The sequence below is a fragment of the Dendrobates tinctorius genome, unplaced genomic scaffold (assembly GCF_039654945.1).
Source record: "Dendrobates tinctorius isolate UK_male_01 unplaced genomic scaffold, ASM3965494v1 ptg000230l, whole genome shotgun sequence".
NCBI lineage: Eukaryota > Metazoa > Chordata > Amphibia > Anura > Dendrobatidae > Dendrobates > Dendrobates tinctorius.
Genome location: NW_027361897.1, coordinates 4212264 through 4356442, shown reverse-complemented (window position 1 = coordinate 4356442; position 144179 = coordinate 4212264). Strand labels below are relative to the sequence as shown.

The following is a 144179-nucleotide window of genomic DNA, read 5'->3' as shown; positions in this document are numbered from 1 at the left end:
GTTAGTTGTTGTGGATAGGATCAGGGGTCTGCAATCCGATCGCTACCAACCTCTCTGGTTTTCTGGACTTAGCTTGCATTTTTGTTTTTTCCTCCTTCGGTGACTCATTCATAACAGAATCACCAGCCATACCGCAGATCCTAGGGTACTCAATAGCAGGAGAGAATTGTAAAAAAAAAAAAAGAGTTTGTCAGAATTTTTTTTTTTTTGTGTATATTTTTTCCTCTATGTCTCTGAGGCCGTAGGGGGAATCTTTTTTTCTTTCTCAATGGAGATGAAGCAATTGTCTGATCATGTGGAGCAGCTCACTGCTGAAGTGCGGGGAATTTCCGCCTATCTTGCTCATTCACATGCTGCTGAACCAAAGATCCCTACTCCTGATGTGTTTTTTGGGGATCGGTCTAAATTTTTGAATTTTAAGAATAATTGTAAATTATTTTTTGCCTTGAAGCCTAACTCGTCAGGGAGCTCCGCGCAGCAGGTTAAAATTGTCATCTCTTTGCTGCGTGGCGATCCCCAGGATTGGGCGTTTTCTTTGAAACCTGATGATCCTATTCTTACTAATGTGAACACATTTTTTCAAGCCTTGGGGTTGTTGTATGATGAGCCTAATACTATTGATCAGGCTGAAAAGGCCCTGTTGGCATTGAGCCAGGGTCGGGATTCTGCAGAGTTGTACTGTCAAAAATTCCAAAAGTGGGCGGTCCTTAGTACCTGGAATGATGGTACCTTGGTAGCTCTCTTTCGGAAGGGTTTGTCAGAAACCATAAAAGATACTATGGTGGGATTTCCTGTTCCCTCTGGTCTTGACGATTCTATGTCATTAGCCATTCAGGTTGATCGGCATTTGCGTGAACGCAAAACCACACGAGAGGTGTTGCCACCTGTTGAGAAAATGTCTGAACCTATGCAATGTGATAGAGTTTTGTCTAGGGCACAACGTCAGGAGCTCAGAAGGCGTAATAAGCTGTGTTTCTTCTGTGGTGATGCCTTGCATATTATTTCTGTCTGCCCTAAAAGAGAGAAACGTTTTGCACACACATTTGCTGTGGGTGGTGTTCAACCTAAGTTTCTTCTGGCAATTACTCTGATCTGCTCCCTGTCCAGATTTTTCGCTAAGGCTTTTGTGGATTCGGGAGCAGCTCTGAACCTGATGGACTTGGATTTTGCTAAACGTTGTGGATTTCCTATGACACCTCTGCGGACGCCTATCCATTTGAGGGGTATTGATGCTACTCCTTTGGCGAAGAATAAGCCTCAGTTTTGGACCCAGGTGGTAATGTGTGTCGCCCCAGACCATCAAGAGAATTGCAGATTTTTGGTGTTGCATAATTTGCATGATACCATTGTTCTGGGGTTTCCCTGGTTGCAAATCCATAATCCAGTTTTGGATTGGAAATCTGTGTCTGTGGTGAGTTGGGGTTGTCGGTGTGCCCTTAGTGATGCTCCTGTTTGCTCCACCTCTCCCCAGTCGCATGATGTTCCTGACTATTTGACTGATTATTATGATGTATTTAGTGAGAATGAGTCTGCGTCTTTGCCTCCTCATAGGAGTTATGACTGTGCAATTGAGCTGAGCCCTGGGTTTAAATTTCCCAAGGGTCGACTTTTCAATTTATCTGTACCCGAGCACGAGGCTATGCAATCCTATATTAAGGAGTCGTTGGAGAAGGGTCATATTAGACCATCCTCTTCACCCTTAGGTGCTGGGGTTTTTTTCGTGGCTAAGAAAGATGGGTCATTAAGGCCTTGTATTGACTATCGTTCCCTCAACAAAATTACTGTTAAATATCAGTATCCGTTACCCCTGATTTCTGATCTATTCTCCAGAGTTAAAGGTGCTTGCTGGTTTACAAAGCTTGACCTCAGGGGGGCGTATAATCTTATTCGCATTAAGCATGGGGATGAATGGAAGACGGCGTTTAATACTCCGGAGGGACATTTTGAGTACCTGGTGATGCCTTTTGGGCTCACTAATGCCCCTTCTGTCTTCCAGTGCTTTATGAATGATATTTTCCGAGACTTGGTGGATAAATTTTTGATCATCTATCTGGATGATATTTTGATCTTTTCCAAGGATTGGGACTCTCATGTGGAACATGTTCGGACTGTGTTCCGGATTTTGAGGGAGAATTCCCTGTATGTCAAGGGATCGAAATGCCTTTTTGGTGTACAGAGGATTTCATTTTTGGGATTTATTTTGTCTCCGTCAACTATTGAAATGGACCCGGCCAAGGTACAGGCCATTTATGATTGGGTTCAGCCCACTTCTTTGAAGGCCCTCCAGAAATTTTTGGGTTTTGCTAATTTTTATCGTAAATTTATAGCTAATTTTTCTGGTATTGCCAAACCATTGACTGATTTGACTAAGAAGGGTGCTGATGTGCTGAATTGGTCTCCGGAGGCTGTTTCTTCCTTTCAGGAGCTGAAGCGAATGTTGGCTTCTGCTCCAGTTTTGCGGCAACCTGATGTCTCACTCCCGTTTCAGGTAGAGGTGGACGCTTCTGAGATTGGTGCAGGAGCTGTTTTGTCCCAAAAAGATCCTGTAACATCTAAAATGAATCCCTGTGCTTTCTTTTCCCGAAAGTTCTCCCCATCCGAACGTAACTATGATATGGGGAATCGGGAACTGTTAGCCATGAAATGGGCTTTTGAGGAGTGGAGACATTGGTTGGAGGGAGCTAAACATCAAGTCGTGGTCCTTACTGACCACAAGAATTTGATTTACCTGGAGTCGGCCAAACGCTTGAATCCTAGACAGGCTAGGTGGGCCTTGTTTTTCACACGTTTTGATTTTGTGGTCTCTTTTCTTCCAGGCACTAAGAATGTCAAGGCAGACGCCCTCTCTAGGAGTTTCTTTGCTGATTCTCCTGTTGTGACCAAGCCTGCTACCATCTTAGGTGAGGGGGTAGTTCTTTCTTCTGCCATCTCGCCCGATTTGAGACGTGCTCTGGAAGAGTTTCAGGAGGACAAACCTGAGCGTTGTCCCATTGGAAAATTGTATGTTCCTCACCAGTGGAGGAAGAGAGTGATGTCTGAAGTTCATTGCTCTGCATTGGCTGGTCACCCAGGTATTTTTGGTACTAGAGATTTGGTGAGTCGGTCTTTTTGGTGGCCCGCCTTGTCTCATGATGTCAGGAATTTTGTGCAGTCCTGTGGGACTTGCTCTCGGTCTAAACCTTGTTCTCGCTCTAGTGGTTTGTTGATGCCTTTGCCGGTCCCCAGGAGGCCATGGACCCATATTTAAATGGATTTTATCTCTGATATGCCTGTCTCTCAGAGAATGACTGTTATTTGGGTGATTTGTGATAGATTCTCTAAGATGGTCCATCTTGTACCACTCCCTAAGTTGCCATCTTCCTCAGAGTTGGTGCCCTTGTTTTTGCAACAGGTGGTTCGCTTGCACGGGATTCCTGAGAACATTGTATCTGACAGAGGAGTTCAGCTTGTGTCTAGATTTTGGAGGACTTTCTGTTCCAAGCTGGGAATTCAGTTGTCCTTCTCCTCTGCGTTTCACCCTCAGACCAATGGGCAGATGGAGAGAACAAACCAGACTTTGGAGTCGTATTTGAGATGTTTTATTTCTGCTGATCAGGATGATTGGGTTTCATTTTTGCCCTTGGCCGAATTTGCTTTAAATAATAGAGCTAGTTCTGCCACTTTGATGTCACCTTTTTTTTGTAACTTTGGGTTTCATCCTCGATTCTCTTCAGGGCAGGTGGAGCCTTCTGCCTGCCCAGGTGTTGACACTGTGGTAGAGAGAATGCACCAGATCTGGGACCAAGTGGTGGATAAGTTGTCTCTCTCCCAGGAAAAGGCCCAGCGGTTTTCCAACCGGCATAGGACCATTGGTCCCCAGTTTAAGGTGGGTGATATGGTTTGGTTGTCATCAAAGAATATCGCTATGAAGGTGGCTTCTCCAAAGTTTAAACCTAGATTTATTAGACCTTACAAGATTTTGGAGATTCTTAATCCAGTCTCTTTTCAATTGGCTCTTCCTGTTACATTTAAGATCCATAACATGTTTCATAAGTCTCTGTTAAAGAGGTTAGTTGAGCCAGTAGTTCCTGTGGTGGCACCTCCTGACCCGGTATTGGTTGAAGGTAATGTGGAATATGAGGTTGAGAAGATACTGGATTCTCGCCTGGCTAGACGGAGACTCCAGTATTTGATTAAATGGAAGGGTTATGGCCAGGAGGATAATTCTTGGGTCCCTGCATCCGATATTCATGCCGAAAGATTGGTTCGTGCCTTTCATCGGGCCCATCCTGATCGCCCTGGTGGCGTGGATGAGGGTTCGGTGACCCCTCCTCAAGGGGGAGGTACTGTTGTGAGTTCATTTTCCCCTTCACCGTCGATGTCTGATGAACTCCCTCTTCTGGTGAAGGAAGGTAGTGAGGCTGATTACCAAACACCTGATCTGGTAGATGATGACTGGGTAACAGGAAATTCTGACTGGATATAAGGCAGCCGACGCCCTTCTGAGTCGCTGGTGATTTCTCTGCTGGATTCTTGGAGACCAGTCTGATTCCTGCTTCCCAAAGATAAGTTTTTGCTCTGCTATTGAACTTATTAGTTTTGTTTTTGTTTACCTTGTTTTTTGGAGTTCAGCCATCCCCGGTCGGGGGTGTGCTGAGTTCCATTTTTGTCTCTGATCAGTTTGTCTCTTTGCTCTGTCTTCAGAATTTACCTGAGTGCTGATATAGTCTTTATGAAGTCCTAGCGACTTCAGGGCCTGTTTTTCCTATCAGACGGTTGGGACATTTTTTGGTAGGGTTTTTTACGGATTGCAGACAGCAGCTTTTCTATCCTGTCCTTTTAAGTTAGCTTGGGCCCCATCGTTTGCTCAACCTATCTTTCTATCTGTGTTAGTGTTTTCATCTTGCTTCACCGTCATTATATGTTGGGGACTGCCTATTGCTTTGGGGTCTGCTCTGGGGCAGTTTAGATTTCCCCTTTCTTTCTTTAGGCCTATTTAGTTCTCCGGCTGTGTTCGAGGGGTCTAGGGCATTGTAGGAACCCCCCACGGCTACTGTTAGTTGTTGTGGATAGGATCAGGGGTCTGCAATCCGATAGCTACCAACCTCTCCGGTTTTCTGGACTTAGCTTGTATTTTTGTTTTTTCCTCCTTCGGTGACTCATTCATAACAACTCACTATATAAATTTTAAAAAAAACTATACTCACCTCTCCTCCTCGCTCCCACGCTGATTTTGGCGGTGGCTCTGCTCTGATGTCAGGAGCTGCACTGCAGTCAGACCGGCATACAGCGGGGACGCAATGAAGTGACGTCATCGCGCACCTGCTGTGTGTCAGAGGAAGAGGGTAATGATGGGAGAGGGAGCATCATGTGACGCTCTCTCTTCCATTATTGTGGCTCGCACTCGGGGGCCGCGCTGATGCCGCAATAATGGAATATACAGTATATATATTATTTTGCGCAACATCGCGGTCATCTGCTGAGGTTCTCTGGTTAGGGGCCCACTCAGAAGTTTTGCCCCCCTGAACCAAAACCCTAGCTACGTCTCTGCCTTCCAGGCATGTACCAAACCTTTAAATAGATCCAGGAAAAATGAAGCTTGAAAAAGGTCCACACTTGGGACCGAAATGTCGCACATGGGCCAATATACTTTCAATTATTGGTGTGCTGCCTTCATTTTTCCTGGATCTATCTATCTATCTATCTATCTATCTATATTTCAATATATTATCTTACCTATCTGTCTATCTACATGTCTGTCCAAATTTTTTATCACATATCCATTTCATATTTCTTTTTATCTACCAACTATCCCTCTAATCTATATATCTATTATTCTATCCATACTTATGGCTCTATATATAGCGATCAATATATCTTTCTAAATCTATATGAATAAATTGTCGTGTGACTAAAATGTGGTCGATATGCAACAATTACAATAATTTAGTTACTTGTGTTCATTCTTATTTTCTTCTTTCTTTCTCTTTCTTTTCTTAGTCTAAAAATAAATTGTCCGTGTGACGCACATGCCATCTGTGTGTGACAGGATAATTTGCAGTTGATTGGTATATCCTGTACTATCGCTCATGTGAAGTAGCAAACCCAAAATGCCTTCAAACTATTACAAGGTGTTTTATTTTCTGCCAGTAGGTGGAGCTATTTAATGGCTGAAATTCTTAAAAGTTCTTAAATGTGCTAATAATACTTATAATCTATCTGCATTTATAAATAGCTTTTTCCAGCTAGATTCTTTATAAGGTGTTATAGAATTTACAGTCACATATATTAGACATTGTTTTCCATCAGTCTGACGCCTCAATCAATGAATAACAATCACTATATCTGCAGTCTCCAACAACACTAGAACCCGGGGGTCCTGAAAGACTCCACCAGCTGCTCTGTACTTTATGCTGGAAGTGGTCGCTGCATATTTTAACATTTTGCTATAATACATATTTCATGATTCGGAAACAAATAGGAGCACAGTCACTGTAAACTGTGTACTTTTGTTTTAAGAACTTTTTCTTCAATAAGACCAGATTAATAAATATTCTGGATTTGGGCAATTATATTTTAAACTCATATCAAAAAGTGGTGAGATGTTGGTAAAAAAAATCAGAAAAAATAAAATGTTAATGCAAAATCTAATTTTATAAGTTTTTATAAGTATTTCATTATTAGTTTAACTTTTATCAGACTTTAACCGTTTGATCTACAGTATATTATGTGTTCATTGTTTGACGCATTATTCTGGACGCTGCTGTCAGTGCTGTGGCTTGCAAAGCTTTTGGGCACTCCTGCGGTTGGCATATAAAAGGGTTATTCCCATCTTCAGAAGTTATCACTAGAGTTGGGGGTATTTATTTGAGTAGAATTGAATTCTAATTGAATGTTAGAAAAATCCAAATGCTCCAGAATGCATTTTTTTTTTTAAATTGTTTGCACTGGCTGCCATTTTGCTAGACCGTAGCTAGCCAGCAAAAGGTTAAAAACAAAAAAAAAACTAATACCTCACCGCTCATATCTCCGGACACCTCTACTGATTGCTCTGCCCCTGTTTGGTCCTTGGGGCCTCTTTTTACCTCTGTAGCATGCTGAAATCCCCCGCATACTCACTTTAGTCGACAAGTAGGCCAAGGACGTACCAGTCAGGAATGGAAGTCCCAGCCTCGAGTGCACATTGTAAGGTCACAGCAGAAGGTGTGGCGTCTCTCCAGGCCCCAGAGCATAATATTTCAACTTGTGGAAAATACATTTGCTGCAAATCGAAATTCCCAGTAAGATCCATGCGATTTGATGAATTTGACTCTCACTTATTTGTAGCTATTATCTCTCCTTGTGGTTGGTGATAACTTGCTAAATTGGTGGGGGACTCCCCCAACCAATATGGGGAGCAAGGCTATGCAGAGCCCCATCTGAAAGGCACAGTGCCCTGCCCCGCACATCACTTCTCTATCTCTATAGGAGCGCTGAACTCAGTACTTGTCTCTAGCTGTCCTAACGAGAATCAATGCAGTGGAGGTGCGAATGTCCAGCCACCGCTACATTCATATGGGGCTCTACAAAGCTACATATTCAGAATCAGTGCTGTCCTTACGGCTGTAAAAGGCAGAGTGAGCAGAAGCAAAGAAGGGGGTCTGGACCTTGTCCACGCCCCCCTCTTTTGCTTCTGCTCACCAGGCCCCAGATTTTAATAATGCATCATGCACCATCTGCAATTCTCTGCACAAGGAGTTTTCCTGATGCTGTACAGCCATCAAAACAGAACAGCCGTGCATCTCTAGAGCTCCCTCTGCCTCTTCTCTAATATACTGGTGATGGTGTAACGAAGTGAGATATGATGTTTTCTTGTTCCCTTCCCCTGAGTTGTCCCTCCTATGTAACTATGTAAATATTGCTGTATTATAATGGTTCTGATTAACGTCTACATTACTGCTACATAGAAATATGTATTATCGCCAGTCTTTAATGGTATTGCGACATGTATGTGTTACCATTGTGTATTGTATAATATTATGTGTCTGTCTATGTATAGTTAGGGCAAGCTAGTGCATTCTTTTTGGGACATTAGAGGAGGGTACTCTTAGTACATAGTTCACCCATAGACTGGGTAGATGTAATTATGTTGCTTGACACTAGATGGGGGCATACTAGTGGAGCCTGATAGGAGGTTCATAGATGGTTAATTGTAGGAGGGGCTGCTGGGAGTTTAGGTTAGTGCTGAAGAGCAGTTTAGTCAGATGGGGTCAAGGCGCCCAAGTGTCCACATGGGCTATAGGCCCGGACAGCTCGGCAGCCACGTAACGTTAAGTCGTTATAGCCCACTTTACCCACGGCCACTGCGTGTCTTAGTGGGCCATCTCATCACCTGGGCCAATGTTTTTAGGGCAGAAGTTGGCTGGACTAAGGAGATGACGTGTTAGGCATCAGATTCTTGCAGCTACACAACAGGAATCCAGAGCCTCACATGCTGCTCTGCAGCAAGTCATTCCTGAGGCTAAGTTCCTCTGCCGCTCCACTGAGCATGCTCACTAGACGATCTCCCATTGGAGGTCGGGAGTCACATGCTCAGGTCCTTCTCCAGATCTGATTGGTCCATCTCAGAGATCTGGAAGATCCCGGCAGCGCACTGCTATAAAAGGCCCGCATGGCCGCTCGGCCATGCGTTAGTATAGACTCTTCTTGGATGTGTGAATGGTGATGGATGTATGATTCTGGTGACTGATTTATTAAGATTCCCGTCCCTCTGATATTACGCATGTGGATAGGGAACCATAGAAAGAGTCAGCGCCAGTCAGTGGCAAACCTTAGGCCACTGTGCACACCGCACCTCTACACTAGCGTCCGGTGGTGTCACGTCTCTCACAGCACTATCGCATAGTGGCTGTGTCTGCCGCCGCGCTGCATTCAGCAGCACTTACCGGCGTCCGCAGTAGCGACGCCGCACGCACGGTAGGTCTAGACGGGCACAGTCCCCTGTCTTGGACCCTGTCCCGTGACCTGACACCGTGTGTGTAATTTCGCTAAGACGTGTGAGTCTAACAGGCTCGGTGTTTATGTTTATGTTACAGCGCCTGTGTGAGTTAACAGAGTCCGCTCTGCGCACATCGGGTGACGTTGAACCCGTGCGCATTTTACCGCCATATATAGCGCATCTGCCATTGTCTAGCAGCAGTTTTAACACCTACTGCACGGTGGACCCCCGGCGGTGAACGCACTTTCTATTATTTAATATTTAGTGCGTTCCGCCGTCCCTAACATTATACTAGGCGCCAGGGTCTGGCTAGTAATGGCGGACCAGCAGCAGCTTCTGCAGTACATTCGGCAGCTGGAGGGCAGGTTGGCTACTCTTGAGAGTGTCACCTCAGCTACGAAGTTTACTGAGTCTGCTGCCCAGGCAGTTGCAGAGGCTGTCTCACGTGTGTCCACGTCCACGCCTGCACCGAGAGTTTCCTGCCTCCCGTTGCCGATAAATTTTCTGGCGACAGCGCCTCCTGCAGGGGTTTCGTGAGCCAGTGCTCCATCCAGCTTGAGCTACTGGCCGCACGATTCCCTGCAGAACGGGCCAAGGTAGGGTTTCTCCTTTCCCTTCTGTCGGGCAGGGCGTTGGAGTGGGCCACGCCACTGTGGGAGCGTGGTGACCCAGAGGTTCGGACCGCTGCTCAGTTCCTAACATCTCTGAAGCAGGTCTTTTTGAGGCCATGGGTCACTCATGACACCTCTCTCCAGCTACTTGCATTAACACAGGGATCCCTGTCGGTCAGTCAGTACGCCGTCCGTTTCCGGGCACTGGCTTCCGAGCTCGAGTGGCCTGATAAAGCACTCATCCCTGTGTTCTGGAGAGGGTTGGCTGAGCATGTCAAAGATGCTTTATCTACCAGGGAGGTCCCCACAAGCCTGGAAGAGTTGATAGCGCTATCCACCCATATTGACCTCCGTTTTACGGAGCACGGGCTGGAGCGTACTCAATCCAGACAGAAGCTTAGGTTGGCTCCCGACTTCTCTGAATTTCTGGAATCCCCTGATCTGGAAGTTTTACCTCCTGAGCCCATGGACGTGTCTCGTACCGGTCTGAAACCGTGTCCGGCACAATGCTTTACTTGCTGCTACCTGTGTCGACAGTCGGGCCACCTGGCTAACAGGTGTCTGCAGCGGTCGAAAAAACGTTCACCTCCAGTGGAAGTTGGTGGAGATCTACCTAACATGAAAACTTTCTCTTCCAAACCGGTATTCAGAGGGACGTTAGATAACGGTGCTTTCCACCTGGGAGGTAGAGGTCACAGTGGACTCTGGGGCAGAAGGAAACTTTATGTCTTCAGCCTTCGCCCAAAAACACGCCATTCCACTGGTGCCACTTCCTCACCCTGTGACCGTTAGAGTGGTCAACGGATCTACCTTACCGTCTCAGGTTACCCACCAGACAGCACCCCTGGGGTTCTCAATCTCCCCGTCTCATCGCGAGATGTTGTCCCTGCTCATTATGGCATTGACCAGGTGCTTCTTGGACTCTCCTGGCACCGTTGCCATTCCCCTCATATAGAGTGGTCCTCGGGGAGTATACTGGGCTGGAGCAAGGACTGTGTGGGAAGGTGCATGGGGGGAGAGTGTCCAAGTATCCTCTGTGGAGGTGCCCGTGGATCATTCCACGCCCCTCACTGGGAATCCGGAGTCCATGGTTCCAGTCGTCCCTGAGCCAGTGCCGCTGAGCAAGACCTTTGTTCCGCCTCACCTGCGGTCCAAGGTGTTATGCTTGCGCCTTGGCTGAAATGCGCGAGCCGGGGGGTTGTGGCCCCACTGCGCCACAAACCAGACTACCCTGGAAGGGGCATGACTACGACAGCTACCTCGGTCTTCGCTGGAGCCTCTGATGGTGAGGTCAGGCTTGTGTGGCAGATAGCTGTCGGGTGCCACTCCAGGGGGGTGTCTGGCTCTGGCTGCTGATCCCACTCGGGGACAAGTCACTTGGACAGGTGTGACTAACAGGCAGGCCGAGACACAGGGCAAGCAGGCACGGCTTGGTACACTGGCAGGCAGGCACAGCTTGGAGACACAGAGCAAGCAGGCACGACTTGGAGACACAGGGCAAGCCTGCACGGCTTGGAGACACAGGGCAAGCAGGCATGGCTTGGAGACACAGGGCAAGCAGGCACGGCTTGGAGACACAGGGCAAGCAGGCACGGTATATGAGGGAACAGGTAGAGACCTGTTCACACAGCGGGTACCAGTACTGATACAGGCAGGAAGGAGTGGAATATGAAGGAACAGGATTGGACCTGTTCACACAGGACGTGCAGGTATGGATACAGGCAGGAAAGAGTGGAATATGAAGGAACAGGTTTGGACCTGTTCACACAGGAGGTGCAGGTATGGATACAGGCAGGAAGGAGTGGAATATGAAGGATCAGGTTTGGACCTGTTCACACAGGAGGTGCAGGTATGAATACAGGCGGGAAGGAGTGGAATAGGCGGAGCTGCAGGAGTGTGGAGTAAGCTGAACCACAAGGTCTGCGGAGAGAAGCTGCAGCAAGAGGTTCTGCAGCAGCAGAGCAAAGCTGAACCACAAGGTCTGTGGAGAGAACCTGCAGCAAGAGGTTCTGCAGTGGCAGCAGGAGTGGAGCAAAGCTGAACCACAAGGTCTGTGGAGAGAAGCTGCAGCAAGAGGTTCTGCAGCAGCAGAGCAAAGCTGAACCACAAGGTCTGTGGAGAGAAGCTGCAGCAAGAGGTTCTGCAGCAGAAGGAGAGGAGCAGGCAGAGCTGCAAGGGTGCTGAGGCACAGACAGAGCTGCAAGGGTGCAGAGGCTCAGACAGGGAGGACACAAGGAAAGACACAGTAGGGAAGGAAGCCAAAGACAAGGAGGCAGGGGTAGGACAGAGTTCAGACAAGGTACAGGGACAAAGACTCAAGGACCAGGATATCCTGCCTCCTGGCAGGCGGAAGGACAAGTAAACACAAAGCTAGAATGAAGACACAGAGACCAGGATATGCAGCCTCCTGGAGGGCAAAGAACACAAAGCAAGGCTAAGGCCTCTTTCACACATCCGGTGTCAGGGGTCCGGCGGCGTGCGGCCGCCTGCAGTGGTGACACTGGATGTACATGCGGCGCCTGATGCGGCTTGGAGGACATTTAAAGGAGCCGCAGCACCGGGGGACGAGAGAGCCAGCCGGAGAGAGATTGGGAGACGAGACAGCAGCCAGAGAGACAGCGGGGGACGAGAGAGCAGCCAAAGAGAGAGCGGGGGACGAGAGAGCATCCAGAGAGACAGTGGGGGACGAGAGAGCAGCCAAAGAGAGCGGGGGACGAGAGAGCAGCCAAAGAGAGAGCGGGGGAAGAGAGAGCAGCCAGAGAGACAGCAGGGGATGAGAGAGCCAGCCAAAGAAAGGTATGGAGCGTATGGAGAGAGAGAGAGAAGGGGAGGGGGAGAGAGAGATGCGCGCCGGGCACTTGTGGGGTTAAAACTCACAGTGCCCGGACATGCGCTGTTGAAAAAGCCAGTCCGGCGCTGCAAAAAAAGGTTGCAGCCAACGTTTTTTGCAGACGCCGGACGGCGCATGTTTGCCGTATCCGTCAAAACCCGGAGGCGCCGCATGTCCATCCGGCACGATGCGACGATGATTACATTCTATGTGAAAAAAACAGATCCAATTCCGGATCCGGTTTTCACAATTTTCGCCGCATCGTGCTGGATTTAAAAAAACGGATGTGTGAAAGTAACCTAAGAGTACTCCTACAGAGAAGGAGATACACAGAACAGGGCCTGGCTTCCTCAGCAGCAAGATACTAACTGAGTACAGACATTGCACAGGCAATGTTCAGTGGGTGTGGCGGATCTAAATAGTCGAGGGCTCTAGGTAATTGGTCAGGGACAGATTGAACAGGTGCACCCTGACTGCATAAGAACCAGAGAGTTCTGGCGCCACCCCCCTATACACACGTAGCCAAAAAGCATACAGGAGAACAGAGACACAGAGCACAGAGCATAGGACTGGCAGCAAACAGAATTCACGGCATGACCCGGAGCAGTGAGTAAGTTGGTGTGCGGGGGAAGGGAGGCCATGCAGTGATGCCAGCAGGGTTGTTACACAAGGTTCTCGCGTGGGCACACGCGTCCAGGGTGGGTGGTCACTTTGGTTACAAGCGGACCACAAAACTCCTGGCTAGCTCTTATTGGTGGCCGCACAGGGCTCGGGACACTAAAAAATATATTCAGGCATGCGCCTCTTGTGCTCGGAGTAGTTCCTCTAAACAGAGGCCGGCTGGGTTACTGTTTCCCTTGCCGGTGGCAGACCAGGCAATGGAGTTCGCGACAGTCTGGGTCGCACGCCGCATGTCACTCAAATCTCTAAAATGAGAATGAAGATGCCTGCCGACACGCTTCCATGCCCCGCTCCAACTTCGGCTCCTGGCGACTTAGCCATCCCTGACGCCTTCCACGTGTCCCTTCTCAAACCGATTCACATGTCCCGGTTTTTCAAGTCATCTGCCGGGACATCAGGCTGGTCTTCGGACGAGCCTGAAGGCTACGCCTCTGTGGGACACAAGGTGGTACGTGGCAAAAAACTTTGCTTGGTGGGTTGGAAGGCTCAGGAGCGAGGGGGCCCTAAGATGGGGGGTAATGTTAGGCGTCGGATTCCTGCAGCTACACAACAGGAATCCAGAGCCTCACATGCAAGTCATTCCTGAGGCTAAGTTCCTCTGCCGCTCCACTGAGCATGCTCACGAGACATTCTCCCATTGGAGGTCGGGAGTCACGTGCTCAGGTCCTTCTCCAGATCTGATTGGTCCATCTCAGAGATCTGGAAGGTCCCGGCAGCGCACGGCTATAAAAGGCCGATATGGCCGCTCGGCCATGCACTAGTATAGACTCTTGCTAGATGTGTGAATGGTGATGGATGTATGATTCTGGTGACTGACTTATTAAGATTCCCCTCCCTCTGATATTACGCATGTGGATAGGGAACCATAGAAAGAGTCAGTGCCAGTCAGTGGCAAACCTTAGGCCACTGTGCACACCGCACCTCTACACTAGCGTCCGGTGGTGTCACGTGTTATGATTGAGTCACCATAGGAGGCAAAAACAGAAATGCTAGCTAAGTCCAGAAAACCAGAGAAATTGGCAGCTATCGGATTGCAGACCCCTGAACCTATCAACACAACTAGCAGTAGCCGTGGGGGGTTCCTACGATGCCCTAGACCCCTCGATCACAGCCGGAGAATTAAATAGGCCTAAAGAAAGAAAGGGGAAATCTAAACTGCCCCAGAGCAGAACCCAAAGCAATAGGCAGCCCCCAACATATAATGATGGTGAAGCAAGATGAAAATACTAACACAGACAGAAAGATAGACTGAGCAAAGAGGGGCCCAAGCTAACTAGATAGAAAAGGACAGGAAGGCTGCTGTCTGCAATCCGTAAAAAACCCTATCAAAATAAGAGCCAACAGACTGACAGTGAAAAAGGCCCTGAAGACGCTAGGCTTCAAAAAAGCCTGTCAGTACTCAGGAATATACTGAAGACAGAGCTACAGGCAAAAGGAGATTCAGCTCACCCCAGCAGGGAATGGCAGAATACTGAAAAGCAAGGAAAATAAAAAAACAAAACAAAAAGCTAACAGCTAAAACAGAAAACTTAGCTTTAGGGGAGCAGGAATCAGACTGGTGTCCTAGAAGTCCACAGAGAAATCACCCGCAGGGCAGAAGGTCGTCGGCAGCCTTATATCCAGTCCGTGACTCCACTCAGCCAGTCATCCTCAATAGACTCAGGTGCCTGATAATCAGGCTCATTACCTTCCTTTACCAGAATAGGGAGTTCACCAGACCCCAGTGATGAAGGGGAAAATGAACTCACAACAGTCACGTCTCTCACGGCACTATCGCATAGCGGCTGTGTCTGCCGCCGTGCTGCATTCAGCAGCACTTACCGGCGTCCGCAGTAGCGACGCCGCATGCATGGTAGGTCTAGACGGACACCGTCCCCTGTCCTGTGACCTGATAGCGTGCGTGTAATTTAGCTGAGACCTGTGAGTCTAACAGGCTCGGTATTTATGTTTATGTTACAGCGCCTGTGTGAGTTAACAGAGTCCGCTCTACGCACATCGGGTGACGTTGAACCCCTGCGCATTATACAGCCATATAGCGTGTCTGCCATTGTCTAGCAGCAGTTTTAACACTGTGGGGAATAGACAGCTCAGCTGGGATCTTTGCTTTGGCACAAGCGTGTGGCTATGAAGTCACTTCAGCAGACTAGCAAGTTCCACATGGATATTGACACGGCATATTTATTGTGCACACTTGTTATTCAATGTTACACATGCCAAACATGAAATAAAACATCTAAGGCCGTCTGGCCACTAACTAACAATAGCAGGCTAACTAAAAAATAAACCTATATAACAGCAAACAAGTCCATGTAATCTTACTGTGTCAGCTCCCAGCTCAGCAGACGAGATAGACTGAGAGCTCCCAGCTCCTCCTGATTATATCAGCAGGACCAGTCAGGAAACCAAAACCTGGATTGAATAAGTGGAGGGGGAACTACCAGTCCTTTCCATGCTGATCACTAAGGAAACCAGGACTGGATTACAGTGAAATAAACTGGCTTCATCATCAGTACAGGGAGACATATGAAATGAAACGGGGAGAAATATACCTGTTTTCTAGTACCTCTCCCCTTGGCACCTCACACACCCCCCTCCTCTGTTCAAGCCTGTGGGGTCGGACACGACGAGTCACCAAGCAGTGTGTTTTAGACAACGCATCTGCATTTCTGTGCGCTGTGCCTGCCCTGTGCTCAATGGAAAATTTAAACCCTTGTAATGCTAAGAACCAGCGTGTAACCCGCGCATTGCCTTCTTTTGCCCGGGACATCCACTTTAGGGGCGAATGGTCTGTCACTAGTCTAAACTGGCGACCTAGTAAATAATAGCGTAAGGTGCACAGGGCCCATTTCACAGCCAGGGCTTCCCGCTCAACTACACTGTAGTTCTTTTCTGCTCTCGTAAGCTTTCTGCTTAGATAGGCCACTGGGTGTTCCTTGCCATTTACTTCTTGAGACGAAACCGCGCCGAGGCCCACCCCAGAGGCGTCCGCTTGGACAATAAACTCCCGTTTAAAGTCTGGTGCAACCAACACTGGTTGGTCACAGAGGACTGTTTTCAGTCGTTGAAAGGCCTCCTCTGCTTCTGCGTTCCACTTTATCGTGACAGATTTCGACCCCTTAGTAAGATCTGTGAGAGGAGCTGCGATGGTCGCAAAATGTTTGATGAACCGCCTATAATAACCAAAGATCCCTAAAAAAGCTCCAACCTGTTTTTTGGTTACAGGTCGTGGCCAATTTTGAATAGCGTCCACTTTATTGGCTTGAGGCTTCACGACGCCTCTCCCTATGCTATATCCCAGATAGCGAGCCTCTTCCAATCCCAACGTACATTTCTTGGGATTGGCAGTCAACCCAGCTGTTTTTAGGGAGTCTAAGACGGCTTGTACTTTTGACAAATGTGTGTCCCAGTCATCACTAAAGATAATGATGTCGTCCAAGTACGCGGATGCATACTGGCCATGGGGTTTTAGGACAATATCCATTAGACGTTGGAAGGTGGCTGCGGCCCCATGCAACCCAAATGGCATATCTCGGTACTGGAATAATCCCTGGGGCGTAACAAAGGCAGTTTTCTCTTTGGCTGATTCCGTGAGGGGAATCTGCCAATAACCTTTTGTTAAGTCAATAGTGGATATGTACCTGCCCGAACCCAGTCTCTCTATCAGTTCATCGACTCTTGGCATCGGGTAGGCATTGAATTTCGATACTTCATTTACTTTCCGAAAATCGTTACAAAATCGGATAGTCCCATCGGGTTTGGGCACCAGTACGATAGGGCTAGCCCAATCACTCCGGGACTCCTCAATGACCCCGAGCTCTAACATCTTCTTCACTTCCCGGGCAATGGCTTGTCTCCGAGCCTCCGGAATTCGATATGGTTTTAGCCGTACCCGCGCCTGTGGATCAGTAACAATGTCATGTTTAATTAGGTGAGTCCGGCCAGGAAGTTCCGAGAAAATATCTGCGTTCCTCTGTATGAACTCCCTGGTCTCTCGTTTTTGGCTTTCGGATAGTGTGTCTGCAATACCCACTTCTGGCGGAGCTACCTTTGGGTCCTTTACCTTAGAAGGTGGTGCCCCTAGAGGCCCATCCTCAAGGGCAGCTCCTGCCACCAGACTCTCTCTGTCCCGCCAGGCCTTAAGCAAGTTTATGTGGTATATTTGTTCAGGCTTTCTCTTGTCTGGTTGGTGTATCTTATAATTTACTTCACCTATTCGTTCCAGCACTTCGTATGGTCCCTGCCATTTCGCAAGAAATGTATTCTCTACGGTAGGCACCAATAACAACACCCTGTCTCTGGGTTGAAAGACTCGTGTTTTTGCCGCTCGGTTGTATACCGTGCTTTGGGCATGTTGTACACGCTCTAAACACTCTTTAACTATTGGCATAACTGCTGCAATTCGGTCCTGCATAAGTGTTATGTGTTCAATTACACTGCGATAAGGAGTCACCTCTTGTTCCCAAGTCTCCTTGGCAATATCTAACAGGCCTCTAGGACACCGCCCATAAACCAACTCAAAAGGTGAAAAGCCTGTGGAGGATTGGGGTACCTCACATATAGCGAACAGGAGGTATGGTAGTAGGGTATCCCAATCTCTCCCGTCCTTATCCACCACCCTTTTCAACATTCCCTTTAAGGTTTTGTTAAAGCGCTCCACCAAACCGTCAGTCTGAGGGTGATATGCTGAGGTATGCAAATGGGAGATTTTTAGCAGTTTACATAAATCCTTAAGTATACGAGACATAAAGGGGGTCCCTTGATCCGTAAGTATCTCTTTTGGAATGCCGGTGCGGGAAAACATATTAACCAGCTCTTTTGAAATTGATTTTGCATTGGCATTCCGCAAGGCCACTGCTTCGGGATAACGCGTGGCGTAATCCAATACTACCAAAGTGTACTGATGACCCCTGACAGATTTAACTAATGGACCGACTATATCCATTGCTATCCTCTCGAAGGGCACCTCTATTATTGGTAAGGGCACTAAGGGGCTTCTAAAATGTGACATAGATGCAGTCAATTGACATGTAGGACATGACCAACAATACTGGGTCACGTCTCCCACTAGACCCGGCCAAAAGAAACGTTGCAGAATACGGTGTTTTGTCTTTTCTACCGCCAGGTGTCCTCCCAAGGGATGTTTATGTGCCAACTCCAAAACTACCTGGCGAAAGGACTTAGGTACCACTAGTTGTTCTATCACCACCCCTCGCACCTTGTCTATGTGATACAACATATCCTGCTGCACCGCCACGTGTGGGAACTCGTTTTGAGCCCCTGGGTACAATGGTCTTCCCTCGGAGACCTTTATGTTTTCCCACGCCCTTGCTAGAGTAGGATCCTGGTGCTGAGCGGTCCCGAACTTACCACGGGCCACCTCAAGATCAGGCATTTCTAAAACATCCTCTAGCTGGTCTGCCTCGCCTGCATACACAGCCAGAGGAGAGTCCGCAGATTCTAGTACTTCCTCTGAGATGGGTTCTCCGTCATCTTGCTGCAATGGTTCAGGGGCTAGCTCCGGAGTACCGTCTTCAACTAGAAGGTTCATGCCGCTTTTGAAGTTCCACAAGTCCCAAAATAAGGGAAAGTCTCTCCCCAGGATTACACTGTGTCCCATAGACTTTATGACTGCCGCCTGATGTCTTTTGGTCCCTACTGGCGTGGCAAGAGTAACCCAGGCAGTGGGGTAGTTCTTAGTATCCCCATGGATGCAACTAATGCCCACGGTTAAGTTCGTTAGGGCGCTAGAGTCCACCAAACTGGCATGTGCCAAAGTTACTTGACTGCCGGAATCCAAGACGGCATTCACACTATAACCGTCAACCTCGACGTGGCACATGTGTTGTTCATTTCCCGTGAGGGTCTCCACCACACAGACTGACTGCACATATAACGAAAGACGCCTCATAGCGTTACAGTCTATTGGCTCTGTAGTCATTGGGCAGTTAGCTGCTACATGGCCAAGCCCGCAACATCGCCAACATTGTATAGGCCCTTGTCTCCTCGATGGAGATCCCACACGAGGTCTGCTGGCTTGATGTGAGCTCGTACCACCTCCACAGTCCTTTGTAGGTCTGCTACCCTTCATTGTGACGTTCTCTTCTTTTGAAGATGAAGTAGGTTTCGCAGGACTCTCCAGCGATTTCATGGGGAGCCAGTGGGGTGCTAACGTCCCTTGGAGTAGGCTTTCAGAAGCATTGTAGCGTTCGACCATATTCACCAACTGGTCAGCGGTAGTTGGGTCACCCTGTCCAACACACCTCTGGATCTTAGCGGGTAAGGACCGCAGGTACTTGTCTAGAACAACACGCTCCACCATCTGTGCGGACGTCAAAGCCTCCGGTTGCAGCCATTTTTTTACTAGATGGATGAGATCATGCATTTGTGAGCGGGCTGGCTGATGCTCCACAAAATTCCATAAATGCACCCTCTGTGCGCGTACATACGTGTTTACTCCCAGCCTTGCCAGGATTTCGCCTTTGAGTTTGATATAGTCCATAGCATCCGCTCCACTCAGATCGTAATAGGCCTTTTGTGGATCTCCGCTCAGAAATGGAGCAACCACCTCAGCCCATCTGTCCAGTGGTAAGTGCTCACGTTCTGCAATACGTTCAAACACGGTGAGGTATGCTTCCACATCATCGTCTGCGGTCATTTTAAGCAAAGTCTTCTGTACGGCTTTCTGCGCACTAGCAGCGCTTTGTGCACGGTCTCCCTCATCTGAAGGGGTTGCTGAACCAAGGCCTGTTTTATTGCCTCCAACTGCTCTTGCTGCATCTGGTGTTGCTGCTCCAGAGCCTTCTGGAAGCAAGTATTAGTCTGCTGTTGCTGCACATTTGCTTGCAATAACTGCTTCCTTAGTTCCTCCATATTACTGGACTCTTGGCTCTTCAAGCTGGAGATTCAGGTATGCCCAGGAGAAGAGTATTTTTTCATGTAAGGGAAGGACTGGTCACAGCTGCTACAGTAATTCAGGTCACGACTACAGTCCTGTCCCTCCCTTACACTGGCACCTCCGCGATTATGTAATCGGTATGCAGCGGCTTGTAAGCACGCCACTCACCAGGATAGCAGAATTTTTTTAATAAAATGAATTAAATGATGGTGGGGATGGGGGAACAAATGAGGATGAATTGAGGCTGGGGATGAGGGACAGTAAATGATGATTCATTGAGAATGAGGGGTGGGCTACAGCAAATATTGATGAATTGAGACTGGGGGTGAGGGACAGCAAATGATTATGACTATCACCTGTACACTGACACTATCTACTGTTTACTATATGCAGAACTCCTGTGTGTAATGTCACTGGTGAGTCTGTGTGTTACCTGTACACGATACACTATACACTGTATACTATGTACAGATCTCCTGTGTGTAATGTCACTGGTGAGGCAGTGTGTTACCTGTACATGATATACTATGCACTGTATACTATGTACAGATCTCCTGTATATAATGGCATTTATAGTTATATTAGTAATGTGTTTTTTTATTAATGATCAGTAATGTGTTATTTGGTCCCTATGTGGTGGTAATATGTGGTCCAGCCATGGTGTGACAGTATTTGTTCCTTGTATGTGGTATTATTGATAATTTTGAAAAATGTATGTGACACATTCCCTTAAAGAAAAAAATAAAGAAAATTATACCTAAAAAGAGTATTGGGTATTGTAACAAATGTTCAATAGGTTAGAGTAGAGTGGAACCACAAGAGTCTACCTTGTTGTGGTGGCAAGCTTAAAAAAATCTTTTGACCAAATCAAAAGCTCATGTCTATGTATGTTATACAGCTCAGCCAAAAAATTAAGAGACCACTGCACAGTTTTATAAAAATCAGCTCCTCTACATGTCTGACAGCCATTCCATTCCAGTGTCAGTTGAATTCCAACCCGAGTACACCTCATTCTACTTAATGTGCTTCAGATTAGTGATCACCTGAACCAAATCTTATTTAACGAAGGAAAGTATAAAAAAAACCTGCTGTGGTGTTCACAATTCTCTTGCAAGAGGACAAGCAGGATGGCAAAACAAGTGCTAGTAATATCCCAAAAGTAATAGGAATGAAAAAATAACTTTTAACCATGCCAAAGGAGTTGAAAAGAAAAGTTTTGAGTGAGGAAAAGAAGGGTTCAATTATGGCTTTGCTGGCAGAGGGATACAGTGAGCGTCATGTTGCCTCCATCTTAAAATTTCTAAGACGGCAGTCCATTACAACAAGGTCAAGCAGCAGACATTGGGGACAACAAAGCTACAGACCGGCAGAAGGCGAAAATGACTCTCCACTGACCGAGATAACCGTCATCTTATTTAAATGTCACTCAGCAACCGCAGGATGATATCAAGTGACCTACAAAAAGAATGGCAAATGGCAGCTGGGGTGAAGTGCATGGCAAGAACAGTTCATAACACGCTCCTAGAGGCAGGGCTCATGTCATGTAACGCTAGAAAAAAGCCTTTCATCAATGAGAAGCAAAGGAGAGACAGGCTAAGGTTTGCCAAAGACCATAAGGATTGGACCATAGAGGACTGGAGTAAGGTAATCTTCTCTGATGAGTCTAATTTTCAGCTTTGCCCAAAACCTGGTCATCTAATGATTAGACTGAGACCTGGAGAGGTGTACAAGTCACAGTGTTTTGCACCCACTGAAAATTGGTGGAGGATCGGTGATGATCTGGGGATGCTTCACCAAGGCTGGAATTGGGCAGGTTAATCTTTGCGAAGGACGTATGAATCAAGCCGCATACAAGGTTATCCTGGAAAAACAGTTGATTCCTTCTGTACAAGCAATGTTCCCCAACTCTGAGGACTGTTTTTTCCAGAAGGATAATGTGCCATGCCACACAGCTAGGTCAATCAATGTGTGGATGAAGGACCACCACATTAAATCCTTGTCATGGTCAGCCCGATCTCCAGACCTGAACCCCATTGAAAACCTCTGGAATTTAATCAATAGGAAGATGGATAGTCACAAGCCATGAAACAAAGAAGAACTGCTTAAATTTTAGTACCAGAAGTGGAATAAGGTCACCTAAAAGCAGTGTGAAAGACTGGTGGAAAGCATTCCAAGATGCATGAAAGCTATGATTAAAAATCATGGTTTTTCCACAAAATATTGATTTCTGAACTCTTCCAGAGTTAAAACATTAGTATTGTTGTTTCTAAATGATTATGAGGTAGTTGAACTGTATAAAACAGGAAAGGGATACAAAAAGATATCCAAGGAAATGATCATGCCAGTCAGCAGCGTTCAAACTGTGATTAACAAATTGAAAATCAGGGCCTCTGTATAAACAAAACCACGGTCAGGTAGACGAGTAAAAATTTCATCCAGAACTGCCTGTAAAATTGCAAAGAAAAACCCACAAATAACATCAGCTGAAATACTGGACTCTCTGAAAACTAGCGGTGTGGCTGTTTCAAGATGCACAATAAGGAGGCAAAACGGCTGCATGGTCGAGTCGCCAGAAGAAAGCCATTACTGTGCAAATGCCACAAAGTAGATAGCCTACAATACGCAAAACAGCACAGAGACAAGCCTCAAAACTTCTGGAACAAGGTAATTTGGCGTGATAAGACCAAAATTGAACCTTTAAGCCACAGCCATAAACGTTACATTAGGAGAGAGGTCAACAAGGCCTATGATGAAAGGAACACCATTTCTACTGTAAAGCACGGAGGTGGATTGCTGATGTTTTGGGGATGTGTGGGCTACAAAGACACAGGAAACTTGGTCAAAGTTGAAGAAAGGTGAATGCAGCACATTATTAGCAAATACTGGAGGCAAATTTGCAATCATCAGCCCAGAAGCTGTGCATGGGACGTACTTGGGCGTTCCAACATTACAACGATCCAAAACACAAGGCCAAGTCAACCTGTCATTGGCTACAGCAGAACAAAGTGAAGGTTCTGGAGTGGCCATCTCAGTCTCCTGACCTCGATATCATTGAGCCACTCTGGGGAGATCTCAAGCGTGCATTTCATGCTAAACAGCCCAGGAATTTACAGGAACTGGAGGCTTTTTACCAAGAAGAGTAGGCAGCTTTACCATCTGAAAAAATAAAGAACCTCATCCACAACTACCACAAAAGACCTCAAGCTGTCATTGATGTTAAAGGGGGTAATACATGGTATTAAGAAATGGGGTATGTAAACTTTTGATCAGGGTCATTTGGATGATTTGGGTCATCATTATGAATTAAAAAGAGAAAACACAGTAGTTTAGCAAAATATTGCTTCACCCAACCACTAACCATGAGTTGAGAAAAAGTTATGGTGTTATCAATCATCCATATTCTCTGAAAAAAGGCCAAGAAAGTAATAATTCTGCAGGGGTATGTAAACTTTTGAGCACAACTGTATATATATATATATATATATATATACAGTATATATATAATTTTTTTTCGCTTTTTTTTTCAATTTTGGATTTGATTTGAGAAAAAAGATATTTTCATTTTCCGTTCCATTTTCTTGGATTGAAGGGATAGGTAGGAATTGATGGAGATTTTTTGGCTCTTGATAATCTCTATGGAGTTACAAGTGCCAAGAAGACATGAAGAGTTTCAGAACTTGGCAGGAGAGCAATGCTTTGGTAGACGGACTCGGAGTAATGTGCTGACTTTGGCAGGGTTTGCTTTGCGGCTGACTTGGTAGACTTTAACTTAAAGGAGTCTTTCTTTTTTGGCCATAAGGAAGTGGAAGACCTTCATTACATATACCTGTTTTAGGTTTTAATTATATATTAGTAGTTTATGCAACTGAAAGGGTGTTTTTCTTCCAAATAGAGATGGTTAGCCATGGATGTGGTTGGTTTCTTGTAAATGTAATATCTAGAGTGCGTTTTAAAAGAATAAAAGAACATAACGTGGAATATTCTGAATTCTGCATGAATATGCAAAAATAATCGGAAAATGAAAAAAAGAACAAATAAGAACTGTAGTGTTCACATGCAAAATTGTAGCTATTAAGGATGAGAAAATCTGCAGAAATTCGAGTTTGACAGATTTGCTCAAATTAAACTGGGAAATTCAATTTGCAACAAACTTTTCAATGCAAATGAAGTATTCATTATTATTCTCTGACATAGGTAAAATAGTCCAAAAATTACACTCACTTGGTAGAGATGAGCGACTTTGCCTTTTTTAGGGTCGAGTCAGGTTTCATGAAACCCGACTTTCTCAAAAGTCGAGTCGAACAAAATCGGCCGACTATAGGGAAAAGTCAGGAAAAGTCGTGAAACACGAAACCCAATGCAAGTCAATGGGGAGAAAAGTCGGCAGTGAGTGGAGGACTGTAAACACACCTGGCATGAATTTTAACCCTCTCTTCTCTCTCTCTCTCCCACTCCCACTACCACTCCAGCTACTCTCCCGCTACGCTACGCTCTGCTTCTCTCATTGGCTTAAAAAAGTCAGGTGCAAGCATTAGGCAAAACCCGACTTTGGCGCTTGGGTCGCCGACCGCATGGCCAACTTCACACTGTGGTCGGGTTTTGTTTCATGAAACCCGACTTTGGTGAAAGTCGGCAACTTTTGAATCTGACCGACCTGTTTCGCTCAACTCTATCACTTGGCCTTCACCTATACCACCGTAGTCTAGTGGTCTTCTTCGGTCCAGGGTGGTGCCTTCCTCTGGTTTCTGGTAGCTTCAGCACTGCTTAGGTCCTACGTCGTCAGTACCTTGCAACAAACATTTGCCAATAGGAGCGAAATGAAAAAAGTGCAAGAAAAAGACATCAGCACTCTTCCTTTGGTGATAGATAGAGGTCCTAGTGGTTGAACTGCTATTGATTACCCATGTATATGGCACCTTTTATTAGAATTATGCTAATAAGAAATGCCAATAGAATAAGCGGCCTGGTCTTTTTAATGATCTCGATGTAATCAGCATACAAATGGAGGATCATTAATGAGATTGTTCAGTTACCATGGATTTGCATAGGGATGGTAGGGCAGTACGGTGGCTCAGTGGTTTCGACTGCAGCCTTGCAGCACTGGGGTCCTGAGTTGAAATCCAACCAAGGACAACATCTACAAGGAAACTGTACGTTCTCCCCGTGTTTGTGGTCCTCTGGTTTCCTGCCATACTCCAAAGACAATTTAGATTGTGACAGTGATGATAATGTCTGTAAAGCGCTGTGGAATTAATGGCACTATATAAGCAAACTTAATAAATAGTACATCCACTCAAATCACTGGATTACGTGTTGTCCACAGAGACAATTGTTTAGAGCGTTGCGATCACCTGAGTTAGAGGTGTTTGGATGAGCCTATGATTGGAAACGAGCGCATTCTAATGAATGCTCGTTTGACCAATCACAGATCTTTACTTCTATAGAATGAGAGATGAGAGATCATACGGAAAGTGTGCACACATCCCTGACTGTCTGGCATATCTCATGGAAAATACATGTATACAGGAGAACTCTTATCTGGCATTTTGGACATGCACCACAGGCAAAATTCCAATGTCTACATTTTATTATATGAATTCTTCTGCACCTTTGATGTATATTTCAATCGTAAATGAAATTTCTATCAAGCTGTTACCTCTTTGTACATTGTTTTCCTCCAAATTTGTCTGTCCCTTTGTAATCCAGACCATATACTTTCTATATCCTTCTTGCAAAGTAAATGAAGTTACAGTAATTCCACAACCTGATTGTTCTCGTCTTATTTTGGCAGTGACATAGGAATACTGGAATACGGATAACTGAAGAAACATGGAGCAAATTTGTACTATTTGGATTATTAAGGTTCCAAAAATGTAGTAAATGCTCTTTTTTTTGCTGGTTTTCGCTAGACTTTTCTTTCTTCCTGGAAACCAAAGTTAGAGGAATATGAATAATTATAGGAAATAAATGGAATCTGGATTGAATTAAAAGCTTTTCAGGGGCTCTCGTAGACACTTCTCTATGAACACAGAGATGTTTTGTTTTAAGAGATATATTGTGTAATTCCAGAACAAAGAGACACGCGGGTCTGGCATCATTTGTTGGAAAAAAAAATCATACTTTCAGAAGTGGTGCAGAAAAGTAAAGTAAAGTCCAACTTTAAAGTATGTTAAACAAGCGTAATATTTTACTGCACGGTAGGGATGCCACAAATCTGTGTTTGGTAAAATGTACAAAATATTACGTTGCCGTTTAGAATAAAATATGTTTGCTGTAAAGGTTATGCCCACATTTGGAACCATTTTTATAATCCCCAAGACCAAAAACAAAACAACTTTGTAAATATTTTTGATTATAAACATCCAAACCATTTTGTGTAAATTCCAGCGCAGACCAATGCGATTTCATGGTTACAGACTATGCACAAATCCTGCTGTCTATATCTGCAGTCATATGTTACTCCCCCCCTCCCGCACCTCTTTTATTGTTTATAGGCTAAAGCAGGATCAGACTGCACTGGAATTTTTGAATAGAAATCCAGAAAAGAAGAGTTAAATCAATAAAGTTCACCACTAAAAAGGTATACTCCAAATAGAACTATGCAAACAGAAGAAAAAGGAGTACAAATACCCATATAAAATATTAATTTTATTTCATAACAATAGACACTTAATCCCAAAATATAAAAATATTAAAAATTATTACATAAAAATTCCAAAGTGAAGGACACATGACCATAGATCTGACACATTCACAGAATTATTTGGACCTGGGATTCAGAGTTTATAGAAGTTTCATAATGATATAATCCATATATATACCTATTATAACACTATCATAGTGCTGGACACTCACAGAAAGAGATATGGGTATTGTCAGCTCCAATGTAATTATATCACCATAGATATGGCCCCATAAAAATCCTAAAAGTTGCCAAAAGAACAAACCCAGCACAAAATAGAATCTCACCCAAGTTGGTCCCAGTAAATTGTTAGAACGTGCAGCCCCAATGCGCGTTTCGCGTGGGCTTCCTCAGGGGGCTGTGCCTGAGGAAGCCCACGCGAAACGCGTGTTGGGGCTGCACGTTCTGACAATTTACTGGGACCAACTTGGGTGAGATTCTATTTTGTGCTGGGTTTGTTCTTTTGGCAACTTTTAGGATTTTTATGGGGCCATATCTATGGTGATATAATTACATTGGAGCTGACAATACCCATATCTATTTCTGTGAGTGTCCAGCACTATGATAGTGTTATAATAGGTATATATATGGATTATATCATTATGAAAGTTCTATAATCCTATAATCTCTGAATCCCAGGTCCAAATAATTCTGTGAATGTGTCAGATCTATGGTTATGTGTCCTTCACTTTGGAATTTTTATGTAATAATTTTTAATATTTTTATATTTTTGAATTAAGTGTCTATTGTTATGAAATAAAATTAATATTTTATATGGGTATTTGTACTCCTTTTTCTTCTGTTTGCACTGGAATTTTTGTTGTCTGTAACCATGGAGACACATTGATATGCATGGGAGCTCTCGTTACAAAATAGAAGCATATTTTTAAAATCTACGTTGGTTATTTCTTTTTATTTTTTTTAAATGCTTTGGAGAGGTAAAAATTAATATTAAAAATGTGCATATCAAAAATTCAGTATAGACACAGTATAATCAGAAGGCTGTCAGTCAGCAGTGTGGGACAGCCTAACCTGAGGTCTTGAATACAGAGGACACTCATCATTGAGAGGACTAGCACATCTGTAGCAGATGGAATTGTTTTTAGCAACACTACAGCAAATAGTCCAGTAAGTGATCCATCACTGGAATCAAGGTCTTTGTCCTTGTATCTGCCCAGATCGAGCACCATAAACCTGATGACAGACTCTCCTTAAAGCAAAGATCTATATCAAATTGTTCTCTTGCATTCCATAAATCCCTAGTGAATATAAGCTATTTAAAGGGTTGTACAAGATTAGACAAAAATTAGCTCCTTTCTCCAAGAAACGGCGCCACTCTTGTCCATATGTGGCATTGCAGCTCTGCTCGGCGCATCCATCCACTCATTCTGCCTAGAAAAAAAAATAGTACGAAAGAACATAAAATAAATAAAACAATTTTCAGTTAATGAAAGCCTTAGAGTAGGGGCCTCCATACATATTAGACTAATGCCGGCTGACACTCTTAATGTGTATGGATGGGGGCTCCTCACAATTTATTGCTGGGAGAGATGTCAATCCAGCATGTATTATTTCAGACTGCCAATCCTTTTTTCACTCAAAAATGACACAGGAATACTTGGCTGAATAAGCTCTCCCTTGTATGGGAGAGACAGCCGAAAAAGCTGCCTGCTGCACGATCAGCCAAAGCATCGTTTACCTGACAGACATCTCATGTGTATGGCCAGATTTTAGGCGTAATCATGTAGCTAGATAGTGGTGAATGAGCGTTGCTAAGAACACTCATTTCTTGATTATCTTGCTGTGTAATCAGGCTGATGATCACCCGTTAAATGAGCAAAATGCTTGTTTATCGGGTAAAATGATATTTCAAGCAGCATAAAAAAAATCATCATTCTCGGCGATGCATAGTCCGGTGCAAGTATGACTTGGACTGAGGACTGAGAACTATGGCAACCTATGAGCTCTGAGAGATCTGGCATAGATCTCTCAGCGCACATTGTTTTGGTTTGTCTGTGTAAACAGGCATTCAAACCACCATCAATCGGTAAAAGTGCCGCCAGTCAGTCTGTGTAAACGGACTCATAGTTTTTGCTGTTAAAGGGAACCTGTCACCTAAAACAGCGCTATTATCCTACAGATGTGTGGTTAAGCTGCAGGATATAACATCCTAAAACCATGCGCCACGAAAATGAAAGCCCCACTGCCAGGAGGAAATTAACTTTATTCCTCCTGGCAGAGGGGCTTTCATTAACTTATTCCTCCCGGCAGCCTTTGGCTTTCAGTCATAAAGTCTTGGTCTGTGCAGCTTCAGTCACCACTGGCTCAGTACATAGTGAGCGGCAAATGTAGCCACTCCTCAGCACTGACTGACAACTGGTTCTATACTTATATACTGCTGAGTCAGCTGTCAGTTAGTGCCGCGGCGTGCTTACAACCATTGCTCACCATGTGCTGAACAGTGACTGAAGTTGTACCGCACCTCAATGACTTAAAGCCAGAGTCTGGCGGGAGGAAATGAGTGTTCAGTGGGGAGGCTGCATTTCTTTAGAACACCATTAACCTGCAGATTAACCATATAAAGTTATGGCTAAAAGTGTTGGCAGCCTTGTGACATTGTTCCAGAAAATTATTGCAGTTACACGTGTTTATTTCCTTTGTGTGTATTGCAACAACACAAAAAAAACAGAGAAAAAAGGAAAATTGGACATAAACTTCACACAAACCCCAAAAATGGTCAGAACAAAATTGTTGGCACCTTTTCAAAATTGTTCGTACACAACTTTGCTTCAAGCATGCAATGCTTGTACAAACTCACCTGTGGCAAGTAATAGGTGTGGACAATATGAAAATCACACTTGAAGCTAGAATATAAGAGAAGTTAATTTATTGTGTGTCTGAGTGTGCCACACTAAGCATGGAGAACATAAAGAGGAGAAGAAAACTGTCTGAGGACATAAGAACCCAAATTTTTAAAAAATATCAACAAGCTCAAGGTTACAAGTCCATCATCAGAGATCTTGATGTTGCTTTGTCCATGATGTGCAGCATAATCAAGACATTTACAACCCATGGCTCTGTAGCTAATCTGCCTGTATGTGGATGGCAGAGAAAAATTAATGAAAAGGTGCAACATATGATAGTCCAGATGGTCGAAAAGCAGCCCCAATAAAGTTCCAAAGAAATTCAAATTGTCCTGCAGGCTCAGGGTGCATCAGTGTCAGCACGAAGTATCTGTCAACATTTGAATGAAATTAAATGCTATGGCAGGAGACCCAGGAGGACCCCACTGCTGACACAGAGACATAAAAAAGCTAGACTGCAGTTTGCCAAAATGTACGTGAGTAAGCCAAAATCCTTCAGGGAAAACGTCTTTTGGACAGATGAGACCAAGGTAGAGCTATTTGGTGTAGCACATTATTCTACTGTTTACTGAAAGAGGAATGAGGCCTACAAGGAAAAAAACACAGTACCTACAGTCAAATATGGTGGGGGTTCAAAGATGGTTTAGGGATGTTTTGCTGCCTCTGACACTGAATACCAAAGGATTTTGGGTTGCAATGTAGTACCCAGTGTCAGAAAGCTGGTTTTGCATTCTATGACTCCAAAGATATTTTAAGAAGCGTCCTGAAATGGAGGGCAACAAAGTGTTTGTTCTGAAGTAGCCAGCAATGTGTCCAGATCTAAATCCCATTGAACACCTGTGGAGAGAAGACACCCTTCAAATATGAGAGACCTGGGGCAGTTTGCAAAAGAAGAGTGGTCTAAATTCCAGTTAAGAGTTGTAGTTGTTATTCGAAGCCGTAAGCCACCAAATATTAAGTTGAGGGTACAAACAATTTTGTCCGGCCCATTTTTGGGGTTTTGTGTGAAATTATGTCCAATTTGGTTTTTTTTCTGTTTCTTGTGTTGTTCCAATACACACACAAAGGAAATAAACATGACAACAGCAAAATGTGTAATTGCAATAATTGTCTGGGAAAATGCCAACACTTTTGGCCATGACTGTATGTCTTGATCAATCATAAAACAAGTGATCAAACACTAATGACACATGGGACAATACCTTAGTTATAACAAATCCTATGGAGCTTTTTTTGGACTTCGTGCGCTGCTTGATATAATGCACAATTACTGTTGTATTAAAAGATCAATGTTTTAATTTCCTACGCGTTTTGAAGTACAAACAACTTCTTCCTCAGGGGATGACATACATGAAAAAGTGGCGTTGCTTCCAGATTAAATACACTTCACATTTGAAATTGGCGCCAATAGTCACATGGTTTTTTTTACAAAATTTCAAATGTGAAGTGTATTTAATCAGGAAGCAACGCCACTCTTTCATGTATGTCATCCCCTGAGGAAGAAGTTGTTTGTAAAAGCTCCATAGGATTTGTTGTTTCGGCGGTCACTTGTTTGACCCTTGGACGTGCAGCAGCTGATCACTAACTCTCTGTGCTTTAACTCTCCTCCAGCAGGTGAGTAGATTCTATATACGCTTATAACTTTATCATCGGATAAGACCCTATTTGCGCTTTTTTGTTCCTATAGTGCAAAATACCTTAGTTATATCAGTCTCTTGATTAACTTGCTGGTAATGAGTTTGGCTGCCATGACATCTCTGACAAGGTTGACAATTAGAGTCCTCAACGCCAATTTTTTTTTTTGTTATACAGTTATAAAGGGTGACAAATGGATTCGGGCACGCAGTAGACTAAATTGTGCAATGCCCTGTTTATTTGGCTAAACAAAACTACTGGGCTCACTGACAGCCGCCCCCAATTTTATATTCTGAAATATCTGTATGACTTGTCTACAGATAATATCAGCTGGATTTTCCTTTCAATTATTCCCTTGATATATATTTATCATTTTGAAAAATATTCATAAAAATTATTTTTATTCCAACAAAATCCTCCTCTACATAAATAATGTGTACAGGATATTAATGGACCAGGAATACTAAATACCTATTTAGATAAGTCAATAATTAGCGAACAAGCATTCATAGGAACACTAGTTCTTGATTTTCCTTACCCATCAAACCAGCAAAATGTTCAGTTGTTTGGTGATTGAATCGTATATGCTGGTATATCAATTATATTTATTGACAGACCTCATCCTGTCAGATGATGTGCAGTTGTAAAGTGTCCGAGAGCAGTAGTCATGACCGAACTGCTGACCCGTCATGCTCTGGCACTTCACAGGAAAATTGTGTAGGTCATGGCTGGGTGTTGATGTATAGAATCATAGAATCATAGAATCGTAGAGTTGGAAGGGACCTCCTGGGCCATCTGGTCCAACCCCCAGCTCAAAGCAGGATTCGCTAAATCATCCCAGTCAGATGTCTGTCCAGCCTCTGTTTGAAGACTTCCATTGAAGGAGAACTCACCACTTCTCATGGCAGCCTGTTCCACTCATTGATCACTCTAACTGTCAAAAAGTTTTTTCTAATATCTAATCTGTGTCTCCTCCCATTCAGTTTCATCCCATTGCTTCTAGTCTTTCCTTGTGCAAATGAGAATGTTGTTGTAGTGTGGGCCTTACACCCGTGCCAATGGTATTGGCTGGCCGGGACCATGACTTCCACAGATCAAATAAAGAGACTTCTGTGCAAACATGAGAACTTTACTGAACTTAATGAGGATCATGTAAAAGGAATAGCCAATATACAGTCTTAAGCACGTTTCAGTCACAGTAAGAAGCCTTTTTACAGACATCATTTCCTTCCACTGTAGTCTACTCCAGGGCCGGTATAGCACACTGTTTTGCCTTACTTCATCAGATGCTAGCTTGTCGCCACAGCAAGTTTCTCTACACCCTCTCAGTGGCTCCACGTGTTATCACTATGATCGCCCTGGATCGACGGCCCACAGTCCCAATCTTCTTTAGGTCCGTATCTTCAATGTTTATTAAGCTCAGAGTTTCTCATGACACATCATCCTATCCAAGGACCTCTTTAAGGTGGAAGGCCACTCTGTCTTTTCTGTCAGTTCCTGTCTCCTGCTAGCTGTGGATCACCCTTTAGCAGCACTGCAAACTCATTGCTTTTCAACTTCTCACTAACTCTATTCAGGAAGTAATCTGTCTTGCCTGGCACTAGCCCTTTCCACTGTGGGCTATTCCCAAACATTAACTGTATCCCAACTCTCCCTGTATCTGTCAGTTACCTGTGGCTGGGCAGACGACAGCTTCATACTAACAATGTAAAACATCTCTATACACTAAGCCTATTACACATATAGTGCTTATCCTATATTATCACATCCTATACTGTACATTGCTTACATTACTACATACATTACATTTGCAAACATCTTACACTTCACGTGACACAATAAGAACACAAGACCCAGGACATTATTCAGGGCAATATGTCCATCTCCTAACACAGTCAGTAACCGAATCCTAATACGATAAGTGATCATTTTTGTGATTGTCCTGTTCACATCATTTTTTGTCAACCTCTGTAAACGGCCAAATAAACTAAAGCCAAGTGACTTGTATATAGTAGATCGGCAATTGTTTAACAGCCTAAATCGTCTCATTTAAGTAGATGTCTGCATATTGTAAGGGTGCAGTCAGACGGCAGTATAAATCAGACCGAGATCAGACCGCATTGTACGGACTGGCCGGTGGTTCTCCCAACTTGAGCATGACAGCTTTATGTATTTCTATGCAGCTGTCATGCTCGGGTCGGCGAGCCAAGGAGTGTGATGGTGAGAGTAGTACTCTCATCGTCCGACGCCTGTGACAGACGGTAACCTTTTTGCTGCCGTTCACAGCAGCTGGCTCATACGCTGTCATCTGTGTGACAGTGTGGGAACTGCAGCACTCTGACCAGTGTTAACGAACTTACCGTGATCAGAGTCGGTGTTTCTCGCGCTGCCACACAGATGACAGGGTGAGAAACACCGCTGTTCGGGCAACCCATTAATTTGAATAGGGTTCAGGTTTGAGGTCGAATTTGGGTACCATTCTGGTACCTGAACCGAACTTTTTTAAATATTCGTTCGAACTTGACGGACCTGAACATCCACAGGTCTGCCCACCACTACCAGAGAGGTCTCAGAGGTGCTACCTTATAAATTAATAGCCTACCCGAAAAACAGGCCATTAATGTATAAGCCCAGAAATCCCTACTTACATTACCTTCTGTTGTAAGGGACTTGCCAATCAAAAACTTTCAGCAGATTTTGCATTAAGGCCGCACAATTTCAGTGGATTGGCCCCTTGTAAAAGATTAATGGAACATTTTCACATCAGCTTGTTCACTTGCATTTTGAAGAAGGATGGTAGGAGTCATATACTGTAATTGCCCAGTCAATAAGCTTTTCTTTACATCAGCATGTGTACCAGTGATGCAATACAGAAACACCAGTTATCGCAGTTATTTGTGTTTTGATACAAAAGTTCACATCCCCATGACCTGTGAATTTCTGGCATTATACCGCAATCTTTGCTTAGGAACCATATGCAATAAATCAGCTCACACTTCTGCATATTAAAACTTCCCAATAACGTATTTTTCTCACAGGAGCAGATGTAGGTATGACCAAGAAGCATAAGCCAAGTGGACATCAAGAAGTGGTTGTGGGCAACACATCTAATTGAAAATCAGTGAAAATCAGGACACCAGATGTTACTGCTTTGAAGCAATCAAAGGTTGACTGAGATATTCAGTTTGTGCAAAAGCTTTAGGTAGCTGTGGAAAGAATGCTGCAGAATAAGAATGCAGCATTAATAGTTTATTTTTTATCAGTTATCAAAATGGAAAGCAAATGTACAAAAGAGAAATCTAAATAAAATCAATATATGGTGTGACTGATATTTTTGCAAAACAATGGGCAGATAATGATCAACTCCACTGTTGTACCAAGCAGATGACGTAATTCTTCTTCCACAAACAGTCTATTCATTGATGTGATGAGGTCTAGCAATAGTTTGTTAGATTGAAAGGGGAAAGCTGCTGTCACGAGTGTGTTACGTTTTCCTGGAAAACCTGGAGAGGGTCACAATGGGTAAAGAATCGCAGATCCTCTTTAGCGATGGTGTGATTCATGTCCTATTTTAAATGGATTTCCTTTCCTTCAGCACTGAAGGCATTAAGAACTCTTTCCATGCTGGCTGGGAACATTCAGCTTTTGTGCACACAGCTGTAGCTGGTGCTAATCATCTATACTCCCTACATATATTAGCTCTGGGCGCTTCTTCCTTGCCGGTGAAAGAATCTTCTTCCTGTGCTAAGTTGTGTAGTTCGAGTAGTAGTTGCAGTGATCTGTAGTTTTCTGTAGTACGTGAGTGTTTATCTCCTTATCCTTATTCTTATTCAGTTTATTCCTCCCTGCCTCTATCCTCATCACTATGTTTGGTGAGAGATTTTGTATGATAGTGGTCTTCTGATATCCCTGTTTTGTCTTTGTGTCTTCTTTACCTTACATTTCTGTCCCATGCCTTATGGGATGGGGGAAAGGACAGTTTAGGGTTTAACAGGAGCATAGAAACGTTGTAGACGTTGAAGACTACCCCTTGGACAGGGATAGTTAGGGTCTCAGTTCCAGGGACGGTTTGAGGCCCCTCTCCCTTACTTAAGACCATCACAGTGTGACAGCTGTATATACAGGAGATATATGGAGCATCATAATCCCACCCTTTAACGACAGGGTTATCTCATTATGGATAAGCACAATGTATAGGGCATGGTGTTGGCTCATAACCTTTATTGCTGGGTGCCAAACCATTATTTAAACCCCTATACACACTAGACTAAGGTCAGCTGAACCTGCCAATATCTAACCCGCCAGTCTAATATGTTTGGAGGCCCCTGATAGATGATTGTCAGGGAAGTTAAGGCCCCGTTACACACATCAATGTCCCAGCCATCCCACCAACGATCTGACGTGGATGGGATCGCTGGGACATAGTTAGCTGATCGCTGGTGACCTGTCACATAGACAGACCCACCAGTGATCAGGACCAGCGAGCAAGCTGGTATCCAATGTAAACAGCGGGTATCTAAGAGCCGCACGGCTCTTAGATACCATCTGTTTACCCTGGAAACCAGCGTGCACGCTGGTTTCCAAGGTAAACAGCGGGTAACTAAGCCGCGCGGCTCTTAGTTACCCGCTGTTTACGTTGGTTACCAGCTCCCAGTGTCGCTGATCGTTGCTCTCCCGCTGCCACACGCAGCGATGCGTGCTGGCCAGCGGGAGACCAGCGATCAAAAAAGGACCCAGGACGATCCTGCACGATCAGTGATACCCGGCGGGGGGGGCCGGTCACTGAAGCGTGCCACACATAGCGAGATCGCTGTGGTGTCACAAAATCAGCGATCTCGCTAGCAATCTCGCTGTGTGTGACGGGGCCTTTAGGGATCTGGTGCTCAATTTCAGACTGCTGATGCTTGTGTCATCAACACAGATAACACAAGGATCAGCAGTCTGAAATTGAGCACCAGATAAGCTGTCACCAAAGATGTCTGTCAGCAACTCTCTCGGACATAGGAATGGCTCATCCGAGCTAGCACTCCTGTATATGGGAGAGTAGGGTGAGAGTGTGTGGAGTGTTTTTGTGTCCATCAAAAGATCAATCTAGTTATACCCAGGCATGCTGGTTTTTATTTAGCGACCAAATAAGGTCCCCACATAGATGAAAAAAAAAGGAAAGAAGCCAGTCCCATTTTAGTGTAAAATACAACAAATTATTCTGACTATAATACTCTTTTGTCCTACAAGGCATGAGGAGGAGAAGGAGGAAAGAAACACTAAATTAAGACATACTTTTCCATCATAGTGGAATGTAGTGGTAACATAAATAAAAACTAAAACATAACTCTTTATTGCTTTGATTTTGGCCTCATGTTCAAGGTAGGACCACCAGACTGGTGAATGTTCCTCTGGAGCGCCCAGGCTGTGATACAATAAGATGCCCAAAGCTACAGCAGAAAACAAGACCATTTGGAGGTGACTTTGGAGACAATCATTATGGTCCTTTTCTTATGGGATAATTCACAAATATACACTTAGAACTGACTGATGATACATCCTGTGCATACAATGATGATAAGAGGGATATGATTCACTAAACACTGGCTGTGCACATCTTCTGTATAGATGGAAGCTGGGTCTTTTCTCAGCCGGGACATAGTCTGAAACAGTTCATGTTACAAAAGTGGTCTAAATTCATTCACATTGCACAAAGTTATATTTTTTTTTCTAAAATTGCATTTTAAATTATGAACTCTGTTTCAGAAAATGATGGGTTTCATATGCAGTAACACTAAGTATCCGATCAGATTCCACATCTGTTGCCAAATGTACAAATTTTGCAAGCAATGCGGTTTAGGCTGAGCGGTTGGTTGTAAATAATATATCATTGTCATTACAGACAATCTATAATTGTAATTCTTTTCACAATCTGTATGTACAAATAGAAGATAAAGCATGTCCATTCCAGTCTCATTGTATGAAAAATCATCGTCGTTAATACTGGCAAAAAAAAATCTAGTTTCCTGTACGGGAAAAAAGACCGCTATTCTACAAAAGCTTTCTGGCGGGTCGAGAAATATAAAGTGCTATCATTTAGTCCCTTGTCGTAACATATACTTTCTTCATGGTTTTCTTCCCTTGTTTGGATGCGAAGTCTTAGTCATTGCAGAATACTGTGTCCATGGATCTGTGTAATTCAGTAATAATCTGAATCCTCGCCATCAGCATCGTCTTCTTGTAACTGGTTACGGAGTTTTGGCAGAGTCAGTCCAGTCACGTTTAGTTGATCTAAAGGATTGAAAGAACAGACGCTGCACTTTAGTAAAGTTGAGGGTTTTTCTTCTACCAGAAAAATGTACGAAAGTCTGAAAAAAGCCCAAATCATTTTTCTAAGGTGGTAGAAAACAAGCAAAACAAAAAAACAAACAAATGACAAGAGCAATACTTCATCCTCAATTATTGATTTTCTGAGTGGCGTTTCCTGCATGGTGTGAGGAACCAGAAAGCAAACACCAGCAGGGACCCAGGAACAAGACCATAGGTACAGGACAGCCTGGGAATTGGTGAAAGTTTCATTGCTTCATTTGTTGTTATTTATGCCGCTATGAGTTTTTTCTAAATGCTAGACCTGTCAATCCTTTTAATGGGAATCAGTTAGTAGGTTTTTTTTTATTTAATCTGAGAGCAGCATAATGTAGTGGCAGATCACCTGATTACAAGGAGGTGTCACTTGCTTAGCATCTTGTTATAGTTTCAATCCAATCAGTGTTTTATCAGCTGGAGATTATCACTGCTGGACTACTTATCACGTGCCAGGCAGTCCAGCTAATCTGTGTAACCCCGCCCCCAGCACTGATTAGCAGCTTGCTGACAATGTACAGTGTACACAGGAAACTGCCAATCAGGTGTGTGGGTGGGGTTATACATAGCTCAGCAGTCCCAGCACTGTTACATCTACAGCAAAGAAAATGGAGATTTTATTAAAACTCCAACAAGCATGAAGTTAAATGTTTCTGTGGCTCATTATAGTAAAGGTGAAAACTTATTAGTGGCTGTGAGTTCCCACTATATACCTTCCAAAATATGGCACGGCATGCAACTGGAAAGGACACAAGTCTGTCATTCAGTGTCTATAAGCCAATCAGGATAACTTGGAGTGTTCTCTACAATTCTAACTGGTGGAGAGCAGCTCACAGACATTTTGTTCCTCTAAAATGTCCTTTTGAGACAATGTCAGCCATATTATACAACCATCCAAACAACAAATTGTATGGAAATTCTTAGCGCTACATTAATGGTCATCTTCTTAATGTCCTTACTTGAAACGCTCCTGTGCTATTTTTCCATTAAGAGACTGAATATCCCACTGAAACTGGTAAAAAAATACTTCAATTTTCAGATCCATGAAACCCCAGCCTTCTATTTTGACCAGAAGACACAACCCAAGTATGAACATAACCTTATCAGTGATTTTACAGTTAATCAATTAATCATATTTCGTTTCCAGGTGATCCATAGTGATCTATTATAACCTCTATGTACACCAATAACACTGCGTATGTCTTCACGCGTACCTGGTGTAAGCACCGTGAGGGCAGCTCCTGACATAACTTCTCCGATCTTGTTTTTGGCAAAGCAACGATAAATTCCCTCATCTGTAACACGGACGGATTGTATCTGAAGCCATCCAGTCACTTCATACTTCTGGGGACCCCCTCTAAACTAGAAATGGAACAAATTTAATTTGAGGCAGAATAGTTAATAGAAGATAGAATATGGTTATTAAACTTGTTTAATGTATGGTCTACAGACAAAGAGAAACCCTTGGTATTCAGATAGAAAGTTACTTAAAGGGTTTGTCCTATGATACTTATCTCTGTTCAATAGGGATCCCAATCTGTGAGTCAGAATGCAGATCTGTAAGGGCCTGTCACACTAAGCAATATCGCTAGCAATATCGCTATAACGTCACTGGTTTTTGTGACGTTATAGCGATATTGCTAGCGATATCGCTATGTCTGATACTTACCTCCGACCGGCTCCCCCGCTGGTTATCGCTGATCGCGCGAGAACGTCCTGGACCGTTTCTCGTCGTCAGCTTCCTGCTGGGCTTCCTGCTGTGGAGACGAGTGACGCGTGGACGCGGGCGGGAGGACGTCAGGATCTCCTCGTCTGACAGGTAAGTAACGACCCCCGACCCCTGCTATGTCGCTAGTGAGATCTGCCTGTTTGGCAGCTCACTAGCGACCACTTAGCGATGCACCAGAGATCCTGACCGCATCATATCGCTGGTCGGGATCGCTGGTGCATCGCTAAGTGCGATAGTACCTTAAAAGTATCTCCTGCTTATGAATTACTGTACATGGCCATTAGACGGCCATTCATCTTTAGAAGAAAGCCTTCCATAGACAGCTGTTTTTGGATATATGACTGTTGTCAGTAGGAAGTAGGGTATTGGTTGTTTGGTTGGCATGATATGCCTTAGTTGCTGCTTTTGTCTAGGGGTATACTGGAAATCCAGCTGGTGTGTGAAAACCTATGTACAGGCTATGCTTTATGGGTCAAAGAAACCTTTCCTCCAGAACTCTCAAAGTCCCAAAAGTTTCAATTCATCAGTTGATCCTCTTCAATGAGAGCTTGTACCTTGGAAGAAATGCTGCTTTATAAACATTTGTTCACCCATTAACCCCTTTCCGAAAATGGACATAATTGGCGATCCCACTCCATACTGGGTGGGTGAGGCTGTGTTCAACAACCGGCATTCGATCCACCTCCCACAACCAGCTCCGAAAACTGATGTTTAACTGTTTAAATACCAGTGTCAGTCACTGACAGTGGCATTTAAGGTGCTTGATAATGACAAGTTGTTCGTTTTGGCGTCCATCGATTTGCCATTGTATCTGGGGACCTGCTCCTACGAAGTTCAGTCACCGACTGGGCTTCATTGAAGACCACCATTTTCTATATATACAGCAATACTGTGGTATTGCAGCATACAAATAAGTGATCACATTATCACAGGTTTAAGTCTTCTATGCGGACTAGAAAATAAAGTGAAAAGTAAAAAAAAAATTATTACAAAAAAACCATAAAAATGAAATCACCCCCTTTTTCTCCATGTAGAAAAATAATTGAATAACTGAAATGTTTTGACATTGCCACAATCTTAAAAGACCAATCTATCATATTCCAAAATTAGTTAATGCATAAATTTAAAAAAAATCGAATTTCCATTTTGTAGTCACCACAACTTCACCAAAAAATGTTATAAAAAGAAATCAAAACATATCCCACATGGTATCAATATAAACAACAAAAAAACAAACCCACAGACAGGTCTATCAACAGAAAAAAAAAAACAATTACAGGTCTCAAAATGGAGACAAAAAGCCAACTTTTTTTTTTTTTTTAATTTCTGAATTTTTCTTTTAACACCTAAATAAAAAAAAAAAAATAATTGTAATAACCTTCAGCATCATTTATACTGCACAATGAACAACAAAAAAAAACAGTGCTGTAATATTTTTTTTCCCGCTTTCTAGTTCATTGTATGGTAAAATGAATGGTGTTATAGCAAACTACAATTTGTCCTGCAAAAAAAAAAAACAAGTCCTCAGACGGCTTTGTCAATGGAAAAAATATAAAAGTTACGACTCTTGGAAGAAGAGAAGGAAAAAACAAACAAAAAAATTTAAAATTTCAATTGATTGGATTAATGGGATTCTAAATCCAAATAGGATATCACTTACAACAGGTTTAAAAAATGCTGGGGTAAAGGAGCAGCAGTATCTTGGGTAGATATTCTTCCATGCAAATAATCAGTTCTGACCACTTTGGCAGGACTATCTCATAGCTCTCATGGCTTTTTCGCTAAACAAACAATAAACCTGATAGTAACTAACAGGAAGCAATTGCTAATAATGTGAAATATATTCAGTTTCGAAAATTCAGGATAGCATTTTAGCTTTTCTGTATAAATGAAGGGTTGGCACCCGGTTTGCTTTCCATGTTACCCTTTTCTTGTTAATCCCTCCTTTGGCATGAAATTTAGCTGAATGAATCAAAGTTTTGGATTTTTACTTATACTGTACATGAATTACCATAAAAAGTTAATAATTCTTCATGAAAATGTGCAGTGCTGTTTCCACTGTTTGACTTTGTGACATGTGCTCTTAGTAATGTTCAATTGAACGTTTAAAGGGAATCTGTCTCCCCATTTTAGCCCTATCAGCTGCGGCCACCACCATCAGGGTCTTATCTACAGCATTCTGTAATGCTGTACATAAGCCCACGATGTAACCTGAAAGATAAGAAAAAAAGAGTTAGATTATACTCATCCCGGCGTTCCGTCCGGTCCGATGGGTGTCGCGGTCTGGTCCGGCGCCTCCCATCTTCATACGATGATGTCCTCCTCCTTGCTTCTCCCTCAGCTCCTGCGCACGCGTACTTTATCTGCCCTGTTGAGGGCAGAGTAAAGTACTGCAGTGCGCAGGCGCAGGACCTCTCTGACCTTTCCAGGCGCCTGCGCGCTGCAGTACTTTACAATGCCCTCAACAGGGCAGATAAAGTATGCCTGCGCAGGAGCCGAGGGAGAAGCAAGGAGGAAGACATCATTGTATGAAGATGGGAGGCGCGGACCACAACACCCTAAGCACCCGTCCCCGCCCCCGGGTGAGTATAATCTAAAGTGTTTTTCTTATCTTTCAGGATTCATCAGGGGCTTATCTACAGCATTACAGAATACTATAGATAAGCCCCTGATGGTGGTGCCGGCAGCTCATAGGGCAAAAATGGGGTGACAGATTCCCTTTAATGGTATGATAAACTCAAGACTAGTGATGAGCGAGTATACTCGTTGGTTGGGTTTTCCAGAGCATGCTCAGGTGTCCTTCGAGTATTTTGGCATGCTCGGAGATTTCGTTTTCGTCGTCTCAGCTGCATGATTTGTAGCTGCTGGACAGCTTGAATACATGTGTGGAATGCCTGTTTGTTATGGTATTCCCACATGTATTCAGGCTATCTACAAGTTGCAAATCATGCAGCTGAGACGACGAAAACTAAATCTCTGAGCACGCCAAAATACTCGGAGGACACCCAAGCATGCTCGGGAAAACCCAGGCAACGAGTATACTCACTCATCACTACTCCAGACATTAAAATATACAAAATAAAAAGATAGGTTGGGGCTTCACAGAGTCCAATATAATGCAATTCTGGAAAAGACATTCTACACTTCGTTAGGGGGTAAGACTGGGCAATTGACCAGGGCCTCCCACTTCCTTGAGAGACCCCAGCATCCACAGCAGGAGCTTCACTGATAATAACATTATGAGTGAAACTCCTGATGTGGAGACTGCCTTATTACCTTTGGTGACATTATGATCATGTGACCACCAGTCATGTGACCGTGATGTCACCCCAGGTCCCTAATTTCTAGTCAAAAGGACTGAAAAGATGATTTTGCATTCATAGGAGATCATAATTTCCGCTACAGATAGCAGAGCTGAAGCCCTGCTATGTGTACACAGGTGATCAGACAATCTGCTAAGGAGGACTATTAAATCAAGTAAAAAAATGTATTACAAAATACAAAAAAAAACATAAAAATTCAAATCAGCTCCCTTTTGCCCCATTCAAAATAAAACAATAAAAAATTACACATATTTGGTATCACCGCATTCAGAAATACCCGATCTATCAAAATATAAAGTAAATTAATCCAATTGGTAAATGCAAATGGCGTAATGAGAAAAAAATAACAGCAGAATTAAGTTTTTTTTGTCGACTTGTCACAACATTGCAACATAACACAATAACAGACGATCAATATATCAATATATCATATCTACCCCAGAATGATACCAATAAAAATATCAGGAAAAAATGAGCCTTCAGACAGTCCTAGATTATGAAAGATGGAGATGCTATGGGTCTCAGAAAATGACAACTTTTTAAGTCTTACAAACTTTGTTTTTCTTGTCACCACTTAATTAAAAGAAAAACCTAGACAGGTTTGGTGTCTGCGTACTTATATTGACCTGGAGAATCATAATGGCAGGTCAGTTTCAGCATTTAGTGAACAAGGTATAAAAAAAAAAAGAAAACCAATTGTGGAATTGCACTTTGTTGCAAATTCACAGCACTTAGAATTTTTTTCCCGTTTTACAGTACAACGATGTGGTAAAATCAATGGTGTCATTCAAAAGTACAACTCGTCCTGCAAAAAATAAGCCTTCATACGGCAAAATTGATGGAAAAATAAAAAAGTTATGGCTCTGGGAAGAAGGGAGCAAAAAACGAAAACGCAAAAAAACAGAAAATCGCAAGGTGGTGAAGGGGTTAAGAGTAGAAAAATGCACTATTGCTTCAGGTTTCGCAGTCTTTGTAAATACTGGAGAACATTTGTTGCTGTGAGATGTACATAAATAGGTGCATGTGGTGTTTATTACTTGGAGTAGCTCGTGTGTGTGTGTGGTTGGTTTGGCTTTTCCAGTGTTTAGCGAAAACTAATTTAGTCTCCATTAATAAATGGGAAGTTATGGCCAGGACATTTTTTTGATCGCTGGTCTCCCGCTGGCCAGCACGCATCGCTGGGTGTGACAGGCGGGAGACCAGCGATCAGGGAGCAGGCGCTGGTAACTAAGGTACACATCGGGTTTCTAAGCGGCTCGCGGCACTTAGAAACCCTATGTGTACCTTAGTTACCAGCGGGCTGGTGCAGGTAGCTGGTAACCAAGGTACACATCGGGTTTCTAAGTGCCGCGTGCCACTTAGAAACCCGATGTGTACCTTGGTTAGCAGCTCCCTGCACCAGCCCGCTGGTAACTAAGGTACACAATGGGTAACTAAGCGACGTGCGTCAGTTGTTACCCGCGTGTCGCTGGTGGTGATCGCTGGTGAAGCTGCCTGTTTGGTAGCTCACCAGCGATCATGTAGCGACACACCAGCGATCCTGACAAGGTCATATCTTTGTCGGGATCGCTGGTGCGTCGCTATGTGTGACGGGGCCCTTAAACCGCAAAATAAATTTAACAGTACAAACTCTTAGGGTGCAGAAGTGCTTCTTGCTTATGCATTTCAAGCTACAGATGGCTGTAATTGCTAGATATTATACAAAGAGGAACTAACAAAGGTAATGGTATTCTTTATTTTACCCTTTCCCAGTTATTCTAAAGTCTGTCTACTTTTGAATTCAAAAGCACAAGATATATTTGACCTTGTTACAAAAAATATGGTATCACCAAATTTTTACGCAAATATGTGAAGTTGCACCTTTTCATAGTCATACGTCTGTGATAGTATCACAAAATAAGCAGAACTCTTACAGTGGGTACGGAAAGTATTCAGACCCCTTTACATTTTTCACTCTGCTTCATTGCAGCCATTTTGTAAATTCAAAAAAGTTCATTTTTTTCGTATTAGTGTACACTCTGCACCCCATCTTGACTGAAAAAAACAGAAATGTTGAAATTTTTGCAAATTTATTAAAAAAGAAAAATTTAAATATCAAATGGTCATAAGTATTCAGACTGTGTTAGGCGTTGAGATCCCGCCGCTGCACATGGGGAATCTCGAGCCATGTGTTCTGTGGTGTCCCATGCTTCTTCAGCTGCAGAGGATCCTGCTAAGCAGAGACGTCGGTCCCAGCGTCTTGCTCAGGCTAATGCTATGCGTTTGGTGGCTGCTACCGCCCCAGGTTCAGCTATAGCAACCAGCATTAACGGCGAGCAGCCGTTCCTGGGTCTAAACCCTGCCTTTCTCCATCTGAGCATGCCAGTGAGTTGACCACTCATTGGTGGTCGGAGGTCACACGCTCATGTCCTCAAGCAGCTCTGATTGGACCATCAACAAGGTCCCGGAAGGCTGCGGTTATAAAAGTATTGCATGGCCGCACGGCCGTGCACTAGTATAGACCATGTGGAGTGAGTTTTGCATGCACGTATGATTGTCTCTGGTGAATGACTCATTATGAAACTCCTACCCTTGGTACACGTGTTGTTCAGCCCTGCCAGTTAGTGCAGGTAGGAGGCAGAGTTAGGGCCTAGCATCAGCGCTAAGTAGTGACTTTGCCTGTACACCACTGTGCACTTAGTCCTCACTCCACAGTAGCCAGCGCCAATTAGTGGCGTTCACCATGGCGATGCCGTGCGCTTAGTGGGTCTAGAGAGGCTCTTACCCCACGTACTTGGGGCTGAGTCTTGAGACCGAACACTAGCGGTGATTCAGCTGTGCCCTGTGACTGTTAACAGGGTACGGTATCTGTGCTCTGCAGTTCTGCGACTCTGTGAAGTAACAGAGCTCGCCGCAACTACACACCGGGTGGTGTTTAACCCACCTGTGTCCACTGTGATACCGACATTTTGTGTGCCATTACCGAGCAGCATCTCTGCATTGTGGACCCTGGGCTGCGAACGCACTTTATTACTATCTTTATATTATTTGGTGCGTAACGCTAGCCCTAACAGACTGTTAGCTCAGTATTGAGTAGAAGCACCCTTTTTAGCTAGTACAGCCATGAGTCTTCTTTGGAATGATGCAACAAGTTTTTCACACCTGGATTTGGGGATCCTCTGCCATTCTTTCTTGCAGATCCTCTCCAGTTCTGTCAGGTTGGATGGTGAACATTGGTGGACAGCCATTTTCAGGTCTCTCCAGAGATGCCAAATAAGGTTTAGGTCAGGGCCAGTCAAGGATGGTCACAGTGTTGTTCTGAAGCCACTCCTTTGTTATTTTAGCTGTGTGCTTAGGGTCATTGTTTTTTTGGAAGGTGAACCTTTGGCTAAATCTGAGGTCCAGAGCCCTCTGGAAGAGGTTATCATCCAGGATATCTCTGTACTTGGCCGTATTCATGTTTTCTTCAATTGCAACCAGTCATCCTGTCCCTGCAGCTGAAAAACACCCCCATAACATGATGCTGCCATCTCATCAGACCAGAGAATTTTATTTCTCATAATCTGGTTGTTCTTCATGTGTTTTTTAGCAAACTCTATGCGAGCTTTCATATGTCTGGCACTGCGGAGAGGCTTCCGTCAGGCCACTATGCCATAAAGGCCCGACTGGTGGAGGGCTGCAGTGAAAGTTGACTTTGTGAAACTTTCTCCCATCTCCGTACTGCATCTGTGGAGCTCAGCCACAGTGATTTTGGGGTTCTTCTTTATCTCTCTCACTAAGGCTCTTCTCCCACGATTGCTTAGTTTAGCTGGACAGCCAGGTCTAGGAAGTCTTCTGGTGATCCCGAACTTCTTCCATTTAAGGATTATGGAGGCCACTGTCCTCTTAGGAACCTTGAGTACTGCAGAAATTCTTTTATAACCTTGGCCAGATCTGTGCCTTGCCACAATTCTGTCTCTGAGCTCCTTGGCCAGTTCCTGTGACCTCATGATTCTCATTTGATCTGACGTGCACTGTGAGCTGTGAGGTCTTACATAGACAGGTGTGTGCCTTTACAAATCAAGTCCAATCAGTTAATTAAACACTGCTGGACTCCAAGGAAGGAGAAGAACCATCTGTTAGGCGTCGGGTTCCTGTCGCTGCACAGCGGGAATCCCGAGCCTTGCTTCCGGTGGTCTCCCATTCCTCTCCGGCCACAGAGGAGGTTGCTCAGCAAACTCGTCGGTCCTGGCACTCTGCCCAGACCAGCTCCGTGGGTTTGCTTGCTGCTGCCACCTCTGGCACAGCTATGGCAATACATGCTGCTCAGCAGCGAGATTCTTCAGGGACTAAGTCCCCATGTCGGGCCACTGAGCATGCCCGTGGAGTGATCTCCCATTGGAGATCGTAGGTCACGTGCTCAGGTCCTGCTCCTGTTCGGATTTGCCCATCCGAGAAGTCAGGAAGTTCCCGGACGCTCGTGGCTATAAAAGGTTCGCATGGCCGCTCGGCCATGCGCTGGGATAGGCTGTATTTTCAGACAATATGGAGTGAGTGCTGTATGCATGTATGAATGTCTCTGGTGACTGACTCATTATGAAACCCCTACCCTTGGTACGCATGTGTTGTGCAGCCTAGCCTGCTAGCGCCCAGGCTTAGGCGTAGGTAGGTCAGAGTTTGAGTCAGGTGTTTTTTATCGTCAGTGACTCGGCACGCCTCAGTGCAAGTGCTCCACACTCCATAGCCAGCGTCTATAACGGCGTTCGTGGTAGTGACGCCGCGCGCTCAGTGGGCCTAGAGGGACTCTAACCCCATGTCCTTGGGGTAGAGTTCTGTGTCCGTTTGCTGTGCGCGCCTTGGCCGGGCTCTGTGAGCTAAACAGGCTCCGGCATCCACGTTCTGTGGTTGTGCGGCTCTCTGAATTAGCAGAGTCCGCTCCTGCTCACACTGGGTGACGTAACCCACGTGTGACTGTTTTCACGCCGCTCTATTCTCTCGCCATTGTCTAGCAGCAGTGTACCACCTCTGCACGGTGGACCCCGGGCTGCAAACGCACCTACTAGCACTACTTTATAACTTGGTGCATTCTGCCAGCCCTAACATTACCCTAGCGCCAGGGTCTGGCTAGTAATGGCGGACGATCAGCGACTGCATAGGTTCATCCAGCAGCTGGAGGGTAGGTTGGCAGCGCTAGAGCGTTCCACCTCAGCTGCAAATGTTACCTCAGTCGCCGTCCAAGCAGCTACAGAGGCTGTCGCCCCTGTCTCCACGGCCAGTCCTGCCCCGACCTTGTCCCGCCTCCCACTGCCCGAGAAGTTCTCGGGAGATAGTGCTTCATGCAGAGGTTTCGTAAGTCCAGTGCTCCATTCACCAGGAGTTGCTGGCCACACGATTTCCCTCCGAGTGGGCCAAGGTGGTGTTTATCATCTCCCTCCTGTCGGGCAGGGCCCTGGAGTGGGCCACCCCGCTGTGGGAGCGCGGGGATCTCCTGATACAGAATGCCACCCATTTCCTGGTCCCTCTGAAGCAGGTGTTCCTGGGCCCTTGGGTCACGCACGATACCGCACTTCAGTTGCTGGCTCTGACCCAGGGTGCGTCTCTGGTCAGCCAGTATGCCATCCTCTTCAGAACTCTGGCCTCAGAGCTGGAGTGGCCAGATAAGGTTCTCATACCTGTATTCTGGAGAGGCCTGGCTGATTATGTCAAAGACACCCTGGCCACCAGGGAGGTGCCCACCACTTTAGAGGAGCTCATAACGGTCTCCACCCGAATTGATATTCGCTTCACTGAGTGAGGGCTGGAGCACTCCAGGTCCCGCCAACGATATAAATTGGCTCCAAATTTTGCCAGACCACTGGAACAGCCCAGTCAGCCCCCCGAGCCTCCAGAGGCAATGGAGGTGTCCCGCACGGGGTCCAGGGCCTGGGCCGCGCGGGTACCTCCAGTCTGCTTTCGCTGTCGGCAGACTGGGCACCCTGCTAACCAGTGCCCACAGCGCTCGGGAAACTCTCCCGTCTAGTGGTTATCGGAGGGGGCCTACTAGACACAGCGACTTTCTCCTCCAAGCTCCTGTTTAAAGGGGCGTTAGAGTTCAATTCTTCCACTCTGATTGTGGAGGTTTGCGTTGACTCTGGGGCGGAGGGCAATTTCATGTCATCTGCCTTCGCTCAACAACACGCAATCCCCCTGGTCTTATTCCCTCAACCAGTCACCATCAGAGTGGTGAATGGGGCGACACTCCCGTCCCAAATCACCCACCAGACGGCTCCACTGAGACTCTCTTTGTCTCCTTCTCATTAGGAGATGCTGTCTCTGGGTCGCCCTCCCAGGGCTGCGGGGTACTCGGTACCAGGCCGGTCTCTCAGAGAGGATTGTCACAGCAGCGATGACCCGGTCCATGACCCTGGGCGCCCATGTAAAAGGGGTTGAGTTGGGAATAAAGTTTGTAAGTGATTCGTGACGCCACCTGTGGTGTTCGGCAAGGGAGGTGTTAAGCCGATGCTGCAAGCAGATCCTCTGGGACAGATGGTGTAGTGCAGCAATGATGTTGTAGCCCTCCACAGGTAGGGCTGTTGGTCCCAGGGCAGTGTAGCGGAATGTTTAGGAAGAGGATGCAGTGTTTGGCACAGAGATGTAGCAGTGCTGAGGATGTTGTAGGAAGGAGGCAAGGACACAACAGGGTGCAGTTTCTTTACCTTTACTTGTCAAATGCAGTCCAGGGTCCTGGTTACAGATGGCACAGGAGCAGGCTAGCCTGGAAGCAACTCAGGGATCTCTCTATCAGATGGGTTGTGTAGTCTCCTTAACAGAGCGCTGGCTTGAGGTACATCCAGTACTGTGTCACACAGAAGTTCCTCCTTCTTATCTTCTCTTAGAACTACCTCGTATGGCAGACAGCTGTAGCCCTCTATCTCTCTTGGCTCACCCGTCACTGTTGTGCCTCCGAGTCTTAGTTGGGAATAGAGCATTTACAGCTTCCTATTCCTCTGGTTTCTGTTGCAGGACCTTCAGTATCCATGCAACCGTGGAGACCAGGCTCCAGATCATACGCTATCACTGGGAGGGAGCTCTCTATCCTCAGCTCAACCTCCAGCTGCTCTCCACACGTCTACACTCGTTGCCCTCCTCACACTAACTGACAATATCCCTTCCTGGCCCTCAGAGAGCACTCCTCCCCCAATTCTGGTTCAGAGCTCCCTCTGCTGGCCTGGAGTGGGGACTGTGTTGCATATCCATTTTTTATGGTGACAGATTCCCTTTAAACTCTAAGAATATTGTTTGGAGTTGCAAGTTATTGCTTGATATTCTCCTAGTTCACTGGGGTTACTCTTATAGTTCTTATCCAGGGCTGGCGTTAGCGGCTGGCAGACCAGGCACCAGCGTCGATTCCCCGCCGCCACCACCACCGCATTCAACTATACCGGCGTCTATGCGCCGGTACAGTTCAATACAATGATGGAGGAGAAAGTGTCACGTGATGTTCCCTCTCCCATCATTCCCCTGTGTGCCAGGCAGTGCAGCTGATGAGACCGGTGCCGGGAGCAGCGCGGGGCACGAGGAGAGGTGGGGATTGTGTTTTTTTTTTTAATATGTCGTTGAGTACTGGACTGTGGGGCCACTCTCAAAGGGGGGGAGCTACATTATATTCTATGGGGACTGAGGGGGGTGGCTACATTATATTCTATGGGGACTGGGGGGGTGGCTACATTATATTCTGTGGGGACTGGAGGGGTGGCTACATTATATTCTATGGGGATGGGGGCTGGCTACATTACATTCTGTGGGGACTGGGGGATGGCTACATTATATTCTATGGGGACTGGGGGGGGATGTGGCTACATTATATTCTATGGGGACAGGGGGTGGCTACATTATATTCTATGGGAACTGGGAGGGTGGCTACATTATATTCTATGGGGACTGGGGGTGGCTACATTACAGTATATTCTATGGGAACTGGGGGGTGGCTACATTATCTTCTATGGAGACTGGGGGGTGGCTACATTATATTCTATGGGGACTGGGGGGTGGCTACATTATATTCTATGGGGATTGGGAGGTGGGCTGTATTATATTCTATGGGGTAGGCTGTATTATATTCTGTGGGGAGGCTGTATTATATTCTATGGGGGAGGCTGTATTATATTCTATGGGAGGCTGTATTATATTCTATGGGGGAGGCTGTATTATATTCTATGGGGAGGCTGTATTATACTCTATTGGGGGCTGTATTATGTTATATGGGGGCTGTATTATATTCTATGGGGGAGGCTGTATTATATTCTATGGGGGATGTATTATATTCTAGAGGTGCTGTATTATATTCTATGGGGGCTGTAACATATTCTATAAGGGGACTGTATTATATTCTATGGGGGTTACATTATATTCTATGGGGCTGTATTATATTTATTATATTCTATGAGGGGTGATTGCATCATACTCTATGAGGGGGCTACATTGTATTCTATGGGGTCTGCATTATATTGTATGGGGACTACATTATACTCTATGAGGGGCTGCATTATACTCTATGAAGGGGCTACCATATATTCTATGGAGGGGCTGCATTATATTCTATGGGGGTTACATAATATTGTATGGTGGGGCTGCATTATACTCTGAGGGGGCTACATTATATTCTGTGGGGTTGCTGCATTATACTCTTGGATGGCTGCATTATACTCTAGAGTGGCTGCATTATACTATATGTGGGCTGCATTATACTGTATTGACAACTATGGAGAATACATTATATTATATGAAGAACTATGGGGTGCATTATACTATGGGAATTGAATTGTACTACATGGATGACTATGGTGGTGCATTATACTATATGGAGGACTGAGGAGTGTATTATACTATATGCAAGAATAAGAGAAGTGTATCATACTATATGTAGGACTGAGGAGTGTATTTTAATATATGGAGGACTATGGGGAGTGTTTTATACTATATGGAGGACTATGGGGAGTGTATTATACTATATGGAGAGCTATGGGGAGTGTATTATACTATATGGAGGACTATGGGGCACATTATAATTTATGGAGGACTATGGGGTGTATTATACTAAACAAACAAAATGCTGCATATTCATCGAGTGATTGGATTGTTTATGCCAGAACAAATATAATTGTTCTCAACAGCACATTGCCCAGTGAAAACTGCAGATATGCTGCTGATAACGTGATACCGCATGGGGACAGATTGATCAAATAATGATTGTTATGTTCCCATCATTATTCCTCAGCCGGTGGAAAGAGGCTGGGAAACAAGCGTCGAACGACTTCAATATTGTTGATCACACTTGTTTAGCGGTCTTTACTCAGCACACGTAAATACATCCAAAATGCTTCTCTGTGATGTGCAATATGTTAGCATTTGGGGCCCCATTTTAAACTTTTTCCTAGGGCCCCATTTTGCCTAAAACTGGCCCTGCTCTTATCCTGATTCTGACCTGGCTTTTGACCCAATTATTTTTGTTCTGTTTTCTTCCTGCCTCAAACTCCGGCAAGTCTGACCTCTCGTCATCTGACCACGTGGTATCTAACCTCAACTGATTCCCAGGCTATGGTATATCTCTCCTGATTTTATCTTGCACTTACCCTCTTTGGTTTTTACTCGACTAATCAACTATTTTCTGCCAGCCCACTCCACCTGCCAGCAGATACTTTATCCCCATAACCCTGGAGTCCTGATGTAATTCCATATGCCTGTATCAAGGTTAAAATTTGAAGGCCAGAGTACGTCTAGGACCTGTTAAATGGTGGTTTGTGCATAGGCTATCCTTGAAAGCCCTATTAATAATGACTAGTTTTTCACATACAGTTCATTCTTACATGTTACTAAACCATAAAATCCATACTATTGCTTATCAGACTGTAAAAACTTTGTATGGATCATCTATCTGGAGAAGCCATGTGACAACTATATCCCTAAACCAGAAAAATGCCAAAGTAGGTTATCACTTCCCTAACTGCTTCATCTAGAAAGAAAAGCAACAACCGCCTACTGAACAATTCCAGCTCAGAACAAGAGTTGTCACTTTTATAAGCTTAACTGCACTTGCTTAGGTATTTTCTGTCTCTCTAGAAATAGACTTAAAAATTTCAGAATATCAGAATTGATGATATTACAGCCAGGAGATGGAGGAATATGTCAAGAGAACAGAATTCATAACTTGGGGTGAAGATTCTCCAAAGCAGGGAGAAGTTTGATTCTGAGATCTACTCTGGCTTTAAATTTCAGCCCCATGCAAATGGCTCTTTCTCCCTAGCTAATAAGGTTATTGTATTGTATATCAAATGCAAATGTTACTTAAGCAACAGTCAAAAGGTTATGAAAAAAATGCTGTATACGTAACGTTACATTAGCCGAGACTCAACAGGTGGATTTTATTACAACATTAGATTTCCCGATGGGATTTTGCATCTCAGTCAGATCCAGGTCAAACAATCATTACTGTGACTCTACACAACACAGGACTCATCAATTCTCGTATTCTAAAATATATAAGACTATTTCTAGACAGACAGGAAATCCCTAAGTAGAAGCAGTAATAATATAAAGTCTACAAGAAAATGATGTAGTATCACTTTCCAGATGAGGAGCAGCTACAAAACATTTGCAGATACGACTTCTATCTTAAAAATGTCATTTAAAAATTAAATCATTAATTTTTCAAACATATCTCTATGTACAGTATCTGCTCAAATTCTGAATTTAATTAGATAGGCTTTTACCTGAAAGATTTTTTCTGGTATAAGTTCAACAGTACATTATTGTGGTAATGTTTAAAGATTGCCAAAGCCTTTTGGAAATATTAACGTGATGCCAAAAATAGCAATCAAAAGTGATGCTGAGTGAAATAATTCCACGTATGTGCAATATGACTCTACATATGGTGCCTATTGAAAGTTTCAGAAGTCTGAATTCAATCCTCGCATTCATGTCTAGTAGATAAGTCTATGTGGAAGTAATTGAAGAAAATCCATCACCATTCCGCAAATGTCTCTTTTAGTAAATACTTGAATTCCCCATGAAAAATAATTCTGGGTTATCTCTTTCAGAACTCTATGTTGTGCTGTTCCTCAGTAATTCTTCCTAAATTATTATGAATAAATTGACATTTGGGTATTACGATTTCCTTGCACAATCTGGCAGTATCAGCACTGTAAGGACACACACACCCAACTGGTAATACCCATACATTTATAATACAAAAATCACAAGATTAAGATTCAAAATTGTTATTCTAAATGGAATTCAACTATTTAATAAAACAGACCCATCAGAACTGATTAGTCCTGTTTAAGTCAATCATAAGCTCTAGTGCTTATTTATATGTAATACAATGGGGACAGCAAGACAGTTTATAGGTGTCAGGGATGGACTGAGAATGATCCAGGCCCCTGTGCAATAAATGTCATGGACTCCTCACCAACCAAAACAGCTTGGTAAACTTGTTTTAGATTAATAGAAATTACTTGGCATTTCTTTTTTGGGGAACTTGTGTGACATCCGTGCCATACAAGTCTTCTCTACTCCTCCTGATGCAGAGTGACTGTTCAGGAGCTCTGTTTTATTCCTGGGACTTGTGGTTCTGGTCAGTCCAGAAGCTATGGGGCTGCTCACTATTTAAACCCCTGAGAATCAGTTTCCGCTGCCAGTCAATTGTTGTACTATCTGGTTTACATTTGTGCTGGGCTTTTGGTGTTTCATCCTGATTGATCCCTTTTTCCGACTCTAGCTACTTTGTTGACATTTCTCCTGCTTCACGATTTTGTCCCTCCCATACCAACTGGTTACAACACCGGCTACCTGACTAGTCTTCTTGCCAACTTTCGCCACCGAACAGCAGCCGTCTCCATGGCCCATCCTAGGGGTCCCTGTGTAATTCCAAATCTCTGTACAGAGGTTAAAGGGTGAAGATCATAGCAACTCCTGGGATATGGAAAACAGTGTAGCTAGTGCCAAGCCTGTTTGTGGTAGAAATAAAGCTAAACTTTATATATTGATGTAAATGACCCCATAATGTAAATGTAAAAATTCTCACGGTGTTGCGGTGATCTCATTGAGGTCACTGCAGTTCATCGTCCCGGCTCACAGTGAAGTGTGGGAACACATCTTAATGACCGACAATGAACTCTATGACGTCACCGCTAGTCACTAAAGCTGCACTCGCTGCACCTCATTCTCCCATGGTTTTCAGCCTGGACAGTCACATCATGGCACCATCCAGGTTGTAAACCACATATCGCAGAGATGGATTATGGCGTGGGACATCTTCACTTCGAACAGGAGAGGGATATGGTTATTTATAATTTTTCTTTTTTTATGGGGGAAAAGGGCTTCAATGAAATGGGCGTAAGGTGAGTATTTATTATTATTATTCATTTTTATAGTGCCATTTATTCCATGCCGCTTTACATGTTAAAAAGGGGCATACATAGACAAGTACAACAAACATGAGCAATACAAGGCACACACAAGTACAGAGGGAGAGAGGACCCTGCCCGCAAGGGCTCACAGTCTACAGGGGATGGGTGAGGATAAATTAGGAGAGGGTAAAGCTGGTCGTGTGGCAGTTCATTAGACTGAAGATCACTGCAGGTTGTAGGCTTGTCGGAATAGGTGGGTCTTCAGGTTATTATTTATTTATATAGCACCATTGATTCCATGGTGCTGTACATAAGAAGGGGTTACATACAAATTACAGATATCACTTACAGTAAACAAACTTACAATGACAGGCTGATAGAGAGGGGAGAGGAACCTGCCCTTTCGGGCTTACATGCTACAGGATGGTGGGGAAGGAGACAGTAGGTTGATGGGTTGCAGCAGTTCCGGTGTTGGTTGAGGTGATATCTCCAGTAGTGGTGAGGAGGTAGTGGAGTCATTGCAGGCTATAGTCTTTTTTGAAGAGGTGGGTTTTCAGGTTTCGTCTGAAGGATCCGAATGTGGTTGATAGTTGGACATGTTGGGGCAAAGAATTTCAGAGGATGGGGGCTAATCGGGAGAAGTTTTGGAGGCGGTTGGGCGAGGAACAAATAAGTGTGGAGGAGAGAAGGAGGTCTTGGGATGACCGGAGATTACGTGAGGGAAGGTATTGGGAGATTAGTTCATTGACTTATGGAGGTGACAGGTTATAGATGGCCTTTTAGGTCAGTATTAGTAATTTGAACTGGATACGCTGAGGGAATGGAAGCCAGTGAAGAGATTTGCAGAGGGGAGAAGCGGAGGAGTAGCGAGGAGAGAGATGAATTAGTCGGGCAGCAGAGTTAAGGATGGACTGGGGAGGTGCGAGGGTGTTAGCAGGGAGACCACAGAAAAGGATGTTCCAGTAGTCGAGGCGGGAGATGATGAGGGCATGTATAAGCATTTTACTAGATTGAGGGTTGAGGAAAGGACGGATTCTGGAAATATTTTTGAGCTGGAGGCGACAGGAGGTAGAAAGAGCTTGGATGTGTGGTTTGAAGGACAGGGCAGAGACAAGGGTTACTTTGAGGCAGCGGACTTCCGGTACTGGTGAAAGCGTGATGTCATTAATTGTGATAGATAGGTCAGGTAAGGAAGATCTGTGAGATGGAGGAAAGATGATGAGTTCAGATTTGTCCACATTGAGCTCGAAGAAGCGAGAGGAGAAGAAGGAGGATATGGCTGATAGACACTCCGGGATTCTGGGCAGCAGAGAGGTGACGTCTGGGCCAGAGAGGTAGATCTGAGTGTCATCAGCATAAAGGTGGTACTGTAAGACTGTCACGCCGTTCTGTTTGTATTTGATTGTCGGCGTGACAGAGACACTGAATGTCCGGTCTGTTAGATATGATGAGATCCAGGATAGGGCCAAATCTGTGATGTCAAGAAATGAGAGAATCTGTAACAAGAAGAATGGTTCACAGTGTCAAAGGCAGAAGACAGGTCTAGGAGAAGGAGGAAAGAGTAGAGTCACTTGCTCTTGGTGATTAGTAGGTCATTGGTGACTTTAGTTAGGGCAGTTTCAGTTGAGTGATGCAGTTGCAAGCCATATTGTAACTGTTCAAAGAGGGAGCAGGGGGAGAGGTGGGAGGACAGTTCAAGATGGACATGCTGTTCCAGTAGTTTTGAGGCATAGGGGAGAAGTGATATCGGGTGATAGCAAGACACAGAGTATGGGTCGAGGGAGGGCCTTTTGAGGATGGGTGTGATCGAGGCATGTTTGAAGGATGAGGGGAAGACACCATTTGCAATTGAAAGGTTGAAGAGATGGTTTAGGGTTGGGATGAAGACTGTAGCGAGGTTAGGGATGAGGTGGGACAGGAGCGGGTCTAGAGTGCAAGTGGTGAGATGTGATCTTGACAGAAGGGTAGAGAGCTGATCTTCTGTAATGGTGGAAAACCTGGTTTTGGAAGAACAGGGCTGAGCAGTTAAGAGGAGGGGCAAAGGGGGCTGCCGGCCAAAGCTTTCTCTGATGTTATCGATCTTCCGCTTAAAGAAAGAGGCAAAGTCTTCAGCAGAAATGAGAGGAGAGGGAGGATGTTCTGGGGACGGAGTAGAGAATTGAAAGTGTTGAAAAGCTGTTTAGGGTTGTGAGACAGGGAGGATAGGAGAGATGAGAAGTAAGTTTGTTTTGTGGCAGTGGGAGTGGACTTGAAGCTGGCGAGGGACTGCTTGTATGCGATAAAGTGCTCAGCAGAGCGGGATCTCTTCCATCTCCGCTCAGCAACCCTGGACGCCCGTCTCAGTTCTTTGGTCAGGCTGGTCAGCCAGGGTTGCCTGTTGATTGTACGAATTTTCCTGTGCGCGAGGCGGGCTGCTGAATCAAGTGCTGCTGTTATTGTGGTGTTATATAAAGTGGCAGCAGCATCTGTTTCATGTAAGGAAGCTATGTTTGTAAGAGGGAGAAGGGACTCAAAGAGTGAGTGTAAATTTAAGTTTTTGAGATTTCTGCAAGGATGAGTGAGTTTGTGGAGTAGGGGTTGGGCACAAGGAGAGGAGAGGGAGGAGAATGTCAGTAGGCTGTTTCCAGACAAGGGGAGGGGTGAGGTAGTGAGATTAGTAAGTGAACAGAGGCGGGTGAAGATAAGTTCCAGTGTGTGGCTATCTTTGTGAGTGGCCATGGAGGACCATTGAGTAAGGCCGAAGGAGGCAATCAGTGATAAAAGTTTAAAGGCAGCTAAGTTATTTTTGTTGTTTATTATTTTTTGCATTTGTTTTACAGGAGACAATGGCTTCTTCAATGTAATTGGCATAATTTGAGTATAACTGTGCTTTTTTTTAATTTGAATTAAAGGTGTCAAATAGAGTTGAGAGACTTTTGTTTTTTTAGGGTCGAGTTTCGTTTCGTGAAACCCGACTTTTCCAAAAGTCGGGTCGAGCAAGATCGTCCGATTATAGGGAAAAGTCGGGGTCGTCCAGAAACACGAAACCCAATGTAAGTCAATGGGGAATAAAAGTCGGCAGTGAGAGGAGGACAGGAAACACACCTACAGTGCCCATTTGAATGCCAAAAGCATCAATTCTTCTTACTTAAGCCTGTCAACCTTAATTAACTTCATAATACAAGTTACGCACTGAAAAATGGGGGTTATTTGGCTAAAGTTGTGGGGGGGTAGGGCTGGCTCCAGGTTTTCATGTGCCCTGGGTGAAAGAGCACCCCTTTAACACATACCACAACTCATCATGCTCCGATACGGCAGAGAAATAGCGGTATAGTACAATGAAAAATACTTCACTTTTTACATCTCATGACGAGGCCCATCTAATTCTCCATACAGAATCATTGGTCCCATATAATGTTTGAAACAGTATATGATGAGCTCCACATAATGCTACAGTATATAATGGTCCCCATGGATGAAGCTCCACTGTCTTATGGGCCCAAATAATGCTCCAAACATAATGGGCCCCATTTCTAATGCTCTAGTGTATAATGGGTCCTGTAAATGCTGCTCCAGTGTCTGATGTCCACCTTTGGAATGTTCCAGTGTATGGTGGGCCCCATCTATCATTCTCCAGAGTATAGTGCTCCCCAAAAATTGCTGTCCCAACATTGAAAACAATCAAATAAGTCTCCTCGCTAGGGAATCCCTGTACTAGTCTGGACTCCTCGTCGTCCCCATCTTCCATCTCACTGCACAGTATTTCAACCTTGCAAGTGCTGTGATCCTGAGCAAGCAGGGGGGGCCCACTCGTTGGCGACGGCACTGGCACAGGGCCCCTGATAGTACGGTGGTGTGTCTGATGGCGGGTGGGCCGAACCTGCACTTTCATCTGCAGCTTCCTCTTTGTCACCGTGTAAGATGGAACTGTATATGGGAAGGGTAACCTGAGTTTCATCAGGGTCAGATTCAGGCCGTGTAGCGTGCGAGGGGAATGTAGTGGTCTGGGTCAATGTACCAGCAGATTCATCGAGCAGTGGCTGGGCATCAGTGCACTTGTGTCGCCCCCAGGAGTACGGTCGCCACAGTGGCATTACCTTCCTCCTAGGGAGTGTGATGTCATGCTTGGGAGCAACGAAGGATCTCTCTAGCAGGTTAACTGATTGGGCGGCGTTATTCCCACGAGTCATGACCCTCCAAACAGCGTTCATGAAGGCAAAGTGTTTGATTTACGTGGGCAGTATGGTTGCAAAGCTGAACCTTAAAGGAATGTCCAGAAGGGCACCACCAGGAGTGGAGCCTACTGCGTGATTTGACTCAACACGGGCAACCTCAACCATGCCAGCTACAGAACAGATGCACACATTGCAAGCTTAATTCCGTTAACGAACGAGACTCCGTCATGCCCCGCGGTCCGAGTCCGGCTTACTAGAGGGACACGTGAGGCTCTGGCACATGAGATTGGCCAATAACTGGTGTGTCATGCCCTTACATGTCCGTGGCTGCATGTGCGCTACACTGAAAAGGCCAGCGTTTGTCGCTTACAGGTGCAGATAACCCGCTGAACAACGTTAGTGATGGGGATCTGTGATTACAATTATTACCCGCGAACGATGATTTCCCAGTAAGTGCAGGTCAACCGCAGTTCCGGAATTAGGCCTAACCGTCATTCCTGAAAAAATTAAAAACTTACGTGTGCAAACCACAGGTGCTGTAGCTTGCTTAACAGCTCGCCAGCCGTTCTCACACCCAGTATGGATTACACGTGATTGCACAAAGGTGAGAAAGGGTACCGTATCCCCAGATAACATGTATGGATAGCGTACACATTCAAAATATATGTCTATACATCAGGAGGCAGGCTCAGACGGTGTTAGGCCCAGTATGGATTGCACGTGATTGCACAAAGGTTAGAAAGGGTACCGTATCCCCAGATAACATGTATGGATAGCATAGTGTACACATTCAAAATATATGTCTATACATCAGGAGGCAGGCTCAGATGGTGTTAGGCCCAGTATGGATTGCACGTGATTGCACAAAGGTTAGAAAAGGTACCGTATCCCCAGATAACATGTATGGATAGCGTACACATTCAAAATATATGTCTATACATCAGGAGGCAGGCTCAGATGGTGTTAGGCCCAGTATGGATTACACGTGATTGCACAAAGGTGAGAAAGGGTACCGTATCCCCAGATAACATGTATGGATAGCGTACACATTCAAAATATATGTCTATACATCAGGAGGCAGGCTCAGACGGTGTTAGGCCCAGTATGGATTGCACGTGATTGCACAAAGGTTAGAAAGGGTACCGTATCCCCAGATAACATGTATGGATAGCATAGTGTACACATTCAAAATATATGTCTATACATCAGGAGGCAGGCTCAGATGGTGTTAGGCCCAGTATGGATTGCACGTGATTGCACAAAGGTTAGAAAGGGTACCGTATCCCCAGATAACATGTATGGATAGCGTACACATTCAAAATATATGTCTATACATCAGGAGGCAGGCTCAGACGGTGTTAGGCCCAGTATGGATTGCACGTGATTGCACAAAGGTTAGAAAGGGTACCGTATCCTCGGATAACATGTATGGATAGCGTACACATTCAAAATATATGTCTATACATCAGGAGGCAGGCTCAGATGGTGTTAGGCCCTGTATGGATTGCACGTGATTGCACAAAGGTTAGAAAGGGTACCGTATCCCCGGATAACATGTATGGATAGCGTACACACTCAAAATATATGTCTATACATCAGGAGGCAGGCTCAGACGGTGTTAGGCCCAGTATGGATTGCACGTGATTGCACAAAGGTTAGAAAGGGTACCGTATCCCCAGTTAACATGTATGGATAGCATAGTGTACACATTCAAAATATATGTCTATACATCAGGAGGCAGGCTCAGACGGTGTTAGGCCCTGTATGGATTGCACGTGATTGCACAAAGGTTAGAAAGGGTACCGTATCCCCGGATAACATGTATGGATAGCGTACACATTCAAAATATATGTCTATACATCAGGAGGCAGGCTCAGACGGTGTCAGGCACAGTATGGATTTGACGGCCCAGATTACACAGCGGAGGAGCAGGGAGAGGTAAAGATTGCAAATGCTGGGGCCCTGCCCAAGCAAGGGGGCCCACTCGTGGGCGTCGGTACTGGCACTGGGCCCCTCATAGTACAGCGGTGTGTCTGACGGCGGGTGTGCACCACCACCGTCAGAGACACTTGATTGCACTATGAGGGACCCTGTGCCAGTGCCCGCGCCCAAGAGTCGGCCTACCCACCTGTCCAGGGCAACGGCACTCGCACGGTGTCGTGCGCTAGGTGGTGACTAGAGTTGAGCGACTTTTGGTTTTTTAGGGTTGAGTTTCGTTTCGTGAAACCCGACTTTTCCAAAAGTCGGGTCGAGCAAGATCGTCCGATTATAGGGAAAAGTCGGGGTCGTCCCGAAACACGAAACCCAATGTAAGTCAATGGGGAATAAAAGTCGGCAGTGAGAGGAGGACAGGAAACACACCTACAGTGCCCATTTGAATGCCAAAAGCATCAATTCTTCTTACTTAAGCTTGTCAACCTTAATTAACTTCATAATACAAGTTACGCACTGAAAAATGGGGGTTATTTGGCTAAAGTTGTGGGGGGGTAGGGCTGGCTCCAGGTTTTCATGTGCCCTGGGCGAAAGAGCGCCCCTTTAACACATACCACAACTCATCATGCTCCGATACGGCAGAGAAATAGCGGTATAGTACAATGAAAAATACTTCACTTTTTACATCTCATGACGAGGCCCATCTATTTCTCCATACAGAATCATTGGTCCCATATAATGTTTGAAACAGTATATGATGAGCTCCACATAATGCTACAGTATATGTTGGTCCCCATGGATGAAGCTCCACTGTCTTATGGGCCCAAATAATGCTCCAAACATAATGGGCCCCATTTCTAATGCTCTAGTGTATAATGGGCCCTGTAAATGCTGCTCCAGTGTCTGATGTCCACCTTTGGAATGTTCCAGTGTATGGTGGGCCCCATCTATCATTCTCCAGAGTATAGTGCTCCCCAAAAATTGCTGTCCCAACATTGAAAACAATCAAATAAGTCTCCTCGCTAGGGAATCCCTGTACTAGTCTGGACTCCTCGTCATCCCCATCTTCCATCTCACTGCACAGTATTTCAACCTTGCAAGTGCTGTGATCCTGAGCAAGCAGGGGGGGCCTACTCGTTGGCGACGGCACTGGCACAGGGCCCCTGATAGTACGGTGGTGTGTCTGATGGCGGGTGGGCCGAACCTGCACTTTCATCTGCAGCTTCCTCTTTGTCACCGTGTAAGATGGAACTGTATATGGGAAGGGTAACCTGAGTTTCATCAGGGTCAGATTCAGGCCGTGTAGCGTGCGAGGGGAATGTAGTGGTCTGGGTCAATGTACCAGCAGATTCATCGAGCAGTGGCTGGGCATTAGTGCACTTGTGTCGCCCCCAGGAGTACGGTCGCCACAGTGGCATTACCTTCCTCCTAGGGAGTGTGATGTCATGCTTGGGAGCAACGAAGGATCTCTCTAGCAGGTTAACTGAATGGGCGGCGTTATTCCCACGAGTCATGACCCTCCAAACAGCGTTCATGAAGGCAAAGTGTTTGTTTTACGTGGGCAGTATGGTTGCAAAGCTGAACCTTAAAGGAATGTCCAGAAGGGCACCACCAGGAGAGGAGCCTACTGCGTGATTTGACTCAACACGGGCAACCTCAACCATGCCAGCTACAGAACAGATGCACACATTGCAAGCTTAATTCCGTTAACGAACGAGACTCCGTCATGCCCCGCGGTCCGAGTCCGGCTTACTAGAGGGACACGTGAGGCTCTGGCACATGAGATTGGCCAATAACTGGTGTGTCATGCCCTTACATGTCCGTGGCTGCATGTGCGCTACACTGAAAAGGCCAGCGTTTGTCGCTTACAGGTGCAGATAACCCGCTGAACAACGTTAGTGATGGGGATCTGTGATTACAATTATTACCCGCGAACGATGATTTCCCAGTAAGTGCAGGTCAACCGCAGTTCCGGAATTAGGCCTAACCGTCATTCCTGAAAAAATTAAAAACTTACGTGTGCAAACCACAGGTGCTGTAGCTTGCTTAACAGCTCGCCAGCCATTCACACACCCAGTATGGATTACACGTGATTGCACAAAGGTGAGAAAGGGTACCGTATCCCCAGATAACATGTATGGATAGCGTACACATTCAAAATATATGTCTATACATCAGGAGGCAGGCTCAGACGGTGTTAGGCCCAGTATGGATTGCACGTGATTGCACAAAGGTTAGAAAGGGTACCGTATCCCCAGATAACATGTATGGATAGCATAGTGTACACATTCAAAATATATGTCTATACATCAGGAGGCAGGCTCAGACGGTGTTAGGCCCAGTATGGATTACACGTGATTGCACAAAGGTGAGAAAGGGTACCGTATCCCCAGATAACATGTATGGATAGCGTACACATTAAAAATATATGTCTATACATCAGGAGGCAGGCTCAGACGGTGTTAGGCCCAGTATGGATTGCACGTGATTGCACAAAGGTTAGAAAGGGTACCGTATCCCCAGATAACATGTATGGATAGCATAGTGTACACATTCAAAATATATGTCTATACATCAGGAGGCAGGCTCAGACGGTGTTAGGCCCAGTATGGATTGCACGTGATTGCACAAAGGTTAGAAAGGGTACCGTATCCCCAGATAACATGTATGGATAGCGTACACATTCAAAATATATGTCTATACATCAGGAGGCAGGCTCAGACGGTGTTAGGCCCAGTATGGATTGCACGTGATTGCACAAAGGTTAGAAAGGGTACCATATCCCCGGATAACATGTATGGATAGCGTACACATTCAAAATATATGTCTATACATCAGGAGGCAGGCTCAGACGGTGTTAGGCCCAGTATGGATTGCACGTGATTGCACAAAGGTTAGAAAGGGTACCGTATCCCCGGATAACATGTATGGATAGCAAACACATTCAAAATATATGTCTATACATCAGGAGGCAGGCTCAGACGGTGTTAGGCCCAGTATGGATTGCACGTGATTGCACAAAGGTTAGAAAGGGTACCGTATCCCCAGATAACATGTATGGATAGCGTACACATTCAAAATATATGTCTATACATCAGGAGGCAGGCTCAGATGGTGTTAGGCCCAGTATGGATTGCACGTGATTGCACAAAGGTTAGAAAGGGTACCGTATCCCCAGATAACATGTATGGATAGCGTACACATTCAAAATATATGTCTATACATCAGGAGGCAGGCTCAGACGGTGTTAGGCCCAGTATGGATTGCACGTGATTGCACAAAGGTTAGAAAGGGTACCGTATCCCCAGTTAACATGTATGGATAGCATAGTGTACACATTCAAAATATATGTCTATACATCAGGAGGCAGGCTCAGACGGTGTTAGGCCCAGTATGGATTGCACGTGATTGCACAAAGGTTAGAAAGGGTACCGTATCCCCGGATAACATGTATGGATAGTGTACACATTCAAAATATATGTCTATACATCAGGAGGCAGGCTCAGACGGTGTCAGGCACAGTATGGATTTGACGGCCCAGATTACACAGCGGAGGAGCAGGGAGAGGTAAAGATTGCAAATGCTGGGGCCCTGGCCAAGCAAGGGGGGCCCACTCGTGGGCGTCGGTACTGGCACTGGGCCCCTCATAGTACAGCGGTGTGTCTGACGGGGGTGTTCACCACCACCGTCAGAGACACTTGATTGCACTATGAGGGACCCTGTGCCAGTGCCCGCGCCCAAGAGTCGGCCTACCCACCTGTCCAGGGCAACGGCACTCGCACGGTGTCGTGCGCTAGGTGGTGACCCCGGCCATGGGGGGGAGGCAGCACAGTTAGGGAGTTTTAGAAAGTGGCATATGTTGATGTTGGACATTCAGCTGATGCAAAAGGCGAAATAGGTGAAGTCCCAGGAAGAGGTGGACCAAAGCAAGCCATTTTTCTGTCACCCTATGTGTCATCAGGGGAAGGTGGGACAAAATCCTTGGAAACCCATGCATGGTTCATTTTAATGAAGGTTAGATCATCCACATTTTGGGTTGACAGACGGGTCCTTTTTTCTGTCAGGATTGATCCAGCTGCACTGAAGACTCTTTACGATAGCACACTTGCAGCTGGGCAAGCGAGCTCCTGTAAGGCATATTGGGCCAATTCAGGCCAGGTGTCCAGTTTAGCGGCCCAATAGTCAAAGGGGAATGACCTGTGTGGGAGAACATCGATATGGGAGGAAAAGTAGTTTGTAACCATAGTTGACAACTGCTGTCTCCTGTCACTTTCCATCGATGCAGTATTACCAGTTGTGTGAGCGGTATTTGAAAAATCAGTCCACAACATTGTCATGAAACCCCTGTCTCCAACGCCACTTCTGCTGTGTGCACCACGAACACCTCTGCCAAGCTGCCCCCGGCCCGTACGGCTCGTTTGAGAACCATCACCGCTGCTGTGTGCTGGGAATGCCTCAAGCCACCGATTTACCAGAGTTGCTTGTTTATTAGCCAATATTAGGTCAAGGTTCTCCTGTGGCATGATGTTTTGTAATTTGCCTTTATAGCGTGGATCCAGGATGCTGGCCAACCAGTAGTCGTCATCGTTCATCATTTTGGCAATGCGGGGGTCCCTTTTTAGGATCTGCAAGGCATAATCTGACATGTGGGCCAATGTTCCCGGTGTCAATGATGCACTGCGAGTGCTGGTTGGAGGAGCACTTTCTGGCAAATCCACATCCCTCCAGTCACGCACAAACCCTGTACCAGACCTTGCCACGCCAACATTTTCACTTGCCCCACGAGATGCATCCTCCTCCCCTAAGTAATCATCCCCATCATCATCCTCCTCCTCCTCTTCTTCCTCCACCTCGTCTAGGAGAGGTCCCTGAGCAGACAATGGCTGAATGTCATCAAGGATTCCCTCCTACTCTTCCTCCTCATCAACATTGGCTGCAGACGCCTGCTCCTTAAGGTGCGTCAAAGTTTGCATGAGCATACGCATAAGTGGGATGCTCATGCTTAGGATGGCGTCGTCTGCGCTTACCAGCCGTGTGCATTCCTCAAAACACTGAAGGACTTTACAGAGGTCTTTCAGCTTCGACCACTGCACACCTGTCAACTCCATGTCTGCTCTCAAAGTGCCTGGCCGTGTATCCTCCCACAAATGCATTATGGCCTGCCTCTGCTCGCACAGCCGCTCCACCATGTGCAGGGTGGAGTTCCACCTTGTTGCAATGTCGATAATGAGGTGGTGGTTGGGAAGGTGGAGCAATCGCTGGAGCTTCTGCATACGAACGGAGTGTACAGGCGACCGGCGGATGTGCGCGCACAGTCTTCGCACCTTCTGGAGCAGGGCTGTTAACTCCGGATAATTTTTGAGGAAGCACTGCACCACCAGGTTCAAGGTGTGAGCCAAGCAAGGTATGTGGCTGAGTTTTGAAAGGGCTATGGCTGCCACAAAATTACGGCCGTTATCACTAACTACCTTGCCTGCCTCAAGATGTACACTGCCCAGCCATGACTCAGTTTGTCGCTGAAAGTACTCGGCCAGCACCTCGGCGGTGTGTCTGTTGCCCAAACACATCATCTGCAACACAGCCTGCTGACGCTTTCCACTAGCTGCTCGATAGGGGAACACATCGTGTGCAACAGTGGCAGCTGCAGATGGAGTGCTCGTACGACTGCGCTCTGTGGACGAGCTTTCGCTTCTGGAGGAAGAGGAGGAGGAGGAGGGTCGAACGCCTACAGCCAACTGTTTCCTATACCGTGGGCTAGCCAGCACTGTCCCACCACCACTGTCCCCTGTGGACCCTGCATCCACCACATTAACCCAGTGCGCAGTGATGGACACGTAATGGCCCTGGCCATGCCGACTGGACCATGCATCAGTTGTGAGGTGCACCTTTCCGCTCACTGACTGCTTGAGTGCATGGACAATGCGGTCTTTCACATGATGGTGGAGGGCTGGGATGGCTTTGAGAGAGAAGAAGTGGCGACTGGGTAGGTCATAGCGTGGTACTGCATAGGCCATGAGTTCGCGGAAAGCTGTGCTTTCCACCAACCGAAAGGGCATCATCTCAAACGAGATTAGTTTGGCAATGTGGGCGTTCAAACCCAGTGAACGCGGATGAGAGACTGAGTACTTTCTTGACCTACTCATAGTGTCTGGGAGGGTGAGCTGGACTTGAGAGCTGCATATGGTGGAAGTAGCGGTGGACAGGGCGGACTGAGAGAGGGTTGATGATGGTGATGGAGTTGTTGTTCTTTCTGATGGCCTAGAATCAGTCTTTCGTTGATATAACAGTGGGATTCCCTGACTGCTGTGGCCTTGCAACGACACCTCAACATTTGCTGCTGTGCTAACCGGTGGGCTTACAGTGGGGGAAACAATGTAGCGTTGCTGACTACTTTCGTAGTGATCAGTTGCAAATGTGGCACTTGAGGTTTGGTGTTGTGTCCACGCTTGCAAGTGCATGCTGGTTAAATGTCTAAGCATGCAACTGGTATTCAAATTTTTCAGATTTTTCCCTCGGCTAAAGGTCTTTGCGCACTTCTTACAGATAACCTTGGCCTGATCATGAGGATTTTGTTCAAAAAAGTGCCACACTGCACTCTTCCTACTTTGGCAGACATTTTGCGGCCTAGCACGCTGTGATCTTTTGACCCTCTGGACAAGCTGTCCAGCAACTATTTTGATGTTTGGAACCTGTCTTTGGAGTGCTCCGGGCCTGCCAGATAACAGCTGTTGCGATGTCGATGTCTGCTGTGGATGCTCCTCATCTGAGCTATTGGAAGCAGCACCCTCTTCCCCCAATGGATGCCAATCTGGGTCAACAACTGGGTCATCCATCACCTCCTCTTCTATGTCATGTGCACCTTCCTCTGTGTCACCGTGTATGGTGGTATAGTGTGCGGGAAGGGGCACCTGAGTCTCATCAGGGTCAGAATCTGGCTCTGTACACTGCGAGGACAATGTAGTGCTCTGAGTGAATGTACCAGCAGAATCATCCATCAGCGGCTGTGCATTAGTGCACTCCATGTCAGATTCATCTTGGCCTGGGTAATTCACCATTTCACTTGATAATCCAGGCATGGTATGTGAAAACAGCTCCATGGAGTAATCAGTACTATGGTCTGCGTCATCCTTCAATCTTGGTTGGGGTGAAGGACACAAGGAAAGGTGTGGTTCATGAACATGAGCCTCCAATGACGACTCAGTGCTTTTACTTTTTACAACTGAAGAAGAGGAGGTGATAGAGCTGGAGGCTGAGTCAGCAATGTAAGACAAAACTTTTTCCTGATGCTCTGGCTTTAAAAGCGGTTTGCCAACTCCTAGAAAACTAAGCGTTCGAGGCCTTATGTAGCCAGACGATGACGCAGGCTCAACACCTCCTGCATTCGGTCCTATTTTGCTCTTGCCACTACCATCAGATCCACCACCAACACCATCATTACCAGCTGCCAACCCCCGCCCAATTCCACGGCCTCTTCCACCAGCCTTCCTCATTTTTGGTAGAAATGTAGACAAAATCCAACAAACTATATAGTAATGTAAAACAAGGTACAAGGTGTCTATAGGACAGGGGAGATTTTTAATTTCTGAACACACTTGTGGACACTGGACACTTTTGGATTGTGTGAGGCCCACTGAGTATCTGAGCGCTCTGTCACAGGCTCGATGGCAGAGCTGTGACCAAAGTGACTAGAGGATAAGGGAGATTTTTAATTTCTGCACACACTTGTGGACACTGGACACTTATGGATTGTGTGAGGCCCACTGAGTATCTGAGCGCTATGTCACAGGCTCGATGGCAGAGCTGTGACCAAAGTGACTAGAGAATAAGGGAGATTTTTAATTTCTGCACACACTTGTGGACACTGGACACTTATGGATTGTGTGAGGCCCACTGAGTATCTGAGCGCTCTGTCACAGGCTCGATGGCAGAGCTGTGACCAAAGTGACTAGAGGATAAGGGAGATTTTTAATTTCTGCACACACTTGTGGACACTGGACACGTATGGATTGTGTGAGGCCCACTGAGTATCTGAGCGCTCTGTCACAGGCTCGATGGCAGAGCTGTGACCAAAGTGACTGGAGGATAAGGGAGATTTTTAATTTCTGCACACACTTGTGGACACTGGACACTTATGGATTGTGTGAGGCCCACTGAGTATCTGAGCGCTATGTCACAGGCTCGATGGCAGAGCTGTGACCAAAGTGACTAGAGGATAAGGGAGATTTTTAATTTCTGCACACACTTGTGGACACTGGACACGTATGGATTGTGTGAGGCCCACTGAGTATCTGAGCGCTCTGTCACAGGCTCGATGGCAGAGCTGTGACCAAAGTGACTAGAGGATAAGGGAGATTTTTAATTTCTGCACACACTTGTGGACACTGGACACTTATGGATTGTGTGAGGCCCACTGAGTATCTGAGCGCTCTGTCACAGGCTCGATGGCAGAGCTGTGACCAAAGTGACTAGAGGATAAGGGAGATTTTTAATTTCTGCACACACTTGTGGACACTGGACACTTATGGATTGTGTGAGGCCCACTGAGTATCTGAGCGCTCTGTCACAGGCTCGATGGCAGAGCTGTGACCAAAGTGACTAGAGGATAAGGGAGATTTTTAATTTCTGCACACACTTGTGGACACTGGACACTTATGGATTGTGTGAGGCCCACTGAGTATCTGAGCGCTATGTCACAGGCTCGATGGCAGAGCTGTGACCAAAGTCACTAGAGGATAAGGGAGATTTTTAATTTCTGCACACACTTGTGGACACTGGACACTTATGGATTGTGTGAGGCCCACTGAGTATCTGAGCGCTATGTCACAGGCAGAAATTGGCTTGTGTATCACAAACTACAAGGTGTATGTAGAATTGGGCAGAATTGGAATCTCCCTAGAGTGCAGGTCTGTAAGAACGGAACATGTCCTCGACTTATTCTCACAGAGTGACTCACTGATAGCTTCACTGTGGCTGTTATAACAGCCGTTACACGGTACTGTGTGAGGAGCGTACACCGCTGTATGGTGTGAAAAAATGCACGCTCAGTACCTCAGCAGGACAAAAAAAAAAAATTGTGATTGCTTTTAAAAAAGCAGTTTGCGGAGCAGTGGGTAAACAGCAATGCAGGAATGTCAGGAAGCCTTAGAAGGCAGCCCAACAACCATCACCACTGATACACCACTATATAGCCTCCCCTTGCACTGCACAGTGACTGGTGTGTTGTACAGGCAAAATCGCTAGCAGCAGAAGCAGTTTTTTTTCTTCTTCTCAGCAGGACAAAAAAAAAAATTGGGATTGCTTTTAAAAAAGCAGTTTGCGGAGCAGTGGGTAAACAGCAATGCAGGAATGTCAGGAAGCCTTAGAAGGCAGCCCAACAACCAACACCACTGATACACCACTATATAGCCTCCCCTTGCACTGCACAGTGACTGGTGTGTTGTAGAGGCAAAATCGCTAGCAGCAGAAGCAGTTTTTTTTTCTTCTTCTCAGCAGGACAAAAAAAAAAATTGGGATTGCTTTTAAAAAAGCAGTTTGCGGAGCAGTGGGTAAACAGCAATGCAGGAATGTCAGGAAGCCTTAGAAGGCAGCCCAACAACCAACACCACTGATACACCACTATATAGCCTCCCCTTGCACTGCACAGTGACTGGTGTGTTGTACAGGCAAAATCGCTAGCAGCAGAAGCAGTTTTTGGTGTCTTCTTCCCTGCCTAACGCTCTCCCTACAAAATCAGCAGCAGCAGCAGCTCTCCCTATTCTGAGATCAGCATGAGTAACATGGCGGTCGGCGTGCACGCCCTTTTATACCCCCTGTGATGCCCCCCAAAGCAAGCCAATCACTTGCATGCCCTTCTGAAAGATGGTGGTGACCCGTGCCTATGTCATCACGTTGCCCACAGTGTCCGTGGATCCTGATTGGCTGAAAAAGAGCGCAAAACAAACTTTTGAAACGCGAGTTTGGCGCGTAAGTCGCCGACCTCGTGGCCGACCTCATCCTAGGGTCGGGTTTCGTTTCATGAAACCCGACTTTGCCAAAAGTCGGCGACTTTTGAATTTTTTCGACCCGTTTCGCTCAACTCTAGTGTCAAATAAAGAATTTTATTCTGGTTATGTCTTTTTTTACAATCAAACTATGCGGTTAATAATGGATAGGCATCTTATAAATGCCTCTCCATTACTAACATGTGTACTTGAAGTTAGTGACCATAAAACAGCTGACATCAACCCCACAATCAGTAGCCCACTTACCACCGCCACAGAGCAAGTGGGAAGAGCCCCTTACCAGCCTGAGAATACCAGCTCTTAGTTGTCTGCTTTAGATTGTCTGCTTGTCAAAAATGGGGGGGAACCCCACACTTTTTAAAAAAAATATTTTATTTAAATAAAGAAAAAAAAGGCGGTGGGACACCTATATTCTTGATAAACAGCCATAATAAAGCTGACAGCTGAGGGTTGAGGTCCGCAGCTGTCAGTTTTGTCAGTGCTAGTTATCAAAAATAGAGTAGACCCCAATTCTTTTTATTTTTTTATTTATTTATAGCGCACATTTGTCAGCTGATGAATACTCCCATCAGCGGTTCTTACATAGTAAAATAATAACATAGTTAGCAAGGCCAAAAAATGACATTTGTCCATCCTGTACAGCCTATATTCCATCAGAATAAATCCCCAGATCTACGTCCTTCTAAAGAACCTAATAACTGTAAGATATAATATTGTTGCGCTCCAGGAAGACATCCAGGCCTCGCTTGAACCTCGAGTTCGCCATCACCACCTCCTCAGGCAAGGAATTCCAGATTCTCACTGCCCTAACAGTAAAGAATCCTCTTCTATGTTGGTGGAAAAACCTTCTATCCTCCAGACGCAGAGAATGCCCCCTTGTGACCATCACATTCCTTGGTATAAACAGATCCTCTGAGAGATATTTATATTGTCCACTTATATACTTATACATGGTTATTAGCTCGCCCCTCAGTCATCTTTTTTCTAGACTAAATAATAAAGATTATGCTAATATCTCTGGGTATTGTATTTCCCATATCCCCTTTATTAATTTTGCTGCCCTCCTTTGTATTCACTATAGTTTCCATTATATCCTTCCTGAGCACCGGTGCGTAAAACTGTGCACAGTACTTCATGTGCGGTCTTACCAGGGATTTGTACAGATGCAGTATAATGCTCTCCTCATGTGTATCCAGACCTCTTTTTCTGCACCTTGTGGCGTCCCTGAGGGTTCAGTCGCCACAGACTTACTGCACCTCCTCCTGAGGTGTGGTACCCCGCCATTCAGGTAAGGTGGAGACACCTGACCACACTCCAACACCTGCATCCCACACAACATAGTAGTGTAGCAAAGCACTTTGGTGGTTCCCTGCTTGGAACACTAAGAGTGCTGGGAGGTGGGTGGAGCTTAGTCTGCACAAGAGAGCGGGAGATGATTAGGACTAGGTAAGTCTGTGAGAGGAGATCCCCTGGGTGGGATGGATGGAAGGAGGTGCTGCAGCAGTCTCCTGTGACCTGGAGATGCTGGCACTGGAAAGAGATATAGAAAGCCTGATTCTCCATAAGGAAGAAAGATTTGTACGGAATGTGAGGAGAAGAAGAGAACTAAGGACTAGGATCAGAGCAGGGCCCTTCCTCAAGTTCTAAGTGCATGGCCGGGGTCCGGTCCCCGAGGTTGTATGGATACTAATGGTCCTGCAGCAGACACCGGAGGAATAGAAGTTGTCACCACTTTATTCCCACACAAGACTTGGAGGCACAACAGCAACGTGAGTGAGCCGGGACTTGGTAGCAAGGAGTCCCCGAAGCAGGCTACAGCTGTATGCCGTACAAGTAGAGTTCAAAGGAACATCTTAAAAGAGGAACTTGGGTTTAACACACAACCACAAGTAACTTCATTACAAGCGCTAGAGAAAGGAGACGTTCAGAGAAGGCATATGAGTACTTCATCTTGCCTAGAGGTTGGCTGAGCCCCTGACCTGGAGGACACAGCACTGAGGCGGGCACCTGTATACACAACAGACTGTGAGTAAAGCTTTGGAACTACATGCCCTGGTGTCCTCCGCTTATTTCTGCGCCAACCCACTCAGCACTGCTACATCTCTGTGCTTAACACTGCACCATTACGCTCTCCTCACTAGCTCTTCATCTACACTGCCCTGGGACTACAGCCCTATCTGTGGAGGGCTACACCATCATTGCTGCACCACACAATCTGTCCCAGAGGATCTGTCTGTAGCGTTGGCTTAACACCTTCATTGCCGAACACCACAGGTGGCGTCACAAATCATCCACTTATAAACTTTAATCAGCCACGCTTAACACCATTCCTTTTACATGGACGTCCAGGGCCACGGACCGGGTCACTGCCACTGTGACAACTCCCATTGAAACCAACAGGCCTGGTACCGAGTACCCCACGGCCCTGGCGGGCGACCCACACCTCATGATCCTTTTTGCCTTGGCAGCCGCTGCCTGGCACTGGCTGCTCCAGGTAAGTTTATCATTAACTAGGAACCCCAAGTCCTTCTCCATGTCAGATTTACCAAGTGGTTTCCCTTTCAGTGTGTAATGGTGATATTGATTCCTTCTTCCCATGTGTATAGCCTTACATTTATCATTGTTAAACCGCATCTTACACCTTTCGGCCCAAGTTTCCAACTCTTGCTTTCTCGCTGTTATCAGCAACGGCAGGTGTAGGCTGATGGAGGTAGTACTCTCTCATCAGCTGACACCTGTGACCGACGGTAAACTTTTCACCGCTGGTTGCAGCTGATGGCTTACGCTGTCATCTGACATGAGAACCACAGCTCTCTAACCGGCGTTAATAATCTTACCATTGAAAAGAGCAGTCAGTGTTTGTCACACTGTCCAGCAGATGACAGCGTGGTAAACACCCGATATTCGGGGTTGCCGAACTCGAACAGTAACACAGACTTCTTGTAGAAGCCCATGTTCGGGGTCCGTGCCCGAACACTAGGTGGGGTCTGTGCTCAAGCACTAGGTGTTCAGTACGGACCCAGAACTTTACTATTCGTGTTCGCCCATCTCTAGCTATCGTTTTTGTGTTCATGACGAATTACATTCTTATTTGCCATTATAAGACGCTCATTTGTTCTGCATTTTTCACCAGTTTTCCCCTCAGCAGGCTCTATCTCTAGAGGTCTCTTCACAGAGCTGAGTGCTGCTCACGCCTCTCCCCCTTTCCATAGAGTAAAACAGAAGCTGTAATCCGAAGCCTCACTGTGCTGGCAGTCCAGTTTACTTCGACTATCGGTATGTGCACACGTTGTCTTTTTTTCTGCACAGTTTTGTCACAAAACCTGAAGGATTTCCTGGTAACAGCAAAGTGAATGAGATTCCTGAAATCTCAAGCACACGTTGTTTATTTTTTGCTTCCAGATTTGCAGCAGATTTAAATCTGCAGCATGTTAATCCTTTTAGGCCACGTTCACAAGCTCAGTATTTGGTCAATGTTTTACTTCAGTATTTGAAATACAAAATCATGAGTGGGTAAAAATGTAAAAGTGGTGGTGACGTGTTTCTTTTATACTTTTCTTCTGACTATTCCATTCCTGGTTTTGGCTTACAAATACTGAACTTAGGCCGGTTTCACATTTGCGCTTTATGGCGCTGCGACGGCCTGCGCACGGCCGCTGCTAAGCCCTGCCCCCTGCCGCCTCCCTGCCTGCCCCATCCGGTCATCGCCGCCAACTAGCGCACATGGACGCTTGCGATCTGCGCACCCTATCTTTAGCATAGGGTGCGCAGATCGTGCGCTAGCAGGATTTTGCCGTGCGCTGCGCACTTTTGAAGGTGCGCCCTTGTGCGCCGAACGCAGCATGTTGCATTTCGGCGCGCACGGCGCACCTTCAAAAGTGCGCAGCGCACGGCAAAATCCTGCTAGCGCTCGGCCAGAGCATGATCTGCACACCCTATGCTAAAGATAGGGTGCGCAGATCGCAAGCGTCCATGTGCGTTAGTAGGCGGCGATGACCGGATGCGGCGGGCAGGGAGCCGGCAGTGGGCGGGGCTTAACGGCGGCCGTGCGCAGGCCGTCGCAGCGCCATAAAGCGCAAAGGTGAAACCGGCCTAAAAAAACTCACCAAATACTCAATATGCGATTTCCAGCTTTTACTGCAGATTTCACCCATAGTAATGAGTGGGGAATAATCTGCAACAAAAACGCATGTAAAAAGTGCGACAAAAAGGCAACACAAATGCGCAAAAATTCACATATTTTACACATATTTTACACAGTGTTTTTACTGCCAACACGTCAGAATTTGTCAAAGTGCACATTGCCTAAGATGAATTTGAGTTGTTTTAACAGAGGGCATGTTGACTTCAGGAGGCATGAGGAAGAGTAAGAAGTGTCTCACAAATGGAGAAAGGAGCATATTTTTTCTGGTAAGATAGATTACAGAATTTCTTATATTTGACTATACTATTGATTTGTAAAGTTTGTTGAAACAAAGAGATCATTTAAGATAATAGCATGCGGAGAGATGCAAATATGTCAACTGTGACAGGGTCACTGGCACAGTATATGAAGGAAGATATGTGTCACTGCGCATAATGGCATCAGTGATGTAAAACCAGAGTATTTTCTCCTCCAGCACACTGTGTTGTGAGGGTTAAATTAAATTTGCATACATGGGCTGGTTTTAGGTGGACATTTATAGAGTTGGTGGGAAGATGTCCACCATATCTCCACCTGCAGAGTCGGCACAGCCGTGCGTTAACAGGACCTGTCACATGGCCTGGGTTTAAAAGGCTGGACTTGAGAGGCAATCTGTGTGTTGTGTTTGGAGAGGAAAGACTCCAGATGGTGGCACCAAATGGAGCTGAAGACATATGGTGGTCTGAGAGGGCATATCCCTCAGACAATTGGACTTTGTTATGTTATCTTTTTGTTTTGTCGTTATGCCAGAAATGCTCAGTTTACTTTACTGAACCCTGCTATGGTTTATGCTGTTCCACAATAAACCAGCCGATGATTTACCACAAGAAGCGTTCCTGTGAGTGTGGACCTAGGGAAGCAGCTGTGTGAGTCACCCCTCACACAACATATTCAACAGGACAGTTCAAGGATTGCTCAAAGTGATCCACAGGATAGGTGATGTGTCTGGTTTCTAGTGATTCCACGAACCATGAGAACAAGGGTCTAGTTCTGTGCTTCTTGTTTGTATGGAGCAGCTTTTTAGCATTTAAAAAGGGACTGATGGAGATAACCAAGTACAAGGCTGATATATCTTTGTCAGTCCTATAGTCAATGAATGGACTAGTTGTGTGCATGCTCTAATGCTGCTCCATTCAGACAGGGGACCCCTCTTCTCATGCTTGGTGGATGTGACCTTTAGTGAATACACACTTATTACCTATTGTGTTGAATGGTGAGTAGATGTAATTGTGGGATATTCCCTTTTTTGGGATTTCATTGGCTAAAAAGTCTCCACGATCCTTCGATTCAGAATATTATTTGTTTCAGCTTCAGTCCAATGGACTGGACTGAGAAATAAGTTACCAGGACAAGCTAGCATTAGCCAAGAATTACTGTATATAACAGTTACGGAAGAGGACACCAATGCTAAATTCTTTACCCTGTCTTCTCCACTAATATTGATTTGGTCCTAAGTTTTCCAATTGCCAAAAAAGGTATATTTTATGAAATTGGAAGAAAATGTGTGTTCTTAAAATGCTGGCCTTAATTATATCCAACAAGTAAACAAAATGGGACAAGATTTTTCTATTTAGTCTAATTAGAACCTTTTCTGGGAATTTGTGAACAGTAAATACTACTTTCTTTATGCTATAAATTAAAACTATAACCGTTCTTTCATCTATTCCTATGACACCAAGTTAGTGAATTTGTAGGTTTAGTCCGGCTCGTCATCAGATGGCGTATAGAATTACAAATGAAAACCAAACAGCCAAACAGCTTTACCCATAAAGAATTACCATCACAATCCGACCTTTAATCAGTGACAATATTTTGCCAACATGAATGTCTTTAATTTGATCTTGTCAACATGAAGAAAACTTTAGAGCCACAAATCACATAAAAAAGACTAATTAGCTTTACTTCAAATTGCTTTTTAGTTCAGTTTACAAAAACTTCCTGTAACTTTCTGGAATTCTCCATATCTGTATGTCGGTGTCACTCAAAGTCACTGTAAAAGGTGGAAAACAGAGGGCATGGTACCAATTCCAAAAATGAAAACTGGTAATCTGTGCATTACTATGGACTGAGTCAGAGATGTAGCTAGATGACTGGTGACACACGTTGTTGAGTAAGGGTATGTTTCCACAGGCCGTATTACATCCGGATTGAACGCTGCGTACAACCGCAGTGTTTAATCTGCAGCGTCCTGATGTTACAGCATAGTGGAGGGGATTTTATGAAATCCCATCTCCACTATGCGTCCGAATACGTGGGTGACACACCCACAAAACTGGACATGTGGCTCGTCTTTTAGAACGCAGCATGTCTGTTTACCTTGCGTAGATGCTCAGTCTCCGCAAGGTAAATATCCCGGTCTATGTATGCGATGCGGTGATACCGCATGTGTTCAATGAACACATCCGGAATCACCGTGCGTACAGAAGGGGGCAGGACTATGGGTGGAGCGGGGTTTCCGCTCCGTCCAAAGCGCAGGCAATGCGCTTAGTGGAAACATATCCTACAGGAGGAAACAACACATTACCAAGAGTTATTAGTAATGTTTTAATACAGGATCGCGTATATGCTTTTCTTTTCCTTTTGCAATTGCAGGATCGCCCGCTAATTTGATCATTGAACTATAATGATGTCAGCATATAGAGGTTTTCATCACACTGCAAAGTACAAATGAACCTCAAACAACCTCGATATTTAGCACTGCAGGCATGAGGACAGTTTCTCCTAAATTGTATGAAAGTGCAAAATTTCTTCCCTCTTCCATTCTCACTTCTGCTTATTTTTGGAGGGGCACAGTGAGCACCTGCCCTGTGACCAGCGACATCAGTGAAGCAGCTAGCCGGTTGCTTTGATATCCCATTTTGTGCCCCAGATTCTTAGGCAGAGAGCAGCAGCCAATATTCACCGGCTGCTGTGCTCTTGCATGGACAGTGCCTGCTATAGCAAAGCTCTCATAATGAAATGAACTTTGTCATCTCTATCACTGCCTATGCGAAGCAAAGCAGTCATATAGAAACTCATCTTGGATGTTGCGCTCTGCATAGTTAGTGAATGAGATGACAAATGACACTAGGCTTTCCTATAGTTCCCCATCTCACATTCCACTTGGAATTTTGTGAGAAGATTGACAGAGACCTGCGGCTGCCGGAGGAGCTGTACCGAATTTAATAAAGCGTTCTCTCTAAAAATAACACTAATTTTTTTAATAAACATATGTGAAGTGTGTTTACATACATTTTCTAATCCTAGCAAGGGTTAAGGTTTAGGACTAAGATTATGGGTAGGCTAGGCTTAGGTTGGGAGTAAGGATACGGTTACGTTTAGAGCTAGAGTAGCAGTAATACACAAAAATGAAATACAAAATTGAACAATATAAAACTTTTTATTTTTAAAATTAATGTCAGATTTCAGCAAAAAAAAGAATAAAAACCTAGAGGGTTAAAAGGTAAACTTTAATTACATCAGTATGCTCTTAACATACAATAAATGTGCTTTGGGGATAAGGGCTTCAATACAGTACAGGTGGACCTGACTTAGGGAATACTAATCATCCATGTGTTAGGGGGCGCAAAATATTTGCCTAGATCCAGTCTCTGGTAACCCACACTACACCACTGAGCCAACTACATAGATTATTGAAGCCAAAAAATAACAATTTAATTCATGTTATATGAAGCGTATGTTGCTCATTCCATACTTTCACCGAGACCATTTCTCCATCAAAGTCACTTTCTTGGCCCTCAATGTTGTATGTAGTGTTACAGATTGCAGTTTCTTGATAATTTGACTCAATAAATTAAGCACATACCTGTACAGAGATATGTGGATCATCTCCTGGGAGAAGCAGCTCTGAACCTTCTTTTTTCCATTCTATAGATGCCATGGGATAGGCAAAGACTTCACAGCCAAATATAGCATCCTTCCCAGTAACATTCCAGATGTCATATGGTGGGGTAAGGATCAACGGTGCTGTTGAAAATTCACAGAATACACTCAACATTTGGACATTATTAAGAAAGTCAACTTAAGTTGCTGTTTGTGAACCTCTGTTTTCAGAAACATTACATAAATTAATTAGATTTTGCATGTATTTGCAAAATTTGGTAAATATCCTAAAGTCAAACTTGAAAAATTGTGTAAATATCCTTAAGGGAAATTTGAGAGACTGGTACACTAAGTGCAATGAGCAAAAACACTGTCCATTTAAACAGCTCTTTTTACAAACCCCTGGAAGGGAACCTGGTGCAAAAGCCTTTGGAGGGAAAAACAATGTTTACAGTATCAGATAGCATAAAAAAATAAAAAAAAAAACATGCTTTCCCCAGGGTAAGCTGACAGGCGAAACCCAAGGTCATGTGAGAACTTGTATGCTGCATGTTTTTTGTAATTTTATATGCCTCTTAAACTAAGTTGGATTCTGTGATTATATATAAATTCTTGCTTGATACAACGCGTCCCCCTGTAGGCTGCCCTGTGTTTAGTTACTGTGTTAAGACAGTTGATGATAGAGGAACAACTGGACTAATTAACTCAACACAACAGCATAGGTTCACAGAACATATAAATGGATTTTCTGACCTGCTTGAAAGACCAATGATGCGGTAGAGTGTGTTCAGTCTGGTTTTGAGATGGAAGATACCTCAGCCAAAAGATAAAATAAGGAGAAGTACTTGGTAAAGTAATGGTGGGCAGAAAGATTATTCTGAGCACCTACCCTGAATTGGTGTCTGGAATCAATACTATGAGAAATAAGATTCTCTGGTCTGATGAGACGAAAATAGAACTTTTTAGTGATAATTCCAAGCGGTATGTGTGGTGAAAACCAGACACTGCTCATCACCTGCCCAATATAATCCCAACAGTGAAACATGGTGGTGGCAGCATCATGCTATGGGGGTGTGTTTCAGCTGCAGGGACAGGACGACTGGTTACAATTAAAGGAATTATGAATGCTGCCAAGTACAGAGATATCCTGAATGAAAACTTCTTCCAGAGTGCTCTGGACCTCAGACTTGGCCGAAGGTTCACTTTCCAACAAGACAATGACCCTAAGCACACAGCTAAAATAACAAAGGAGTGGCTTCAGAACAACTCTGTGACCATTCTTGACTGGCCCAGCCAGAGCCCTGACCTAAACCAAATTGAACATCTCTGGAGAGACCTGAAAATGTCTGTCCACCAACGTTCACCATCCAACCTGATGGAACTGGAGAGGATCTGCAAGGAAGAATGGCAGAGGATCCCTAAATCCAGGTGTGGAAAACTTGTTGCATCAAGAAGACTCATGGCTGCAGTAGCTGAAAAGGATGCTTCTACTCAATACTGAGCAAAGAGTCTGAATACTTATAACCATGTGATATTTCAGTTTTTCTTTTTTAATAAATTTGAAAAAATTTCTACATTTCTGTTTTTTTCAGTCAGGATGGGGTGCAGACAGAGTGTACATTAATGAGAAAAAATGAACTTTTTTGAATTTACCAAATGGCTGCAATGAAACAAAGAGTGAAAAATTTAAAGGGGTCTGAATACTTTCAGTACCCACTGTATATGTATATACTATATATAACAAAAATGAGTGCAATAAATTACGTAAAGTAACAGAATTTTAATTTTCTAAACTATTAACCTAAAAGATAATAATGACATAAGTGTGTAACTGATTTTGATGGGCTATAAAGTCTCTTTTGTTATGTTGTTTACTTCTGAAAAGTACCCAAAATCAGTCAGATTGGAATTTTCCCATCGTGGTCATCAGAAACAACATATGTCGTCCGAATGATAAGAGTGAACCTAGACTTTATATTTATAACAGAGAAGTTTAAAAGTCATCTAGATTGGACCAGTGGTCCGGTGCCTGGAGCGGCAGATTGCACGGAGCACTGGTCCCTCCTGTCATAAAAAATTGCACATATATATATATATATATATATATATATATATATATATATATATAAAAAAGTGGGCAGAAAATAACATTTATTTTGATTTATAAATAAAATTATATTTACTAACACAAGCATAACATTGACAATTAAATTTTATTCTGAACAATAATACAAAAGCCCTTAAATTTCATCAACGCAGGGGCTCAAACTGTTTTCCATCACAATTTGCACAGCTTTGAAGTCGGCCTCTTACGCTTCAACAAACATTTTTGCACAAGTCTCTTTGGGTATTAATTTCTTCTGGTGGACTTTTTTGGACTCTGAACAAATGTATCAGCAACAAGTTATTTAGTATTTTCTGTGCAGGCTGTTTTGGGTCGACCAGTTTTTGGAGTATTAAGGATTGAGCCAGTGGCATTGAATTTGTCATAAATGTAGTAAATGGTTTGTCTCTTTGGGGCTTGAGTACCAAATGTTTCAACCCAATTTGCTCTAACTGTTTCAGCATTTTGTGATGTCCAATACTCTTTAAAAATGCATTTACTTTGATCTATATTTAAATTATTTGCCATTATGGGTTATCTGAATTATCTGAAAATAAAACAGATTTGGGGGCGATTTATCTGTGAAAACTGGATCTGTGAAACTGACTCAGTTGCCCTTAGCAACCAATCAGATTCCACCTTTCATTTTCCAAAGAGTCTGTGAAGAATTAAAAGTGGAGTCTGATTGGTTGCTAAGGGCAACTGAGTCAGTTTCTCTTTACACCATGTTTGATAAATCTCCCCCTTCATAACCCTATTACACATACTGTCCACCTACTTTTGGCCCACCCTGTGTATATATATATATATATATATATATATATATATATATATATATATATATATATATATAACTTTTTGGGTGGATGAGAGTGCCAAGGAGCTGTGTCACAATTCTGATAGAGAATGAGGAGACGTGCACTACCAGTACAGAGCACAGTCTCAGAAGGTAACTAGTCACAGGTATGCAGACACTGACAGATAGCAAAAGGTGTTACATAGAGAACGTTGAAAGAAGTTACTGTGCTGTGTGATCATAGTCCAATGAGGAAATTTGTGTGTGGTGGGGAGGGAGGGTGTCTGAACTGTTCACATGGCGAGGTTAGTCCAAGGATATAGGAGATGATTTTGTCAGGCAGTTGGCTACTACTTTTTAGGTAATGTGAGGAAGAGAGGGAGATGGTAGGGACTGCTGGTGTTGCTTGGAGGCTGCTCTGCCCTGAACATGTAACCTCGTCAGTAGAGTTGAGCGATACCGTCCGATACTTCAAAGTATCGGATCGGAATGGATCGGCCAATCTTAAAAAAAAGTATCGGTATCGCCGATTCCGATACCGGAAGTCCCATTCAAGTCTATGGGACTTCCGGTATCGAAATAAGAAAAATCCTGTTTTTCCCTTGTACAGCCTCTCTGGGGTCTGTACGGGCCTTTCGGGGGGCTGTGCCGGCCTGCCAGGGGGTCTGTGCAGGCTCCGGTGGTCTGTGCCGGCCTGCCGGGGGGCTGTGCCGGCCTGCCGGTGGTCTGTGCAGGCTCCGGTGGGCTGTGCCGGCCTGCCGGGGGGCTGTGCCGGCCTGCCGGGGGGCTGTGCAGGCTCCGGGGGGTTGTGCCGGCCTGCCGGTGGTCTGTGCAGGCTTCGGGGGTCTGTGCAGGCATCGTCCGATGGGACTACAAGTCCCATCGGGCGATGCCTGCTACCATGACAGTGATTGACACATTAGCCAATGATGGGACAGTAGTAGTCCCATCATCCGGCTAATGTGTTGAATGTATAAAAAAAAAAAAAAAATTACATGCTACATACATGCTACATACATACAACATGCATACTACATGTAACATACATACTACATATATACTACATGCAACATGCATACTACATACATGCTACATTCATACTACATACTACATACATGCTACATTCATACTACATATATACTACATGCAACATACATACTACATATATACTACATGCATGCAACATGCATACTACATATATACTACATACTACATACATACTACATATATACTACATGCATGCTACATACATACTACATATATACTACATGCATGCTACATACATACTGCATGCTACATACATACTACATGCTACATACATACCACATACATACTACATACATACTACATACATACTACATGCATGCTACATACATACTACATGCTACATACATACTACATATATACTACATGCATGCTACATACATACTACATGCTACATACATACCACATACACTCACTGGCCACTTTATTAGGTACACCATGCTAGTAAGGGGTTGGACCCCCTTTTGCCTTCAGAACTGCCTCAATTCTTCGTGGCAGAGATTCAACAAGGTGCTGGAAGCATTACTCAGAGATTTTGGACCATATTGACATGATGGCATCACACAGTTGGCGCAGATTTGTCGGCTGCACATCCCTGATGCGAATCTCCCGTTCCACCACATCCCAAAGATGCTCTATTGGATTGAGATCTGGTGACTGAGGAGGCCATTTGAGTACAGTAAACTCATTGTCATGTTCAAGAAACCAATCTGAGATGATTCGAGCTTTATGACATGGCGCATTATCCTGCTGAAAGTAGCCATCAGATGTTGGGTACATTGTGGTCATAAAGGGATGGACATGGTCAGCAACAATACTCAGGTAGGCTGTGGCGTTGCAACGATGCTCAATTGGTACCAAGGGGCCCAAAGAGTGCCCAGAAAAAATTCCCCACACCATGACACCACCACCACCAGCCTGAACCGTTGATACAAGGCAGGATGGATCCATGCTTTCATGTTGTTTACGCCAAATTCTGACCCTACCATCCGAATGTCGCAGCAGAAATCGAGACTCATCAGACCAGGCAACGTTTTTCCAATCTTCTACTGTCCAATTTCGATGAGCTTGTGCAAATTGTAGCCTCAGTTTCCTGTTCTTAGCTGAGAGGAGTGGTACCCAGTGTGGTCTTCTGCTGCTGTAGCCCATCTGCCTCAAAGTTCGACGCACTGTGCGTTCAGAGATGCTCTTCTGCCTACCTTGGTTGTAACGGGTGGCAATTTGAGTCACTGTTGCCTTTCTATCAGCTCGAACCAGTCTGCCCATTCTCCTCTGACCTCTGGCATCAACATGGCATTTCCGGCCACAGAACTGCCGCTCACTGGATTTTTTTTCTTTTTCGGACCATTCTCTGTAAACCCTAGAGATGGTTGTGCGTGAAAATCCCAGTAGATCAGCAGTTTCTGAAATTCTCAGACCAGCCCTTCTGGCACCAACAATCATGCCACGTTCAAAGGCACTCAAATCACCTTTCTTCCCCATACTGATGCTCGGTTTGAACTGCAGGAGATTGTCTTGACCATGTCTACATGCCTAAATGCACTGAGTTGCCGCCATGTGATTGGCTGATTAGAAATTAAGTCTTAACACACAGTTGGACAGGTGTACCTAATAAAGTGGCCAGTGAGTGTATATACTACATACATACTACATACATGCTACATACAATACATTCATACAATACATACATAGACATACAGTACATATAACATAGAGTAACATACTTACCAATACTTGTCACATTGTTCCCCGAAGCCATTGTCTTTTACGGAATAAATATTAACATAACAAACCACAAAAATACTCACCCACGATCCGAAGCAGTCCACGAGTGTGTCCCACAACGATCTTGGGTAGAGAACTGCAGCATCAGCTGATGCTGCCGTTCTCTACGGGCTGCAGGAATCCAATGACGGAAGGTAGGTATCCTTCCGCACAGTATTCCTCCGCCACTTAAAGAAAAAAAAGTCCCTAGTCTCACTTTATGCCATTGCTGTGTGGGAATTTCCCACGCAGCAATGGCATAAAGTGAGACTAGGGACTTTTTTTTAAGTGGCGGAGGAATACAGTGCGGAAGGATACCTACCTTCCGTCATTGGATTCCTGCAGCCCGTAGAGAACGGCAGCATCAGCTGATGCTGCAGTTCTCTACCCAAGATCGTCGTGGGACACACTCGTGGACTGCTTCGGATCGTGGGTGAGTATTTTTGTGGTTTGTTATGTTAATATTTATTCCGTAAAAGACAATGGCTTCGGGGAACAATGTGACAAGTATTGGTAAGTATGTTACTCTATGTTATATGTACTGTATGTCTATGTATGTATTGTATGTAGCATGCATGTAGTATGTATGTAGTATATATGTGGTATGTATGTAGCATGTAGTATGTATGTAGCATGCATGTAGTATGTATGTAGTATATATGTGGTATGTATGTAGCATGTAGTATGTATGTAGCATGCATGTAGTATGTATGTAGTATGTATGTAGCATGCAGTATGTATGTAGCATGCATGTAGTATATATGTAGTATGTATGTAGCATGTAGTATGTATGTAGCATGCATGTAGTGTGTATGTAGTATATATGTGGTATGTATGTAGCATGTAGTATGTATGTAGCATGCAGTATGTATGTAGCATGCATGTAGTATATATGTAGTATGTATGTAGCATGTAGTATGTATGTAGCATGCATGTAGTATATATGTAGTATGTATGTAGCATGTAGTATGTATGTAGCATGCATGTAGTATGTATGTAGTATATATGTGGTATGTATGTAGCATGTAGTATGTATGTAGCATGCAGTATGTATGTAGCATGCATGTAGTATATATGTAGTATGTATGTAGCATGTAGTATGTATGTAGCATGCATGTAGTATATATGTAGTATGTATGTAGCATGTAGTATGTATGTAGCATGCATGTAGTATATATGTGGTATGTATGTAGCATGTAGTATGTATGTAGCATGCATGTAGTATGTATGTAGTATGTATGTAGTATTTTTTTTTTTTTTTTTTTACATTTAACACATTAGCCGGATGATGGGACTACTACTGTCCCATCATTGGCTAATGTGTCAATCACTGTCATGGTAGCAGGCATCGCCCGATGGGACTTGTAGTCCCATCGGACGATGCTTGCACAGACCCCCGGACATCAGCACAGCCCCCCGGCAGGCCGGTACAGACCCCCACAGGGTGCACAGACCACCGGCAGGCCGGTACAGACCCCAGGCAGTCCACACAGCCCCCCGGCAGGCCGGCACAGCCCCCCGGCAGGCCGGCAGAGACCCCCGGAAGGCCCGAAATGACGGCGCATCATGATGCGCACACACCGCGCATCATGATGACGTCATTTCGGCTGTCAATCAACTTTGAACTTCCGATTCCGATGCCGACTTCCCATATTGAAAAAATATCGGAAGTCGGTATCGGAATTCCGATACAGCAAGTATCGGCCGATACCCGATACTTGCGGTATCGGAATGCTCAACACTACTCGTCAGTGATCCTTCCCACCTACTGAATAGGAGAGCTGACTGCAAGAGCCAGACTATCAATACGTTTGACTGACAGATCCTCCTACAATCAACCCAACTAGTTAGTAGAAGCCAAAAAAAACCCACAATAAAATAATCCCATACCCTATAGTAAGTATATAGTAATAATACATGTGAATAACATAGGGTACTTGGTTAACACTATCTTGATCGAAAAGCGTAAAAGTCACCGCGACAAGGTGTGCAGTACGTTTAGTAGGAGAAGCTCAAGAAGGTGAGAGAAGTTTCATAATCATTTGATCAATCTAAGAATGGAATTCTACATATAAACCACTGCAAACAAAGTCAGCCAATGTATGCCACAACATATAACTAAACAAATACCCCAGGACCGAAAAGATGTAGTAACACAATTTTACAAAAACAATATTTTGAAAAAAAGCTAAAATCAACAAACAAATGGACAAAATTAAAAATCTTAGGTGAGGGAGTGAGAAAGTATAGACGAAGTCCCAGTGCTCCAATGTATTAAATATGGTCACATCATACAGTACTTTATATGTACCAACGACAAGCATTGATATTACAACTAGTAAGAGTATGCAATGTGCTAAAGGGACCAATGAAAAATGGATTGATAACTGTTGTTATCCATCAAATAAATGTATCTGAAGACAGATCCAATTGCAAAAAAAAATGTATGAAATGATATTTTAATAGCATTGGTCTTCTCACATGTTCCTAATGGACCATTCTGGCTCCCTGAGCACCAAGGCCCGGGTGCGACTGCAACTCCTGCTATTATGAAAATAAGCAACTGTGCAATATATCTTTATAAGGAAAATCTACTTCTTTCTCTGCCAGAATTGATAAGTAATTATCAAAATTCTCAATTGTGAGGCAAAATCTATATTCAGTGAAGACTTTCCCATTACTGAGAGAGGAGATGGCAGCGGCTACTGATGAGATTCTAGCTGGGAGGGTGAGGAGGGCGGAGCTCTGCCTCTAGCTCCTCCCGTTTACATAGTATTGTATCAGTAGCCGCGACCATCTCCTCTCTCAGTATTGGGAAAGTCTTCACTGAATACAGATTTTACCTCACAATTGAGAATTTTGAAAATGACTGATCAATTTTGACAGAGAAAGAAGCAGATTTCCCTTATAAGATATATTGCAAATTTGCTTATTTTCATGTGCACTATTGATTTAAAGAGTAAAAATTAAAATTATGGTTACTCTTTAAATGAGCTTGATGATGTGCCAAATATCCATGATAGAGGCACAACAAACCAGAGTACAACACAACAGAACTGTGCTAAAAGCCAGCTGATAGACAGTGTGTAAATCCATAGAAAGGCTGCACTGTTTATGCTTGCCATATAAATTAATCTGAGTGTTTTTACAACAATAATCTGTTAAATGGCTTCTGTTACAGCTGCACAGCCCTGCATATCAGCTGATGTGACCGCTCTCCAGGGGCTCCGGTGATACAATGACGGAGATAATCCTCCGAGTTGTATCACTCCGTTGCCGACAGGTCACCTGAGTTCACCTGTCACTTTGTGGCACTACAGCGTGAGAATTTTCTCACATTGTAGCACCATAAAGCGAGAGGCTTATCTCCAATGACACACTGCTGGAGGGGTATTTGCTGATGTGACAGCTCTATAGGGGAAATCATCATGGGACAATCGTTATTAATGGGATTACATCGGACAGGGAGTATATTGTTGGTTTGTTTTTTTATTTATTTTTTGCAGGTGATCAATGGCTTCGACTGGATAGGCGTAAAATAAAAATTTTGAAAAAAATGTGTCGTGTTTTATTTCATTAAAATACTTTATTCTTATGTGTGTGTTTTTTAACCCTTTATCAATATAAGATTAATAATGGATAGGCGTCTTATTGTCACCTCTCCATTATTAACCAGGCTTAATGTCACCTTACAATAGCAAGGTGACATAAACCCCTTATTACCCCATATGCCACCGCTACAAGCTAGTGGGAACAGAGGGGCTAAGTGCCAGAATTGGCGCATCTTAGAGATGCGCCATTTCTGGGGCAGCTGCGGGCTGGTATTTGTACCCAGGAGGGGACCAATATCCATGGCCCCTTCCTAGGCTATGAATATTAGCCTGCAGCTGTCTGCATAGCTTTTCTGGCTATAAAATATAGGGGGACCCCATGTAATTTTTTTGGGGGGGTCCCCCTATTTTAATAGCCAATAAAGGCTATGCAGACAGCTGTGGCCTGATATTCATAGCCTGGGAAGGGGCCATGGGTGTTACCCCCTTTTCAGGCTACAAATATTGGCCCCGGCTGTCGGCTTTCCCCCTCTGGTGCAGAAAATTGCAATATCTTTTGATATATCTATGGATATACTATATCTATAGATATTTCTATGGATATATCTATGGATATATGCATGGATATATCTACGGATATATCTATGGATATACAGTATCTATAGATACAGTGCCTTGTGAAAGTATTCAGCCCCCTGGAACTTTTCAACCTTTTCCCACATATACTTCGAACATAAATATACCAAATGTAAATTTTTGGTGAAGAATCAACAACAAGTGGGGCACAATTGTGAAGTTGAACGAAATTTATTGGTTATTTTAAATTTTTTGGAAATTCAAAAACTGAAAAGTGGGGCGTGCACTATTATTCGGCCCCTTTATTTTCAGTGCAGCAAACTCACTCCAGAAGTTCATTGTGGATCTCTGAATGATCCAATGTTGTCCTAAATGACTAATGATGATAAATATAATCCACTTGTGTGTAATTAAGTCTCCGTATAAATGCACCTGCTCTGTGATAGTCTCAGGGTTCTGTTTGAAGCACAGAGAGTATCATGAAGACCAAGGAACACAACAGTCAGGTCCGTGATACTGTTGTGGAGAAGTTTAAACCCGGATTTGGATACAAAATGATTTCCAAAACTTTAAACATCCCAAGGAGCACTGTGCAAGCGATCATATTGAAATGGAAGAGTATCATACCACCGCAAATCTACCAAGACCCGGCCGTCCCTCTAAACTTTCATCTCAAACAAGGAGAAGACTGATCAGAGATGCAGCCAGGAGGTCCATGATCACTCTGGATGAACTGCAGAGATCTACAGCTGAGGTGGGACAGCCTGTCCATAGGACAACAATCAGTCGTACACTGCACAAATCTGGCCTTTATGGAAGAGTGGCAAGAAGAAAGCCATTTCTCAAAGATATCCATAAAAAGTGTTGTTTAAAGTTTGCAAGAAGCCACCTGGGAGACACATCAAACATGTGGAAGAAGGTGCTCTGGTCAGATGAAACCAAAATCGAAATTTTTGGCAACAATGCCAAACGATATGTTTGGCGTAAAGGCAACACAGCTCATCACCCTGAATACACCATCCCCACTGTCAAACATGGTGGTGGCAGCATCATGGTGTGGGGCTGCTTTTCTTCAGCAGGGACAGGGAAGATGTTTAAAATTGATGGGAAGATGGATGGAGCCAAATACAGGACCATTCTTGAAGAAAACCTGTTGGAGTCTGCAAAAGACCTGAGACTGGGACGGAGATTTGTCTTCCAACAAGACAATGATCCCAAACAAAAATCAAAATCTACAATGGAATGGTTCACAAATAAACGTATCCAGGTGTTAGAATGGCCAAGTCAAAGTCCAAACCTGAATCCAATCGAGAATCTGTGGAAAGAGCTGAAAACTGCTGTTCACAAATGATCTCCATCCAACCGCACTGAGCTCGAGCTGTTTGCCAAGGAAGAATGGGCAAGAATTTCAGTCTCTCAATGTACAAAACTGATAGAGACAAACCCCAAGCGACTTGCAGCTGTAATCGCAGCAAAAGGTGGCGCAGCAAAGTATTAAGTTAAAGGGGTCAAATAATATTGCACGCCCCACTTTTCAGTTTTTGAATTTCAACAAAAATTTAAAATAACCAATAAATTTAATTCAACTTCACAATTGTGTCCCAATTGTTGTTGATTCTTCACCAAAAATTTATATTTGGTATCTTTATGTTTGAAGCATGATATGTGGAAAAAGATTGAAAAGTTCCAGGGGGCCGAATACTTTTGCAAGGCACTGTATATCCATGGATATATCTATAGATATATATATGGATATATCCATAGATATCCATAGATATATCCATATATCCATATATATCTATAGATATACTGTACATGTATTCTATCTATCCCATATCTGTAGATCTGTCTATCTATCTGTCTGTGGGCATTTTTAAAAATGGATCCATCAAAAAATGGGTGAAATGGATGAAGAAAAGGATGCGACGGATCCGTTTTTTGACAGATCCGATTAGCGGATCCTACAAAAAACGGATCCGTCGCATCAGTTTTTCACAATCTGCGACAGATCCGTTGATCTGACGGATTGTGACTGATGCCAAAAAACTGATATGTGAAAGCAGCCTAAGCTAGATGATGTGGCGCCCCTGAGGGTTCAGTCGCCACAGAGGTACTGCACCTCCTCCTGAGGTGTGGTACCCCACCATTCAGGTAAGGTGGAGACCTCTGACCACGCTCCAACACCTGCATCCCACACAACATAGTAGTGTAGCAAAGCACCCTTTCGTGGCTCCCTGCTTGGAACACGAAGAGTGTTGGGAGGTGGGTGGAGTTTAGTTTTGCATCAAAAGAGCGAGAAGAGTGTAGGAATTAATCAGTTTGTCACAGGAGTCTGAAGAGGTCAGTCTGTGAAAGGAGATCCCCTGAGTGGGATGGATGAAGGAAGTGCTGCAGCTGACCTCAGTGATCTGGGTCCACTGCCACAGGAGAGGGACATTGATAGAAAGCCTGACTCTCCATAAGAAGGAAAGATTAGTACGGAAGATGAGGAGAAGAATAGAACCAAGGATTAGGGTTAGAGGAGAACCCTTCCCAAGTTCTAAGCGCAAGGCCGGGGTCTGGTCCCCGAGGTTGTATGGATACTAATGGTCCTGCAGCAGACACTGGAGGAATAGAAGTTGTCACCACTTTATTCCCACACCAGACTTGGGGGCACAATAGCGACGTGTGTGAGCAGGGACTAGGTAGTAAAGAGTCCCCGAAGCAGGCTACAGCTGTCTGCCGTACAAGTAGAGTTTATAGGAACATCTGACAGGAGGAACTCCAGTGTAACTCAGTACTATGAGTACTTCACTAAAGGCGCTAAGAGGGAGACGTTCAGAAAAGGCACATATGTTGGCGGAGTGTTGGAAAGGAGTACTTCATCTTGCCTGGAAGTTGGCTGAGCTCCTGACCCGGAGGACATGGCACGGATGCGGGCTCTGGTGCCTCAACAGACTGTGAGTAAAGCTTTGGAAATACATGCCCCGGTGTCCTCTACTTATTCCTGCGTCAACCTGCCCAGCACTGCTACATCCCCTGCGCCCGACACTACATCATCTAAGTGTCACTTCACCTCCTCTGCCCTGGGACTACAGCCCTGCCTGTGGAGGGCTATAACATCATTGCTGCACCACACCATCTGTCCCAGAGGATCTGTCTGCAGCGTCGGCTCAACATCTTCATTGCCGAACACCACAGGTGGCGTCACGACTCATTCATTCATAAACTCTAATCATCATAAGCACACTGAACATTCCCCCCCTTTTATAATGGGTGCCCGAGGCCACGGGCTGGGTCTCAGCTGCCGTGACATCTCCCATTGAAGTTCATCGGGCCCGGTACCGAGTACCCCACGGCCCTGGGAGGGCGACCCAGATGATGCTAACCTGGAGCTCATAGAAGAGTAGAGAGAGGGGGCCTGCAGAACTGAGAAGCAGAATGCTGCTGGGAAATGTAGTTTTAGTAGAATAAGAAGAGGACTGCCCAGTCACCTCAGAGAGGGGCAGAAAAAGATGAAAATAAACGGCACAAAGGTTCATGAACTTTAATTGATCATTTTAACAGAACACACATAATGAATGATTAATAGTTATATAATTAAAAATAATTGTACGGGACTAAGCTTTCCAGTCCACTAGGACTCATCTTACATGTATGTAAATGTAATTATTCTTCAATTTTACCTTTTAACAAGAAGTAAATGGCACACATTTGTTCATTTTTTTATGATCTGTACAATGAATATATTATATTAAGAAGTGGAACCACAACTTTAAGAGGATTATTTGTACTGTACTTCTCCCCTGAGTGATTTATGGACTGCGAACCCCAGATCACAATCCGGATAATAGCCAAATTCTGCTTCTGCTTAATTTAGTGAAAGTGCAAATTCAACTGAGTAGAATCGGCGAGAATACGGAATTCTACATCTGTGAGTGATTACAAGGATTTTTGGACTTTTTATGCTTTGCAGACACAAGACTTTTATGATGAAAGCAAATAACCTCATTTCCCCCATTAAATGAAGTATGTGCTCTATGGTTTGTGTATCTTTTACACTTACTTAAAAGTATGAGGTGTTTTAGGGGGGGTTGATTGACGGCCGCTGGCTACTGCTTTTGTTAATCCCACATTCTGAGTTATTTCTATGATCTCGCAAGAGGGAAGGAACAAAGTGTTGTTTTGTGAAGCCTAATCTGTTACTAATTATGTGCTCGCCTGATGACTGATAGCTGCAATTGGCTGGTAATAAATTAATGGAGATGTTTTCTTTTAGGGAATAAAATGCTTCGTGAAAATGGTTGACTCATAAGACAAATGTACATCAAGTATGTGGTTTCTTATTACCTACAGTGCTTGAAAACCACTAGGAGCTATATACTTTCTCATCAGAGAACAATTACACCAGTGGCACCAGGGACACCGGCTTCAGGTATTGTGCCTCATGGCCCAGGTGTCCTAGAGATCATCACTTTCAATGTTACTGTATTCTCATGGTGCAGATATAGTTGTTTACTTGTTAAAGGGGTTTTTCAGGGTTAGGCCATGATTACCCCTACTTAGGCTAAGGTCACACGACTTTATATTCTCTCATCCGATCAGAGAGTGAAAAAAAATTCTCCATCTTCTCCATTCTGTCAGTCCATGGAAATCGCACAACAATCAGATGTCGTCCAAGCGTGATCCATTTTTTTCACGGACTCATTGACTCACATTGCTGAGTGCAACCCCATTTACAGATGCTGAGATTTTTTTCCTCCGACAGACACGATTCCATAGAATAACATTAGTGACATCATTAGAGTGACATCACTACGGTGATATCATTAGATCATAAGAGTGATATCATTAGTCTACATGTTTCTATTTTACTTGGTGTTTCATTTATTTATGTGCAATGTAAATTATTATAGTGGTTTGAAAAAACCACTATATTGTAATCCGAACGCTGCTAACTTATTCTTCTTCTTATTATTATTATTATTAAGTTGATTTCCGCAATTAATACAGCCCGAACCGCTACACGCACAGACGCCGTTAAGGTGTTGTTTCGAAGCCAGCGTCCACGAGAGGTGTGCTAAGTATTTTTCGTGTCGATCGGATTTGTAGTTTTTGCGCAATTTGCGTTTGAAATTTTTTTTTCCCGTCATTGGAATGCACTGTCTCCAATGCTTTTCAATAGGAAATGGCAAAACGTGCCCTGAGGCGATTGAAATGACAGTTGAGCTCATTGATATGCGCAGGCAGACCCAGTTACTATGCCAACGCCTACGAACACCACATGACATCCCAAGGACAGAGCTTCTGCCACATAATATCAGCTCTTAAAGTGAAACACACAGCACAAATGCAAATCTAGCTTCATCACATAACACATGCCCCTGAGATAGAATGTGCGACAAAGTGGATTTAGAAGCCCAGTGAGCTACTCTGGCTCTTAAAGGGCCGATGTGCCACAGTGATTCTTAAAGGGCCAGCGCACCGAAATGAGTCTTAAAGGGCCGGCGCGCCAAATCGAAAGCTGAGTGACCCCGGCCTCCAAATCGGAGGCTGAGCCACCCCGGCCTCCAAATCGTAGGCTGAACCACCCCGGCCTCCAAATCGGAGGCTGAGCCACCCTGGCCTCCAAATCGGACCCAGTGTGGCCCCGCTCAAAAAATCACACCCAGAGTAGCACAGCCCACCAAATCGGATCCTGAGGGGCCCCGCCCACCAAATCAGACTCTGAGTGGCCCCGCCCACCAAATCGGACCCTGAAGGGCCCCCGTCCACCAAATCGGACCATGAGGAGCCCCGCCCACCAAATCAGACCCCGAGAAGCCCCGCCCACCAAATCGGACCCAGAGTGACCCCGCCCACCAAATCGGACCCTGAAGGGCCCCAGCCACAAAACCAGACCCTGAGGGGCCCCAGCCACAAAATCGGACTCTGAGGGGCCCCAGCCACAAAACCAGACCCTGAGGGGCCCCAGCCACAAAATCGGACTCTGAGGGGCCCCGCCCACAAAATCGGACCCTGATGGGGCCCCGCCCACCAAATTAGACCCTGAGGGGCCCCACCCTCAAAATCAGACCCTGAGGGGCCACAGCCACAAAATCAGACCATGAGGGGCCCCAGCCACAAAATCGGACCCTGATGGGCCCCAACCACAAGTCCAGACCCTGAGGGGCCCCAGCCACAAAATCGGACCCTGAGAGACCCCGGCCACAAAATCGGACCCTGAGGGGCCCCAACCACATAATCAGACCCTGAGGGGCCCCACCCACAAAATCACACCCTGAGGGACCCCAGCCACAAAATCAGACCCTGAGTGGCACCAGCCACAAAATCGGACCCTGAGGGGCCCCACCCACAAAATCGGACCCTGATGGGCCCCACCCACAAAATTGGACCCCGAGGGGCCCCGCCCACCAAATTAGACTCTGAGGGGCCCCACCCTCAAAATCGGTCCCTGAGGGGCCCCGGCCACAAAATCGGACCCTGAGGGGCCCCGGCCACAAAATCGAACCCTGAGGGGCCCCGGCCACAAAATCGGACCCTAAGGGCCCCTCCCGTAAAATCGGACCCTAAGGGGCCCCGGCCACAAAATCGGACCCTGAGGGGCCCCACCCGCAAAATCGGACCCTAAGGGGCCCCACCCGCAAAATTGGACCCTGAGGGGCCCCACCCGCAAAATCTGACCCTGAGGGGCCCCACCCGCAAAATCGGACCCTGTGGGGCTCCACCCGCAAAATCGGACCCTGAGGGGCTCCCGCCCCAAAAATCGGACCCTGAGGGGCCCCAACCACAAAATCGGACCCTGAGAGGCACCGGCTACAAAATCGGACCCTGAGGGGCCGCGGACACAAAATCGGACCCTGAGGGGCCCCGGCCACAAAATCGGACCCTGAGGGGCCCAACCCACAAAATCAGACTCAGTGTCCCCGCCCACCAAATTAGAACCTGAAGGGCCCCATCCACCAAATCGGACCCAAAGTGGCCCCGCCCACCAAATCAGACCCAGAGTGGCCCCGCCCACCAAATGGGACCCTGAGGGGCCCCGCCCACCAAATTGGACCCTGAGGGGCCCCGCCCACCAAATCGGACCCTGAGGGGCCCCGCCCACTAAATCGGATTCTGAAAGGCCCCAACCACAAAATCGGACCCTGAGGGGCCCCACCCACAAAATCGGACCCTGAGGGTCCCCGCTGACCAAATTGAACTCTGAGGGGCCCCGCCCACCAAATCGGACCCAGAGTGGCCCGCCCACCAAATCAGACCTAGAGTGGCCCGGCTCACCAAATCGGACCCCGAGGGGCCCCACCCACCAAATCGGACCCCGAGGGGCCCCACCCACCAAATCGGACCCCGAGGGGCCCCGCCCACCAAATTGGACCCCGAGGGGCCCCGCCCACCAAATCGGACCCCCCGGGGGATCCCGCCCACCAAATCGGACCCCGAGGGTCCCCACCAACCAAATTGGACCCTGATGGGCCCCGCCCATCAAATCGGACTCTGATAGATCCCGCCCACCAAATCAGACCCTGAGGGGCCCAGCTCACCAAATCGGACCCAGAGTGGCCCCGCCCACAAAATCGGACCCAGAGTGGCCCCGCCCACCAAATTGTACCCTGAGGGGCCCCACCCACAAAATCGGACCCTAAGGGGCCCCACCCACAAAATTGGACCCTGAGGGGCCCCGGCCACAAAATTGGACCCTGAGGGGCCCCACCCACAAAATTGGACCCTGAGGGGATCCGGCCACAACATCGGACCCTGAGTGGCCCCACTCACAGAATCGGACCCTGAGGGGCCCTACCCACAAAATTGGACCCTGAGGGGCCCCAACCACAAAATCGGACCCTGACGGGCCCCGGCCACAAAATCGGACCCTGAGGGGCCCCGGCCTCAAAATCGGACCCTGAGGGACCCCACCTACAAAATTGAACCCTGAGGGGCCCCAACCACAAAATCGGATCCTGAGGGGCCCCACCCACCAAATTAGACTCTGAGGGGCCCCACCCTCAAAATCGGTCCCTGAGGGGCCCCACCCTCAAAATCAGACCCTGAGGGGCCACAGCCACAAAATCAGACCATGAGGGGCCCCAGCCACAAAATCGGACCCTGATGGGCCCCAACCACAAGTCCAGACCCTGAGGGGCCCCAGCCACAAAATCGGACCCTGAGAGACCCCGGCCACAAAATCGGACCCTGAGGGGCCCCAACCACATAATCAGACCCTGAGGGGCCCCACCCACAAAATCACACCCTGAGGGACCCCAGCCACAAAATCAGACCCTGAGTGGCACCAGCCACAAAATCGGACCCTGAGGGGCCCCACCCACAAAATCGGACCCTGATGGGCCCCACCCACAAAATTGGACCCCGAGGGGCCCCGCCCACCAAATTAGACTCTGAGGGGCCCCACCCTCAAAATCGGTCCCTGAGGGGCCCCGGCCACAAAATCGGACCCTGAGGGGCCCCGGCCACAAAATCGAACCCTGAGGGGCCCCGGCCACAAAATCGGACCCTAAGGGCCCCTCCCGTAAAATCGGACCCTAAGGGGCCCCGGCCACAAAATCGGACCCTGAGGGGCCCCACCCGCAAAATCGGACCCTAAGGGGCCCCACCCGCAAAATTGGACCCTGAGGGGCCCCACCCGCAAAATCGGACCCTGAGGGGCCCCACCCGCAAAATCGGACCCTGTGGGGCTCCACCCGCAAAATCGGACCCTGAGGGGCTCCCGCCCCAAAAATCGGACCCTGAGGGGCCCCAACCACAAAATCGGACCCTGAGAGGCACCGGCTACAAAATCGGACCCTGAGGGGCCGCGGACACAAAATCGGACCCTGAGGGGCCCCGGCCACAAAATCGGACCCTGAGGGGCCCAACCCACAAAATCAGACTCAGTGTCCCCGCCCACCAAATTAGAACCTGAAGGGCCCCATCCACCAAATCGGACCCAAAGTGGCCCCGCCCACCAAATCAGACCCAGAGTGGCCCCGCCCACCAAATGGGACCCTGAGGGGCCCCGCCCACCAAATTGGACCCTGAGGGGCCCCGCCCACTAAATCGGATTCTGAAAGGCCCCAACCACAAAATCGGACCCTGAGGGGCCCCACCCACAAAATCGGACCCTGAGGGTCCCCGCTGACCAAATTGAACTCTGAGGGGCCCCGCCCACCAAATCGGACCCAGAGTGGCCCGCCCACCAAATCAGACCTAGAGTGGCCCGGCTCACCAAATCGGACCCCGAGGGGCCCCACCCACCAAATTGGACCCCGAGGGGCCCCACCCACCAAATCGGACCCCGAGGGGCCCCGCCCACCAAATTGGACCCCGAGGGGCCCCGCCCACCAAATCGGACCCCCCGGGGGATCCCGCCCACCAAATCGGACCCCGAGGGTCCCCACCAACCAAATTGGACCCTGATGGGCCCCGCCCATCAAATCGGACTCTGATAGATCCCGCCCACCAAATCAGACCCTGAGGGGCCCAGCTCACCAAATCGGACCCAGAGTGGCCCCGCCCACAAAATCGGACCCAGAGTGGCCCCGCCCACCAAATTGTACCCTGAGGGGCCCCACCCACAAAATCGGACCCTAAGGGGCCCCACCCACAAAATTGGACCCTGAGGGGCCCCGGCCACAAAATTGGACCCTGAGGGGCCCCACCCACAAAATTGGACCCTGAGGGGATCCGGCCACAACATCGGACCCTGAGTGGCCCCACTCACAGAATCGGACCCTGAGGGGCCCTACCCACAAAATTGGACCCTGAGGGGCCCCAACCACAAAATCGGACCCTGACGGGCCCCGGCCACAAAATCGGACCCTGAGGGGCCCCGGCCTCAAAATCGGACCCTGAGGGACCCCACCTACAAAATTGAACCCTGAGGGGCCCCAACCACAAAATCGGATCCTGAGGGGCCCCACCCACAAAATCGGACCCTGAGGGGCCCCACCCACAAAATTGGACCCTCAGGGGCCCCGGCCACAAAATCGGACCCTGAGGGACCCCGGCCACAAAATCAGATCCTGAGGGGGCCCAACCACAAAATCGGACCCTGAGAGGCTCCGACCGCAAAATCGGACCCTGAGGGGCCCCAACCACAAAATCGGACCCTGAGAGGCACCGGCCACAAAATCGGACCCTGAGGGGCCCCGGACACAAAATCGGACCCTGAGGGGCCCCGGCCACAAAATCAGACCCTGAGGGGCCCAACCCACAAAATCAGACCCTGAGGGGCCCCACCCACCAAATTAGACCCTGAGGGGCCCCACCCTCAAAATCGGACCCTGAGGGGCCCCAGCCACAAAATCAGACCCTGAGGGGCCCCAGCCACAAAATCGGACTCTGAGGGGCCCCACCCACAAAATCAGACCCTGAGGGGCCCCACCCACAAATCCAGACCCTGAGGGGACCCGGCCACAAAATCGGACCCTGAGGGGCCCCGCCCACTAAATCGGATTCTGAAAGGCCCCAACCACAAAATCGGACCCTGAGGGGCCCTGCTGACCAAATTGAACTCTGAGGGGCCCCACCCACCAAATCGGACCCAGAGTGGCCCGCCTACCAAATCAGACCTAGAGTGGCCCCGCTCACCAAATCGGACCCCGAGGGGCCCCACCCACCAAATCGGACCCCGAGGGTCCCCGCCCACCAAATCGGACCCCGAGGGGCCCCGCCCACCAAATCGGACCCCGAGGGATCCCGCCCACCAAATCGGACCCCGAGGGTCCCCGCCCACCAAATTGGACCCTGAGGGGCCCCGCCCACCAAATCGGACTCTGATAGATCCCACCCACCAAATCAGACCCTGAGGGGCCCCGCTCACCAAATCGGACCCCGAGGGTCCCCGCCCACCAAATTGGACCCTGAGGGGCCCCGCCCACCAAATCGGACTCTGATAGATCCCGCCCACCAAATCAGACCCTGAGGGGCCCAGCTCACCAAATCGGACCCAGAGTGGCCCCGCCCACCAAATCGGACCCAGAGTGGCCCCGCCCACCAAATTGTACCCTGAGGGGCCCCACCCACAAAATCGGACCCTAAGGGGCCCCACCCACAATATTGGACCCAGAGGGGCCCAGCCACAAAATTGGACCCTGAGGAGCCCCACCCACAAAATTGGACCCTGAGGGGATCCGGCCACAACATCGGACCCTGAGTGGCCCCACTCACAAAATCGGACCCTGAGGGGCCCTACCTACAAAATCGGACCCTGAGGGGCCCCAATCACAAAATCGGACCCTGACAGGCCCCGGCCACAAAATCGGACCCTGAGGGACCCCACCTACAAAATTGAATCCTGAGGGGCCCCAACCACAAAATCGGATCCTGAGGGGCCCCACCCACAAAATCGGACCCTGAGGGGCCCCACCCACAAAATTGGACCCTCAGGGGCCCCGGCCACAAAATCGGACACTGAGGGACCCCGGCCACAAAATCAGATCCTGAGGGGGCCCAACCACAAAATCGGACCCTGAGAGGCTCTGGCCGCAAAATCGGACCCTGAGGGGCCCCAACCACAAAATCGGACCCTGAGAGGCACCGGCCACAAAATCGGACACTGAGGGGTCCCGGACACAAAATCGGACCCTGAGGGGCCCCGGCCACAAAATCAGACCCTGAGGGGCCCAACCCACAAAATCAGACCCTGAGGGGCCCCGCCCACCAAATTAGAACCTGAGGGGCCCCAGCCACAAAATTGGACCCTGAGGGGCCCCACCCACAAAATTGGACCCTGAGGGGATCCGGCCACAACATCGGACCCTGAGTGGCCCCACTCACAAAATCGGACCCTGAGGGGCCCTACCCACAAAATCGGACCCTGAGGGGCCCCAATCACAAAATCGGACCCTGACAGGCCCCGGCCACAAAATCGGACCCTGAGGGGCCCCGGCCACAAAATCGGACCCTGAGGGACCCCACCTACAAAATTGAATCCTGAGGGACCCCAACCACCCACAAAATCGGACCCTGAGGGGTCCCACCCACAAAATTGGACCCTCAGGGGCCCCGGCCACAAAATTGGACCCTGAGGGACCCCGGCCACAAAATCAGATCCTGAGGGGGCCCAACCACAAAATCGGACCCTGAGAGGCTCCGGCCGCAAAATCGGACCCTGAGGGGCCCCAACCACAAAATCGGACCCTGAGAGGCACCGGCCACAAAATCGGACCCTGAGGGGCCCCGGACACAAAATCGGACCCTGAGGGGCCCCACCCACAAAATCAGACCCTGAGGGGCCCCACCCACAAATCCAGACCCTGAGGGGACCCGGCCACAAAATCGGACCCTGAGGGGCCCCGCCCACTAAATCGGATTCTGAAAGGCCCCAACTACAAAATCGGACCCTGAGGGGCCCTGCTGACCAAATTGAACTCTGAGGGGCCCCACCCACCAAATCGGACCCAGAGTGGCCCGCCTACCAAATCAGACCTAGAGTGGCCCCGCTCACCAAATCGGACCCCGAGGGGCCCCACCCACCAAATCGGACCCCGAGGGTCCCCGCCCACCAAATCGGACCCCGAGGGGCCCCGCCCACCAAATCGGACCCCGAGGGATCCCGCCCACCAAATCGGACCCCGAGGGTCCCCGCCCACCAAATTGGACCCTGAGGGGCCCCGCCCACCAAATCGGACTCTGATAGATCCCACCCACCAAATCAGACCCTGAGGGGCCCCGCTCACCAAATCGGACCCCGAGGGTCCCCGCCCACCAAATTGGACCCTGAGGGGCCCCGCCCACCAAATCGGACTCTGATAGATCCCGCCCACCAAATCAGACCCTGAGGGGCCCAGCTCACCAAATCGGACCCAGAGTGGCCCCGCCCACCAAATCGGACCCAGAGTGGCCCCGCCCACCAAATTGTACCCTGAGGGGCCCCACCCACAAAATCGGACCCTAAGGGGCCCCACCCACAATATTGGACCCAGAGGGGCCCCAGCCACAAAATTGGACCCTGAGGGGCCCCACCCACAAAATTGGACCCTGAGGGGATCCGGCCACAACATCGGACCCTGAGTGGCCCCACTCACAAAATCGGACCCTGAGGGGCCCTACCTACAAAATCGGACCCTGAGGGGCCCCAATCACAAAATCGGACCCTGACAGGCCCCGGCCACAAAATCGGACCCTGAGGGACCCCACCTACAAAATTGAATCCTGAGGGGCCCCAACCACAAAATCGGATCCTGAGGGGCCCCACCCACAAAATCGGACCCTGAGGGGCCCCACCCACAAAATTGGACCCTCAGGGGCCCCGGACACAAAATCGGACACTGAGGGACCCCGGCCACAAAATCAGATCCTGAGGGGGCCCAACCACAAAATCGGACCCTGAGAGGCTCTGGCCGCAAAATCGGACCCTGAGGGGCCCCAACCACAAAATCGGACCCTGAGAGGCACCGGCCACAAAATCGGACACTGAGGGGTCCCGGACACAAAATCGGACCCTGAGGGGCCCAACCCACAAAATCAGACCCTGAGGGGCCCCGCCCACCAAATTAGACCCTGAGGGGCCCCACTCACAAAATCGGACCCTGAGGGGCCCTACCCACAAAATCGGACCCTGAGGGGCCCCAATCACAAAATCGGACCCTGACAGGCCCCGGCCACAAAATCGGACCCTGAGGGGCCCCGGCCACAAAATCGGACCCTGAGGGACCCCACCTACAAAATTGAATCCTGAGGGACCCCAACCACCCACAAAATCGGACCCTGAGGGGTCCCACCCACAAAATTGGACCCTCAGGGGCCCCGGCCACAAAATCGGACCCTGAGGGACCCCGGCCACAAAATCAGATCCTGAGGGGGCCCAACCACAAAATCGGACCCTGAGAGGCTCCGGCCGCAAAATCGGACCCTGAGGGGCCCCAACCACAAAATCAGACCCTGAGAGGCACCGGCCACAAAATCGGACCCTGAGGGGCCCCGGACACAAAATCGGACCCTGAGAGGCCCCGGCCACAAAATCAGACCCTGAGGGGCCCAACCCACAAAATCTGACCCTGAGGGGCCCTGCCCACCAAATTGGACCCTGAGGGACCCCGCCCACCAAATCGGACTCTGATAGATCCCGCCCACCAAATCAGACCCTGAGGGGCCCAGCTCACCAAATCGGACCCAGAGTGGCCCCGCCCACCAAATCGGACCCAGAGTGGCCCCGCCCACCAAATTGTACCCTGAGGGGCCCCACCCACAAAATCGGACCCTAAGGGGCCCCACCCACAAAATTGGACCCAGAGGGGCCCCAGCCACAAAATTGGACCCTGAGGGGCCCCACCCACAAAATTGGACCCTGAGGGGATCCGGCCACAACATCGGACCCTGAGTGGCCCCACTCACAAAATCGGACCCTGAGGGGCCCTACCTACAAAATCGGACCCTGAGGCGCCCCAATCACAAAATCGGACCCTGACAGGCCCCGGCCACAAAATCGGACCCTGAGGGGCCCTGGCCACAAAATCGGACCCTGAGGGACCCCACCTACAAAATTGAATCCTGAGGGGCCCCAACCACAAAATCGGATCCTGAGGGGCCCCACCCACAAAATCGGACCCTGAGGGGCCCCACCCACAAAATTGGACCCTCAGGGGCCCCGACCACAAAATCGGACCCTGAGGGACCCCGGCCACAAAATCAGATCCTGAGGGGGCCCAACCACAAAATCGGACCCTGAGAGGCTCCGGCCGCAAAATCGGACCCTGAGGGGCCCCAACCACAAAATCGGACCCTGAGAGGCACCGGCCACAAAATCGGACACTGAGGGGTCCCGGACACAAAATCGGACCCTGAGGGGCCCCGGCCACAAAATCAGACCCTGAGGGGCCCAACCCACAAAATCAGACCCTGAGGGGCCCCGCCCACCAAATTAGACCCTGAGGGGCCCCAGCCACAAAATTGGACCCTGAGGGGCCCCACCCACAAAATTGGACCCTGAGGGGATCCGGCCACAACATCGGACCCTGAGTGGCCCCACTCACAAAATCGGACCCTGAGGGGCCCTACCCACAAAATCGGACCCTGAGGGGCCCCAATCACAAAATCGGACCCTGACAGGCCCCGGCCACAAAATCGGACCCTGAGGGGCCCCGGCCACAAAATCGGACCCTGAGGGACCCCACCTACAAAATTGAATCCTGAGGGACCCCAACCACAAAATCGGATCCTGAGGGGCCCCACCCACAAAATCGGACCCTGAGGGGTCCCACCCACAAAATTGGACCCTCAGGGGCCCCGGCCACAAAATCGGACCCTGAGGGACCCCGGCCACAAAATCAGATCCTGAGGGGGCCCAACCACAAAATCGGACCCTGAGAGGCTCCGGCCACAAAATCGGACCCTTAGGGGCCCAAATCAGCCCCTGAGGGGACCCGGCCACCAAATCGGACCCTGAGGGGCCCCACCCACCAAATCTGACCCTGAGGTGCCCCACCCACAAAATCGGGCCCTGAGGGCCCCACCCACAAAATCGGACCCTGAGGCCAAAGTGGCCCCTGAGAGGCACCCACAGTTAAAACGGATCCTGAGTTGAAAGTCTAGCAGGTGCAGCAGGCAAGTCTCTCTTAAAGGGGCAGCCTGGGCAGCATTTCAAACCACTATCTGTACTTCCTTCAGGAAATACATATCTAGTTCTTCTTATTATTATTCAGTTGATTTCCGCAATTAATGCGGCCCGAACCGCTACACGCACAGACTCCGTTGAGGTGTCGTTTCGAAGCCAGCGTCCATGAGAGGTGTGCTAAGTAATTTTCGTGTCGATCAGATTTGTAGTTTTTCCGCAATTTGTGTTTGAAAATTTTTTTTCCAGTTATTGGAATGCACTGTCTCAATGCATTTCAATAGGAAAATGTTGCCACAGAGAAAACATGCCCTGAGGCGATTGAAATGGCAGTTAAGCTCATTGATATGCGCAGGCACACCCAGTTACTATGCCAACGCCTACGAACTTCACATGACCTCCCCAGGACACAGTTTCTGCCAGATAATTTCAGCTCTTAAAGCGAAACCCACAGCACAAATGCAAATCTAGCTTCATCACCTGAAGCATGCCCCTGAGAGAGAATGTGCGCCAAAGTGGATTTAGAAGCCCAGTGGGCAAAACTAGCTCTTAAAGGGCCGACACGCCAAAGTGATTCTTAAATGGCCGGCGAGCCAAAGTGATTCTTAAAGGGCAGGTGCACCGAAATGAGTCTTAAAGGGCCAGCGCACCAAATCGAAAGCTGAGTGACCACAGGCTCCAAATCGGAGGCTGAGCCACCCCGGCCTCCAAATCGGAGGCTGATCGACCCTGGCCTCCAAATCAGAGGCTGAGCCACCCTGGCCTCCAAATCGGACCCAGAGTGGCCCCGCCCACCAAATCGGACAGAGAGTGGCACCACCCACCAAATCGGACCCTGAGGGGCCCCACCCACCAAATCAGACTCAGAGTGGCCCCTCCCACCAAATCGTCCCCTGAGGGGCCCCGCCCACCAAATCGACCCCTGAGGGGCCCCGCCCACCAAATCGGACACTGAGGGGCCCTGCCCACCAAATCAGACCCATATTGGCCCCGCACACCAAATCGGACCCTAAGGGGCCTCACCCACAAAATCGGACCCAGAGTGGCCCCGCCCACCAAATCGGACTCAGAGTGGCCCCGCCCACCAAATCGGATCCAGAGGAGCCCCATCCACCAAGTCGGACCCTGAAGGGCCCCGCCCACCAAATTAGACCCTGAGGGCCCCGCACACCAAATCGGACCCAGAGTGGCCCCGTCCACCAAATCGGACCCTGAGGGGCCCCGCCCACCAAATCAGACCCAGAGTGGCCCCGTCCACCAAATCGGACCCATAGTAGCCCCGCCCACCAAATCGGACTCTGAGGGGCCCCGCCCACCAAATTGGACCCAGAGTGGTCCCATCCACCAAATCAGACCCAGAGTGGTCCCGTCCACCAAATCAGACCCCGAAGGGCCCCGCCCACCAAATCAGACCCCAAGGGGCCCCGCCCGCCAAATCAGACCCAGAGTGGCCCCGCCCACCAAATTGGACCCCCGAAGGGCCCCGCTCACCAAATCGGACCCTAAGGGGTCCCACCCACAAAATCGAACCCTGAGGGGCCCCGGCCACAAAATCGGACCCTGAGGGATCCCGTCCACCAATTCAAGCCCTGAGGAGCCCAGGCCACCGAATCGGATCCTGAGGGGCCCCACCTTTCATATCAGACCCTGAGGGGCCCCACAGGCCAAAGTGGCCCCTGAGAGGCACCCACAGTTAAAACAGATCCTGAGTTGAAAGTCTTGCAGGGGCAGCAGGCAAGTCTCTCTTAAAGGGGCAGCCCAGGCACCATTTCAAAGCACTATCCGTACTTCCTTCAGGAAATACACATCTAGTTATTCATGTCATCCTTCCTTTCAATCCGGTCAGAATGTCGGTGATTACTTTTAGATTAATTGACTTTTACAGTCCAGTAATCACCAGGCTCGGTATTTCTGAGCAAACTGAAAGCACGATGCTTGTAATTGAGACAACAATTGAATTTCCTTTTGCTGTTTGTCGACTGAAACACTAAGGCCGCATGCACACATTCAGTATTTGGTGAGTTTTTTACCCCAGTATTTGTAAGCCAAAACCAGGAGTGGGTGATAAATGCAGAAATGGTGCAAATGTTTCTATTAAGCTTTACTTCTGACCGTTCCACTCTTGGTTTTGGCTTTTACAAAGACTGGGGTAAAAAAACTCACAAAGTTCTCAATGTGTGCACATGGCCTAAAGCATACAAACTGTTGTCTTGACAAAGTTTACTGTACCTGATTCACATGGCCCCTCATGGATGATTGTGAGATTTCTCCCTGGCTGAGCGTTGGCCATCTCTTTAAATTTGCACAGCTGAGGATAGGTCTTGCCATCAGATCCACACACAGCTGTGTTAGATAAGCAGACACACTGAGGTTCTGGCACCTCTCCGTGTCTTAGGTCCCCCATATCCAACTGGCATTCCAGGTTATCGCCACATTTTCCATAGAAGTGGTTAGTGTTGTCCAAATCACATATTTGCCCTTCCAGATTGGCACATTCTAAGCAGCAATCGCAAGTGTCCCGTACAACACCGGCAAGGCATCCTCTCGGTGTAGGACAGTCTTCTGGCCTGCAGTCAATGCAGTTGTCTCCTTCTTCTAGTAATCTCTGCCAGCCTCGTTGTAGATAATTAGGGGCACTGGGTAATGCCAAGGCTGGAAATAATTGGAGACAACTGAGGTATAACAACAAGAGAAAGAGTTCTGGACAGGTCAACGTGGCACATCTATACATTTTTAAGAGTTGTCCTGGACTGCACAGCTGATTTCCATCACTTGCTGGTTCATTACTTGAAGTTTTGCATCGCTGTTATCAATAATTTTGACTTGTGGTTGAGGGCATCTGAAAAGAAGAGAAATGTTTCTTTGATTTCCTGTTACAAGCATTGTGTTTATATAACATTTCATCTAAAATCAGCTACGCAGCTGCTCGGTTAACCAGACAACAAGAGACGTCAAAACAGGAGTCTGAAAAATATATGTGGTCAAACAGTAGCCAGACAACTAACACCATAGAGTACAGACTATGGTTAGGGAGTTATTTATTTCTCTGCACCAGTTTTTGGCATAAGTTGTATCAAAATTTCTACAAATGAATACATGCACCAAAATTGTGCAAAGGTTTAAAAAGTGGGTATGATTTTCCTAAAGGTTGTATGTTCTAAAATTACAGATTTGTTAATACCAGAGACTGAATAGCAACAAATTTTGGCAAAACTCTGTACATCTTCACATCAGGTGTAGATACCATCTATTGACTTTAGAATAACTCAATTTGCATTAAAATTTTAGTGAATTTTGCAACAATTATGTCCATGTAAAACATTAAAGCTTGGTGGTACACATTAAGCTAATGTCAGCCAAACCCACCGATACTGACAGGTTCGGCCAATTGTAATGTGTATGGTGGAGCCAGCTGACTGATCCTCAAGAAAGATGTAGATCAGACATATCCGATTTTGGACTGCTAACTGCATCTTTCTCCTGAAGAAAAGCCACCGGCCAGTGTGTCAGTTGGCAGCTTTCTCATAAAGAAAACCGGAGAGCTCAGAAGAACAAGCACTATTGTGTATGGAAGAGATGGCTGAGATGGCTGTCAGCCCAACGATCAGCTGAAGAATTATTTGACCGACAGGCATCTAATATGCATGGCTAGCTTAGGTCCCCAATTCATGAAAGTGTTTATGACATCAAACACTTTGAAAAGTAAGCAGGCTCCTTGCATCTTCTCGCCCAACCACTTGCACCAGTGACCCATTTCCGTCACATGTCCTCAAATCCCTTTCCCCTGCTGTCACCCCTCACCTAACTAAAATATTTAACCTCTCTCTCTTCTGGTATCTTTCCCTCCTCATTTAAGCATGCCATCATACATCCACTACTTAAAAAACCATCCCTCGACCAAAACTGTGCCGCTAACTATAGACCTGTCTCTAATCTTCCCTTCATCTCTAAACTCCTGGAACGCCTGGTCCACTCCCGTCTTATCCGCTATCTCTTTGATAACTCTTCTCGACCCTCTCCAATCCAGTTTCCGCTCTTTACACTCTACTGAAACTGCCCTCACTAAAGTCTCTAATGATCAACTAACAGCTAAATCAAATGGTCATTACTCCATGCTAATTCTCTTGGATCTCTCTGCAGCATTCGACACTGTGGATCATCAGCTCCTCCTCACTATGCTCCGTTCCATTGGCCTCAAGGACACCGTTATCTCCTGGTTCTCCTCCTATCTCTCTGACCGCTCCTTTACTGTATCTTTTGCTGGCTCCTCCTCCTCTCACCTACCCCTTACTGTTGGGGTTCCTCAAGGATCGGTTCTAGGCCCCCTCCTCTTCTCCTTGTACACTGCCCCTATTGGTCAAACAATCAGTAGATTTGGTTTCCAGTACCATCTCTATGCTGATGACACCTAATTATATGCTTCTTCTCCTGACATCACGCCAGCCTTTCTAGAAAACACCGGTGATTGTCTAAACGCTGTGTCTAACATCATGTCCTCACTATATCTGAAACTGAACCTGTCAAAGACTGAACTCCTTGTGTTTCCTCCCTCTACATATGTACCTATACCCGACATTGCCATTTCTGTGTGTGGTTCCACTATTACTCCCCAGCAACATGCCCGCTGTCTTGGGGTCATACTTGACTCCGAGCTTTCCTTCGCCCCCCACATTCGATCACTGGCTTGCTCTTGTCATCTGCACCTCAAAAACATCTCTAGAATTCGACCTTTTCTTACCTTTGACTCTGCAAAAACGCTTACTGTTTTTCTTATTAATTCTCGTCTCGACTATTGTAACTCTCTTCTAATCGGTCTCCCTCTTACCAAACTCTCCCCTCTCCAATCTGTCTTGAATGCTGCAGCCAGGATCATATTCCTCACCAATCGTTACACCGATGCCTCTACCTTGTTCCAGTCATTACACTGGCTACCCATCCACTCCAGAATTCAGTATAAACTAACTACCCTCACCCAAAAAGTCCTCCATGGCTCAGCACCACCCTACATCTCCTCCCTTGTTTCAGTATACCACCCTACCCGCGCCCTCTGTTCTGCTGATGACCTGAGGTTAGCATCCTCAATAATCAGAACCTCCCACTCCCGTCTCCAAGACTTTACACGTGCTGTGCCAATTCTTTGGAATGCACTTCCCAGGTCAATACGATTAGTCCCCAATCCCCACAATTTTAAGCATGCTATGAAAACGCAATTATTCAGACTGGCCTACCGCCTCAACACATTAACCTAATCTATCCCTGTGTGGCACAGCCAAAAGTTTTACCATAACCAGATTCCCCGCATCATGTTCCCACATGCTTTATGCATCTATTAGCCCTCTGTGTCTGTACTGTTACACACTTAACATTTTGGCTGGTCCATACAATCAGGGCAACTGTTACCACCCACCTTTTGTGTCTACCTCTTTCCTCGTAGACTGTAAGCTTGTGAGCAGGGCCCTCATTCCTCTTGGTATTTATTATAATCTATGTGATTATTGTTATGCTGTAATGTCTATTGTCTGTACAAATCCCCTCTGAAATGTAAAGTGCTGCGCTATAGAAATAAAATTTATTATTATTATTATTATTATTATTATTATTAAAAGTCACAAAATTTGATGCAACACATTTTCAGCCTGTTTCAGGAAGCTCCGACAAAATGGGCAAAGCTGGGAAGGAGCTGGGGAGGAGCGGAGGGAAGGGGCGAGGCTATGACTGCTTGTCAGATTCTTCAAAAGTGGTGATGTTTCATAGCAACATTTATGGAAAGCCGCACAGAGGAGCACACCACTAATAAGATATGACTTAATGAATGTGTTGCCATTCAGCAACCTAGCAAGGTGAGTGTATCTTTCCTTTTCCTGACACCCCATTGTCATCAGTTAAGACCCTATTGCACTTTTTCTTTCCCAGTTTTTCCTTCCGCAATTTAATGAACTTGGCGCATCTTATTTCGGCATACAGTTCATTAAGGCTGGTTTCACACTTGCGTTTTTTAGCGCTGCGCCTTGTGTGCTATTGTGCGCATGCGCATTGCTCCCCTATATTTAACATGGGTGCGCATGGTCTAGAGCATGCACGCGTTCATATGCGTTTTCGTGCGCATACGTTTCTTTGCAGTGTGCGCCTAGGCGCGCCGGACGCAACCTGTTGCATTTTTGGTCCGTCCGACCTGTCTCAAAAAATGCATGCGCACGTTAGCGCACGCAATGCGCAGAAAACAGCATTACAGTCTATGGGAACGCACGCATGCGCTAGGACATGCGCACGCATGCGTTTAAAGTCGCATGCGTTTTTCCAGTTAACATGGTGACAAACTGGTTAAATCGCATGCGCAAAAAAACAGCAAATGCATGCAAAATGCATGATGCATTTTTTGCATGCGTTTGGTATGAGCATGAGGCGCAGTGCAAAAAACGCTAGTGTGAAACTAGCCTAAGGGTACCGTTACACTTAGCGATGCATCGCTAAGTGGTCGCTAGTGAGCTGCCACACAGGCAGATCTCACCAGCGACATCGCAGGGGTCGGAGGTCGCTACTTACCTGTCAGACGCGGCGATCCTGACGTCCTCCCGCGTCCACGCGTCGCCACAGGAAGCCCAGCAGGAAGCGCCCGACGAGAAATGGTCCAGGACGTTCTCGCGCGATCAGCGTTGAGCAGCGGAGGAGCCGGTCGGAGGTAAGTATCACATGTAGCAATATCGCTAGCAATATCGCTGCTACGTCACAAAATCCGTAATGTTACAGCGATATTGCTAGCGATATCGCAATGTGTAACGGGCCCTTAAGACTGACTTATTAAAAGCCAGTCTTAATGAATTGGGGCCTAGGAACCGAAAAACACTTAGATTGGAAACTTATTAACTTGGAGTGTGTTATCTCCATGTAAAAAAATATTCAGAATTGAGTGTCCTCAGTGGTTGACTCTCAATTCTGAATATTTTATACATCTTTCCCTTATCTCCATGTAGTCATTCTACATTTTGTTGTTGTGGCATTTGTTTTAGATTTTTTTTTGATTCATAATAAAGAAAAAATGATACTAAAGACATTGTAATGCTAGATTGTACTCTATTGGACATATACTTTTGTGGTGAGTTCATGCCACTTTTCACTTCAACTGAAACACGTGTTTAATGGGGTGGCCTGAAACAAAAAAAAAATATTTTCATTCTACACTGTCTACATCGTTAATGCTGTAATCTAAACAGTTTTCTAATACACTTTCATTAAAAAGTTGATTCCATTCCCTAAATACACTATCAAACTTCTTTGTTTTTTTTGTTTTTTTTTTAATACATCCTTTTTGCTGATGCTTTGAGAATCCCAGTGCATACTGGGATAGTCAAACAAAGCACCATCAGGGGACACAAGCTGCTGTCACTGCCACAGCATGTGGTCCCTGATGACCTTTTGTTTCAGGGGCTGGGCTAGTCCCAGCTCTACTGAGCATGCATTGGATTTCCATTCCGATGGATGCTCAGTAGATTCTTGTCACTGTGCAGTGTGTACAATGACAGTACACACTCTGATCAGAAGTATCAAGCTGGCAACAGAGCGCACTGTCAGTCAAAAGTCAAAGATAACACTTTGCTTCAGGGATGGGGCTCAAATGAAGCATCATCAAAGAGGAAGAAGTAAAAAAAAAATTTAAAAAATAAAACAATTAGAGAGCGTAGTTAGGATAGCTATTTTTAATTAATGTATATTAGGAAATATATTAGAGAATGGCATTAATTAGATAGACACTTAGAATGAAAATCAATTTGTGTTTTTGACCACCCGTTTAACTCAGGTTGCAGAATGTGTGGTATTATAGCTCAGCCTCAATCACTCCAATGGTGTTGAGTGGAAACACTATGCACAATCCAGGTGAGGACACTTGAGGTCCAATTCTGGAAAAAAAATTCCCATGTTTTTATAATCCGGTACAACCTAAGCAACGCTTAGGGCAAATGTGCCTGCTTACTATATAGAGTAGGCTAAGGAATTGTCTACACCAAACAGAGCAGGAACCTGTTGTGTTATACAGCCGGCACCCAAGAGTAATTGGTGCAATTGGACTTCTCTCCAATCGTAACACTATAACAGTATAACCTGTTAGGTGCCACTGTCAATAGTGACGGTGGCATCTCTAGAGGTTAGGAAGAGGAGGCCCATTAGTACTTGTCCGTACACCTATGGAATTTCAGATTTGTTTTTCAATTCTATCTTGCTGTTCAGTACATTATATTTGCAAAGAAACAAGTTCTCATATGGCTAGGTCAATGGAAAAATTAAAAAGTTATGGCTCTTGGCAAGAAAGGAGGAAAAAGAACCAAAGCAACAAATCTCCAAGGTGATAATGCATTTTTCTTGACCAATGCAAAGTGATACACCTTTATTTCTTGAGTATTGTGTTAGATAAGGGTACTGCACTGCTCAATTAACCAGATAACCCTAAAGGCAGATTCTATATTCAGTTTATAACCGGTTCTAAAGTTAGAAATAAATTTGTTCTATATCCACAGACGCATGTTTAAAATAGATCGGAACATCTTCTCTTCATATACATGCCAAGTCTCACGTCTAAATTCCGCTGTGTTACTTGAACGGACATTTGTTCTTTAGTAACTATTGTAAGAATCCAAGTAGAGGAATACAGTTACTATGTGACATTTGTCTTTTTCAGTTATATGTTGCCCGTGACATTGGATCTGACATTTGACATAACTCTTTTCTCACAGTCTAGACTTCGCTGTAATCACGATAACACTCTTAAAGTAACAATATTCTGCTATATAAGGCTCAGTTCACATTTGCGCATATGTGCGCAGCTTATCATCTGCAAACGTAAACACATGCCAAAACGCATGCTAACGCAACGTTTCTTATCTGCATCAAAAACGCCAAAATAAGCTGCGTGTGCATGCGTTTGCGTTATTTATGTGCATGCGTTCGATAGGACAATGCTTTTCCAGGAGAATTTCCTTGACACAAGTCACGTCCTGGACCTGCTCATTCTGAAGTACGCATGTGTATCGAACGCATGTGTACACACGTCCTTGCGTACCAATGCTTTTCCATAGACAGTAGTGCGTTGTTTTGACGCACTTCATCCGCACTCATCCATATGCGTATAGCTGCACATATTTGACGCCTCAAAAAATGCAACATGTTGCGTTCGCCGCACACCCCGAAACGACGCATGTCTCTTCGTTCACCATATTAAAGATATGCACAAGTGACACAAGCGGATCTATGTGGATCAAACGCTGCGCACAGATACGCAAATGTGAAACCAGCCTTACTCCCAAAAATTTATTTACAAATCATGTAGATTTTAATAAATCCGATGGACTCCAATGAATAGTAAGAATGAACCAGATTCACAAATTGACGGCGTAAGGTTATTTGTTATTGAAAGATGCGAAACTAAGTTAAATCTAAATAGGGCTTCTAAACCTCAATGTACATGATGCTGAAACCACCATACAGATGTCCTAGACTCACATTCAACTATGTATCATCTAAAGTTTACATGTTTAGATTCTAAACATTCCTTAATATACCTGGGTTCATACATAACTTGTATGGTCGGCGCATATGATTGGGCACCAACACAGGGGTGGACATATCATTGGTGCAGCCGTACAGAGGCTCAAGAAGTTAGGGGATCCATTTCCACCTCCAAAACATGTTGGTGGAAGAAAAGGATCTGGAATGTTGAATTTACATGCCAGATCCTTTTCTCCTGACAGAAGATAAGATACCACCGGAGGCATCTGTCAGAAAAAAACCCCTAAAGGCCCCGTTACACATATCAATGTCCCAGCGATCCCACCAACGATCCGACGTGGATGGGATTGCTGGGACATAGTTAGCTGATCGCTGGTGAGCTGTCACATAGACAGACCCACCAGCGATCAGGACCAGCGAGCAAGCTGGTATACAAGGTAAACAGCAGGTATCTAAGAGCCACGCAGCTCTTAGATACCTGCTGTTTACATTAGAAACCAGCGTCGCTGGTAGTTGGTCTCCCGCTGCCAGCGGGAGACCAACAATCAAAAAAAGGCCCAGGACGATGGAGCACGATCAGCGATACCCGGCAGGGGGGCCGGTGGCTGATACATGTCACACACACCGATTTCGCGGGCGAGATCGCTGTGGCGTCACAAAATCAGTGATCTCGCTGGCGATCTCGCTGTGTGTGATGGGGCCTTAAGTCAGTGGTGTCTGTCAGCAGAATAACAGTTCATCCAACAGCTTTTGAGGTATATGGACTCTTTTATAGATTCCAATACAAATGATATATTGAAAATTTTATTTTTGTTTTGGCCCATATAACCCTGGCCTAGTAACACCACTTTGCGTTTTATGAGGTCCATCTTCAATATTTTTTAATAGTTTTTAGTAAAAAAAAAAAGATTAAACTCACCTCTTTGTCCCATCTGTTAATGTTTCAAAATACTATAGTAGCCCCTCAAAGTAATGGATCTCTAATACAAGGTAGTAAATATTTAAAGCTGGAGGGAATATGGTTTTGTTAGAACTTTATTGAATCTCCCTGATGACCCCCTGGAGCCAATTACCATTAAAACGCAAAGTCTGACAAAACTTGCTCTCAGTATTCTAGCTGTAGTAAAATAAACAATAGGCCGAGTATCACACAGCATGAGCACGACATGTCGGCAAGATCTATTAGCCTTAGCTTAACTGCAATCAGATCCTGAAGAAATAAGAAATAGAGGCCATATATTTCTGTCTACTAATTTTTCTTTAATTCAGTCTTACTTTTGGCTAAAAAATATATAGGCATAAACCAGCAATAAAGTACTTTGTAGATGTTTATGGCTCCTTGTAGGAGCCGTATATATGTTGATCAAGGAACAGATCCCATCCCATGAGATCAAAAGAGTCTTTCTCAAAAGGTCCTTTCCACAATAACTATTCTAGAGTATGTTTCCATTCTCAAAATCAGTAAATATTCTGTGTATGTGGCATACTTGACAGCTTTTCCCTTACGTCTGAGACTCCCAAAAATAGGGGAACTTCCAAAACTCCTGGAGGGCTTGTCAAATTTTCTGTAGTTCCAACTGTATCTCTGTGGTGGAGCAGAGAGACGTCAGCTCCTTACTCCGCTACTTACTCTGGTAAGCCACTGGCAGCATTAGGACTGCAACCTCACTGTCCTCTTGTACTAGGCCACAGACTGCAGGAAGAAAATGGAGTATGGGTTGTTTATTTTGTTTTTGGGCAAAAACGGGACATAGGAGAACAGGAAGGAGGACTATTGTTCTATTCGGGCACAAATGGAGAACATTGCTGTGTGGGCCTCTATTAATACTGTATGGGGCACAAATGAGGGACAGTACCATGTAGGGGCACTATTTCTGTTGAGTGGAGACATGGGGCATAACAGTGTTGCTGTGTGGGAGCTTATTGAGTGGCAGCACTGATAATATTGGGACAGGGTACTATTATTGTTGTGTGGTAATGAAAAATGCTTTTTTAACGCACATTTTTCTAACAGTTATTTCTCCTGACTTACCTATACACGTGACTGCCCGGCCAAGCATTGTTGTGTTTTCAATGGTGAGAGCGAGTAAGCTGCTAGCAGATTCCTATGGCAGTAACTTACTTTCCACAAAACAAAAAGATCAGGTAAAGAAATTCAACATGCCCGATCTTTGTATCCACAGGAGCATCTGTTGGGAGAGAGTCAGAAGGACCCCTTACACAATACACTAGATGGTTGTCTGGTTCCTCTGAAATCAGCAGGTTCCACCTACTTGTCTGTGTTCGGGGGCTGTTTACCCACTGCTTTTGGCAGTACATTTAATTCCTGAACTAAATTCTGAAACAAGTCGAATTCAAAAAATGGAAAAATTTGACTCATGAACTTTCGATTGTTATCTGTATTTTACTTATGGTGTTTGTAAATGCGTTTGCCTTTGTAAAGAGCTATTCAAATATAAGTATTGAAACCTGTTCAATAAGTCAAGAAATGAGGAAAAAGAAATGTGTGTTTACTATGAAAGAGCATATCCTGGACAGGACAATGTGCACAGATCTAATCTGATGGGTGAGAACGAAGCACAGGATAAAAGCCCTTATATAACCTCCTACAATAGAAATCGGCATGACCTTAGTGACCATTATCAGAATCCAGTCACTCTATTCTTACTTGCGGGAATTGGGTTTATATGAGAATTTAACCCTTAAACTGTGTTCAGTTGCTGTTACAATAACTAGAAACATGTCCCTGCGAACCACAAGATCATTATCATATCTCCTAAGCAAGGCTGTCCTCCAAGAAGGGGTGCAAAGCTCTCGTGTCCTTGTCTTAGCAGAGATTGGGCCCCAATACGTTAGATAGCTGTCAGCCAAATGATCGATTGAGTGGCAGCTATCTCTCCCGAATCCATGCACAGGAATGCTTTGGTTGGCAGAACTCTTCTACGTTCTCGACAAGAGAGCCGATGATGGACTCCTCTGGTGGTGGTTCATCTCTTGGGAGAAAAAAAGGATCGGCTGATGAAATTCAAAAGACTGAATCCTTCTCTTTCCTGATATCATCTGTCAGGGGAGAGTGGAGAGGACTCAAGCGCATTATTAGACTGTCATCTGATCCCACCGATATTGGCGATGGCAGACCAATATGCTTTAAGCTCTTGTGCACATTGCATTAGAATTCTAAGTTCAGCATACGGCGGCATTTGAAAGTCTTTGTTGACCATGTAAGTTTTTGGGATATATTTAGTATATTAAAGTCTGTGTCATAGAAATGGGTCAAATCAAAAAATTTTACATAGCTTACTTTGCAGAAAAGGTGTGATAACAGTATAAATCCTTTATCCTTCATTTCATGGTTTAGTTGAAAAAATAAATTGGACTTGTGCTATGTGTTAACATACCCTATAACTAGAGCTCATCAGTATGAATGAACAATTACAGGGCATGTAAAGCCAATGAGGAAATGCAAGGATGTAAGATGCTCCAGGATTCATCAACAAGTCACTTTCCCTTACCAAGGGTATTTAGATACAGGGATAGGGCACCAAAATGAATTGTTTGCTTGGGTGAAGGAAAGCTTAGCACATAAAATTGGCCAAGCCTGCACCATTTCCAGTTGATTTAGCCTTCAGCGTGCTGAATTTGGCAATTGTCAGAGGAGAGGACTATTCAAGGTGACCTCTCTTGTCAGTCAGCCTTTTGCCTCTACGACCTGGAACCAGGAAATACTTGGAATAGTGCACATCTTTCATTGAGTACAATATAAAGTAAACCAACCAATAAAACGTTCATTGATGGAAAATGCGACACTTCAGATTATAACTGATTAAAAGAGAACAATCTTTTCTTTGCCTTCGAGCTGGAAAACTATTTTTTTTTCCAAGAATTATAATGAAATGTCTACATGTTGCATTTAAGCACTAAATTTCCAAAAAAGTGACATGATTGGCAGCGTGCTCAGGAAACTGTGCGAGTCTGGTTTTAATTGAGCATAATATATCAATACAGAGGAACGTGGGCTTGGAAAGAAAAATGGAGTCGTGTTTAGATCCCTTTATCTAACACAGAATAAAAAGAAGTATTATCAAATGCATTGATAACTCGTCCACAGCACAGTGGCCGGATTGCTTTTTTATGGCTCATCCACACAGGTGCAGCTTTTTTTTTTCACAGCGTCCATAGGTTGTAATGAGAGTGATCACAACCTGCAGCCTAAATGCCTCCGTCTACATTTAACTAAAGTTGTCAATACCCACCGATATCGCAGGGATAAGCCAACAAACTAATACGTATAGATGATGTCAGGAGAGAAAAGGATGCAGACTGATTTCCAACGTCTGATCCTTTAGTTCTGCAGGAGATTAGCCGCCGCCATAGAAGTCTGACAGTGGCTCGCCCATAGAGAATATAGGTGGCCTTGGCCAAGCTGAGCATTCCTGTTTACAGGAAGAGATAACTGACAGCCAAACAATTGTTCAGCCAATTTATAATGTGTATGGGGCGTAACGGCTGGCCATAGACATTAGATAGCTGTCCGCCAAACATTTGTTCGGCAGACAGCTGTCTCTTCCAACTACCTCATACACATAAGCAAGTGACCATGTGTTTTCAATGGGGAGAGAAGAGAAGTCTGCTGCCATAGGCTTATCTCTACTCTTTCTTTTCTCCAACATCATCTGTCTAAAGAAACTCAGAAGGATTCATACACTTCAGAAGGTTTTGATCTAATGTGTATGGAAGCCTTAAAGGAGTTGCCTGACATGCAAATTAATTTTTCTCCTAAATCCTTTTCTATTTAATGCCATAATCTAAACTATTTTCTAATATATTTTCATTAAAAATTCCTATCCTTCCCTAACTACACTATCTAACTGCTTTGTCCCCCCCTTCCACTTCTTTTTTGGTGATGATATATTTGAGAATCACAGTGCATGCTGGGATACTCAAACGAAACATCATCCGGGGGCAGAGGCTGCAGTCACTGGTGCAGCCTCTGTCCCCTCCCCAAAACTAAGCATCATCAGTGATGCTCATCTCAGGGGCTGAGCTAGTCCCTGTTTGATGTGATCTCTGTAATGTGCACAATGACAGCGCGATCTCTGCTGCCGACTCAGATCAGTAGTAATGAGCCGGCAACAGAATGCACTTTTAGTGTGAGCTGTAGAACTACACAGCATGCAGAGGTCAGCGCTGCCCCTTACAGTGATGTCTTCTGCCGGGGTGGTACTGGTCTCTGTGTAAGGAGAAGACCTGGACCAGGCCTACCTACTCCGTGACGGATCCGGAACTGTTGGGGCTGTCACCCAGGTTTTATGGGGAAAGCATAAGGCCCTGGACTGACCTCTGCACCTAGAAGTAAGGGGCGTGGCTAAGATAAAAGGGTGACAGTGCACATAAAATCAGTTGGTTGCCGCGGGTACGTGCAGTGCACAGGAGGGCAGTGTGAGGGCTTCTATGAAAAAGCCAACTGCCAGAGCAGGCCAAAAACAGCAGAGGAAAAAAGCTGCTAACAGAGACTGCCAACAATGACGTACCTGGTCCCCGCTGACATTGCTGACCATGATTGAAAGGACACCCAGTCAGGACATAAGCGCGCGCACCCACCGACGGGAGAATTGGGACACGCGCTGAGAGGGGTTTCCCTTTGTACCTGAGTCGAGTCACTCATTGTCCCTATGTGCTGACAGGGGGAAAGACTGTGCTCTGTCCGGCTCGTCATTTCCTGACACTCCGATCACCGACCAGACCACGAGGAATCACCGTCGCCACCAGGAGCCAAGACGACATCTTTTCCAGGACTACACTGGACCCCTTACGCACCACTGCTTTGGCGCCAACGTCCACACCCTGAACTAACTGCATTCTGAAGTCATCTCACTGATAAGTTTGCTAATCTTGAACTTCCTTCCCTTTTCTTCACACCTGTTTCTGCTGGGTTACCAACCCTGTGTTCCTTTTTACTGTTTTCCCTGTTTTGTCCCTGCGAGGAGTATACCTGTTAAATTAAACCCCATGTTAACCCTTGTTCTGCCTCTGACCCATTACTGCATCTTAGTACCTGCTCACACTTGGCGTAGTCGGCAGGATGCGGTCTACTGGCACGGAGGTGGCAGACCAAGCATTAGGGGAGAGCCCTAGGTTCAGTATTTCTCTGGGGTCAATGTTAAACAACCTACATAAATTTAATGGGAGTAACACCAGGTTGTGGAGCTGGACTGAATGTATTAAAGGGATAATGAGAATGCACTCTATGATACCCAGTCTACAGGCGGAGGTCGCCATGATGGCCCTTGAAGGGGAGGTGAGGGATTCAGTGATGCTATGACCCCCCAGACAGCGGGATACGCTTGACAAGGTGTTACGTATACTGGAGGAAACACATGGGGACCCCACAGATGTAGGAGAGCTGCGCATGCGACTGTTTAGCCGGATTGGTGCTGCATGATCAGTTAGTGACCGGGTTGAGAGATACGCTGCTGAAACAGGCCCTGCGGTAGCGCTTGCGTGTGAACCCACACATGACTTTTGCAGAAGTTGGAAGTGAAGCGTGCGCGTGAGCAAGAACAGGGGGTGACAGTTCTAGTGGTGAAAGTCTGTAGCGGAAACGTGGCCGTGAATGCAGTGGCCGTGCCCGGATGGGACGAAGATTTGCGGAGAGAAATCCAAGAGATGAGGGAAGACTTGACAGAAACTAAAAAGAATGTGACCTCGCAGAGCTCATCACTACCTGATTCCTCTGTGGAGAGCTGGGGCACATGGTCCGGATGAGCCCACAATGCGGGGTGGCCTCTCCAGTGCCACCCGGAGCCAGAACAGCCAGTAAGAAGCACCAGAAGTCCCACCAATTTAGTTTCAATGTGTCCTTTAGTCTGGGCTGCAATAGATGGACGGGCCATACGCTGTCTGGTAGATACCGTCTCCCAAGTAACCACGATGCCTGAGAAGTATTTCAGAAACCATTTCCCTGAAGCAATGAGGCCTGAGTGGGGACAGGTGATAAAGTTGATGGCCGCCAATCAGCTACCCATCCCGGTCGCAGGGGTGGCATGGATGCAAATTAAAGTCTGCGGCAAAGACTTGGGCCGCAGAGCTGTGGTACTGACTTCGGGTGACACTGAGCGTGGATATACTGTTACCCTGGGGATGAATGTGCTTAGGGAGTTCTGAGGTTTGCTTATCAACGAGGCCCCAGACCTGTTTCTGAGACAATGGAAGCCCCGAACACCTCAAAGGAAAATATTTCAACAGTTGATTAGGATGGCTCAGGCACAAGAAGTCTCTTGCGATGGAAAAGTGCTGGGCAGAGTGGTCATTCTGGCTGCGAACAGTCTTGAAATACCTCCGGGGCATACCGTGCTCTCTGTCCTTGTCTGGGCCTGCACCCCTCTGGAAGGAGTGGAAGCACAACTAGAACCAGCTGCTATAGAAAACCTACCACCCAGACTCCTAATTGCCTGAACATTGGCTACTGTACGAGATGGGAAGACGCCCGTGAGATGTGTAAATTTGAGAGAGGACACACCGACACTTTTCCCCAGACTTGAAATAGCACAAATAGTCAGCATGCCGGAGGAGCTGATACCATCACAGACAGTGCAGCTGACGGCAAAAAAAGGAGACCCTTGGACTGTAGCAGTAGAAACTCATTCAATGTCTGCACACCAGGTTTTCTGACACTGCGCACTAAGGCTAGTTTCACATTTGCGTATGTGTGCACAGCGTTTGCTCTGCATAGATCCGCATGGGTCATGCATACATATCTTTAACATGGTGTACGCAGGGAAATACGTTTGCACGCGTTCGCATGAAAACGCGTACTCATGCGTCGTTTTGCGGTGTCCAGCGAACGGAACATGCTGCATTTTTGGTCGCGTCAAAAATCCGTCAATTATGCATGCACATGCGGATGAGTGCATAAAAAACGCATTACTGTCTATGGAAACGCATGCATACGCAAGAGCATGCGTACGCATGCGTTCGAAACACATGCATTTTCACATAATCATGTCCGGGAAAACGAAACACGCCCATTAGGTGTGGCACGTGTTAAGGAAATTCTCCAAATGCATGGACTGAAAAAAACGCAAACGCATGCAAAACACGCATGCAAACGCAACATTTTTTGTCATCATGCGTAAGCTGATGCGGATAAAAAAAACGCTGCGTAAACGTGCGTTTTTATGCTTTTTGGCATGCGTTTCTGCATGTAGACGATACGCTGCGAACACAAACGCTAATGTGAACCTAGCCTTACAGTGCACTCTGTTGCCGGATTGTTACTATTAACCTGAGCCTGACACAGAGAGTGCACAAATATCATGCACATTGTGCTGAGACTAGTCCAGCTGATAAAATTAGCGTCATTGATGACACTTCGTTTGAGGGAGGGGGCAGAGACTGCAGCAGTCACCGCAGCTCTGCCCCCTGATGATGATTTGTTTGAGTAACTCAGCATGTATTGGTATTCTCAAATGAAGCGCCATAAAAAAGGAAGTAGGGAAAAAAAGAAAAGATTTTCTATAGTGTAGGGAAGGATAGGGAATTTATAATTATGGTAAAGTATATTAGAAAATAGTTTAGATTATGGCATTAAATAGATAGAGATTTAGGATGAAAATGTATTTGTATGTCAGACCACCTCTTTAAGGTTGCTCCACCATAAGAAAAGCTGGGAAGCTGGAGCAGCAGTTGCTTTCTTTGAGAATTACCTACCTTTGCCCCAATTTTTCACAGGAGTCGGATTCCATATTTGCAACAGGTCGAAATTATTCCCATCTCAATTATTTACAGCATATCCATAAGAGAATAATGGAGTGGTGGCAGGATGATTATGGAATTTGGAACAGGGGTGGTCATCCCCATTCTTGTGATCTATGGGAGGACTACTGATGGATGGAGCCCACCAATGGGCCATCAGTTGGGACAACCCCCTTTAAAATGTCTCTAAACCACAACTTCAATTTAATCTTATACAAGATCTCAATGAGCTGCGAGACACGTTCTTATCTACTGCAGGATTTTCCAGTAAAGCCCCCATTACACATAGCGATATCGCTAGCAATATCGCTGTAACGTCATCGATTTTGTGACGTAGCAGCGATATTGCTAGTGCTATCGCTATGTCTGATACTTACCTCCGACCGGCTCCCCCGCTGCTCATCGCTGGTCGCGCGAGAACATCCTGGATCATTTCTCGTCGGGCGCTTCCTGCTGGGCTTCCTGTCGCGCCGACGAGCGACGCGTGGACGTGGGCGGGAGGACGTCAGGATCGCCGCGTCTGACAGGTAAGTAACGACCCCCAACCCCAGCTATGTCGCTGGTGAGATCTGCCTGTGTGGCAGCTCACTAGCGACCACTTAGTGATGCACCAGCGATCCATATCGTCGGGATCGCTGGTGCATCGCTAAGTGTAAGGGTACCGTTACACTTAGCGATGCACCAGCGATCCCGACAACGATATGGTTCACTGGTGCATCACTAAGTGGTCGCTAGTGAGCTGCCACACAGGCAGATCTCACCAGCGACATAGCAGGGGTCGGGGGTCGTTACTTACCTGTCAGACGCGGCGATCCTGACGTCCTTCCTCCGGCGTCCACGCGTCGCTTGTCGGCGCCACAGGAAGCCCAGCAGGAAGCGCCCGACGAGAAATAATCCAGGACGTTCTCGCGCGACCATCAGCGGGGGAGCCGGTTGGCGGTAAGTATCAGACATAGCGATATCGCTAGCAATATCGCTGCTACGTCACAAAATCGATGACGTTACAGCGATATTGCTAGGGATATCGCTATGTGTAACGGGGGCTTTACGGTACCCTAAGGCAGATTTTATTTGGTTTTGAAAGCTGTTTTGGAGTTAAGTATTCTTTTACATTCCTATGGATTACATCAAGATCATAGGGCAGGGGGAAACTTTACAGCTACAGCAATATACTCTCTTCATTCTTCTACAAAAATAAACCTTTCACCCATAAAATACAATCACATCCAGGTTCACATCTCCTGAACTCCTCCGCACATGTATAGTGAGTGACACAATATTTCTGGGAGTTAGTAATACTCCAACATTGCATGAATCCTGTCCATATATACAACTAAAACAATGTCAAATACAGCAGATACGAATGATATAACATGCATCAATTATAATATATATCAAACACAAGTGGTCCATAGAACAAGGAGGAGAGGCAATATAGACAGCATAGCAGTGGTGAGATTTCCTAAGGTCACCTTTTTCTACAACTTGAGATCAGCTAATCAATTTGTCCATTTGCCACCCCAAAAAATATTAATATTGCTTCTTTATATGTTGTCCCTAAGAGCTGACCTCAGTGTCTGCCAGAGGAATAGTAGATATTGAATGCTGGTTTTCTACCACTTTACAAGTACAGCTTTTGTAGCCATTTATTGATAACTAAAGTGTGCATTGGGTCCAATTTGTAGAAAAAAGCTACATAAAAAACGACTTATGTGAATACAGAGCAGAAGTTATGAAAGTTATGTATGTATCTATCATGAAGCGATATGTACTGCATGTATGCAAAAAGCAGGCATTTCCCCTGTTTACTATAAGGATGGATTCACACAACGCATTTTACAGAATTCTTCTCTCAAGGATTTTTTTTGGGGTGGAGGGGTAAACCAAATACTTCATGGTTTCCTGTGGTGAGAATATTATTTTAAAATCTACAGACAGATTTTCAATTTTGGGATAGTTACCAGCATAGCGGAAACGCCACACACACACACACACACACACAAAACAATGCATTTTGTAAAGTGGGAGCGATTTCCGGAAAAGGAAAGGCCACTGTATGTTAAAAAAAAATGCTGCAGAAATTGGGTCCGATTGTATTATTGGTTCAAGTGCTGTCTCTTAAAAAATGGATAACGCTCAGATCAATGTAATTCAATGGGACGGTGCTGATGAGCGATTTTTACCACTGACTGAATCTGCAGGTGAAAAAAAATGGCAGCATGAACAAGTGTCTTCCGTAATTCGGATGAGACTCGCTCAATCAAGTCTATGGCTGCGTTAAAAAAAAAATCAAATGCCATACGGGAGCACAGTATAGCATCATATTGTTACTGATACATATGAAACTGTAAATGGTTTTGTAAATGATTAATAGCTGTGGATGTAAAAAAAAAATGGATGACAAAAGAGAAAAAAATATCCTCCCACTTCTCTAGATGAAACTAATCAATGTTTTGTACGCTCGTGTGAACGTACCCTTTTGGTGTATTTTTTTTCCCTATAGACTTCTATAGGAAGCATGAAAAGATCATATAAAATCGCAATTGCTTTAAGTGTGGAACTTGCATAAAAAATACTGCGTATTAAATAAAGGAAAAGTCTATCCTAAAAAAAGCAGCAAAAATGCAACATGGCAGATGGCCATTGTGTATTTTGGTGCGGATGCCTGTAAAAAATGCTTTGAAGAAAAGCTGCTTTTTTACTACCAGAAGGCTTTTTTTCCCAAATGCAGCTTGTTTAGGTTCTGACATTTAATTCCTCCCATAAACTTTTCTATAAAGGCAGAAAAACTAGTTTTAAATGTTATGAAAAAAATCTGTAAAAATGCATAAAAAAAAAACATTTCAAAAGGTTGAAAAGACAAATGTGTGTGATTAAGCGCTAATATTGTCCCCTTAAATTTCTGTTTTTGAAAATATAATATATAAAGTTTGGTAGATACCACACATATAGTTGTAGTCCTTTTGTTTTCCTCCGCATTCATGCTCTTTGCACTGATTCTATACATCTTGATGACAAACTCAGATTCACCCAACAAACTGAACTCGACTACATCTGTATGTACGATTACAAAAAATGTAGACTATCTTCTTGCATGTCAAGAAAAGTAAGAAACCGGTCTGAGATGCATCAAGCTCACAAAAAACAGAAATGGAATTAATTACCGCATATGGTAAAACATCATTCTGATTATGTGTCAATATTAAAAATGCTGTAAATATTTGATATGAATGATTTATGCAATGCATGCTATAGAAATTCATTCTAAGGAAACAATTCTAAAGATGCATTTTTTTTTACATAAAGGCTGCAGCAGTGATGGAGGTAGAGAGGGTTCTTACCTGCTGCACAGTCTGGCCAGGCAGGCACAGCTGGATGTGGCCTCTTATCTGTATGGCAGGAGGTGCTGGGGATCAGGAGGAGTTTGTTTTACCACTGATGTGTTGCAGGGTTACAACCTCTGCAGTGTGCCACAACTCCGCTTTTCCAATACCCTTTATAATGTCTCCTGTTTGAATGAGAAGTAGTGATGTCAAACTGAAATGTGATTCCTCCCAGACCCATCCCCCTATCCACAGACCACTGTTCAGATCTCTCAGTGCTGGGTTTTCTCTCCACTGCTCCTTGTACAAAAGCAATACAGGATACACATATACTACCAACAAGGAGCGCATTGATGGAGGTCTCAGGCTCTGCGCACATTACGTCTGAGACTCAGACTTTCATCAATAAAGTACATCAAGAAGATTTCCCGATATATACCTGTGGCGGAAGGCTTGACGTAATCCATTGCTTGGGTATACAGTATAGTACGGTGCCCATAGGGTAATATTGTAAAAAAAAATGGTGAAGAACAGCAAATCTTTAGAAATTTTAATTTGCCAGCTTTGGCAAATTATTCACAAAATATTTAATTCATAAGAAATCCGAATTGCACAACGCGAGCTTTAGTAATGTCAAAGAGACACTACGGCTGAATGGATGGTAGCTGTTTTTCCCTGCTGTGCTGTCACTCACTGTGTGTAATGTTCATTCAGTGTTCTATGGCTTTCTATCCCTTAGGGCAAGTTCACACCGGGAGTTTTTGCTGTGTTTTTTTTCTGCAGCGAAACCTGATCTCTTGGCAGGAAAGAAGCGGCAGAGAAAAAGCAGGTTTTTCTTGCATTTTTTTTTTGCTGCGGTTTTGCTGAGTTTTTTGGGGCATTTTTGTGCTGTGGTTTTGGCATGCTAGGGTAGGTGCAGACAATCCGGAACTGGCAGTGCTTTGAATGAAGCGCGTGTTCGCTGTGACAAAAGCACTGCCGTCTATTGAACGCAGGTGAATCCGCATGTGTTCACTGAATCATGCGGATTCACCGCGTCCAATACATTCTATTGATGTAATTTCTCTTGCGGAGATTTGTGTCTCCGCAAGAGAAATTGACATGCTGCGATCTGGAGAGACACGCCGCATGTCCATCTCCGCTTGTGAGCTGTGGGTGTCTGTGGACGCATAGTGGACATGGGATTTCTTGAAATCCCTTCCACTTTGCTGTAACATCTGGACGCTGCGGGTTGAACGCTGAACAAGTACACAGCATCCAACCCGCAGCGTTTACCGATCATCTGCATGTAAGGAGGCCAGTCATGGCAACAAGCTGTAATGGTCCCACACTCTGTTGCCCCACAGATTAAACACAAAGTCTTTTCTGTATTGTGTGTGATGCGTGCAGCAGAGTACTCACTTCAGTTGCTGGAGTCCCCTCGGTCTCTGTCACTCCAGCTTCATGTTTCCAGGTTCCATAAAACACTGCACAGTCACAGTCCTTTTCAAACAGTTCAACTTTACTGATAACATGGGTACTCATCACTTTGGCAGCACAATTCACACAGAGCCGAATATCCCGCACTTTCCCTGCCTTCCAGGCAGACTCCATTCCTTCTATATTCTCTCATTCTGTTCTCCCGGCAATTCCGGCTGTCTCCGTGGACAATCCGTGTCCCATCTGTACTTCCTGCGTCACCAGCTCCCGGTCAGCTCCTCATCCGGTTCCAATCGGAAAAAGGTGCCGGGAGTGCCATCCTAACAACTCTCGCTCCGGTCTTAGACCCCGGATCCTTCCTGAGGATGGTCCTGATGAGCTGGTGCCCGTCTGCACTATTCTCCAGCCTGGGGCCCCTTACTGCTGTCCGCAGACTTATTCCCCAGAGCCTGCAAAGAATTTGTGTTTGCAATCATTTTCAGGAAGAAACTGAGTATTATCTGACAAAATTGCAGGGGTGTCAATACTTTTGGCCACAACTGTATAAACTTTAATAAACCAGGAGGTGCCGCATGCGATCGTGCGAACAGTGACCAAGAGAGAGAAGGCACATAGGGTTCCCCACCACCTCCTTATATGCACATACCCCTAGATTTGTCTCTTGTGGATGCTGATAAAGTTTAGTGTTGAAAAAAATTTAGTCTATAGAATTAGGTTTTGGCACAACTTCGTACGGTAAAACGCAGCTGAAAATTTACATTAAAAAGTTGCAAAAACACCTAGCTTGAACTTAGTCTAAAGGCCACCAGACACATTAGATGGCTGTAGAGAGAAAAATGGTCTGACCAATCGGTTAGCTGTCATCCATTTTGGTTGTCTCTCCCATATACAGGTGGACTTGATCGGCCAAATGCCCCTAGGTTCTCTATGAGAGTACCATCAACATGCCAAATCGATATTTCCCCTGACAATTAATTGTATGGAGCATCCATACACATTATAAAGGTGGGTTCAGCAGACATTAGTCTAATGTTTATGGGGGTTTAACTCTCTTGCTGTTGTCTTATTGCAGAAGACACCTTTAATGTAAGTGCCATCATGGCAAGCAGTTAGAATCATAGAATCGTAGAGTTGGAACGGACCTCCTGGGTCATCTGGTCCCAACCACCTGCTCAAAGCAGGATTCATTAAATCATCCCAGACAGATGTCTGTCCAGCCTCTGTTTGAAGACATCCATGGAAGGAGAACTCACCACCTCTCGTGGCAGCCTGTTCCACTCATTGATCACTCTAACTGTCAATAAGTTTTTTCTAATATCTAATCTGTGTCTCCTCCCATTCAGTTTTATCCCATTGCTTCTAGTCTTTCCTTGTGCAAATGAGAATAAAGATGATCCTTCTACAATGTGACAGCCCTTGAGATATTTGTAGACAGCTATTAAGTCTCCTCTCAATCTTCTCATTTGCAAACTAAACATTCCCAAATCCTGTAACCGTTCCTCATAGGACAGGGTTTGCAGTCCGGTCACCATTCTGGTCGCTCTTCTCTGAACTTGCTCTAGTTTGTTGATGTCTTCTTTAAAATGTGGTTCCCAAAACTGGACACAGTATTCCAGATGAGGTCTGACCAAAGAGGAGTAGAGGGAAATAATGACTTCACGTGATCTAGACTGTATGCTTCTGTTTTTACATCCTAGAATTGCATTTGCCTTTTTTCCTGCTGCATCACACTGTTGACTCATATTCAGTCTGTGATCTATTAGTATACCCAAGTCTTTTTCACATGTGCTGTTGCAGTTGATTATCTGGCTTCTGAGAACAGGTACACGGCTGATTTTGCTAGGGAAACCTGAAGCTGAATATAAATTTGCCCTTCTAATGCTGCTGCCAGGGAAATATGGCTCATAGAGAGGTCCTGGTTGGCCTATAGACAGGGATTTTCCTGATGGGCCAATCCTTTTAATTCCTGCAACTCTAGTGAACAAATTTTACTATCAAGCAAAGGAAAAGAAACTCATCTAGAGACAGCCAGGATTCTCTTTTGCTGGCGCCGAGAGCGATTTGCATACATGCAGTCACGAGCGACTAGACTTGTGCAGCCTTGCTCAATACAGGTGAATTAAGGCTGAACAAGCCTAGTTGGAATGTGGCCAGAGATATGCAGATCTCATGCGCTCACATGATCGCCTGCTACAGTCGCCGGCACCGGAGAATCCTGACAGCTCGCAGAGTGCTTGCTGTCATACAGACTTTAGCCACAAGCTTTGAAAATTATCAGACCCCAGGCTAGATTCTCTAAATTTAATACACCCCAGGCCAGGTAGGTTAAATTTATCGGACCATACAAAGGCAGCTGGCAGTACTTCTCCAAAATGATGGTGGCGCCAGAGAGGACCACGAAGAACCGCAGGGCTATGTGTTCCCAATGCACAAATTAGACAATGAAATCCTGGGTGTTCAGAGGTTCATTGTGAAGCAAGTTCACACAGAAACAGCATTTTCTACCCCTTCATAATTATCAAATGTGAGATTCCTAGAACCCCTGGAAACTCACATGTCAGTAATCAGAGATGGTCAAAACTGCATGAAAGTCATATGCTATGTGCACACTGAGTTTTTTGGCTCTGCGGATTTTGTAGTAAAAACCGCAGATAAATCCACAGGACTAAAGTCCTGCGGTTTATCTGCGGTTTTGCCTGCGGTTTTGTCCTGCGGGTTTACACCTCATAATGGATGAGGTGTGAGACTGCAGCCTTTCTGCACTAAAGAATTGACATGCTGCGGATTGTAAACCGCAGCAAAACCGCGCGGAAAAATCCGCAGCATGTGCACAGCGTTTTCCAGTTTACCATTGAAAAGAATGGTACTGTACAACGCACCTAAATCTGCTGCGGACCCGCAGCTGCAGAAACGCTGCGGATCTGCAGCAGAATCCGCACCGTGTGCACATACCCTTAAGCTGACCATTCACACGAGTGACAGCTATCTCTCCTAACTGCCCCATATACAGTAACACATTATGTAAGAGAGGTGCCAGGTGATTGAATTCCAACTGCCCGATCCTTATGTCCCCGATATAATCTGCCATACATCTAATATGGTCAGCCAAGTGCTCCGAAATTGACAAGTTCAGACTTTTAATGTATATGGGGACTTTTAAAATGCTGCAGGAAATCCAAACACTGCACATTGAACACCTTGAAACACAAGGATGCCATAATTGCATAAATAGCCATGCTCACAAATAACAGTTGTAGCATGGACGTCTTTGTTCTTGCTGACACCTACATGACACTGCACAATCCTCTGCAACTCTGAATGCCGCAGGAACTGGTGTGCACAGAAGCCGGTGAGCACTGGCCCAACTTGGTGCTGCCAACGTCACTCTGTACATTTCTGTACAGCGCGCTTCGATGCGGGCAATGAATGTGTAGGGGATTGGAAGGGAACACCCCTTTAATACCTCCTCCCCTTTAAGAACTTTCATGTAAAGATGCTATTAATGTAAATATGCTATTGGGTTTCGATACTGCTACACGGCTGTGTATTACCGACTGTCTTTTTGGTATTGCCACAACTATGTGTTACTATATTGTACAAACTGTAAGATAAGTGTGGGCTGGAAGTGTGGGCTGGAATGAAGCTTTTGACTGGGTTTAAGGCAAGGTCAGATCAGGGGGGTGGGGGGCTGATCATGGCTAATGAAATGAATGTTTTTTTCAACAGATTCAACAATAAATGTGCCATGTCAACAGAGGAGAGGGCCGGGGAGAGACGAGCAATATCAACTGGGGGGAGGAAGTCGGAGTCTTTCTTGATCTCCGAAAATGATGTGAGGGAACAGTTTAGTAAGCTGGTCATGGGTAAAGCAGCAGGGCCTGATGGTATCTGTCCACGTGTCCTCAGAGTGTGTGCGAATCAGTTGTGCACTGTCTTCCAGCACCTGTTTAACTGGAGCTTACAATCACAGAGAGTACCAGTTCTATGGAAGACTTCTTGCCTGGTGCCGGTTCCCAAGACTACCTTCCCGAGCTCCCATAATGACTATAGACCGGTGGCCTTAACATCGCATGTGATGAAGTCCTTGGAGAGAATTGTACTTGCCTACTTGTGTCCGAGGGTGTCTGCTTTTACGGACCCCCTTCAGTTTGCGTATCGGCAGAGTCTGGGGGTGGACGATGCTGTAGCGTATCTACTACAAACAGTACATTCCTTTTTGGACAATGATAGAACCACTGTGCGTGCCATGTTCTTCGATTTCTCCAGTGCATTCAACACCTTACAGCCACTATTATTACGTAAAAAGCTGGTTGAAATGGCGGTTGATGAGGGACTAGTGAATTGGATCATTGATTATCTGTCGGACAGGCCACAGTTTGTGAGGTTGGGGGCGGCCGTATCGGATAGTGTGCGGAGTAGTGTTGGAGCCCCTCAGGGAACGGTGCTGTCGCCTTTCCTTTTTACGTTATACACAGCTGATTTTCAGTATAAATCAGACCTTTGTCACCTTCAGAAGTACTCTGATGACTCAGTGATAGTCGGAGGTATTGAGAGAGACCGGGGGGAGGAGGAATACAGAAGGGTGGTTTTGGACTTTGTTGACTGGTGCCAGGCTAACCATTTAGAACTCAACGTAAAGAAAACCAGGGAGCTGGTGTTGAGTTATGGAAGGTGCATGAAGGATTGCTTACCTATCACTATTGATGGTCAGGATGTGGAGATGGTGGAGAATTTCAAATATTTGGGGGTTCACCTGGACAGCAAGCTTGATTGGAGGTGCCATATGGAGAAGGTTTGCAAGAAAGGGATGAGTAGACTTTACTTCCTAAGGAAGTTAAGGTCGTTTAATGTGTGTAGCAAAATGCTTGAAATGTTCTACCAATCCATTGTGGCGAGTGCAATCTTTGATGCAATTATATGCTGGGGTAGTAGTGTGCGCACAGCTGACGCGAATAAGCTGAATAAACTTATCAAGAAGGCTAGTGCGGCGGTGGGTCTACAACTCAGGACTTTCGAGGAGGTATTAGAGGATAGAATTACTAAGAAATGCAAGGCTATAATGAGCAACAATACACACCCGCTCTATGAACTGTTTGCGAAGCAAAAGAGCACATTCAGCAAGCGTCTACTCCAACTAATGTGTAAAAAGGTAAGATATAGAAAATCGTTTGTTCCGACAGCTGTGGGGATGTTTAACAAATGTATAAGTGTAAAGCATCCCAAGACTAAATGAAGTTCAAAGTGTATGGGGGGGAATTGGTGAGTTACAAGTACCAGTCTATCCGCATCTGCTGTCCATATAGACTTATTTTGTAAAGTGTGATTTGTTCTTGTAATGTTCTTGATCTTTGTTCTGCTGCTGTAATACTGTAATTTCCTCCGGGATCAATAAAGTTTATCTAATCTAATCTAATCTAATATTATGCTTTATTAATACTATTGTATTGCACTGTATTTCTGTACAGATTAGGATAAGATAGTGCTTGCTTTGGAAACATTAGAGGAGAGCACTTGTGGTATAGAGTTCATAGAATGGGTAAGCATAGTTCTGGAACGGGCCACTAGATGGGGGCATACTAGTGGGCCTTATTAGATATAGCTGTTAGGAAGTTTCTAGATGGTTTAGTAAGAGCACACACAGTTATTTGTAGGAGGAGCTGCTATGTATTAAGTAAGCATAGGTTGTGGGAATCAGGCAGAAGGGCAAGCAGGCCCGACACATCCACAGGGGCTCTAAGCCCAGGACATCATAGCAGCTACGCAACGTTATTGAAGTGGAGAAGCACGTGCACAGTCAGACAGGTGCTGTATACGACCGGAGCACCCTGGGAAGTTACAATTCATGTCAGCAGCAAGAAAGTGAGAGAAAACATGGTCCCAACAGTTGTGCAGGGCTCAGAATGTTCATGATGTAGCAGATTCTCAGTAGGGCTGAAGCTGGAAAGTCCGGGGTGAAACGGATGAGCGGGATCCCCTATGAGGTCCTACAGTAGTGAAGCTGCGGTACCGCCAAAGGCGCTACTACCCTGGAATGTATGTGAGGGCGAAGAAAGTCAGAAAGGGAAAGAGCAGATGGAATGTTGTGTGAACTGTGATGTCACTGTTGTGTCTGGGACCGTTGCGGAAGAAAGTAAAAGCATTAACTTTGCATCAGAACCGGTATCTGTGTCCGTTATTTCTTCTGCGTGCACTGGAAACAAGGCTGCAGGAGTTGGGTCACACCACAGTGGAATCCCTGTCCGTGGACCAGCAGCAAGAACAGGTACACCAGTAGATGCTGAAGATATTCCTGTGAGAGGAGGACGGGACACCAGAGCCCCGGTGTCGTCGGCTGCGACTACCGTCCTGCCCTCCTCTTACAAATGCAACAGGAGTGATCAACCACAGGTTGGTGAAGCAGGAGCCAAAAGTGCAGGTTAATGTAACGGGAGCCACTGTTCTCCATCATACTGTTGAGTGCCAGGTATGGGGTAAATTAGAGTGAGTTTGGATAAAATCGCTTACTCCCCACCACTTGGTACCATTCCTGTATAGCACTTTGATATGTGTGTTGACTGTGAGTGTAAGGCTACTTCTACACTTGCCGTATTTTTGCGGCCTGCAATAACGGACAGCAAAAAACTGCGGATCGCCGTTTTTCAGTTTTCCAATACTATAGAAGAAGTAATGAAAAAAAAACGGCGTTCCGCAAAACCGGAAGTGATGGTGCACCACAAAAACAACTTCTGTTGTTTTTGCGGCCCCATTGATTTTCAATGGGGGCCGTGTCCGTACTCCGTGAAAAAGATTGAGCAGCTCGTTCTTTTTTCACGGCAGCAAATACGGCCCTCAAGGTCATACGGCACACAGTGGAATTTTTGCGGGCCGATTTGGGCCACAAAAACGGCCAGCAAAAACACAGTATGTGTAAAAGAAGTGTAACAGGAGCCGCTCTCCACTACATTGGGGAGTGTGTGGCAGCATCATCATTCATCTCCCGCCTTAGCTTGTCCAACCACAAGGTGCCAGCATTTTGGTTTAGAAACTGACACGAGACACTTTGAGGGCATATATTATACTAGATTAAGGCCCGATGCTATCGCATCGAGAGGATAGTGACACACCTCTTGCCATGATAACCCTCAATACACACACACCTCCTCAACATACACTCCTCTCACCTTTCACCATCTCCACTCACATCCACTCACTCTTTCACTCCACATACGACCCTTTCTCTCTCTCATACTCACACTGTCATCGTCGCTGCTCCATGATCCCCGACATCTTCTTCCGCCGGCGCCATCCTGGATCCCGACGTTGTCCACGCCGGCGACATGTTCTTGCGGCCATGCCATCTTGAGTATTCTGAAATCCTGCGAGTGGACATTAGTGGAGATAGTGAAAGGTGAGAGGAGTGTGTGTTGAGGAGTGGTGTGTTGAGGGTTAACATGGCAAGAGGTGTGCTGTGACGTCACCAGTTACAACTGGACGGAAGTTGTTACAACCCGGAAGCTGCTTAGCGCATTTATTATAGTAGATTAAGGCCCGATGCTATCGCATCGAGAGGATAGTGACACACCTCTTGCCATGTTAACCCTCAATACACACACACCTCCTCAACACACCACACCGCCTCAACACACACTCCTCTCACCTTTCACCATCTCCACTCACGTCCACTCACTCTTTCACTCCACATACGACCCTTTCTCTCACTCCGTCTCTCATACTCACACCGTCATCGTCGCTGCTCCACGATCCCCGACATCTTCTTCCGCCGGCGCCATCCTGGATCCCGACATTGTCCACGCCGGTGACATGTTCTTGCGGCCATGCCATCTTGAGTATTCTGAAATCCTGCGAGTGGACATTAGTGGAGATAGTGAAAGGTGAGAGGAGTGTGTGTTGAGGAGTGGTGTGTTGAGGGTTAACATGGCAAGAGGTGTACTGTGACGTCACCAGTTACAACTGGACGGAAGTTGTTACAACCCGGAAGCTGCTTAGCGCATTTATTATAGTAGATTAAGACCCGATGCTATCGCATCAGGAGGATAGTGACACACCTCTTGCCATGTGAACCCTCAACACACAGTCCTCCTCAACACACCACACCGCCTCAACACACACTCCTCTCACCTTTCACCATCTCCACTCACGTCCACTCACTCTTTCACTCCACATACGACCCTTTCTCTCACTCCGTCTCTCATACTCACACCGTCATCGTCGCTGCTCCACGATACCCGACATCTTCCGCCGGCGCCATCCTGGATCCCGACATTGTCCACGCAGGCGACATGTTCTTGCGGCCAAGCCATCTTAAGTATTCTGAAATCCTGCGAGTGGACATTAGTGGAGATAGTGAAAGGTGAGAGGAGTGTGTGTTGAGGAGTGGTGTGTTGAGGGTTAACATGGCAAGAGGTGTGCTGTGACGTCACCAGTTACAACTGGACGGAAGTTGTTACAACCCGGAAGCTGCTTAGCGCATTTATTATAGTAGATTAAGGCCCGATGCTATCGCATCGAGAGGATAGTGACACACCTCTTGCCATGTTAACCCTCAATACACACACACCTCCTCAACACACCACACCGCCTCAACACACACACCTCTCACCTTTCACCATCTCCACTCACGTCTACTCACTCTTTCACTCCTCACTCCACATACGACCCTTTCTCTCATTCCGTCTCTCATACTCACACCGTCATCGTCGCTGCTCCACGATCCCCGACATCTTCTTCCGCCGGCCCCATCCTGGATCCCGACATTGTCCACGCCGGCGACATGTTCTTGCGGCCATGCCATCTTGAGTATTCTGAAATCCTGCGAGTGGACATTAGTGGAGATAGTGAAAGGTGAGAGGAGTGTGTGTTGAGGAGTGGTGTGTTGAGGGTTAACATGGCAAGAGGTGTGCTGTGACGTCACCAGTTACAACTGGACGGAAGTTGTTACAACCTGGAAGCTGATTAGCGCATTTATTATAGTAGATTAAGGCCCGATGCTATCGCATCGGGAGGATAGTGACACACCTCTTGCCATGTGAACCCTCAACACACACTCCTCCTGAACACACCACACCGCCTCAACACACACTCCTCTCACCTTTCACCATCTCCACTCACGTCCACTCACTCTTTCACTCCACATACGACCCTTTCTCTCACTCCGTCTCTCATACTCACACCGTCATCATCGCTGCTCCACGTTCCCTGACATCTTCTTCCACCGGCGCCATCCTTGATCCCGACGTTGTCCACGCCGGCGACATGTTCTTGCGGCCACGCCATCTTGAGTATTCTCAAATCCTGCGAGTGGACATTAGTGGAGATAGTGAAAGGTGAGAGGAGTGTGTGTTGAGGAGTGGTGTGTTGAAGGTTAACATGGCAAGAGGTGTGCTGTGACGTCACCAGTTACAACTGGACGGAAGTTGTTACAACCCGGAAGCTGCTTAGCGCATTTATTATAGTAGATTAAGGCCCGATGCTATCGCATCGGGAGGATAGTGACACATCTCTTGCCATGTGAACCCTCAACACACACTCCTCCTGAACACACCACACCACCTCAACACACACTCCTCTCACCTTTCACCATCTCCACTCACTCTTTCACTCCACATACGACCCTTTCTCTCACTCCGTCTCTCATACTCACACCGTCATCATCGCTGCTCCACGATCCCCGACATCTTCTTCCACCGGCGCCATCCTAAATCCCGACGTTGTCCACGCCGGCGACATGTTCTTGCTGCCACGCCATCTTGAGTATTCTAAAATCCTGCGACTGGACGTTAGTGGAGATAGTGAAAGGTGACAGGAGTGTGTGTTGAGGAGGAGTGGTGTGTTGAGGGTTAACATGGCAAGAGGTGTGCTGTGACATCACCAGTTACAACTGGACGGAAGTTGTTACAACCCGGAAGCTGCTTAGCGCATTTATTATAGTAGATAGATGTATCACACCTATGTTTTTATGTGGATAAGATATTTACATAGTGAGCCTCAAGAAGGACAGTATTACTGATGTATGTAAAGTGCTATTGAAATAATAGTACTCTATTAATAAATAAAAAATTAATTATTATTACCTAAGTTATGTAGGTATGTGTTAGCTATGTAGTTGAAATCTACGTATGTTTGCCTAAATTTTTTTTGTTTTTTCCTTTTTTTTTTTTAATCTATATATACCTATACCTATGTATATTTTTATGGATTTAAATATGTCTATGACATATATGTGAAAGAGATAATTAGTGTATGATATATCTATCTGCTTAAAATATTTATATATATAACATATATCAAGCTATGTATAGAAGTCTTAGAAGTCTATTATCTATATCTATTTAGAATGTAACTATCATTTATATATCTATATATCTATCAATTCCAGGACCAACTTAAATAGTTTAAAGTAAGACATTTTTGTAAACGACATTTCTAGTGAAGATTTTTGGGCTATTAGGTAGCAATTGTCCTTGAAGTGGTGTATCCACCACTTTGACCCTAACGTTGCTGCGTTGCTTTACTCGGGAGAATGCAACATACAATTGTCCATGGGCAAATACAGGTTCGGGCAAAAAAATTCCAACTCGATTGAGGGTCTGTCCTTGGGATTTGTTAATGGTCATAGCAAAAGCAGGTTTTAGAGGAAACTGTCGACGTTTTAATTTAAAAGGTAACCCAGTTTCTGAAGGACACAAATCGATGCGTGGAATAAACACAATGTCTCCTTCAGCTGAGCCAGTAATCACTTTAGCCTGTATGATGTTGCGGAGTAAGGCAATGACAATGAGGCGAGTGCCATTGCAGAGACCTTTCTTGGTGTTTAGGTTTCTTAATAGCATCACAATGGTGCCAATTTTAAGTTTTAAGAGATGTGATGGCATTCCTGATGGTGTCAGAGAGTTTAAAAATTCAACTGGGTAGTTTTCACATTCCTCTGCCTCATCAGCATCGACAGAATCATCACTTGTATATACAGTATAATCACCACTAATGCGATCCATTACTTTACAGTTCAGAAAATCGACGTCATCATTTTTCGGACATAGTATAGCATGTGATGCAGCAGTGTCGAGGCTTTGTTGGTCATTAACATCAATGCAAATATGGTCTCCAAAGATCTCGGTTACTATAGAGCCAGTGCAAAGCATGTCTGGAGGAATTTCAATGACATCCTCTCCAAGGTTATGTTCATTAGACAGCTCACCATTTCCAAGTTTAAGCAACCAAGTGCTGTATTCAGGATCAGTGGAGCGCATGTTGTTAATTAGCGGTAGTCTGGTAAAATGTTGCCAATGTTCTGAATATTTAATGCAGGAATCTACAATGTCTATTCTTGTTCCATGAGCGATGACGGGAAGACATTGTCTGAAATCTCCTCCAAGAACAATAACTTTACCTCCAAATGGTGTTTTATTTTTTTCAGCAACATTTGTTGTCATGATGTCACGTAGAAGTCTATCTATCACATTCAATGCATGTTTTTGGACCATAGTGCACTCATCAATAATAAAAAGTTTTGTACTCTGTAAATGTTTTCCTGCATTTGTATCATTTTTAATCCTGGAAACAGATGTTTCGTTGATCGGAATAGGTATGCCATATAGAGAGTGGATTGTTCGGCCTCCTTGTATCAAGTTAGATGCTATTCCTGTAGTTGCTGCAGGTGACACAATTTCTCCTTGTCCTCTTAAATGATGTGTAAGTAGATGGTATAGGTAGGTCTTTCCACTGCCACCAGGTCCATCGAGAAAAAAGCACTTTGGTATTAAACTGCTATTTTGTAAAGCTTCAGTAATGACATCATAGGCAAAAAGTTGCTCCTGATTAAGAGTTTCTTTCATCTCTGCAGCTTTTTTTAACTCATAATCCTTATCATATTGTTTAAGGAGTTGTTTAATATTTTTTGCTGGGCGTGGTAAATTATAATCAGCAAAAGTTTTTCCATGGACTATGAGGACATCTTGGACATCTTTCATAGCATATCCTTCACAATCGATACACTCTTCAGTGTTGCTGTGGTATGTATGACAATAGTCTTGTAAAAAATGGTCCTTAAATTCATTCCACAATTCAAGTGGATTACTGGGGGGGGCCAAAAATACAGATATAAGCAAACATGTCTCTAAGTTGGGAAGGCATGTTAAGAATGCAAGCATCTGTTAAAGTATGTCTCCAGATGCTATCATCGAATAATAATCCAAGTGCTAACGCAGCATCCTTAAAGGTTTCATGCATAACTCCATTGACGGTTTTAATGCTGTCAAAACTGGTAGCAGCTTTTACATGCAGTAACAACAAACGTAAATAATAGCGTTCTTGGTCTTTCACACTAACAGTATACATTCTTCCAATAACTGTGAGACCCCCTCGTTTTCTTTGTTCCCATGTGCCTTGTTTCCAAACGTAGTGTTCTGGAATTTCGCGGTAGAAATAGTTATGTGCATTGTGGTCGAACTTATTAAGGTTGAAATACGCCATAAGTGTAGAATTGGAATTGAGCTTTTGATGGATGTTGTCTGCAGAGTCATTCTCATGAAAATAGAGTGGTTGAGAATTAGGCAGATGTACGGCTAGGTGAATGATGGCATGAGATTGTTTATGCATAGGAAAAGCAAATATCCGCCATGCAGCCTCAGGTGCACTAACATATCTGGTATCCGTAAATTGGTGTGTTTCATCATGTTGGATGTTATTTTGGGAAATTTCAAGGTTGGCTTTGTCATGTCCTTTGTAAACGTATTTAAATAAATATTTTACACTTTGAATGGAAGCACATATTTCTACATTAATATGGCACTTGTATTTGGTGAGTAAAAATGGGTTATATGGAACTACCCATGAATTGTCAATCGTCTTAGAATGTTGTTCATATGTTTTGCCAATGGGTCTGCGGTAAGTGGGATAGCCATCCTTTTCTTTGATGGTATATGGTTGGTTTTGTCTTGGGAAACCTTTGCTACACTTTCCAAGATCCATACAGGGAGAATTAGGATTCTGTTCTCCACAGGGACCATGAATCATGTGTTGAAGAACAATGTTATGGAGCTGAGGGTAGATTGTTTCATCAGGTATTTCAGCCCAGACTATATTGTCTATGTCCGCCTCAGTCCGTAATTTAGACAGGCTGTCAAGAATAATTAAAATATGAGCGTGTGAGAGACCACGCTTCTGAAATTCAATGACATGGACCATTGCAGTGGCGTTTCCAAATAATCCACTGCTAATGTCTTTTAAGAGGGATTCCAGTTTAATTTTAAAGACACGTGCAACCAAGTCCGGTCTGTGTTCAACACGCTGCCACGGTTCTAAATGTGTAGTAATCTCATTCCACTTAGGATTACATGTCATGGTGATAAATAGATCTGGTCGACCATACTTTGTAACAATAGCCATAGCATCCTGGTAGCGCTGCTGCATGTTTCTTGGACTGCCTTCAAAAGAAGATGGTAAAATGACGGTTTTCCCAATAGGGATGCCCTTTTGAACCGATTTTTTGAGTAGATGTTCTTGAAGGAGGCAGTAATCCTCCACTTTTAAATCTTTTTGGTGTTTGCGGATGTAATGTAGGCGATTAGCTTCGATTTTGACATAAGCATCTACTAAATATTGCTGTGTTAGCTTACCACCATTGAGGAGTGGATTAAAGTAATTTCTGACAGATAACATATAGCAATAGTATTGGAGTTGAGTGATCCTCCTCGAACTTTTGCCTTGTTGTTTGAGTCCATCATGCCATCCTTGGTCTCCATAAGGGAAAAATATTGGATAGAGGAGGGCATCCAAATTGCTATGGAGAATACTAATTTGTTGTGTTTTTGGAGCTAAAGGGTTATGGGGATCAGGTTTTAAATGAATTAATATGTCTCTATTGAAAGGTGGCTCACCATTGTCATTTTGAAACACGACTGCTACTTCACTGACAGTGGGATTATTGTAGCGTCGAGGGTCTTGAGTACGATCTTGTTTAATAGCCATAGTGATGTTTGGCATGACAGTTCCGTTTTGTAGAGATTTAATTTTTTCTTGTTCTTCCACATCACGTAACATTTGATAAGCTTCCACAAAAGGATTAATAGTTTGGATTTGAAGGGCAATAATGTTCATCAATGTAGGATGACATTTTTGATTTTCTTTACATCGTAAGCGTTGTTCGTTTGCAGTAGTGGTATCGAGAATGTAAAGTTGGGCAAATGCGCGTTGCTGGTCATCTGAGGGATGTAGTGTTCCAGTTCTATGATAGATCTGGCCATGTATGCGGAAACAGTATGGGCCATATCCAGGAGGTGGTGAAATATTTGCACCCATGGAGGCAAAAGCAAAGGAACTGTTAATACTTCGAATATTATCCATGAAATTTTTGCTAAATTCACTTTGCCCTTTCAGCAAACGTGTAAAGACATCAGGATATTGTAGTATGGGTACATGGACTTTACCCTTCTGACAGCAGAGCGTAAAGTTGTTATCAGAAGGTATCTCTGCTACAAAATGCAAAGCTTCGCAATGCTCACATACATGGGTCATGTCACCACAGCTGTGTTCGGTAATACTATTTTCATCATTAGTGAAAATGTGAGGTTGTAGTAGAAGTGCATGTCCAACCGATGGGGTGCGCCTAGTTTTGAGACCAACGTATATTTGTCTTGGTTGCACTTTCTGCGGGCTAACTGCAGCTTGTATGTGAAGAAACTGTGCGTTGGTATTGAATGGTGGTATTGATAGGGCAGAAACAGATTGCTGATTAGTTATGTCAGTGAACGGCATATAGGATGAAGTGTGGTAGTAACTTGTTCCACATGCTGATGTGGAAGCATCCTGTTGTGAGTCTACTAATAATGATGAGGAAGAAGCCGTCTGTTGTTGGCGGTGATGGCGTGTAGAGGCTTCTTCAGCCAATGTAATAGATTTAGAGTTAGGGGATTCGTGTGTGAGACGACGGCGTTTATAAGCCTTAATCTTGTCAAGTCGATGCTGTTTTTCCTCAGGAGTCTCATTAGCACGGCGTTGTTTTTGTCGTAGTGCTAAAGCTGCTTTCCTTTCACTGGCATTGGCATACTGTGCATCGGTATTGAATGGTGGTATTGATAGGGCAGAAACAGATTGCTGATTAGTTATGTCAGTGAACGGCATATGGGATGAAGTGTAGCAGTAAATTGTTCCACATGCTGATGTGGAAGCATCCTGTTGTGAGTCTAATAATAATGATGAGGAAGAGGCCGTCTGTTGTCGGCGGTGACGGCGTGCAGAGGCTTCTTCAGCCAATCTTATGGATTTAGAGTTAGGGGATTCGTGTGTGAGGCGACGGCGTTTATAAGCCTTAATCTTCTCAAGGCGATGGTGTTTTTCCTCAGGAGTCTCATTAGCACGGCGTTGTTTTTGTCGTAGTGCTAAAGCTGCTTTCCTTTCACTGGCATTGGCATACTTTTTGTTATGACTCATGTTGGCACAGGTAAAGGAGTCTATTTGGCAGTTATCTGGCAGTGAAGAAGGCGTCCTGGAGTATTGTAGAGTAAACAGATACTAATTGACCCTGTAATTGCCCAGCAGTAGTTATGAAGTGGTAGTGGCAAATTGGCCCTGTAGTTAGACACCGGCAGAGGAGTAAGGCAGCAGTAGTTATGGCGGTAGAGGCAAATTGGCCCTGTAATTAGACACCGGCAGAGGAGCAAGGCAGCAGTAGTTATGGCGGTAGAGGCAAATTGGCCCTGTAATTAGACACCGGCAGAGGAGCAAGGCAGCAGTAGTTATGGCGGTAGAGGCAAATTGGCCCCGTAATTAGACACCGGCAGAGGAGCAAGGCAGCAGTAGTTATGGCGGTAGAGGCAAATTAGCCCTGTAATTAGACACCGGCAGAGGAGCAAGGCAGCAGTAGTTATGGCGGTAGAGGCAAATTAGCCCTGTAATTAGACACCGGCAGAGGAGCAAGGCAGCAGTAGTTATGGCGGTAGAGGCAAATTGGCCTTGTAATTAGACACCGGCAGTAAACAGGCAGATGACCAAAGCAGCAGTAGTTATGGCGATAGAGGCAAATTGGCCCTGTAATTAGACACTGGCAGAGGACAAAGGCAGCAGTAGTTATGGCAGTATAGGCAAATTGGTCCTGTAATTAGACACCGGCAGAGGACAAAGGCAGTAGTTATGGCGGTATAGGCAAATTGGTCCTGTAATTAGACACCGGCAGAGGAGCAAGGCAGCAGTAGTTATGGCGGTACAGGCAAATTGGTCCAGTAATTAGACACCGGCAGTAAACAGGCATAGGACCAAGGCAGCAGTAGTTATGGTGGTACAGGCAATGCCAAGCGTCCGCACAGCAAGTCGGCGTGAGGTAAATGACGCAATTTCACGAATGCAAGATGGCGTCGGCGAAATCTCGCGATCTGGATCCCGATGTCGCCCACGCCAGTGACATATTCTTGCGGGACGCCATCTTGGATGTCATGAAGTCCCGCGATATTCAAGATGGCGTCGCCGCAACAACATGTCGCTGGCATGGGCGACATCGGGATCCAAAATGGCGTCGGCGTAATCTCGCGAGATTTCGCCGACGCCATCTTTTTGGATCCCGATGTCGTCCACGCCAGCGACATATTGTTTCGGCGACGCCATCTTGAATCTCGCGGGACTTCACGACATCCAAGATGGCGTCCCGCAAGAACATGACGGCGGCCTGGAGAACGTCTGGATCCTGGATCGCGGCGGCGGAGGAAGATGTCGGGGCAGCGACGATGACGGTGTGAGTATGAGAAACGGAGTGAGAGAAAGGAACGTATGTGGAGTGAAAGAGTGAGTGGACATGAGTGGAGGTGAAAGGTGAGAGGAGTGTGTGTTGAGGCGGTGTGGTGTG

At 45.8% G+C, this 144179-nt stretch overlaps 1 protein-coding gene across 1 annotated transcript; it reads right to left on the bottom strand.

The window, feature by feature from the left end:
• Positions 1 to 34388: 34388 nt before the first annotated feature.
• KAZALD1 (Kazal type serine peptidase inhibitor domain 1) lies at positions 34389 to 126102 on the bottom strand. The gene is made up of 5 exons (XM_073555792.1): positions 125948 to 126102; positions 106584 to 107193; positions 78974 to 79134; positions 38717 to 38864; positions 34389 to 37430 (listed from the first exon to the last, which is right to left on the bottom strand). The coding sequence occupies exons 2-5, from the start codon at positions 107083 to 107085 to the stop codon at positions 37339 to 37341; spliced, it is 903 nt and encodes a 300-aa protein (XP_073411893.1). The 5' UTR covers positions 107086 to 107193; positions 125948 to 126102; the 3' UTR covers positions 34389 to 37338.
• Between the last annotated feature and the right edge of the window lie 18077 nt (positions 126103 to 144179).

Bases quoted from the DNA above. Each gene is read 5' to 3' on its own strand.
- KAZALD1 (XM_073555792.1), bottom strand. From the start codon at position 107,085: ATGTATAGATGTGCCACGTTGACCTGTCCAGAACTCTTTCTCTTGTTG. The intron at 38,865-78,973 runs GTATGTGCTTAA...TTCCATTTCTAG, and splicing joins ATCCACATATCTCTGTACAG to TTTAGAGGGGGTCCCCAGAA. The intron at 37,431-38,716 runs GTACGCGTGAAG...TCAATCCTTTAG, and splicing joins CCTCACGGTGCTTACACCAG to ATCAACTAAACGTGACTGGA.